The 144,179-nt window shown below is 35.4% G+C and overlaps 3 protein-coding genes across 4 annotated transcripts; 1 reads left to right on the plus strand and 2 right to left on the minus strand.

The window, feature by feature from the left end:
• Positions 1-5,888: 5,888 nt before the first annotated feature.
• Positions 5,889-62,754, plus strand: LOC149775564 (protein NipSnap-like). Of its 2 annotated transcripts, none has more exons than XM_089943413.1 (10): positions 5,889-6,029; positions 10,982-11,160; positions 16,055-16,100; positions 20,780-20,871; positions 24,602-24,672; positions 28,778-28,918; positions 34,790-34,821; positions 41,442-41,536; positions 54,002-54,085; positions 60,411-62,754. In XM_089943413.1, the coding sequence occupies exons 1-10, from the start codon at positions 5,941-5,943 to the stop codon at positions 60,473-60,475; spliced, it is 894 nt and encodes a 297-aa protein (XP_089799539.1). In that variant the 5' UTR covers positions 5,889-5,940; the 3' UTR covers positions 60,476-62,754. The 2 variants fall into 2 exon arrangements, with proteins under 2 accessions (XP_089799539.1, XP_089799538.1); XM_089943412.1 differs by lacking the exon at positions 41,442-41,536 and adding an exon at positions 44,841-44,935.
• Positions 62,755-66,875: 4,121 nt separating this feature from the next.
• Positions 66,876-107,530, minus strand: LOC149775565 (uncharacterized). The gene is made up of 8 exons (XM_089943414.1): positions 107,430-107,530; positions 105,112-105,257; positions 97,529-97,637; positions 89,005-89,076; positions 84,172-84,247; positions 79,237-79,313; positions 72,783-72,849; positions 66,876-68,286 (listed from the first exon to the last, which is right to left on the minus strand). The coding sequence occupies exons 1-8, from the start codon at positions 107,441-107,443 to the stop codon at positions 68,224-68,226; spliced, it is 624 nt and encodes a 207-aa protein (XP_089799540.1). The 5' UTR covers positions 107,444-107,530; the 3' UTR covers positions 66,876-68,223.
• A 6,266-nt stretch (positions 107,531-113,796) lies between these two features.
• LOC149775566 (uncharacterized) lies at positions 113,797-120,594 on the minus strand. The gene is made up of 4 exons (XM_089944494.1): positions 120,528-120,594; positions 119,958-120,084; positions 116,801-117,023; positions 113,797-114,120 (listed from the first exon to the last, which is right to left on the minus strand). Exons 1-4 carry the CDS (start codon positions 120,573-120,575, stop codon positions 114,102-114,104), a joined length of 417 nt encoding a protein of 138 aa, XP_089800620.1. The 5' UTR covers positions 120,576-120,594; the 3' UTR covers positions 113,797-114,101.
• Between the last annotated feature and the right edge of the window lie 23,585 nt (positions 120,595-144,179).

The following is a 144,179-nucleotide window of genomic DNA, read 5'->3' on the forward strand; positions in this document are numbered from 1 at the left end:
TATATCATTGCTTAATGCTTTTAATGGGACGTGATCAAAATGTTGATTCCGGTCTACATATATCACAACCAGATTTTGCAACACTGTCCGATTTATTACTTTTCGCTGGAACACCTGGATTTAATCAGTCAATCTGTCGTTGATATACATTTCTGGCTCGTGTGGCAAGAGGAGCTATAGCTAATTACAGAGCGATTGCAGTTATAATCTCAGACAAAACAATGTTACTTGAAGGTTTTGGTGGACGAATGAGAGTTATTGATGCCCCAGTACAAAACATGTTATTAAATCACTCATGATTTATAATGTCATATCATCATGTTACTGTCAGTCTGACTCCTGGTCAGATTAAAACACTTCAATCAAAATCAGCAAAAAACTGTATAAAACAAATATCACTAAAATAAGATCAGATCACAGGTGGTCAAATAAACTATCATTGTCAGAACGTCAACTCAGGCATTTCAGTGACGCTAAACAATCAAAACAGGCTTTAAACTTAATTTTTCTGCGCGCGCCATTAAAGATTAAATCAAGACTCGCGGTATATTTTCACTTATTGCAGCTATACTAGCGTTAATAGCTGCTGCGGCTCCAGCTGTTGAAACAGCAGCTGCAGTTGGTGCTGTTGGAACTGCTGCTGGAATGGCATTTAAAAAAAAAAGCAACAGAAAAAGGAATGAAGGCTTATAAAACAAGGGAGAGGGGTCTAAGATTATCAGAAACCCCTCACTGGTACAGAAAAGGTCTGTAACTTCCAGGAACACTTCGCTGATTCTTCTCATGTCTTATTTCGGTTTACTTGATGCTGCTAAAGAATTTAATATTAAAAAAGTCAGAGGTGTTATGCATGATCAATTACCGAAACAACCAAACCGTGTTGAAACCGGTATCATTTAATCTCAATAAAAGTTTTGGTCCAGGTACTCATTTAGTTGCATATGCGATTGATCCACGTGGAATTGTTCATTTTGATTTGTATGGGTTGGCGCCACCAAAAGAATATTTTAAATATGTCGGCAGACTGCAAAGCACTCATCTTCAAAATATTCATGTTTGGTATTCAAAATTACCAATACAGACAATAACCGATCCGTCAGTATGTGGCAACGAAGTAATTTCTGTACCCGACGCTGTCATCATCAACAATACCACCTCATATATTCGTGCACGAGTATACAAGTAGACGGTATAACCACCCACAGTAGTTTAAAATAGATCTAAAGTATAATGGTTGATATTTACGGAAGATCTTCTGTCAAAGACAAGAAAAAAAAGAAGATTATATTGATCTGTAAAATTGCGCTACTAGAGATGATCTTACTGATATTATGAACCTCTCTGGAGTTGACCGGGATGAAGTTATTATTTTTCAGGATAAATACGGTATTTTAAAGACGAGCAATATTAAGTGGTATGGCATAGTTCGTAGAGGTCTATGTGCTTCCTCGGATAACATTCCAGTATTCAGAGACTCAAATGTATCAATCGCAACTATCAGAAATGAAATTATAAAAAGTGTTTCTTATCGTTTACGATCCATCGGTGATACACTGACAGGTGAACCAACATCCGATGAAGATGTCGTAACCATAAAATATACATACAAAAATTATACTACAGTATATACCAAATTAACCACACTGCGATCTGAGTGTGATGTTCACGTAAACAGGTTTTAACATTATGGTATAAATTTTGAAGAACTCAATAAAATCGCATATGATTTAGTTGGAAGTTCATTGTTTGTTGATGTAAAACTCTCTAAAATTAACACAAAACTCGGTGATATTAAAACAGCTATGTCAGACACTGAAACGATTAATAAACGATTAGGTGTTATCAGAGATCCTAAATCATTTTCAGAGCTAATCACGATAGCGCAGAGTAATATCGATGACATTGGGAGAAAAAAAAAACAATGTTATCAGTGGAATTCCTGATATCGTTAAAATTGTAATCTGGTTATAATTCCTCACAAGCAGATTATCAACGTTGTATACATAGTTTCATCAGGATCATCAACATTGTCACAACAAAATAACACTATCAAACATACCGCGGAAGCCACTGGTGTGAATTAGCTGTCCATGCTCAGTGACGCAAAATTTAGTATATATACCACGTGTCTCTGACGTCATTCAACCGATAATTTTTCTGGAACCGTGTCTATTGTGTCAAGAAAAAAGGAGACGAAGAAACATTTATGCTGGAACCTTCTGATAAAAAAATTAATCGCAGCGTCTTACTGGTGGTGTCTGGAATTTGTCGCTGAAACACCACAATTGATTACTTAGTAATTAAAATATAATAAGCATTCCAATCAACATTCAGCGTTTAAGATACAATCAAGCACGTGAGAGGCAAACAAAACAAAAAAAAATATTGTTGACGAGTATACAGTAAAAGTTCAAAAAATATCGCAGACGTGAATTTGTTGTTGACATAATTGTGTATTCGGCGTCTGCTGTTATCGCTGCATCCGGCGTATTATTATCAACAATAACAATGACATCACTAGTACTTGTAACAATTTATGTTTCAGCTGCAACACCAATTGCTGGTGTTCTTAATTTCATCGCAATAAAATATATTCATGTACAAACACAAAATTGCATGTGTATACAATAAAAATTACAAAACAGCGACGCTAGCATACTCCAAATTATCTTTGTTGATATCATCAAGTCTCGGTGATAGAAAAATATCAGATTTTGAGTTCACAGAGATGATTAAGATTTACAAAGAAGTAATGACTGTAATAGAATCTACGTCTGATTTAAATAATAATAATAATAATAATAATAATAATGATGGTGATGATGTCAATGCCGAACGAATTAATTTAGCAGATTGTCGGTAATATAACTCCGTCTAAAACCACGATGATATCAGCAAGTTTAACTAATCCTGAATTTAGCGTCAACTTTCCAACTGCAATTTCAGAGAAAGAAATAGCGCTAGCACAATTACAAGTATATCATAACTGGCCAAATATTAGATCAAAATCGTTTGGTGGATTACCAGCAAATAATTCTTTGGTATTCTTGTATAAAAATAAACCCGATGGAACGGGATTGCTAAGTTGTCATTATTCCAACAGGCAGTTATCAGATTGAACAAATCAACGATGAATTCCAGCGCATAATTAAATCTATTAGAATAAATTCTCTAGATTACACTGTAGACATATATCAATCGTCAATCCGAAATATGTTAGGATGGCCAGAAATATAACTGACCACCAGAATCAAAGTTAGATGACTTTTCTACTAACGATTTTTTTAAATATAAAACTTCCGGAGTATAAAAGGCTCATCCATGGAACATAGGAGAGATATCTAGTTATATTACCAAGTTTGATGGCACAAGACATCATATATATATATATATATATATATATATATATATATATATATATATATATATATATATATATATACGATTTACATGATATAGACGAGGAGAACATTTTCTTTTATCAACGAAAATAAAATAAAATCATTGTCAGACGTCATTAAGTCTGAACGTTAACAAGTAAGTAATAAACTACAAAATTTATTATAGGCCGAGTGGTCTAAAGCGCTGTCCGTTACGGATCACTGCCATCTCACATCTGTCTGCGTGGGTTCAAGACTCGGATTCAGCCAATGTGGGTATGTGAGAAAGCTTGCCAGTAGCTTCTCGTGGGTCGGTGGTTCTTTCCGGCGTTTTCCCGGGTTCTTCCTCCACCATTAATTCTGGCCGCCATGTATAGCCTATCGTGTGCTGAAAAATGGCGTTAAACCCTACAACAACAACAACAAAATTTATTTTCCAGTGTCGTACAATATTACAACGATGATATAAAGCAACAGATCGTTGAGTCAAAACAACATCAAAACCAGGTTGCATTAGACCTCGAGTTTATCAATAAACAGCTCGTTGTATTTCTGATTGACTGGGGCGATAATGTGGCGTATTAAATTCCTCTATACCCAAACGTGAAAAATATTTAAACAGTTTTTTCGAAGACACTGTGCGATCACAGAAGAACAATTACGAAATTTTATAGTACCAGGATTTAATACGAACGAATTTAAAAAAAAAAAATCACTCAACGACTTCATCAATGAAAACTTTCCAAGAATATTAGCAGCATGGGGAAAACTAAACTCACCAGCATGTATTCTCAATCATAACAGTGATCCGTACGGCGGCGGTCGTCATATTTCACCAGGAATTGTTAATATAACATCAATGATCGCAGTCAATCTTGTATGTGATGCAGTTGATGACAGCTATCAAATAGATCTTGAAAAAGCAAATCAGGCTCAACAAGGATATATTCTGTATACCTTTATGCCCCAAGTAGCTCCTGGATATTTGATTGTACAAGAACCCATTAATTTGGTTTATCTGCAATGCCTAATCCGCTATTATCAAGCATACATTTCAAACTTCCTGACCAATTCGGACACCTTGATTTTCAACATCAAATTTTGAATATAAATCTGTATGTAAGATCATAGATCTTCACGTTCGTGATTGATTTTTCAATCCTGATTCATAATCAGGGGAAATAAAAATATTATAACATAATTTATTTTTGTATGATTCTCTTCCATATTTCAAGTAAATGGTCCTTAAATTATGAAAATTAGTTAGATTTTATAATTTGATGGGGTAAATGGTACTTAAAATTGTGAAAAAACATTCATATTTTTTATTTGATTGGGCATATGATGCTCAAAGTTGTTATCAGTGGCGTCGCTAGGGGGGTGCGGGGGGTGCGGACCGCACCGGGTGACACCATCTCAGAGGGGTGACACCAAAATGAAAAACTGCAAATTTTACAGAGCACACACTGCTCGGTCTAGTCGGATTTCATAAGCGGATAACCGACCATAGTTAAATACATGACTAGCAGGCACAGCAGTGGCGTCGCTAGGGGATGCGGGGGGTGCGGACTGCACCGGGTGACACCATCACAGGGGGTGACACCAAAATGACATTACTAAGGATTCTGTATGGTCTGTTACGGAAGGAGGACCATGGGGGTGACACCATGAGCTACCGCACTGGGTGACACCAACCCGAGTGACGCCACTGGTTGTTTTAATCCTACTGAAAACAGAAAAAAATACGTACTATAATAATTTCACAAATAACAAATAAATATATTATAACAGAATTTATTTTTTACTGATACTCGTCCAGGTTTTAGGTAAATAGTACTCAAAATTGTTAAAATCTTACTGAAAACAGATTATTACCTAATAAATATTATAATCAGAATAAATAGTATTATAATCAGAATAAATATTATAATCCGAATAAAAATAAAAATGTTATTCTTCAGTGATTATTGCATTTGTTCGGGTAAATGTTGTTTAAAAAAATTAATTAAAGCATGATTTCATTAATAGTTAGGGTGAATAATACTAAAATAATATTATAGGACTGAATCAGAACAAATTGTATAATCTGAATCAGAATACATATTATAATCAGAATAAATATTTTAATTTGAATCAGAAAAAATATTATAATTAGAATAAATAGTATAATCTGAATGAGAATAAATATTATAATCATAAATAAATCTGACTCAGAACAAATTTTATAATCTGAATCAGAATAAATATAATAATCAGGATAAATATACATACTGATACTGATGTAAGGATACCAGAAAAATGTAATATTAAGTGGTAATTCAATATATGTTTCTTGTTGTATCATGTTTGGACAGTTGTAAAGGATTTTTGGTCATTTTTACAAACGCATTCTTCTTCTTTCGTTTCCTTAGTACGTTCGGCGGTGTACTATGATATTAGATACCTCTAAAGAAGCTTATCTACTCAGATTACCAAGCTACAATGATCGGTCCCTCAGCCAATACGAGAACTCGCGAGACAAATCTAGCTAAGGCTGATCGTCCGAGGCTGATCGCCAGAAATGAGTTGCTATTATACGTCCAAAGTAACAACGCTGTTTGCAGGAGCAAAACATTGCAGACAGTTCCTGCATAGTTCTTTAGTGTCAAGGTAACATCTATGGACTATAATATAAAGCCCTGAGAGACATGTTATTATTATTTTGAACGTCACGCTCACAGGGGCTCGTATCGTTGCATACAATTGACCTTGCCCACTGGGGCTCACATCGTTGCTTAAAACTGACATGTCATACAAGTACTATATAATAACAACAAGGGAGGACACGTCTCCTTGCTCGCGCGACCTATTTAAGAATAAACGCTGATATTTCAAGCTACGTTTTGCGTAGTCCAAGACGTAAGACCTAGCACATGTTGATTTTGTTTAGGTGCTGTGTCTTACTATCCAAATAACGGCCTTATATCGCGTGTTCCGATGTCGTTGACATCGGAATGAGTAATCAAAGTTTCAGGAACATCTCAGACGCTTGGCAGCCTATATCGACACTCTTACACTAATTTATGTGTAATTAATATAGTTACTGTGCTGTCTTTATCCTGGCGGAAAGAAAATAGGATACTAGTAAATGGACGCATTTTCACGTTCCGTTGACATACATTTGAATTTGTTGCAGTGCGACAGTAGTCGATGTATGCCGAAGTAAGTTCAAGTAGGTGCATGTTGGGGATAAGTTTCTTGAATAAAACGAACAGTTACTTACAGTTCCAATAGGCATAATATATTTTTATCTGTTTCATTAAAGAATAAGATATTTGATTGTACATGAACCCATTAATTTGGTTTATCTGCAATGCCTAATCCGCTATTGTCAAGGATACATTTCAAACTTCCTGACCAATTCGGACACCTTGATTTTCAACATCAAATTTTGAATATAAATCTGTTATAATGTTTTTGCCAGACTTTACTTACCCTGATGTCTTTTCTCTAATAAATTCAAATTCTTACAAAAGAAATTGACCTGTTTTCAAGTCTTGTTGGTCTCCATTTCATTTGGCTGGAAAGCAGTGAAAGCCAATAATGCCGAAATTGGTTTAAGTTGAAATATTATTCTTTAACAAAATGAATAAAAAATATATTATGCCTAATGGAACTGTAAGCAATGTTTCATTTCGTTCAAGAAACATATCCACCACATGAACCTACTTAAACATACATAGGCATACCTTGACTACCATCGCATTGCAACAAATTCAAATGTTTGTCAACGGAACACAAAAATGCATCCATTTGCTAGTGTCATATTTTCATTCTGCCAGGATAAAGACAGCACAGTAAGTATATTAATTACGTATAAAGCAGTAGAAGAGTGTCGATATAGGCGGCCAAGTGTGTGAGATATTCCTAACTTTTACTACTCAATCCGATGTCAACCAACATCAGAACAGGCTATACAAGGATGTTATTTGGATAGTAAGACATAGCACTAAAACAAAAACAACATGTGCTATGTCTTACGTTGTAGGACTAGGGTGGGTGTTACACCACAGTACTGTAAGAAGTCAACCCTAATAATAATGATGGAGATCCCAAATAGTCAAAGGGGGAAATGGTTAGTCCAATAAATCATCCCCAAAACCTGTATTGATATGTTTGTGGTTAGGGGAATGAATAAAATAATTCATCAAATATTGCACACAGTCCTGTCTCACAGGGGTTCGTATTGTTGCTTACAAATTAATTATTGGTCATAGATATACTATAAAATAATACAAGGGAGAGCACTTCTCTCCTTTCTCACCAACCTATTTAAGAATCAGCAATGATATTTCAAGCTACATTTAACATAGTGTGATAAATTTGATACAGATATTTATCTCAGGCATTCGACTTTGTATGCCTATCCAAAGTTTGGCTTACTGTCATATCTTTAAGGAATGCCAGACCATTTTCCCATGCTACTGCTTGACATGGCCATGATTGTGCTTACTTCATATGCAAGTGAAATCCTTCTGAACGGAAAATGGTCTGGCATTCCTTAAAGGTATGATAGTAAGCCAAACTGGATAGGCATACAAAGCTGAATGCCTGATCTAAACATCAATACCAATTTTATTATGCTACACAAAATGTAACTCAAAATATCAGCATTGATTCTTAAATAGGTCGCACAAGAAAGGAGAGAAGTGTACTCCCTTGGATTATTTTATGCTGAATGTATGACTGACAGTTACACTGTAAGCAACAATAGGAGCCCATGTCCTGACTGACACTTAAAGCACTAAAAACATTATATAAACTAATTATTATTATTATAATATATATATATATATATATATATATATATATATATATATATATATATATATATATATATATATATATATATATAACATGTTTTAAAAAAAAATACCTACCTACCCTAATGTAAAACCAATGTATTTGGAAGGTCTTTAAGGTTTGTTCAAATGATGGTAGTCTCACTGATCTGCCATCAGATATTTTACTAAATTGGACAGAAAGCAGTCTAGCATAAAGACCTTTCAGACTTGTACAAATGATTCTGGTATAGTGTCAGATATGAGCACCAGAGATCTCGCTAGGATTTTAAAACTAGGAGTCCCTTCTTTCCTACAGAATTAACACGTGAGTGCATCGATTTTTAGATGGAGAGGTTTTTGTAATGTAATCACTCACTTTAATATAGCTTCATTACAACAGTCCATTGACAGGATTGCAAATTTATGATTTATTTGTCTACGTACTTGTAGTAATTTTAGGCAGTGGTAAATAGTATCTGATTTGCTTTTGTTCTCCATATTTTCGCAAATACTTGTCAAGTCAGAAAACAGCTTAGACCTTAAAGCACATCTCGTGAATTCCACAACATAGCATTGTCCCATATGTTTCTGACCTACATAATTTGCATTTTAAAGTTAAATCTTGAATAAAATAATACCTATGTTTTGCTTTCAATGATGTGTATATTTTTCTAAATAAATTTGCCCGATGATTTACAAAAACGGACAATCTAATAAACTGGTACATACCAGACTTAGCAAAGTCTGCCATTATTTCCCGTTAGGCCTACTGGTTCACTTAGTTTCAAACTAATTTTATGACAAAATAGTGTACATGAGGCAGTTAATATATATCCAGATCACCGATTCTGATCTTAAAACACGTGTATGTTTATCATCAAAGGATAGCATGCAGGAAATTGATAGTTGCTACTTTATTTGGAAAAGGGTTAATGGGCTATCAAAACACATGCTTGTGAATGGGAAAGAGTTTGTTTGTCATTGTAATTGATCAAAACTATGCCTAGCTACTGGTGTCGTGATGAATACATTTCGCTAAAACACTAGAACTAACCGGGCTAAGGCGAGGGGCATTTTAAAAAAAGTATGGTCAGACAGTCAATGTACCTCTTAAATAATCACAGGACGAAGTCGTTTTTGCTTTCCTAACAGAAGAGGCGAAGTTTACGTTTTTAGGCAACTTAGTAACCCACTTTGCTTGGTAGTGTGACCCCAGGCCTTCCCCCAAAAACTATGAAAATTAGAAGAACTATTGGTTGCTATTGAGTTTAATTTCTACATTCTTTATAACACTGACAGCTCTTGTTCATCCATTAGAGAGAAACTGAATTTTGTGAATCCAAGTAAAGACTTATTCCAAACACTAAGTTAGGCATGTTACACACTTTCTTACACTTAACTACTGTCCCATCTGAACTATCAATTCTAGCAGCTTTAGCACTCTTCCAGATCTTGTTACAATCTTCGTAAGTTTGCCATTTAACCCCAAAATACTTATCCAAATTTATGAATGGCATTTTGTCTTTGATTCTGAGGTCACATGCACTGCTTATTCCACTACATTCCGAAATGAACACATAATGAAAGCTAAAGTTGTTTATTTGATGTACTTATATCAATGACCATGTGAACATCTCTGGGTCTTTCTGCCTCTGAATTCAACAATCAATGTAAATATCAGTACATTTTCCCACCAGGCTGCCAGTCAAAGCCTTTGAACTTGCCGTCCAGCTATTGCATCATGTTCTTTTTGATGTACTCTTATAATGGCAACATGTATGCCCATCAAGGGGTCTTTCAGTCACTGGATTCTGTCATTGTAAATATCAGCACAGCTAATTGATCAACACATTTTCCCACAAAGCAGGTGGCTGAAGCAGGACTGGCAAGTCTTTGAATTTTGCCGCACACCTATTACATGCATATGGAGGACTCCCACCTCAGTGATTTTCTGCGTCCCAGATCAAAATTTGGCATCCAAATATGCGTAATTAAGCGTTTCTGAGACCTGAGTACTATTACCAAAAACAAACACTTTTAAAAGACAGCTTCTCAGAAACCATTCAGCAGACTTTGAAAAAATTTATCACATAAACAACTGAGCATAAGTTTGACCAGATGTAACAGAAAGCATGGAAAGCTTTTAATTTTGTACAGATGATGCCAATCTGCTATCCAATATGACTGCAGCTACTAAAAAGAAAAAAGCTTAAATAACTTATTCATAACTTCTTAAAAGAATTTGACATGAAGTGTCCCTGTTTGAATGCCTTTCATATTTATACAAATTATGCCATTGAGTAATAAAATATGGTTGCCATTAATAAAAGTAGAATTACATTTGTACAACTTTATAAGAAACAGCAACTACAAAAAAACGCTGAACAGAATTTGATCAACTTCAGCTAGCCTAGGACCTTTCAGTATTGTAAAAATGTTGCTGATTTGTGATAATATGGATAAAGATAAAAAAAACTAGAGAAATGGGGAATGTCAGTTTGATCAGAGATCTCAGGCTCATTTGAGCCTTATCATGGGGTACTGGTTAGATAAACACTATCATCAAATTGTATTGTGCTCACAGCATTCCAATTACTTGATGAGTAAACTCAGGCCGCTTTGGCCTCTTGTTAGAGTTCTGGTTAGCTAAACATTGTGAATCCTCAAATTGTATTGTGCTCACAGAAAAAAATATGTAAGCTGTAACAGTAAGGAAATTGTTGGTATTGAATCTGAAGAACCAAAGTTGATAAATCAGGTGATCTGTTTCTTATTCAGAAATGTCAGCACAACATCCAGAGTGCTTGCAAAGCAGGAGCAGCAGTCACCTGATGTTGGGCAAGCACCAGAAAGTAAAGGTTGGTTCAAGAAAATCATGAAGGTGGGAACTGGTGAGCCAGGTAGAGCGTCACACTCCAGTCAGCTCTCCGCCAAGGAAACTGTATATGAAATGCAGTGTAGGTATTTTGCTCAATGTATACTTTTAGGGGGAGATAGAGAATTCAGGTCATTTCATGTAAATATTTAAGTCTTCAGTAAACACTTGGATGGAAAGATATTTCTGATACATGTGGTTGTCTGGTTTGAACCATGTAAATAACTATGCAGGATCTGTGGTTTCCCAATTTTGGCAGATTATCCATTGGAATGTCCCTTGAAAGACCACCATTTCTGACAAAAATATATGATCTCTTTAGGCAGGTGACAGAAATATAAGAATGATATTAAATTTTTGATGTAAGTTTTTTTTATTTATTAGTCATTCCTGATCACTAAGGCAAGGGGAGAAATAGAATCTGTCCAGTCATATGATTGCCAATTCTATAGTATCCAAATTTCGTACATGATTTCAAACTTGCTCAGACGGTTCATCTCAACATGGGAATTGCAGAGTTCTGTGATGAGCATATTGGACTTTTATTTGTAAGAGTTATTACCCTTGCTTGACTTAAAATAGGCATGCCTTGGCATGTGAGCTGCAGTATATAATTTTTTTATTTTATTTGAACCATATAAGCCATGAACCTTCACCTTTGCAAGGTCTCAAATGAGTGCTGAGTTGTACTTAGTTTGAATACATAATCTGATCTTAACCTAGATTAATGTCAATGTTCAGAATTGGAAAATAAAGAATACCAATATATATATATATATATATATATATATATATATATATATATATAAACAGTGCAAAACTAGTATGTAATTAGCATGAGCACTTGCGACTCCTAATGAGTCTTTTTCAAAGGCAAATGAAAAACATAGACAAGACAAATAAAAACAGAAAAATCATTGTGTTTGCACAACTTTACATTACTATGCCTTGTTGCAGATGCTGGAAGATATTTTATATTAACCTAGAAATCAAAGAACCATAGTGACATCTGTTGTTTTATGTAAGTTATGTACGCACAAATTATATTCCGGATATTTCATTGTTATAGTAGTAATTATAGGTTATTGGGTGACTAATGAGCAAATTTATAAATTTATTTAAAAGATGTGTCGGCTGCAGCAAGATAATTTTTTTGTGAATGGCTGCCTTTCTCTAGTCTTCATTTTTAAACTGCTTGGTTTCAGTTCCTTTTCTTTCCTGGTTTTGGAACTCCGATTGGGGCTGTACAGAGGCCTAGTCGCAGAAATCTTCTCCTCCCATGGCCGCACTTTCACTGATATAACACTTATTGCAATCGCTCACAACCCTGACTTGAGTTAATACTTAAATGTGACTTGTAAATGAAAACTTTTAAATGTCAATAAATTTGACTTTAGTTGCCTTAAAATACTCTGCCAAGTGGTACATTTCATTAGCAGTATCATAATTATCATACGGGAATTCATACTTGGTGTAATCATTTCCATTGTTTCCTCCCAACAGCAATACAACAGTCCCTATGTACCACTTCATACATAACATCATTTCAGTCAACAGCTACACATCGGTTTCCATGTACCACTTAATTAATATACAGCATCATTATTTGCATTATTTCCCTCCAACAGCAACACAACAGTTACTGTGTACTACTTCGTACACAGCATCCTTTTTACGTGTCAACGGCTACACATAAGTTTCCATGTACCACGTCATACACAGAATCATTATTTGAATGATTTTTATTATTATTTATTATTGGCCATATATGTGTAAAATGTTGAAACTTGATATAATGAATAAAAGATAAGTTCTAGCAACCAAAATTTTGTCAAATACATTTTGGTAAAGAAGTAGATAAAATCAGTATTGAAAGGAAAATAGAAGAAGAAAAATCATGAAAGATGGTATCCAAAATATACCCATGTCCTTGCATGCCAATAAATTATTCATCTGAATACAAACTTTGATAAATGTAGTATTTGCTGGAGTCATAAAGAAGTAAAACTAAAATGACTAGGGTGTAGAACATATTTAGCTAGTGGCCAAGTGGTCTAAAGTGTTCATCTTTACCAGTCACTCCCATCTCACTTCTGTCCATGTCAATTTGAGTCTCTGGCGCGACCAGTGTGGGCATGTGAGAAAGCTGCCAGTAGCTTCCCAAGTCAGTGGTTCTTACCATTTTCTTTTTCTGGGTTCTAGCACCAATTTTATTGGCTGCAATAAATAGTAGTCAAACTGAGAAATGGCATTTAACACCAAAACAACAACAACATATTTAGCTACACATTATGTAAATTGTACATTGTATTAACATGCCAGATTCATTAAGTTTATGTTTTCTGAAAACTGACCCAAAGTTTTAGCTTGTTGACAAAGAAATTGAATATAAATTGGATGCCATATAATCATTAACAACATTGTTTGATCATACAAGTCATAGTCCATTCTCCTGTAAGAATTTACTAGTAACAAACGCTTATAGATAATGGTGATCAAGCGTTCAGATTGTGAACTAAATAAGACGAAGTATATATTAAATGATGTACAGCATGTGTCTATGTTACACAGTCCACCTAAAAGGTTGAGTAGGGCATGTAGAGTGAAAATCTGCAATTACAGTATAAAAACCATGAGAGTTCACAGGCACATATGGACTGACACAAAATTCTAATGAAAAAAAATCTGTATAGGGTTAAGAATTTTTTTATATTGATGTAGTTAAACACTGAATTTTGGATGTAGTCGCATTATGAAGAACTTCCACCTGCAAAATGGTGTGCAATCTATTTCTTGATCCTTCTCTTCCATACCTCTGGGGATATGTTTTTGTACCAGGGTGCACTTTTTATCTACATTGTCAGATTTTCATACACATACAATATGGGAAAAAGATGTGATCATGTCCTTTGAAAGTATGAATGATTGATACTTTAAAAAATGGACCATTAACCAGGCATTTTTATTCAAATGCAAAACCAAGGCAAGTGGCTTTAAGCAAAAATAATTTATTTGCCATGGCTTATTATCCCTTTGCATGACAGGGCTGTATTTTGTTCCTGTTATTTTAACACATTGTAGAAACTGCTATACTGTATATTTAAAACAAAATATTTTTAAATGCTTTATATTGACTCATTTTCTTTCCATATTTTCTTCTCAAAATATTATGTTTAAACAATTGTGTGTGAATTTGTCTACTAAAACTTTTTATTTTTTAATTAACCACAGTTTTCTCGTGGGCCTAATGTAAACCTGTACTCTTTAGTTTTGTTTTTTAAATGCTGCAGAAATCTCCATGTTTCTGAATCAAAGCTGAAAACAGAAATGAAGTTGGAGAGGCATTAGGCTTTTTTTTTCTTCAATCAGTACAAACATTAGCTTCAAGTTTTGTACTTATATCATGTTATGGTACTGTGGATGTGTTGCAATTACAAAAAAATTTTTTTGACTAAGTTTGGTAAGGAGCAGGAGACTATGCATATATTTTAGCAGAATATAGCAAAACAAGTAAAATCAACATGATATCAATTTAGGAGATTACCATGGTCAAGTGTTATGTCAGGCTTACCTGGGCCTCTTGGTCTTTTTAAATTGAATCTGTATGTAGTGTATGACATAATCTTCTGAAGGCAACTAAGTTGACAATTTTCACTGGATCACTGCAAAACTATACATGTTGATGCCATCATGTGAAGATGTGTGTATCATAAAAAAAATTACAGTACTTTCAGAATTTGAGTTATTCTCTTTTTAGTCTTGCAACTAAATGAAGTGCATGACAGAGTCATGTGCAACTTTTATAGATCACTGTGAAACTTGGTAGAGATTATGCCCATCGTTAAAAAAAAGTCACTGACTAAACTTTGTGCTCTTGTCATTTCTAACTTGCCTGGTCATAAGTGTGGTCTTAATAATCCATTGTGGCACACACACATACATACATACACACATATGCACATGTACAGAGCAGGAAGGTTACACCTGTACTTGCTGGTGGAAGCAATTCACCACCTTGCCAGTAACTATAGGGAACAGAAGCACAATCTTGAATGTCAGTGACACCCCAGAGCAAGACTACAGACACCAGCCATTTGGATAAGGTACTGATACAAGTCGCTGGGCACCAGAATTCAAGGCAGATCTATAGATCCTGGGCTGAACACTGGGCAGTGATCATCAGGCATGGGCAGGTCATATATGTCACTGGGAGTTAACAATTTGGGAGGATTTTGCCTCCTGTAGGTGGAGCAACCAGGTCAGCTCCCTTCCCATCATTATGTTTTCCTGCCAATCTCTATGGAGCTTGGGAACCTCCACCACTAGGTGGTGAGCACCTTTGCATTATCCTTTTATTGTACCATATATTAGCTTTCCATAGCCTCATTGGCCAGCGCATGAATTATGCTACGTGCCCTCCCCTTTGGGTTATCTATTGAAGGAGAGGAACAGTGTCTCATTGCTTCCATTGAGATTGGATTTCCTTTTTGCAAATGAGACAGAGACACTAATTAAGTTGGTGCCCTCTTCCTATTTGGTGTTCCCATCTCCATCCCGCACCAGGCAAGTGATAGAAGCTGAGGATATTTGGATGTTTGATAAGGCAATCAACAATCTAGTTTGGATACACTGTCTGGGATGTAAAAGAAAGCTGATATCCTGTTGCTTCCCCATTTGCCTGTGGTAAAAGTTAATATACACAGATTGGCACCAGGCCAAGAGGCAGCCCGCAGAGAGGTTGGTCATTTTGTTCTTCCACGCTGCAGCCACTGGTGTCATCAGGAAGTTACAAGGTTCCCTGACTTGCTTGTCCACTTAAGACTTCTTGTTTGTACGTGGGAGTATGTCAAGCTCAAGCAACTCTAAACTTGTTTATATGCATGTCAGACCCTTCAATACTATTTTCAAGTCCTAAAATATTTTATGGTAATTTCTATTATTATTATTATTAAAGTTTTTTTCTTCTTTCATTTCAGTTCATGCAGTAAAACCAGAAGCAATGGAGGAATATTTGAATAAGTAGTAAGTTTTACACATACATATTTCTATTAATGTGTTTGGATACTTATTATGTATTAAAAATAAAGAACATAGCCATCAATATTAAAATTCACATGTATCCAGCACATTTACCATAATGCATTGTATAGCAGTATTTGTTATCTGAATTTTATATGTATTGCATTAAATAACATTTGTGATTAAATAATACATTTTGTGTTTATTGTTAATTCAGTTACTTTCAAAGTAGGCTAAGTAATAAAAAATGATGGACAATTCTGGTGAATAGTGTTGTATTATCGTAACATCTTTTTTCTGGTATCTTGTGATTCTAGCAAATGAACAACCAAATTGGACCCTAATCTCCTCCCGTTTATCTGACAAAGTCCACTGTATTAAAGTCAATATCTAAATGTGACTATAAGATAAACAAATTTGCCTAAAGGTGGATATCTTTGACACTTTATCCATTGTTTCCCTGTTGTTAATTAGGCTTAATCATCTGAGTGCAGACCGTAACACTCATTGACCATTGTGTCAGCTATTCATTATTGTGACTTCAAAGGATATACAGTCCCACCCACTTATGTCGACAAACCACCTATTTCGACAAAAAAGCGAAGTCCCGGTCCTTGGTCTACTATTACTACCAAAATTGTCATGCTTATGTCAACAGCGAGATTTAAAAAAAATGTACATGTCGACAGAAGCCCTTGGCCCCAGCTTGAACAAATCCTTTGTTTTCTAATCATTTATGTTGACAAGCTGGCAGTTCTGACCCATACTTTGTTCAACAATTAGTTGATCATGCCGCAAGGCTTTAATTTTCCTGCCTAATAATTATGTCGACCAGCTGCCAGTTCCAACCCATACTTTGTTCAACAATTAGTTGATCTTGCGGGGCCCCAAGTGGCCGAGTGGTCTAAAGCACTCTCTGTTACATATCACTGCCATCTCACCTCTGTCTGCCTGGATTCAAGTCTTGGATTTGGCCAATGTGGGTATGTGGGAAAACTTGTCAGTAGCTTCATATTGGTCACTAGTTCTTTCCAGGGGTTTTCCAGGTTCTTCCTCCACCATTAATACTGGCCGCCATGTATAGCCTATCATGTGCTGAAAAATGGTGTTAAACCCTACAACAACAACAAGTTGATCTTGCCGCCAAGTTTTAATTTTCCTGCCTAATCATTTATGTCTGCAAGCGACCAGTTCCGACCAGTACTTTATTCAACAATTAGTTGATCTTGCCGTCAGGCTTTAATGTCGCAGTCGGATTTAAAAAAAAGACTTTTGTTTGGTCCTATAAAGATGACCTCTCACTGCGGCTTAAATAAAAGCAATGAAATCTGATCGATTTTTGCATTTTCCAAAGTGATCGGTGATTAAAACAAGTTTATTGTGCAGTGAAAGTTTCCTTTTTAACTTTATTTATATTTGTGATGGCTACCAATGGCGGTGTCAAACGCAGATTAAATTTACAGTCTCAGGAAACTAAATATCTGGCTGTTAAGGGTGGAGCATTTCGCTAAGATGTCTGAAAATTTTTCTCTTAAACATAACACCCTGTCAGGATGGATGAAAGCTGCTGAGTCTTTAAAGAAAGACTACGTTGAAGGTAGTTGCGCTTCCCAAAGGAAGAAGCAGAAGACTGCTGAATTTGAAGACGTGGAGGAGACCAGAGCAAAATGGTTCAATGAAACCCACATTGCACATTCCACCTTATCCATAGATCGTGATATGATCATTGAAAAAGTGAAAGAATTTTTTTAAAAAAATTTGTGTGGAGAACTTCGTTGCAACATGTGGATGGTTCAGTCGCTTTAAAGTTCGTCATAACATCGGATACAAAAGGATTTGTGGATTTAAGTATACTCCAGACAAGACATACTGCAAAGACCGCATCTCTGTTCTAGTCACATTGAACATGATTGGCAATGATAAAATGCCACTTGTAGTTATTGGCAAGTCTAAGAAGCCTTGCTGTTTTAAAAATGTGCACCATCTTCCTGTGGATTATTATGCGAACACAAAAGCTTGGATGACGTTAGACATTTTTATGGAGTGGATAAGGAAACTCATCAGAAGAATGAAAGTGCAAGGAAGAAAAATTGCCTTGCTTGTGGATAATTGTTCTGCGCACCCACATGTTGATGATCTCCAACGCGTCCAGCTAATTTTTCTTCCAGTCAATACCACGTCACTCATACAGCTGATGGATCAAGGAATCATCCAGAATATAAAACCACATTATCAAAAACTTCTCGCCCACAAAATGCTGGCTGAGATTGATCAGCAAAGAAGAATTTAAGGAAGTTTGCTTGGGGCTCGACACTTTGAGGAAAGTTTGGGGATCAGTGAAGCCAGAGACCATACAGAAATGCTTTATGCATGCTTTCTTTCCCGAAAATGAGGAATTTCGTGGATTCTCCCCATCAGATATCCCACATAATCTTGAAGAAGATGGCTTATATGAAGGTATTGGAATTCTGATGGATGAGTTTGTTCGGATGGCTATTGAAACAGATGACAAGGAATAATGCTGAGCAGCTCTAGCAGATGATGACATTATTGCTGCTGTAAAAATTAATTACGTTTCAGAAGATGGCACAGAAGACAACATAATTGATACCGATGCTAGTGATGAATTGGAAACACTACCTTTGCCGTGTGTTTCATGCAGAGAGGCCTTTTCAGTGTGCGACGGTTTGGCAAGATTTTTTGCGAAATCAAACTCATTGGTAATATTGGAAGACGCGCATGGTCACTTGGAAAAGTTGCAGCGTCTTCTTCAGAGAGAATAACTATCAAGGCTCAAACAGAAGAAGCTTGCATGAAGTTCAGAAATGCATGTACTCTCGTTATCTCCCATGCCCACTTGTTGTGCTAACAACATTTAATTTAAAATTAAATTTATTGTAATTTTATGCATTGATTATGCTATAGATATATTCTCGATTACATGTATATGTATTTGTCATTAAAATCTTTTACCGCTACATGTATTTGTATTTTGAGAGAATTCATAATTTGTTATCTCCGTAACGTATTTTAAATGTGTACCACTTGAGCTGACGTTGTTACAATATTGTATTGTAATAATCATTTTCTTTTAATACCTCATTAGAATGTCAATTTATACAGTATTAAGCCTTCATTAATCATATCAGTTGCATATCTCTTGTTTGCTTTTATGTACTTTTCACGATGACTTATGTAACTAAATACATGTACTGATTAAACCAACTTGTTGACCTGTTTTCATTTCCCTGTGAATAGCCCCATCCACTTGGTAGTCTGAATAAGGTGGGAACAGACTGACCAAAATCTAGGCCAGTTTATGTACATGTACTTGAAGCATGTAAATAACAACTATGCAACCATGTGCTAATGCCAACATTGAATATCATAGTGAATGTTTTTCATATCAGGATGTGACCGATGCAATATTTTATTGTGGATTTTATTACACAAAGGTAACCAGAATGTAATTTGTCAATATACAAGTGTATTTCACACTGGTTTTGTCTTCATGTACTCAAAATTTCCATTGTTTTCTCAGAGTGTAAATGCTACTCACTGACGACAGGTCACCCCTTACTGACGAATTTAACTTGTGTCTTTTTTTCAGACACCCCCTTCCCCCCTGCAGCACTTATCTCGACATCCACCATTGTCAACAATATTTCCTCGGGCCCAAGGATGTCGAGATAAATGGATATGACTGTATCAAAGTAATTTACCTAACATGAGATTATTGGAACAGTTATGCAGTGTATGCAGTATTGATTGTTGCGACTCGCAAAATAGTTGCTTTCATAGACATGAAAAAGAAACACTGCACTAGACAACTGTTTATTTTTAAAAGTGATGTGTACCTTGCAATATTCACTTTTGACCAACCATTTTCAAGTACAGTTACTATGATGTATGAATTATTGAGCACATAACTCACACTTTAATGCAGGCATTTATGATATTTTGATCAAATATATTAGAAATATTTAAGTATTAAGTGCAGAATTTGGCTGAGGTCAGTCAGTAATTTCTGTTTTGAAAAATAAGATTGGAAACATTTCCAAGTAATTTTGTTTTTGTTCCTTATTTTTGTTCTATTCCAACATACAGCAATTACAGTATTCTGGCTCACTGTCCAATCTGGCCTAAACTTGTTATCCCCATAAAGGCTTGATTTTTAAAGTTCTGCTATTGTATAGTGATGTTTTTTTAACTGACATCCCATGGTCTGCATCAGGATTATTGGATGGGAGGAAGGGTAGGGGTTGGTAGCCATGTTTACAGAGGGATCAGGATTGCTGTGCATATATCAAATGAATTGATTGAAATCCAGTTACCTTGTATATCAAATATTCTTAACATCATCGATGGAAATATGTTATTAGGACATCTGCATGCATAATAACTACTATATATACGCTCTTATAAAGTCCATCTCCAAACTGCATATTTAGCTGGCAGATCTGAGTCTATGCAGTATGAAGTAAGCAGTCTAACAAACAGCATTATACCTAATATGCCTGCATATTATGCCATGGCATATCAGGGTGTATGTTGTTTGCGGTTGGACTCGACTTGTATATATATTGCTCTAGTTCTTCAGTCTAACCATCCTTACAGTTTTTGATGTCTCTGCAGTGGGGCATTCATGTTTTGTGACCACATTTTTAATTTTCTCTTTCCAGTGCAAAGTTTCAGCAGCTGATGCATGACAAACAGACAGGGGCAAAACTTGTGGGCAGCTTCACTGTGGAGATTGGGGATCAGGATGAAGCTAGTATATACAAATCAAATTTCATCCTGTTCTACCGCCATGTTACTGGAAGAAAAAAATCCCAGCCATTAGCATTGTTTCATATGAGGGATTTCTATAGAGCCAATAATTTTTGGGAATAAAGAGACAATTTAATATAAGTGAATTACATTATGTGGTTCCATACTACAACACTGTTCAGGCAATGTTTGTATGGTTAAGTTGTACCTTGTGTACGAGTAAAAGTATTACAGTATTACACTTTCAATCTTAAACATGAATTTTGGCTATTTTATGCAAAATGTGAAGTCACCTTATACTGAGGTACAGTACACATAAATTATATTATTTTCCACTTACGTTTGTCAAGTACAGACTGCATTACATTTTGTTACACTGTTTAATGACTTTGGTAATGCTATTCCAGATCAGTGGGCTAGAATATGCAAAACTTAAATAGTTCCTTTTGTGGTTTTGGAATTTTGTATTTATTACTTGATGAAGACTGTCAAAAGATCTAATTAGAGTTTGCTTGCTGCTGTTTTTCCATAGTTTGGATACTGAAGATCTTCCTGATTTGAAATTTAGTACATAATTTTATATTTTTCTCATAAATATCCTTTCTTGATTGAAATTGTTCTTAATTGGTCTATTGCATCAGTGGAATCAGTATAATTTTATAATCTTAAATATACATTTCACGAGTCTGAATAGTTCAAATAAGTTTGACAAAAGTTTTTCCATACCATATTATACCAATCAACATTGAGGTGAACATCATTTTTTAAACCTTGATTCAGTGAGCAATTAAGAGAAAGTGTTTATTACTGGATAGTTACAGGAGAGTAGAAGGGGCTGTTTTCATTACTTATTTGATGTGTTCATTCTATCTGATGTTCCTTCTTTATTGGGCTGTTATTAGCATGCACACATTTTATGTTGTATCCGAAAGATCTAATGTTGCGTCTTATAATAATGATTTTCTTTGGGCTTTTGGGATGAGAATACTTTCAATCTTAGAGTCGTTCCATTCTGTTTGCACCAAGTTGCGAATCGTGCATGGCACCTTTCAGGGAACTTTGCAACAAAATGTAGTATCATCAGCATAGAGATATGTAGATGTAACATTGTTTTGTGTGTAAAGAGGCAAATTATTGATAAAAATTAAAAAATGGATGAGGATGCCATGTTGAACCTTGTGGAACGCCATATTGCACAAGTTGATCACTCAAGGATACCCAATTTACTGTCACTTTTTGGATCCTCTCCGTGAGATTAGAATAAACCATTTTACAGCTATCTGCCCCAGTGTATATATTTGTAATTTCTCCTGAAGAACTTGATGGTCAGCTTAGATAGGCTTTTAAAATCGATGAAGATTGCACCTACAGTTTCCCTTGCCTAATGCAATGAGCCATGTATCTACCATTGATAATAAAGCCATTTCACAAGTGTGATTGCACCTAAATTATGATTGATTTTCATGAGATCGGTTGTTACAAAGAACTCCATTAAACAGTCATATACATGTTTTTCAATTGTAAAAGGTTGGATGAATTGAAACTGTTCTAAACATTTTAAAAGCGGTCATAGATCCAATTTTGTGAGTTGGGATCAAATTTTGGCTACCTTTCATGTGTTGGGGAGCCCCATTTAATACTGTGATTAGTAGAGTATATGTTCTTCTCTGCTGTGACAGAACAAACTGCTTTCAAAAGTTGTGTGCCAGATTGATTCAATCCCACTGTTTTTGATAATCTCAGTTAAAGGAATTTCAAAAAGTGCATGAAGGGGTATTCTTTTTTATAGAGTACACCCAAAGCACATCTTAATTTGTATCGATTGATGGCTAATTTAGCAGGTACATTTAAAAAAAAAATCATTAAAATAATTAGCTACTTGATGGCAGGCAGAGGTCTTGAAAACTCTTAGTCACACGTATTTGGATGCAAATTTTGTATCTGGGATGCAGAAAATCCCTTATGCAGGAGTCTTCCATATGCATGAAATTGCTGGATGGCAAATTCAAGGGCTTGCTGGTCCTGCTTCAAGCACCTGGTGAGTGGGAAAATGTCTTGATATGATCAATTATGCTGTGCTGATATTTACAATGACAGAATTCAGTGTCTGAAAGACCCCCAGATGTACATGTTGTCATTGTACGAAGAACATGACCCAATAGCTTGGTTGCAAGTTCAAAGACTTGACTAGCTGCTGAGTGGTGGGAAAATGTGCTGATATTGACAATGACTGAATTCCAAGGCAGAATGACAGAGTGATGTACTTGTGTTTTAGAGTACATCAGGAGAACAACATTAGCTTTCATTATTGTGTTCATTTCCAAGTATAGCCAAATAAGTAGTGCATGTGACCTTGAAATTGACATGTTCAATTTCTCATCAGTTAGAAATAATAAAAGGAATGAAGAAACTGTTTTGGTTTGTTGTTTTGCAACACAGCAATGCAAATAGGACTATTTAGTTTTGAGGCAGTCTGATTAGGGTGTCTTGCCAAAGGAGACACTAGAGAGCCATGGTAAACCATTTGACTTATAACCCCAGTGTGTTGAGTTTGAAACAGGCCCAAGTCAGCCTCTGCCAGCTGCTGTAATGTGTCTGTAAAAAAAAGTGCTTAGCTCCCACTTTCTTGTTATGATTTAGAGATTAATACATTAAAAGTGCCATTAAAACCAAACAAAATCAAAAACAAAACAAAGGTCACACAATGGTAGCCAACTTGAGTTGATTTTATGGTTAGGATTCCAACCTGGACTCTATTGGTCACATGTCAGGCCTGCTAACGACTGAGCCTCCACAGCTCTACCTTCATTGGTCACATCTTACAACCTGCAGGAGTGTGCGACAGGCCTATTCTGCATCCCCAAAGTCACATAGGGTGAGAATAATGGCCTTTTCGTGGGTTTCTCTAAATTCTTTCTGTCCAGTCAGTCTCTTTATGTTTTTAGAACCAGTTCCAATATTTGGTTTGTAAATCAGAGTTAATACATATATGGTCTATACAGATATTTAGTGAGAAATGTAGTTAAATAATGTGTTCAGTTTTCTGGAGAGCAGATGAACAGAAAGCGATAAATTGTGATGACATTGTGAATCTTATATCTAAATGTTAGCTAATGTACACTGCCCATTTTCCACACAAGTTTTGTACAACACAATATCCACTGATGTAGATCCCACTGCAAAGTGCAAAATTTCCAGGAATTAATGGTTGAGCTAGATCTTAGCTATGGTGACTTGGGGCTGATTGACTGCACTGATTTATGACACTTGATGTTACCCCTACAGTAAATTCTTTAGGGATATAGATGTAATTGTCAAAATTGTCAGGTAGAATCTGCTCTTGAAATGGATTTGAGTGAAAGTTACACCTGTTGAGAGAAGTACAGCTAGTGACAGGATATTTCACAGGCATAGTCCACTGGACTTCATTCAACACAGGCATAGTTCACTGGACTTATTCAACACAGGCATAGTTCACAGGACTTCATTCAACATGGGCATAGTTCACTGGACTTCATTCAACAGTACCCTACACCAGCATGAGTGAACTGTTGTCGGTACACTTTGTGCATTCTGAATAACTATATGTATCAAATATGGTCCTCTGTTTTGTCATAAGTATTATTTGATATTGTAACAAAAGTCATTACACACAGCTATATTTAAGATTAATCCTAACAAACAATAATGCCCAATTGACTTAAATTTCTTTTTTAAAATGTATTTATTTTCAGTTCATATTTGGGAGTACAATGGAGGATATCCAGTACTGAATAATGCGACAGTAATTTACAGAACAGATAAGGTTAGTTACAGTATTTCATTAATATTATGATTTCCCTTTGTTAAATCAGCAAGGTATAAGAGAAAGAAATGACAGCTGTGTTTTCTATTCTTAAAATGGTATTTTCTCAATTTGTTTTGCCCTATTAATTTTTTGGGGGTAACAGCACTTTTAACACATTGGCTGCATTATGCAGAGGAAATGGGAGTTTAGAGGCCTTTCATAAGAATCCATGATGACCTGGGTGTGTAACAAACCCACAATCCTTGGATTATAAGTCCAATTCTCTTTCAACTGAGCTGCCACAGCTTCCTCTGCCATTTCCAGTAGATTTTATTGGAGCTGCATATGTGGTTTTTTGTTTCAGGCTAGTACAGTTACTGTTCTTGCCTGTCCTGGTATAAAAGTCTGATATTTAAGGATATTAATGGTTGTTTAACTACCAAAAATTTGACCTGTCTTAAGTAAAATTGATGTGTGCAGCAGGAAAAACACCATTGATGCCCTCACATCCTGTATTGTTTTTCTCCATTGAATAGATTCACTGATCACATAAATATTTGGGGAAATAAGCACAACTAGCACTTAAATCAGAGTCTTGGGGATATGTATGTACATACGTATGCATCTCCAGAACAAATAGACAATGGAAAGAAACTCTTGCCCTTTATGGACTCTTATTAGTATCGATGTCAGTACCCTATTACGTACTTCATAAATAGCCCCATTAAATTATTGTTGTTCTTACCACTTGGTACGAACCATAGTTAGGAAAGAAATAGTTGCTGCTTCCTTATGTGGTAACCACATGCCCACATTTAATGAACTACTACTATCTTCAGGACACATGGTACTAATGATATGGAAAAATGGGAACCAGCCTGGAAATAAAATAGAGTATATATGGGACTGGCGGACCAGGATTGGTTAATAATGTAAGTTATGTTTTAGGAAAAAGAATCTAGTTGTAAGTAAAAATAAAATACAGACATTGTTTTGTTGATGGAATTTAAGTCCATTAACAGTCTTGAGTTTGGAACACTCATTACACTTTTTAGCACGTGACTCTTTGGTGCGAAATTGAAAGCACATGCTTCAAACACATGCAGGTCCAGAAAATGCCACGGCACATATCCTTTCCTCTACACAAAAGCTGACATCCAGGTTTCATCTATACTGATAAATAAAGGTTTGATTAGAGCACTCAACATTTTTATAAGTTATTGAAATTTTAATATGGCAACTGTCACCTCTGCGTGGGTTCGAGTCTTGGATTCAGCCAGTGTGGTATGTGAGAAAGCTTGCCAATAGCTTCTCGAGGGTCGGTTGTTCTTTCTGGGGATTTTCCAGGTTTTTCCTCCACCATTAATACTGGCTGCCATGTATAGCCTATCATGTGCTGAAAAATGGCGTTAAACCCTACAACAACAACTGTGGGAACTGAATTAGTACAGCGAGTTCTCCAGTTATGTGGAGTGTTGTTGACATCATGAATCTTTTGGTCACTAGATGCTGACAAAGACTGTAACCCATTATTCTCGACACCTGTCCTAGAGAATCATTAATTCAGGCTCTCATCCAAATAAAAATATCTTGGACCTAATTTAAATAAAGATGATTTGAATGTATCAAACAATTCAAATGGTAAGGAGAACAATCAAAATAAGTATGATTTATATAAATATTGACAAGGGAGGGCTAGTGATCATTGGTTGGTAATGTCAGTGCAAGAAAGAGAGCATCAGACTGACCTTTGATGCAGTGCATCACTTTAAAGTCAGCAGCTCCTCTTTTGCATAAACTGTGTACTTTATTCCACTCATTTGCATAAACTGTGTACTTTATTCCACTCTGAATAGCATCATTTTATCATGGACTCAGAATTTAATGAAACACAAGTGACTCCAAAATGAATTTATATATATCTTTTTTTGAGGTACTATCCAAGACCAATGGACCACAAAACCCTGGCAACAATCATGATGCGCACTGAACTTTTCAAATTTACCTGCCACAATGACAGCATTATTGAGACATTAGCAAGAATAAACTTAGATGAAACTCATTTGGCTTTTCATGATGTTATCTTCAATTTTCATTGATGTTTTGCATCTTTTTTTTTTGTAATTTCAGTATTTTTTGTTGTTTTTAGTTGGCAGCATGACATACTGTGCTCTTTTAACAAACTCAGTTTTCACTAAAAGACTTCGTCTAATATCTAATCGAACCTGTGCCTGACAGATTTAGTATGGACAAGTGTTTTTTTTGTGCATGTAAACGATGTTGTATAATGTTTAGTAGTTTTAAATTAAAATGATACTTGTCAGACAGCCAGACAATATAACAGCCATAAGTTTAATATCAACATACATGTCGACTTCACTAAAAGAGTACTTATGATGTCTAGCTGCTCCCAAGTGAAAGTGTGATGATCTGACACTCATTACTTCTACTTTGGTGAACATCTTGAAAATTTTGTTATAGCTACTGTTTATGAATGGACGATCATTGTGACATGAGTTTTTCACTCAAAGACTTGCTATGATTTTAATGATCCCAAGCTGGTTCTAAAAAGCAATTTTGCATATCAGACCACCAACATGATGGCATACATGGCCATCTTTAAAGACTTATTATCACAGTCCTCCTTAAGGGATGGTCATACAAGATGTACTGGCTTGTACATTGACATGTCTCAGAACAAAATACTAATCACTGCTTCATTGACTAACTGGTCTTTTCAGGGTAATCAGGAATGGCTAAAGCTTTGATACACATAACATAATTACATTGCTTTGTCCAGGTAAATTTGCAATTTATTGAGTTTTCTTCAGAAATTAAACTTCTGTCTTTTATTTCTCTTTTTGAGCCACAGTATTTGAGACTTGTTACAATGTGGTGATCAATGTTTAATTGACTCAGCCCAGTGATTTTAAAGGTGGTCATCACCAGCTGAAGCTTTGATGTGCCAGACATTAATTATGATACATTGTCTTGCAAAATTCTTCCACGGAGATGGAGCTATATTTCAGAGGTGTCATGCTTGTTCAGATAAATATAAATACTGGACTTAAACATTTACATAGCATCTTGTGTTCATCTGAATGAATGCAGTCAAAGAATCAATATGGGCTTTGTAAGATACTCATACCATGCAGAAAACATGCTGACTGCCATTGCCTCTGCAGAAGCACGTGCTAACAGAGCTATTGGGTGGGAGTTAAATGTATAATAGTGTAGAAGAATGACAAATGGATATATATGGTGACTTTTCAAGGGTGACAATAACAAAGAGAAATTTGAGGGATTGGATGCAACAGACTGAACTCTATCAACAAGGCAAACCTTGAAATGGCCCTATTAAGGGCCAACATAAACATTTGAAAGATATGTTTTCATTTTGCCACTTTTTTAATTCTTTCATTTATGATAATGTTTTTAAAAAAAATATTTGTCATGATTGGGTGCTGCATAGTGACAGAAAAGACCAGAGAAACAATCAAGCATTGGTCTATTGTAATCAATTCAAACATCACATAATAAGGTATAATCAGTGTTCTATCCAAAAATGCCACCAATTGTCACGCTATGAAAACAGGCAAAATTATCCAGATTTTAAATATATTAAATCACGTGTTATATATCAGACTATGTTTGTTCCTGCGTTCTGGATAAAAACTTGGGGTGAGGGTTATACATCAGTGTGCATTATACTCAAAAAAAATATGGTAGTTTCAGTACAGGAAGTAAAATGCCCAATTTATCAAATCTGTATCTAGAGCTTTTTTATATTTTGATTCACCTGTACATGTATCTCAATGGTCTGTTTCATATGTATTCAGGATAAAAAGTCTGATACGACTTGACATAAATAAAAAGCAAACACCAATTTTCAAGGTAAGTTTTGCAGAAGATACATGTAACGTTAAGTGTGCATTTTTCATTGCAGGATTTGATACTAATTGTTGCATTCATGGAAAATGGATGCTACTAATGGGAGGATAATGAGATAAAAAACTAGGTAATGGAAAAGTAAAAATTGTCTTATTACCCATGAATAGTATTTATCTTAACATGTTCCTTACATTTTCCAGATGAATGTATTGAAGTTATATTAATTTTGTAGGATATTATACAATACAGAAGAGAAAGAAATACGATGTTGAGGTCAAGAAGGAATCAGATCTTGCTTGCCTTTGGTTTCTGGCCAGAAATTCAGCCAAGAGAGGGGAAAAACATATATGAACTGAGAAGTTACACATTGAAAGTGAGTAGCTCTACAAATTCTGAATTATACTGTTTACCTCGGGTAGAAACAGCAGAGTAGTGCACCCTGTCCGTTTTGATGAGTGCACTACAGTCATTTCAGTGCTCTGTGCTGCCTTTAATTAGTGTGGTGGAAATCATTGCATATATCCTTTTTGTTAGAAAATTGTTTTCTGTCAGTTATTACAGTGTTATTCAGTATTAGTATTAGTACTACATATTGTTTTCTTCAAACAGAACATATGATCTTAAAAAGAAGTATAGTAATAAATCTAAGTGGCCTTCCATCCAAGAAATTTGTTCACTCCTCCCCCTACACTCTTATCAGGTCTGAGGCAAATTCTACAGCATTTTGTCATGTTATTTCCTCATTACATGGTTCCCTTAAGAACTGTGATGAAAGACTGCATCCTTATGAGGTCATATATACATATAATTACCAGTTGGTTGTGGGTTTTTTAAAGGCTCTTTTAAGATGTTATTATCTATACACCTCTCCCTTGATAACTTGTGAACAACGGGGTCCACAAACATAGACTGCACTATAAGTGATGTGCGAGTTACCAAGGGACCTCCAAAAATTGGGGGGGAAAATGGCTTTGATGTCGAGAAAACCATGTGTATTACATCACTGCTTTTTGTTTTCTTGATGAGTCTGGTTCCCATAGTGGTGTTTAGTATTATCCTGCCAAATCTGGAGTCCACAGAGCAGGGAACTAGACTAACTGTTGCTACACCTCCAAACAAGATTCCTTTTTTTCAAAACCACACGACATTTATTTAGTGAGGCAATCGTCTATGTTGAAACTCAATTTTTGTATTGCTCAATTAGTACAGCATCAATGTTGTGATTTCATTGGAATTAATAATGAAACTTCTTATCGTCCTTGACGATATCACTAAGTGCCAGTTCAAGAATTCTCTGAAACTCACTTGCCCACAATGGTCTGTATATGTGAAAGCAAGCTCTTTATTTATGAAGTATTCATTTCGCTTGACTGCCTTGTTATCTTTGATCACAGTTATGAAGGGTAGGTTAATTTAAGGTAGTTTATGTTACATACACAATAACATTCATAAAGTGTGATTGATCAAATGAAGTAAGTTCACCCAACATAGACTAGGGCTGCTAGATTTTACATTTGTAGGATTTTCCTGCCTTTTAACTTTTCTTTTATTCTACCTCCTTTATTTGATTCAAAAGACATAATTAACGTGAACATACAGATGAGGTCAGCTTTTAATTCAGTGCAACAATACAACAAATACTTCTGGAAGTCAGTTATCAAAACACAGTTGGCACTTAATTAGGTTCTCAGAGAAGTGCACGTGGACATGGCTGTTATGGTAGATTGACACATTTTATGTTTAATTACAAGAGGACACCTTGCATTTATGACGATTACACTTAAAAGGATTTAAAAGATAGAACTAGAACACAAATTTAATTTTTTAATTTGTATTTATTTATTAAGGTACTGCCTCCACTCGGTGTAAGTGACATTTTCATTGATCAAAATTTCCTTACATATTGTTAATTATGGTGTACTAGGAATGTTGTTTGGAAAGAAAATGTAAAAAAGTTTATGACCTATTTTGAAATTTGATATTTCATATTGTTGATTAAAATTGCCAGGTCCTATCTACCGTCTTCGATCATAAAACGAAAGATACATCAAAGTTTCCTTTACCGATTTTGATGGCGATTTTCTCCAAGTTCAACAAATTGGGATAAATTTTTGGGGTATTTTCTGGTTTGAAAAATGGGATCCATGCCTGACCCCTAATTATAAGTGGGTTTGTGAGTTATCAGGGTGCGAGTTATCAAGGGAGTGGTGTATCATGAATTCCATGTATGCTAGAATTCTATACCTGCCATAATATGATGTGCCATGTGAAAAGCATCAGTTTTTACTCCCAAACCAACTGGTCTGGTTTTGTTTTATAAAAATATTCAGTAAAAAAAAACAATAGAGGGAGATGGAGCTATTTCTTGACCACCATGATGCATGTCCCTAGCATGTGGTCTTTATAAACAGTAAATAGCCCTACAGAGTCCATGTAAAACTATTCTTGGGACAGTGTATACACTAGGTTATAACAGGCAGTTAATACATAAAGCGGTCCCAGATAAGCAACCCCCGTTTCATAGATTTTTAATTGACTGAGAATAGCAAGGGTGCAACCATGTTTCTGTGAGCTCCATATATAAAATGCAAAACACAGTTGTTTGGGTAGTCAGAAAAGTGCACAAGTATGATTAATGTTTGATGGCATAATGCTGAAATGCAGCTGTAATTCAGGAAAGGAAAGCAGGTAAAACCCAGCAAAACCAATTTTCAGAACTAATGGATAGAGTTTTCTTTGTGAAGCACAGCATCATGGGGGAGCATTTTGCATACATTGCAAACACATTTCAACATTCTGGAGTGCATGAAATCCATCAAAATAGCATATTTAACACTCCCTCACAGCAGAACAGATACAGAAAAGCCATTTTTTATGCTGAGAAAAATTCAAAATCTTCAGGGAAGTATGAACATAAGTACCATTCAGTCCCTGATGAGTGTAAAGAGCAATACAAATGACATTTGCATTACCTTCACACCCCATCCCCACTGAACTAATACAAGCAGCTTAGACAGCATCTAAGTAAATATTCCACTATCTAATGGATTTTAAAGACAAAAACTTTGTGTTTTGCATGTTTCAATGTCTCTGTGTTTGTGGTTATGTGAGTGGGCACATGTGGTGTGGTGATGGTATTGGACAGTGGTAAGTCTACCAACTATTTTTTGCGTGTAAGCATATTCATTGCTTCAGAGAAAATGGATACGTTATTTTTGGGTTTTTTATAATCAGATTTTAATTTCCAGCCATTTTGTATTGGCTTATATGAAAAGACAACTTGTTTTCAATTGGTTGACTTCGCTTTTTAAAACACGTGCACCTCCACACCCCTGTTGGGAGCTCAAAACATAATTTTTTTTAAGACCCCCAATCCAACCACCCACCCACCATAACATGATCTGGGAATATATCAGGACCTGTTATGGAATCCTGAAATATTTGATGAAAATCGTCTCAATATTGTTGTTGTTGTTGTAGGGTTTAATGCCATTTTTCAGCACACGATATGCTATACATGGCGACCAGTATTAATGGTGGAGGAAGAACCCGGAAAGAACCACCAACCCACGAGAAGCCACTGGCAAGCTTACTCACATACCCACATTGGCTAAATCCAAGACTCGAACCCACACAGAGGTGAGATGGCAGTGATCCGTAACGGAGAGCGCTTTAGACCACTCGGCCACTCGGGGCCCCCATCTCAATACCATATCTCTATAATACAAGAAGCTCATGATGACCAGTATTTCATTTTTTACTGTCTTTTCCTAATCTTGTATATTTAGCTCATGACCACACAAGTTTTTTGGCATGCTATATTCATACTGTCCTACCTAGACAAACCTGCCAACTCTTACAATTTTGCTGTAAGTCTTACGAAAAGTACCCTTAAAATACAAACTTACGGCACACTAGCAAAAACTATGGAAAAATGATCATTGCCAAAAAAATCAGATAGTTTTGTCCAGTTTTTATTTGGATCCAGGTTTCATCTTAGAATTAGTGAAATTAGTCAAGGAACCAGGCTAACTTTACAGCAGCACCTCAGACACTTTAAACTGTACCTATTTGTTCATGCAAAGCGTCGGCATAATCAAACTGTTGATTATAGAATTTTTAAAAATGGTGTCCAGAAAGCAATGCATGTTTAAGATGAAAGTGAAAATAAGCTTTTAGATAAGAGTTAATAATCAACACAGAAGAATAAAAAGGAGTATTCACATTCTTGTGAATAAAAGCTGGAAAGGACACAATTAACGTTTATTGGACATCACGTGACCATTTGAGTATGTCTCGTGGTGGGAGATATGATTGCCATTGTCACGTGAAATAGAAAAGAATTTCTAAGAATTATGTCAAATTGAGAGATAGCAACAAGCCCTTGAGCTGCATAGGGTTTGGAACTCAAGTTTGTGCAAGTGTACTAGTGGTAAATAAAGTATATGCATACTTCACAAACTTCTCAGTTGAACATAATGTTTATCTTTGATGCATTGAACTTTAATTACTTTTTCCAGCTTTACAGTAGCAGTTATTGATATTTTGTTACACCTTACTGATAACTTGTCAATCTTACGGAAAAAAATCAACTGCTTTACTGAGGGTTGGTAGGTCTGCCTAAATCATAAACTTGGTGGTGGGAAAATTATCTTGTTAAATATACCCTTATTGCAAAAAGAGTTCTCTGTGGGTTTTATTTCATTCTTCAGTGACTTGGTTGAAATTTTCTATGTATATTGGGTGCTCTTTATATTAGAATCATGAAACCTAGTAATTGGATCTGTCTGTCAGTAAAATCTCCTTACAACCAAAAGAAGATCACTGTGACCTATATTTTTATGCATTACTAACATAGGTTAAGTATTTGTGTTTATCTCATGACCACATAGATGTTTCCATGCTATATGCAGTACTTTATGACTGATATAGCAGAAAGTAGGAATAAAAATTGTTCACAGTGCTCAAAGAAAAAAAAATTAGACACAAGCCCAGGGCTGGTGACTATAAAAAAAAAATCACAGACTCTGATTCAAATTTCACAAGCCTGGATTAAATACCTTTGTCCAGTATTGGTAGTAATGCTTTATCAACACAAATCAACTGTTCAAAAACAGGTGTGTGCATATTATTGTCATAGCATGAAAAGCATAGGTCAATTAACCAATCAGAATGTTCGATTCACTGTAACCCACTGTCAAATATGTTACATACAGGTGGTCTCCTATTTCGACAGACATGGTACACAGAAATGAATTATGTCAATATTTTGTTTGCAATTTGTGCCAAAATTAAATGCCCCCATTTTTTCCAGATCACCTTAAAAAAATGAATCCCACTTGAACACTATTCCAGAAACTGAAATGATCCTGCTTTCCACTTTATATCTATATATATATCTATATATATATATATATGTGTATATATATATATATATATATATATATATATATATATATATGAAGTAAAAACTGACTTTAAGAAACATTGCAGCTGTTCACAAACTTGTCAGTAATCTTTAATACAGATGGCTTAAGCATTCTTATTGAAGGCAATGATATGTAATACTGTGAACTTACATTCGCCTACATGCATCTAGCATCTGTTTGATTTTTATACCTATGCCAATTAGCATAATGGTCTCACCCACTGCAGTCTTCAAATGCACCACACTGGTTGCTGTAAACCATTTAAGTAAACCATGCAGTGGTGGTTCATACCTCTTAATTGGCTTTATTTAAACTACCTGAAGGATAGTATTACATCAGCTCCAGCCATGGCTGCTTACTGATTATACGTGCTACATGTAGTGAGCATATACTGAAGTGTTTATTTTTGTTCTATTTTCAAAGATTACTGAAAGTCATATTTTTCTAAACATGACTGTGTCAAGGATTTTGGGAGTATGAAATTGTGTTTTCAGCAGGACACACTATGTTTTGGCAGGTCAACATCTTGAAAATAAATTTCAGCATTTCATCAGTGCACTGAAGCTTTCTCAGGTAAACTATATTTTTTCGACAAGCCCGACAGGCTCCTCACTTAAAATGCAGGAGTGGCCCAATCTGAAATTAGAGAGTCCCCGTGTGTCTGGCTTTTTTAAAAATATTTTTAGCACTGGTTCATTCAGTTTAAACTTTCCATATTAAGGACTTTATATTGTATATTGTGATAATACTCTTCAGGTAAACCCATACATGATATTCTGGTTTATATATACATTTGCATTTGTTATATATTTCAGCCAGGTACAATGATAGAATGGGCAAATTCTTGGTGAGTATATATACATACTTACATACAAGGTTGATTGTTTCATAAATTTAGATGAAAAAACCCTTATTGTCCCTATGTGAATGAAGGAGGGAGGGAATATAGCATTGATCTTGTTTATTTATTCATTACTCGGTATGTTCAATCATTCATAAAGTAATTTGTTGGATCCTATTAAACCTATACTCATGGAAAATTCTTAAAATGAGTTACTTAGCCATGCCAAACTTGGTCATTCCTACCTAATTTTCATGCTTGAATATCTTCTGGGTCTATTGGCTCCTTGTTCATTCCATCCACAATATCTTGAACATAATATTAGCTACACTCCCAGAAATTGGTATATGGATGAATCAAAGAGAAAGTAGGTCACTGACCTAATGTTTACACTTTATTGACTTACATGTTTAGCCATCCATTCCTTAAGCACTTATTATCTTGGACCCTTTTTCACCTACACTTGATTGTGGATGCATCTCAAGGAGAGTAATTCAGCCATAGTAAAAAATAAGTCACTGAGCTACTTTTTTGGTTTTGAGTGACTTATGTATTAGCTATCCATTTTTTATACCCTCAATATTTTCAACTAAATTTAACATATACCTATTAAAATTGGAATGTGGATACTATTCAGGATGAGGAGCCCTACCAAATCAGAACTAGGTCAACATGACCTAATTGTTATGTATATTTGATTTAATTTATATTTGATTTAATTTAAATGTTTGTAAGTTTTAAATTTTTTCTTCCATTATTTGCTATTGTAATATAACTTTATTTACTGGAATAGAGTTCAGTTCTGACTGATTTTTTTAAATTGTTGACTTCAACAACTTTATAGAAACATTGTTTCTAATGCTGGCCTAGTTCCTGAACTTGATTCAGAACCAGTGATAGTTTGTAGTAAACAACTGTTTTATTTTTTTAAATTCTTTCACAGAGTAAGATTCATAAAGTGGTTTTTGAGGCCATACTTGGAGTACGAGACAAATAACATATTGCAATTGTTACAAACTGGTTTTACCTGTGGATTGACCCACATCCTGGCATCTGTTTTGCATTGTAGTTAGATTTATTACTGATGTTTTGAGAAATAGTAGTTATTCTTGCCTTAACACTTGAGAAATTAGTGTTTTATGTTGTGACCAGTTTGGGCTAATTATTTTAATTTTCATCAAATTATTTTTAAGAAAATAAATTCTTTTCCCTGGAAATAGTAGTACTCTAAATTAATTCTTAGACAAGGACCTTTATCGAAATTTATACAGAATTCTGTTATGTATATTTGATTTAAGTAAATCTGATCTAATACATATTTATTTCAATTTAAATGTTTGTCTGTTTAAAAAAAAATATTTTTCATTGTAAATGTAAATTTATTCACTAGAGATGATACCTTTTTCAGAAAATAGTTTGACCTTGACTACTCGTTTTGTAAAAACCAGGTGTTGGTCTAGATCCTGACGTTGATTCAAAATTAGTAGCAACCACGTAAATAAGTTCTATTTTTATTTTAAAATGATTGGTTGTTGTCAAGGTCATAATGAGACTGTGTTTAAGATGCAAACAAATTTTTTTTTCTTTCTTAAGAGTAAACTCATTGGTTTTTGTCAGGGCCACACTGGGTGTACATGATCTTTAACAAGTACATAATTTTGACGAGGTTCTGGAATAGGATTGTGTGACCCCCTTTTTGCGCTTTATTATACGTTATAACCTTTGTTTTGGAGAGATATTCTCAGAGCAGCTGGGCTTTTTCTTTACACTGGAAGGTGTATGTTGTGCTGTTTGGAATTATTTCAAATTACTTGGATTCAAAAGGATTAATTCTTTTTTCCTGGAAAATATGTGTGCTCATGTGAGATTCTTATTCAAAGTTTTCCAAAACCAGAGTGATATTTCTTGTTTCTACAAGGAACTGTAGACTTCAACACTACAGATTTCAGCATACATCATAGTCTTCCATCTTGGAGTCTTCGTCGGGACTCAAACTTGAAATAATTAGAATATTTTGTTATTAGGACTTAAAAAAATTTATTCGTGGATTAGTTTTGGATTTGATTCTGTAAAACCGTAAGTTCAGAATTTTTCATTTTTACAGATTTTTTCCAGGGAAATAAATTATTGTATTTTTTCAAAGCTTGTTGTTTTCACTCTTTCTTGTGTAAGTTCTTTTTCTCATTTTTACCTTGTTTTTCTTGGGAAATAAATTATTTGTTCAATTTTACAAAGCTTGTTGTCTTCACTTTTTTCTTGTTAAGTTTTGTAAGAGCCTAAAGACATAAGTTTCATGCCTGAGTGACTGTAGTATTTTAAGCCTTTTGTTTGTCTACGTCTTCTGTATCTGTAAGCTTACTATTACATCTCTACTAATGAAACTTTGTTGACCTACCCTGATTCATCATATCATGTGGGAGCTTGTTAATGAGTAGTATATTGCAGTAATATTTCCTTCCTCCATCCACATGAATGGCTCAGTCTTTCGTGACATATCTCTTTGTAGGGTACTTAACTCGCACTGCCTTGTCACAAGTCCTTGATACCAGTCCATATATGGTCAGCTACTGCTAATAATTCAGTAAACGTTTTGTTCTTTTATTCAAATGTATAATTATCTACTGTGAGATTAATGAATTTGATTATATATGCAGAGATGTAGCAAAAGAATTTCAAATACCTTTTATATAAAATTTAATTGATTAAATGTAGTTTAAGTAATACACAGTGCATCCTTCTCAGGCCCTTTGCTGGGCCCCTTTTTGTCTTCAGTGGGTTCTCTGCCCAGACATGATGTCATTGCAGCCAATATGTTAAAAAGCTAGTAACTAAATTTAGATATTGTGTCATTTTGAACCAGTTAGATGACTGAGTTGGAGTGTGTGTTAAAATGTTGTGTCAATTAGGGTGTCGTTCATATAGCAAATGGTACACCTGTAGAGATGTATTCCTTTCAGTGCAGATGCTGCATTTAATTTTTAACATTATTTGCAGAAAGAAAATATATTTAGATTCTTGGCATCAAACTATTCTTATAGATTTGTGCTGGATTTTAATCGGTCTACAGTGGGAAAACATTTACAACATGGCTGACAAGAATTATTGAGGCAGCTGTTACATTAGAGTTGACCAGCTTGCTCGCCCAGATTTGCTGTCAGTGGCCAAATATGACTTGACACTACCAGAGAATTAGTCTCTGCCCTAGCTTAGACAAAATCTTTCTAGACAAAGCATTCATTACAGCCAGGAATAAAGGAAATGTGTAATTTGTTGTGTTTTTTTTTCGGGGGATGTAGCAGCAACACTTACATGGATAGTCAGCCATTTCTCATAACAGACAAATTTGCCAATGCACAACCGGGTGCACCTTCAGCAGAGCCTAATGGTTTGACAGTTATGTGGTGGTGGTGTTGCAAAATACAGTGGCTACATTAGCCGAAAGTATTCACTCCTTGATTGACTGTAGGATTATTGGCAAGAGGGAAGCATGGATCCATTGGCCACGCTATTCTTTAGGCATGCAGAATCATTGTTTCCTGATGACCCCACCTTGGACAACAATGCAGCACTAGGGGAAGACAACTTAAATTTCAGACCCGTTTGGTGTTAATCAATGGATAATTGGTGGAGTCTTTGCCATTCATGGAGATGTGCGTCTGAATCTTCACTAACAAATTCAAGAAGGTTCACAGATTCTTCCAGCTCTCATCTTATAGGTTTGGTCAGGATGATGTAACTGTCTTAGCGACCTACTTTCCGCCATATTGCGAGGTCACCTAGAATAATGGCAGCTGTTTTCACCTTGGCAGTCATAACTATGCATTTGAAACTGTCTGGATATGAAAAAGTGTCTGGATTTCCGACCCAGCCTATGCAGAAGAAATCCCAGAACAGGTCCCGGAACTACAAACATTAACAGACAAGGAGTAATATTATTTCATGTTCGATGGAAGCTTACAATATCATTTGGATACACTACATTGATTTAACCATGATAACAGTCAACTGCACTTTCCCTGGTTCAAGTACCAATTTGGCACATTTTATTTTGTATCACTATGCAAAACACTCTGCACTATGTACCATATCTACCTACACCACTCCCTCGATGACTCGCGCCCTGATAACTCGCAAACCTGCTTATAATGCAGGGTCAGGCATGCATCCCATTTTTTTGACCAGAAAATACCCCCAAAATTGATCCCTATTTGTTGAACTTGAAGAAAATAGCAATCAAAATTGGTAATGGAACCATTGATGTATCGCTTGTTTGGTCGTCGAAAATGGTAGATAGGACCTGGAAATTTCAATCAACACTATGAAATATCAAATTTAAAAATAGGTCATACAGTTGTTTACATTTTCTTAACAAAGACATTCCTAGTACACTGCAATTAATGACAAGGAAATTTTGGTCAATGTAAATGTCACTCATGCCGAGTGGAGGCAGTACTTTAATAAATAAATACAAATTAAATAGTTTTTTATCAATTGAAACTTGTTCTAGTTCTGTCTTTTAGTTCCTTTTAAGTGTAATCATAATAGATGCAATGTGTAAGTAAACATAAAATGCATCAATCTACCGAAACAGCTATTTCCAATAGCATTTTTGTGAGAACCTAATTAAGTGCTGACTGTTTTGATAACTGACTTACAGAAGTATTTGTTGTATTGTTGCACTGAATTAAAAGCTGGCCTCCTTTGTATTATCATGTTAATTATGTCTTTTGAATCAGATGAAGGAGGGGAATAAAAGAAAAATTAAAAGGCATGAAAATCCTACATACTTAAATCTAGCGGCCCCAGCCGTTTGTCAGGTGAACTCACTTCATTTGATCAATAGAACACTTATAAATGTTATTGTTTATGTAACAAACTTCCATAAATTAACCAACTCTTTCATAACTGTAATCAAAGATAACAAGGCAGCCAAGCGAAACGAATACCTCGTAAAAGAAAGAGCTTGATTTCACAGATACAGACCATTGTGGGCTGGCGAGTTTCAGAGAATTCTTGAACTGGCACTTCGTGATATCCTCAAGGATGATAAGAAGTTTCATTATTAATTCCGATGAAATCACGACATCAATATTGTACTAATTGAGCAATAAAAAAATAAAGTTTCAACTTATACAATTGTCTCACAAAATAGATTTTGCGTGTTTTAAAAAAAAAAAAGGAATCATGTTTGGTGGTGTATCAACAGTTAGTCTAGTTCCCTGTTCTGTGGACTCCTGATTTGGCAGGATGATAGTAAACACCACTACGGGAACCAGGCTCATCAAGAAAACAAAAAGCAGTGATGTAATACACATGGTTTTCTCAATGTCAAAGCCATTTTCCCTCCAATTTTTTTTCACGTACAAGTGATTGTTGTTAAAACCAGTTGGAACGATCTTTCATATGCTGGATATTTTGAAAATAAATATTATTTAAAAAGAATAATGAACAACTTCATTAGAAAAGCATGTTATTAAAAATTGTCATCGACGTGATTGTAAATTGAGGATTCGGTCAATAAACAGCCCAGTTCCCTAACACTGCCACCCCACATGGTTTTCTCAATGTCAGAGCAATTTTTTCATTTTTTGGGGTTCTCGGTAACTTGTGCCTTGCTTTTAATGCGGTCTGTTTGTGGACCATTGTGCACGAGTTAATGAGGGAGACGTGTATGTCTTGGCTATTGGCTACATGCACAAACTGAAGATTATCCCTGATCTAACCAATTCCTGCATTATTCCAAACTTCTGCAGTTGCTTCATAAACATATACTGCACACATATGCCAGACTACCCATTGATAATGTATTCTATACAATAAAAACTCATTCCAGTCATGCCATGATTCACTCGCATTGTCTTCCGTGTGGCTCTATTTAAGTCCATGTTTCAGCTTGCATTTCAAGCATTCCTTTGGGTAGGGGAAATGACAATTAGACAACCTGGTTGAAGAAACCCAAACTTAACTTAAGTTCTCTCAGGCTCAGATCAGTAACAATGGTTTAGTTGTTTTGTGTACGCATTACAACACTCCAAGGGTACCCTATATTACATTAAGTGTCATGACCACCACCCCCAATCCTGTCACAGCACACTGCATCAGCCAAGCTCTGAATTTGTTCTATAGGAATACCTCAGGAAGAGAGACTTGGGGGAGTTTGTAGGGTTGTGAAGAGTGTCTGACACCTGTATGTGGAGGCGCAAGGGGCTGATACGAGGTTTATAGGGACACTGATAACCGAAACTCAATAAGTCTGATCCTGAGGACTGCTATGATAACAAATTTCAGCTGATACTCCATACATGCACCATAGGAAGCAGGTATGAAGTATATATGGGCATAATAGTACATTTAAGTACTGACACAAATTGGGGCTCAAAAGTAAAGCTGTGAATGCATGAAACCTGGCAGTGGCTAAAACTATGGAACAATGCAACTGTAACGAAGGCCCGCAATTTAAGGAATGTAAGGATAAGTAAAGATAATAATGATTGATACTGAACCCATGTATTGTGTGTTATTTAAATTTCTTATCTGTTTAAATTATAAAGTTAAACCATGACAAGTAAAAGCAATAAAAAGAATAAAAGTTTTTAAATATAAATCATTTTCTATACCTCTAAAAGGTCACGTGGCATTGAATCTCGGAGAGAAAATAATGAACCCGTAGCTGGGTTGTTTTCTCAAATTGGAGTACTGTACGAGGTTCAACATATATGGGGTAAGTTTTATGCTCCTGTCAGACACTAAGGTATTAATCACACCTTGTTGAGTATGTTGGGTTCATTTTTTCCTTGCTATTGGCATATTAAAGTTGTATATACATGCTTGTATTTACACTTCGTATATTTAATTTTTTTAAAGTAAATTTATCTTTTGATAACTTGATTCCAATGCATGTATAGCTAAATGCAAGTCTGTTCATTTTTATGACCTGATACTAATCAAGTCATTTGCTTGCGTGGTCATTGTTTCCCCTGAATGACTGTCAGGCATGGCTTTATGTGCATAGTTGTCATTGATCTTGCTACTGCCAAAGATAAAATGCTTCAAACAATTGATATGTAAAATAGATTGCTTAGACACTTGCTGGAAGCCAGGATGCCTTCCCTCTGACAGCAGTGGGCCAGTATTCTGTTTTAAGCAGTAATCACAATTAATCGCCAATCTGTAAAAAGACGCACAAAATTTGGTTTTTATTGTGGCTGATTAACTTTCACTGTATAAGATGTATATTGTTTTCATTATCACATGTAAAAGAATGCAATTCAAGAGTCCTGTGAGTTCATTACAGTTACTGTTTGAAACGGATTTAGGTTTTCATGCCATGGGAATGACACTCAGTCACCTTTGTTAGTGTTGTGGTATTTTGATTATTTTGACCCATTTTATCTTCTGCTATTGTTTTATTTCCTTTCCTTTCCGAATTTATTTACATCACATGCATCTTAAAACTTTTTCCTTTGTTTCTCAAATTTCCACCTCCTAATCATCTTTTTATTTTCTCATAACTGTCCAAATAACTCCTAATGGTGTGGTCAAATGCACATACATGTCATATCTGAAAATTGACATGCACTATTGTCCTGAGGACAAAGTCTTGACAGAACAGTTATCTCCCTTTATAATGTGCATTAAATGGGTATGGCATTATAGGACAGGCACTGGAATGTTGCTAGGATAGCTGTATTATTGTAGAATATTTTGTATATTAAAAAAATATAAGTGTTAGGGTAAGATGCATGTGAAACCACATTGATTAGAGAGGTTTCATTGAGAAAACTTTCTTGCACCAGGAATGAGAGGCACTGGTGTAGGGTCACAGCTGAAATGAACTATATTTGAACACTGATTGAAACAGAACCATTTAAGTTGTAGGGTTCAGGAATTTGATGTTATAATCAGGCATACTACTCCCTGTTTAAGCTATGCATAAAGTTAGTCATAAACTTTTATTTTGTGTATTCTTTCCATTGTCTTTTAGAGAATGACTTCATGTTTGTTAGAAAAAGCTCTTTACAAAACATGAAATTAATAGTTACTACAAAACTTGTTTGAAAAAGTTTCACACTTTTTGCTATGTTTATCTAAACTACATTTAAAAAAATCAACATCCATGTACAAGTTTTTCAGGTTTAAATACAAATTTATATCAGAAATTTCAAGTGTCAGATTTGGACATTGTGTAGAAGATTAGTATTGTCCAATGTGTATACTGTACCATTCAGAGATGCCAACTCCTCTGATTTGATTGGAGCAGCTCCAAGAATTAAGCCTTCTATCCAAGAAAAATCCAAGCTACGATCAAAGAAAAACTGAAATATTTTTGCCTTGCAGAAATGTGTGAAATCATTGGGCTTTTTGTGTATCATGAAACAGACATCTTTTCTTCATAATGTGTTCATAGATTAGGAAAAAATCAGATCTGAGGAGCAAACAGAAAGCCCTCAATTCTATTGGTCAAATTTTCAATTCTCCATTTTCATTGGTCAAATTTAAATCTCCCTGATAATCCTTGTATAGTGTTTCACAAGTTAGTATGAGATTATTAGCAAGAAAGTCAGTATTCCAATTCAAATGAAATCTCTCATAACATTCTTGGAATTATCTTCTCTGTGCAGTTTTGTGGAATTAATTATGGATACATTGAAATTGGTTGCTAAGTACATGAACTATTTACACTATTTGCCATTTATCTTGGACATAAATGTACCAATGCTTAGTTATATGCAGCAAAATTTAAATATTAAATTTTACACAGACCCTTTGTATAGCCTGAAGGATACACATGTTGTATTTTGTTAGCCCTATCGATATTGTGTGATGCATTACATAATGTGATGGTACTTGGTGACCCTGACCATCATTGTTATGGCAGAGCTTCCCAGCATAAGCTATGTCTTTTCAGCCTCTGGAAAGTATAAGAAAACTTAAATATTTTTTGTTTGTTCTCCATCACTGATATAGAAGGGAGATACAGTCATTCCCTTGTTCATCTGACTAGTCATCAATCACACTTTCATTAAGTTCCATTCATTATTGACTGCAAAATCATACAAAAAAGGGGTGGCACTTTTCCAGTTAATATTTCAAGTTGACATTGTTTCATTTGGAGGTCATCTTGTGCAAACATTGTTTCATTTGGAGGTCATCTTGTGCAAACATGGACCAGACTTACATGTAGTTTTACATACTCCAGATTAGGATAGAATCAAACTAACACATCCAAGCTTTTTAATTCTGCCTTTAAATCTGGAGCATAGTGATATGTACTCCTTACACACATATACCATATGCACTTGCTTATGAATGTATGCCATCTGTAAACTGCAGAGACCCAGATCTGCCATTGCACAATTTGCTTTGAGATATAGGTCCATGCATTTTGTTAGGAGTGAGATGTTGTTATAGGGTTTAATGCCATTTTCCAGACAAGATAGGCTGTACTCTGCAGCCAGTATAAATGGTGGAGGAAGAACCTGGGAAAACCCCAGAAAGAACCACCGACCCTCGAGAAGCTACTGGCAAGCTTTCTCACATAGCCATGTTGGCCTGAGCCCAAGACTTGAACCCACATGGACAGAGGTGAGATGGCAGTGATCCGTAACGGTGAGCATTTTAGACCACTCTGCCACTCTGGGTCTCTTGAAGCAAGAAATAGAACAAACAGCAGAGAGCAAGATCTACCAGTGCAGTGTGCAATAGCATATCAGGGTCTATGTTGTTTGCAACTGGATTTGAATATTACTTTTAAAATCAGCTTAATAAGTCTCCAAACAGTTTCAGTATTTCTTCTATGATAAGCCTTAAACAAGTTTTCAAACTTCAGGAGTGAATTTATAATCAAGATAAAGATATCTTTAGTAAATATTTTTGGAAAAGTATGGATTATCTCAACATCAGAAATGGGCTTATCATTGGATAAATACTGAATTGAAACCGCTACCAATAGTAAAATCGGTCTTATTTGTAATTGCAACAGATTTGGTTTTCCTTACTATGACTTGTATTTCCTGCTTACCTAGGGTGCGAGGAATAGAAAGCAGAAGGGCTAATAATGAACCAGTTGCAGGATTTTTTACACATCTAGGAGAGCAGTATGTTGTTCATCACATGTGGGGTAGGTCACCTTTATCAACAGGTAGTGCTTCAAATATGTCATATTTTTTATATTTAAAAGAAAGCAAGTTTGCTTAAAACTGTTCTGACTTGGACCTTATATCTTGCTTAAGGTGCGTTTAGAACAAACTTATCTTGAAGCAGAAAACAAAGAGAAAAATAAAGTAATTGTTAAACAGCATGCAGAACTCCAATTGCATGGCAACCTGAAACTAGCAGTTTTCAGAGCAGACAAGTACTTTTTGTAAAGAATTTAGCTATTTGTTGTAGTAGTTATTTTGCCTAAGTTAAAGTAATCACCCAGATTTTGCAGAAAAAATTCTTATGTCTGCATTTAAAGATGACATTCAACATTTCTAGTACTTGAACAGGAAAATTGGTACCAGTAGGCATTTCAGTTCTATAAAATTATGCCAATTCATCATAAAATATGGCCACTGTTACAAAATCAAAAGTTTGAGAAAAGAATATCTACCCTTAAAAGTCACTAAACAGAATTTGACAAAGTTTTCTTGAATAAAGGCCTTTGACTCTGTAAGAATGTTGCTGATACATAGAGGTTGATCAGACTTTTCACAGACAACATTGAGACATAAGGCCTTTCACTCTGTAAGAATGTTGCTGATACACGGATGTTGATCCGACTTTTCACAGACAACATTGAGACATAAGGCCTTCAAATAATGCTGATCTGCTTCCAATATGGTTGCCATTGCTAAAATCTATGCAAACATTTAAATCAGGGTGCATCACGCTTACCAGATCTCTTTGCCAACTTCCCTGGCATTTGGTTTCGAGTCAACAGATGAGTGATCTTGAGTCCCTTGTTTTTTTTTTGTTTTAATGAAAATTTTCTTTTGACACAATGGACCATACATTATATCAGTATATATTTTTCACAATAACTACTGGTACATATATTTATTATTGATAAGTCAAAGACCGTAAGTTAATTCAAATACTTGTATGTATACAAACATCAGCTCCAAACTGAAGTGAAAGCATAGTAATAAGATACATTTCTCATTATTATGTAAAACGGTGTACAATTCTATAAACTTGTGGAGATTTCTTGCTATTTAATGGGTTTTATTGTATTGATAAATTAGCAAATTTAAAGCAGATTATTTAGTTTTAGTGAGAATAAATTTGTCACTATTTTCGGTAGCATTTCTATTGATACAATAATTTGGTAAAACTTTTTTTATGCTTATTCATATTACTGTAGTGTCAACAAGTTCCATGCCCACCACAGTATATGCATCACCGCTACTATATTTATTCTATGCTTGATGATATGGCACCCCACCCACCCACCTTACCCTCCATCACCCACCCTTTTTTTTTTACAAACCTTTGGCAAATATTTACTAACAGTGGCTTTGATAGTAAGACCAAACCTAATATCGGAAAAATTGATGAAACTGATACTAGTTCTTACAATTTGAGAAATATTGTAATTTAATTAAGAAACTTTTTGTTGGTTGATGTTTGTTTAAAATGGCTTTCTGTTGTTGATTTCTATTTGGCATTTTTGAATGTATGTTTTGGAATATTTGATAAACACCCCAAGATTTTATTCCTTTTGTTTCAGTAACATTTTTATCTTTTCAAGACAAATTAACTGAAGGATATGAATTGTCAAAGATACTTCATAACTTAGATAAGGAATAATGTAAAACTTCAAAGAGATTATTGTATTATACAGTACAATGTCATTTATCTGAATTGCTTACATTCTGCCACCATGAACCCATAGAATTTAAATTTCCATTTCATTAAAATCATTTATCTGGATGACAAATATTTCACATGATTGACGTTTTAAGAAAGTACATGTATTCTGTTTGTGTGTGTGGGGGTGGGTGGGTGTGTGGATGGGTGGGATTAATTCTTTGCACAACTGTAACATACAATTTCATTTGTTAATCTTACCAGACAATACTTCTCGTTTATGGTATGGTCCTGCATCCATTATGCCTTGTCTGTCACCTTTTGTCCATCAGCAGTTTCCTATTTCAAAACTACTAGAACACTTTTAATCCAACCTTGCATAAGGCATCCTGGCTTGAAGACCTTATAACTTTGTACAAATGATGCCAATATGGCTGTCTTTACTAATAATAGAAAAATATTTAAATAACTTCTCAAGAACTGTTGAACAGAATTTGACCAAATTGGACAGAAAATATATACTTGCATAAGGACCTTTCAGATGTTTATAAATGATGATAATACACCATCAAATAATAAGGCTGTCCTTAATAGAATACAAAACTAGGAAAAATCATCTCAAAAATAATAAATCTGGACCAAATTTGACAAACGTCACCCATGCAAAAAGCCTTTCATGTTTAACTGTGTTGATCTGTCATCAAATGAGGCCACATTACTGCTAATGAAAACAAAACTATGACTTCCCAAATACTGCTTAACAGAATTGGACCAAATATGAAGGCATAAAGGCCTTTAAATCTTGCAAGGACGACACTGATACACTAATCATTATAGTCATAATTTAATACTATAAATAGAAAAACCTTCAGATTACTTCCTGTTAAAAGACATTGAACAGAAGTTGACCCAATTTGCTAATTGGCCATCCAGTTACTAAAAATGTAAAAACTTTTCAGTTCAGCAGGCATTGTAGTAAACCAAGATTTCTTGGCCAATAGCCTTTGCATTCGGCTTGAAGGTAGATGTCAGCCAGGTGTACAATCTCAGATCCACTTGAGTTTCTTGTCCTCATTGTGTTTATCACCATGTCATAATACACTATATACACGTTTCTCCTTCAAATACATTCCCCAATCACAATACGTTAAGAATATTAGCCTCCTACATCTTGAATCCAGTCCTATTAAAAGACGAAAAACATTCCATCTCATGTAGACAAAGGCAATAACTCTTGCACATTACTTCCCCCCAGGTGTCACTAGTTTTGAGCTTTGCTGCTGTACTGGTAACATTGTAGTTAAACCTCTGACAATCCAATACATTTTTGTGTTTTGATTGAACCATCCAACATTGCTTTTGGATCTGTTGTGTAGATTAATCATTCTGCTGCAGGTTGTAAACATTATTTTACCAATTTCTACCAAATTTGAGTGATTTTTCAATTTGAGGGAGTTGGTCTATTTAAGACCATGTTATACTACACTATCATTGATCTCATGCAAGGTCATCATGAGTTAGTGTGGCTTTGACCATTTTCACTTCCTCTGTTAGTAACAGAGCTGGTTTGAGAATGTTATTAGCTGCTGCATTGCTAATATTGTGCTTTGTTTTCCCTTGCGTTATTTCAGTAGTCAACTAAATACATGAAATACATAAGTTCAACACAGTCTTTAAGTATCGAATGTGACACTTTTTTTATTATTTCAATAGTAACGATGAATATATATATTAGCAAATTAGGCATCTAGGCCAACCATTCACCAGCAAACCAGTTTGCATTTCCAGCAGTTGTTCACAAGTGAGAGCTGGTGAAATTTTCAAAGAGGATGGGATTGAGTATGACTTCTCCAGAGCTGTAAGCAGACCCAGATTGGGACTTGACACTGTGAGGACAAAACTCTTTGACACAGTGAGGACAAAACTCACTGACACAGTGAGGAAAAAACTCTTTGACACAGTGAGGACAAAGCTCTTTGACACACTGAGGACAAAACTCCTTGACACACTGAGGACAAAACTCCTTCAAATCAGCCATACTAAGATCTACCCAGGGAACATAGTGAATTTAGATTAAAGCCACCATCAAGGACATTTATAGGATGTTGGTACTTCAGAATGCCCTCCACCCCCTGTCACTTCTCAAGACAATAAAGCTAAATAATCTGTAGATGTTGACGAAGAGAAAGAGATGCCACCCTTCTGGCTTCTTCCCCAATCTGCTAGAATTAAAGAGATCAGTGACCACCTTTTGGGAAGTATTGCTGATCCAGTAAATGCTAAAGCTTTTCTTCTCAGAAAGCCAAGTTCCAGTGACATTTTCACCTTGCTGGTTTAAAACCTGACACCCTCAGTACTTATCTCCCAGCCCTTGACAAGAATGTAGCAACTGTTCATTTGTCTGCACACTGTTATAAAGAGTGAACAGATTGTGTTCCATGCCATGTTGAAGCTGGTTTGGAACATAGTTGTTAGTTCTTCAGTGTTAGATTTAGCCTCATTGGCATTTTCAGACTTGCAAAGAAATCCAGAAATAGTCATGCTTGGGAGGCGATGACCACGATTGCTGGGGTCATTAACTGGGCAGCTCACCATACCATGACCAATTCCTTGATGGCTTTGTACAATTTAGACCTGATATGATATGTCACATGTCTGTGGTGACCGCTCCAGTGACCTAGTGGTTAGAGCATCCAGCTTAGATGTAGGAGGTCGTGAGTTCAGTCCCCAGTCAAGTCATACCAAAGACATATAAAAATGGTACTGACAGCTGCCTCGCTTGGCGCTCAGCATTAAGAGGTTAGTGTTGGGACTGGTTGGCCTAGTGTCAGGATAATGTGACACGTAATCATGCTACATGTGTGGCATGATGCCCCAGTGTTAGACATCACTATAAACTGCCACACTGCAGACATTGTAGCGATATGACTGAAAAATTGTTTAAGCTATCTTAATAATCCAAATCACAAACACACACACACGTCTGTGGTGCACTTCCCTCAAATCTCATCATACCTTCACTTTCTGGATGACCCTGTTTAAGTTACCATTGCTTTGGGGGAAGAATCAAAGAAGTTCAGAAGCAGGCAGCTCAGGAACTGCCCTTCCAACTCACTGATCAGACCACACATGCATTTGGAAACTCTCAGCCCCTGCCAGTGCGAAGGGATGTTAAGTAGCCTCGGGGCAAGGGTTCTTTTCAGTCAGATGTGCATCAGTATTGATCCCAACCTAATGCCAGGAGACAAGTCTAACCAACATTTGAGGCAATCATACAGGAGTGATGAGAAACCATGTTTCTCTGTCTTCAAGCCTCCTACCTGTAAACACAGCCACTCTTCAAAAATCAGGCAGTGGAGATCGTGCAAAGGCCACAGTTGTCAGGGATTTGTTCAAGGCTGTTTCTTATTCAGAAAGAAAATGGCAAGTTGAGGCTGATCATCAACTTGATTTGCTTCAGCCAATTCATTGCCCAACCGAAATCCAAGATGGAGACAGCAAGATCAGTCTGCCTCTTCTTCTGAAGGGATGAGTACACCTTCAATTTCAATCTGACTGACACATATTTTCATGTCCCTCTCATCCCTGTATCATGAAATTTCTTTGTTTTCTTTACTGTTACATGGTTTATCAGTTCAAAATCCTACTGTTTGACCTTAGCATCTGCCCTTTTCTATTTTTTCCCTATCTGTTCGAAGTCCTACTCTTTGACCTCTACATCAGCCCTTAGGTTTTTTAACCATGGGTATGAATTGTCTTCACCCTGTTCTAGTTGACTTTATCTACAATGATGGCATTGTACCTGGATGACATCCTTTAGAAACATATGGTAAGTTCTATTCTGTACTGAGGCTGAAATGATCTTTTTAACCATCTAGGTTTTCTAATGAACCAGGAAAAGTCTGGCCTTCATCCATCCCAGCTTTTTGCCCATCTGGGTATGGATTTTATCACCAACCTGAATCTTGTACAACTTCCTCATGTTTGGGTAATCAGGGTTGTTGAACTCATTGAGTTGGCTTCCAACAAGACTTGAATCCTGCTGGAGAAGCCCCAAACATAAATAATATTATGTACTGACCCTAATTCATACTTTTGGGGTGCCCATCTGTTGGTGGACATCACTTCTGTCAGTGGCATATGGGATCCAGCAGCATGGCCTCAACACATCAGTCTTCTAGGAATGAAGGTTGTCATCAATGCCTTTCTGTCCTGGAAAGATCGACTCTCAGTCAAAACGGTCCTCACTATGTCCAACAACTCTGCGGTGGTGACCTATGTCACATGACCTGTATGTTCTGTTTTGGCAGTTTCTATGTTGGTGTGACAATCTTGATCTGACTGTATCAATCAGGCACATTCTTGTCTTGGCCAACATTTTATCCAGGAATGGACTCTTCATTATTTGGTTTTCACTTGGATTTGTGCACTATGGGAGCTTCCGGTGATTGACCTTTTGGCGACATGGTAGAATTACAAGTTACCCACTCCAGTTCTAGGCCCAGAAGTTTGGGCTGTGGGTGCACTGTCAAGCAGTTGGGAGGGGTTGTAGGCATTTGCCTACCCTCCCACAGTCCTGGTACCAAAAATCCAAAAGTTATGGGGTCAGAAATGCAAGATGATTCTGATAGCCACTCTCAGATGGGACAAGTCCTGGCTTATTGATCAAACCTTTCTAGCAATAGATCTGCCCAGGAAGCCTCCATCCAACCCAAATTTTCTTAAGCAATATTGGTCATGGGTGTTTCTTCCCTATTCAGACTGTCTCATGTCAGGGCAGCCTTGCTAGACAACTACTTTAAACCTTCGTTTGTGGAGAGAATCTCAAGAGCAAGAAGGCCCCCACTCTGAAGGCTTACTAGGGAAAGTGGCATGTTTTCCAGTCTTTTAGCCAATTCTGATCTCCATCAACCAAAATCCCTCACCCTGTTTCCATATGGAATCTGTCCTTAGTTTTAACATAGCTCAATTCAGATAAATTCAGACTTTGAGCCCGCACTTTGCTAAAGTTTCTATCATATGTTGACATGTTTCCTGATAGCTTTAGCTTCATCATGCAGGGTATGTGAGCTACATGCCCTTTCCATTGCCCAAACTATCTTCACATTGGATGGTTCGGTGGTTAACTTAACAAGAACCAGGCTTTGTAGCCCAAAAAAAACAGGTTACCATCGGTAACCAAAGAGTTGTCATTCGCTCACTCTCTTCCATAGACCGGTCGAGAGCAGCAGCCATGCAAGATCCAGTTTGTGCATTCAAGCACTACCGAAAGTGCAAAGAGACAATTTTGTGGCATGTGCAAAATCCTCTTCCTTCCAGTGAAAGCTGGATAATGGGTTATCACCCCTCAAGTCCTTGCTTCATGGTTGAAATGGGTTATACACTCAATGTACTCTGAGGTCTCACAAGATCAGATTCCCCTCTTGAAGATTACCATTCATGAGATTAGAGCAATCTCTGTGAGCCTTGCATTTAAATGTAATGTTTCAATCTGAGATATAATAGAAGCTGTTGGCTGGCATGCAGAGTTAACCTTCTCGAGTTTTATCTAAAAGATTTAACTTTGCAGAGGTAAACATCAAACCTGGTAGGTCCTGGGGAGGCAGCAGAGATGGCCACCAGACCCAGTTCGAGCAATCAACACAGCCTATCACCTTCACTCAATTCACCAGTGAAAGTTTGTAGTTAAGAAGATTTCAGTAATTATCTACTGAACCATATGCAGGGGTCACAGATCAAGTGACTCTGGACTGTGTTGCTTATGTAATTAGAAGAACAGGTTATTGTTTTCGTGGGGAATCTAGCCATCATTATCAAGAAAGATACCCAATGTAGATAGAGGTAGGATGCTCAGCATTCTCCTAACATAATATGATTGGGGAATGTATTTGAAGAAGGCAAATTTTTCCGTAAATTATGTTTCCCTGAGAATACTTACCCATTCACATAACTTAAAACCCCTCCCAACCAGTCCACGTCGCAGGCATCCTTGTTAGTGTATTGTTCAGCTAGAAACTAGCAACACCTGGCGGTGGCAAGGGGAGGTGATGTGCAAGAGTTATTGCCCTTTGTCTCTATGAGATAAATAGAAAAGACATTTTTTGTCTTTTAGTAGGGCTGGATTTGAGAGGTAGCAGGCTAATATTCCTAACAAAATTTGATTGGGCAAGTATTCTCAAGATAAAAATTTGCAATCTCCTGATGAATTACTGCAAAAGGTTCAAGGATAATATTTTATATTCCTGTCTGCAAATGAAAAAGTTCATCATGATGAAGTTTTCTTTTCTTGCTCGGCATATTCTAAAAATAAGAGCCAACATCACTATTTCATTTTTGATTTAATAAGTACTCAAACATATTAAAGTTATTTTCCTGACTGCCAGGCCAAGCGAGTTTCTGATATGGCCTGTACTTTTAGTATCATCCATTATGCATAGTGCTTCATGTGTCTGTATGTATATTTTTCCTTTTTCTCAAAAGCCACTGAACCAATTTGGTATTTGGCAATGAACATTCTGACACAAAGGCCTTTGAAGTATGCACAGATGATACCAACCTGCAGTCAAAAATGGCCACAAATACAAATATTACAAAAACCTTTACACAACTTCTCAAAAACCATTCAACAGAATTTGACCAAATTTGACAGAAAAGTATCATGGCAAGTTTTTGACGAAATAATATAGAGCCTGCATCAAATATGGACACCATTATGACAAGTTAAAAGCTATTACACGAGTTTTTGTTAAAAACTGCTAAACAGAATTGACCAAGATTAACAAAAAATGTATTGCCAAAAAGGCTTTTAATTTATATTAAAAAATGCAGATCTGTTATCTAATATGGCCACCATTGCTGACAATGGAAAATGTTTAAATGATTTTGCAATAATTTCTCAACAGAATTTGATTCAATTTTGCAAAAATACTTTCTAGTTTAATTGCCCTTTAATTGTGTACAAATTGATGTTGATCTTTCAATAATATTGCTGTTGATGGTATAAGATTCTTTAAGCAACTTTTTCATATCCAGATAAGAGAGCTTGAAGAAATCTGGACAACAAGTATATCAATAACCCAGATTTCCTTGCAGACTGTTGGTGTTTTAGGTAAATTATCTTGGGGTCCATTTAAGCCTCTTGTGATTGAGATAAGGTTTGAATTCCATTAAACTTAACAAATTTTGGTAGAAAACGATTGAGGCATTCTGCATTTCGTATATTAATTTTGAGTGAAAATGACATTTTGGAACATTTCTTACTATAGCAAAGATGTTTATTGAGCAAAGCTTCTATGGAATATGATTGTCAACTTGTAAACTAAAGTGTCTGGTATATATATTGAATATGACTGTTACCTTGTATACTAAAGTGTCTGGTATATCTTCACTTCAGGCTATAAGGACCTTCAAACACGGTTAGAGACCAGAGAAGCTGCTTGGCAGAAACCAGGATGGGATGAATGTGTGGCATACACAGGTAATGTAGATGACAGTATGAAATAAATAGAGGATCTTTCATAAGTACTGTTATGTATATTTGATTTAATTTATATTTGATTTAATTTAATTGTTTGTAAGTTTTAAAATCTTTTTATTTTTAATTTCGTTACATGTCAAAGTAATGTAATTTTGTTTACTAGGAATTTGATATTTTCCAGAAATTAGTTTGACCTGACTGTGAATCACAAGCACCGAACTTTGTATCTCATGCTGACCTACTTCCTGACCTTGATTGAGAATCAAATAAACAACTTCTTTTTTAAAATCCATTCTTAATGTGTGAGTGATAATAATAGACACCTGTACTATTAAGGATATGGTATATGTTATCGCCTTCCACTTTGGATTTGTCATCGGGACTCAAACTTGAATTCATTAGAACATTTCATTACTAGGATACTAGGACTTCTAAAATTTAATTCATGGATTATTTTTGGATTTGATTCTTAAAACCGTAAGTTCTTACTTTTTCATTTTTCCACTGTTTTTCCAGGGAAGTAAATTATTTGTTGAATTTTTCAAAGCTTGTTGTTTTCACTCTTTCTTTAGTTACTGTTTATTAGAGCCTAAACTAGTAACATAAGAGTACTAATTTTGTGAAGAAATCATTGAGCATATTTATTGATTTTCTTTAAAGACATGTAGTATCACAATAGTGAGATGGATTCATGTTACATCATGCCATTGATACAGAGTTGCACTAATTTTATTGGCTATCAGGAAAAGAACCTGCTATCTTGGCTATAATTTTGAAGCCTAGAGAAGGCACTTTAATATAAGTTGCTTATCTTTCTTGCCTGTGATATTCAGATGCAAGACAGAATGGTCAACATCCATCCATCCATCAGTTTTTACTGTGTACGAGTAAATTATCATACATGGCACACAATTAACTCGGGAAGCTGGAGCGTCCTTAGATTTTGAGGCTAATGAGGTCAGCATGGAGCAAGCGATTATATTTTGGTTGGTAGAGTCAGTACTTAGATGAACTTTTTACATCTGGAATTGAGGCCAAAGTCAGAAGGTCACAGGTTAACATCAGAATGGTATTGTTTTGTTTTTAAAAAAGTCATGTCTATGGATAGGCACCACACTTTCAACCCAATTTACTATTTGCATAGAGCATCCTTGCAGATGACAATTCATATTGTAAGTGTTGACCACTTGTACTAATGGTTGGCAGGATAAATTCATTTTAGTATTTAAAGGAACTAGCTAAAAGTTTGATGAAGTTGGTATATCTTCTGTTTCAATTCACAGAATGTTGTCAGATTTGGCACACATTATTAACAGATATGAAACACCCCTAAGAAAGTCAGTCATAATTACATGCATCAGAGTCTTTCTAAGGCTAAAGCCACATGATCACAGGCAAGACAGTAGCTTTGTTAGCTTTATTGGTCACAGACCAGAAGAGCTCATGCAGTGGTCTGTTTTCCATTTGTAATTCATCCAAACATTAGCACAAGCTAATTATCGTTAATCGTTCAAACCGTGCACATATTCATCCCATGGTCTACATAGTATTAGATGGTCCTGACAATGGTGCCAATCTGACATCCAATATGACCACCATGTCAGTCATCTAGAAAACCTTCTTAATGCTACTCCTGCTAAATGGATGGTCATATCAACATGAGATTTTCACTAAAAGACTTCTCATTATGTCTAGCTGGTCTTAAATGAAAGTGTTGCCAATCTGACATCTGGTATGGCTGCCATGGTGGCGAACTTAGAAATATTTGTTATCACAATTCTTCCTTAACAAAAAGTTATTTTTACTTGGGCTTTTCAGCAGAAGACTTGTGATGTCTTGTTGGTCTTAAATGAAAATAGTTCTGATCGGATGTCTAGTAAGGCCGCCACAGCAGCCATCTTGAATATCTGGTTATTGCCACTTCTTCTGAATGGGAAATCATATCTTGAAAATATTGTTATCTATACTCATCTCCAAATGGATGGCTATATCAACATGGGGTTTTCACCAGGACATTTCTTATGATACCTAGCTGGTCCTAAATGAAAAAGGTGCCAGTTTTACATCCAATATGGCTACCTTCGCATTCTCTAGGTTGAGGTTTACATTTAGATCATTGATTCCAATACTTTTGTTGAAGTGACACTTAAATTAGTAGTTAGATTATATCAAGTACCACAACTTCATTGAAAATGAGGTTGCTAAGACCTATATTTTCAGTCCATTGATTTTGGTAAACATTTGGGTTATGTGCATTTTCTTTGGCACTGTTGCCTTTGGTGTCATAATTGCATCATGAATACTAGCCATTAGAGAGAACGAGGTCACTGGCATATTTCATGGTTCTGTCATTTGTGCTTACCTTTGCAGTTTCTCATGGTTAATGGTTATTTTTGAATAATTTTTGTCCAGCCCACCTTTGTGTGAAGTTCTGACAACAGTTTGTTTTCCTTGTTGAAAGTTTTCATTTACATACAAGGGGCCCCGAGTGGTCTAAAGCGCTCTTCATTACGGATCACTGCCATCTCATCTCTGTCTGCGGCGGTTCGAGTTTAAGATTCAGCCAATGTGGGCATGTGAGAAAGCTTGCCAGTAGCTTCTCGTGGGTCGGTGGTTCTTTCCGGGGTTTTCCGGGTTCTTCCTCCACCATTAATACTGGCCGCCATGTATAGCCTATCGTGCTGAAAAATGGCGTTAAACCCCACAACAACAACAACAACAACATTTACATACATTTCCTCAAAGCATTGTTTAATTCTCATCATACTTGACATGAATCATTATGAACTCAGACCTACCAACCCTTATGATTTTATGTCTTATGTTAGTTATCCTTAAAATATGGAATCATGGAATAAAAGCACAAATTTTGGAAATACAATTGTTTGTGTTAAAATCTGGATACTTGCTTATTCTTATTTGATTTGTATCCAGGTTTCATATTAGATTCAGAGGAATTGGTCAGGGAACCAGACTAAAGTACCCAAGAACTTCAGATGCTTTAGACTGTGTATTTTGTGGTGCAATTATCTACTTGATCAAGCTGTTGCTTTTATTTCTTCAAAATGGCATCCAACATGTGACATGTGAGGACAAAAGGGACAGAAAACTTCTTTGAAAATTTTAATTGTGCAGAAGAATCAAAGGGAATATTCAGATTCTTGGGGCAAAAGCAAGAAGGGCAACAATTATGTTTATTGGACATAATGTGTTGATTTGAGTTAAGTCACATGGCAGTAGAGATGATTTCATAGACCAGCCCATACGATATTTTAAGGATTACATCAGGTTGAGAGATATCAAGAAGCCATTGAGCACCATAGGGTAAAGTGCAAGCTTGTGAAACTGTATTTAGATAATTAAGGTTGAAGTAAACTTTACAAACATTTGATTTGAACACGATGTTTACCATCCCGGTGTCAGTCTTGAATCACACTTCTGGACTTTTTAAAGCATGTTTTCCACTTTGGATATAGCAGTACATGATATTTTGTAATACCTTACTGAATACTGGTACAACGTAACAGGAAAAAATTAACTGCCTTACTGAGGTCTTGTTAGGGTTGGCAGGTCTGTGAACAACAATAAATCTTTGTATGATATATGCACTTGCCCCTTTTTAACATGGAGCCAAGGACACAGTAAGAGAAAAAATCTTGTTAAGGTTTTGATTTTTTTTAAAATCTTGAACCACTTGATGTATTTTTTGCATTCTTGGGATGAATCACTATGAACTTAAGACAATTCAACTGGTGATGTGCTTACTTGCTCTTGAAATGTCACAGAGAAATGTTTCATTGAAGTTTTGGCAAAATGTTTTTGGCTGTACTGGTCATTGATGAGGAGATCTGAGGGGATGGTCGTTGTCCATTGTTTGTTGTCCATATGTCTATTAGCACATATTTGTTATCACTATCCCTCCTAAACTACTTGGATGATTGCCATGAAACTTTTACACACAAATGAAAATTATGTTACTTGGACATCCAGTGTAGTCACCACAGTGGCCTTCTTGGAAATCTTATGGCTACTTCTACTGAATGGATGGTCATATCAGCATGGGGTTTTCATTAAAAGACTACATATTTTGTCTACTTGGTCCTAAATGAAATTGGTGCTGATCTGACATCCAATAAGGCCACCACAGCAGCCATTTTGAAGACCTTGTTATCACTATTCATCCTGAATGAAAGGTCATATCAACATGGGGTTTTAACCAGAATACTTCTTATTCTGTCTAGCTAGTTCTAAATTAAATTGATCCTATCGGTTATCACCACACCTCTGGAATAGAAAGTCATATCAACATGGGGTTTTAACCAGAATACTTCTTATTCTGTCTAGCTGGTCCTAAATGAAATTGATCCTATCGGTTATCACCACACCTCTGGAATAGAAAGTCATATCAGCATGGGGTTTTAACCAGAATACTTCTTATTCTGTCTAGCTGGTCCAAAATGAAATTGATCATATTCGTTATCACCACACCTCTGGAACAGAAGGTCATATCAGCATGGGGTTTTTATCAGAAGATTTCTTATGATGTCTAGTTTTAGATAAAATTGATGCCAATCTGACATCCAATATGGCCATCACAGTGACTGTCTTTAAAATCTTGTTATCACTACATGTAACCAGATGGGCATATCAGCATGGGATTTTTACTAACAGACTTCTTATGATGGCTAATTGGTCATCATTGAAAATGATGCCAACCTGATGTCCATTGTGGAAATTTTGTTATCGCTAGTCTTTCTGAAAGAAATTTGTATTGCCATGGACTTTTCTAGTTGGTCATACATCTGCAGCATGCACATCCAATTGGCCACTACAGTAGCCATCTTGAAAATCTTATTGCAGCTCCTCCAGAATGAATAGTCACATTAGCAAGGTTTTTTTTTATACTGAAACACTTTTGTCTGGTTGGTCCGAAATGAAAATGGTGTCACTGAGACTTCCAATGTAGCCACCAGTGGCTGCCTTGAAATTCTTGTCGTCACTACTTCTCTTGAATGAATGGACATGTCAAGATGTGGTTTTCTTTGAAAGACTTGTTTCTCATAAATGAAAATAATGATGATCAGATTCCCAGTATGACCACAACAATGGTCATCTTAAAAATCATGTTACCAGTACCATTAGATGGCTGGTCATACTGACATTGTCTTCACCAAAAGGCTTCTTATGATGTCCTGATGGTCCTTTGTAGAAATGGCACAAATCTGATATCCAGTGTTGCCAGGGAGCCATGGTAGCTCAATTGGTAGCGTGTTGGACTCTTTATCCAAGGGTGTGCCTCTGTCAACTATCGGGGAACCCGAGTGGCCGAGTGGTCTAAAGCGCTCTCTGTTACGGATCACTGCCATCTCACCTGTCTGCGTGGGTTCGAATCTCGGATTCGGCTAATGTGGGTATGTGAGAAAGCTTGCCAGTAGCTTCTTGTGGGTCAGTGGTTCTTTCCAGGGTTTTCCCGGGTTCTTCCTCCACCATTAATACTGGCCGCCATGTATAGCCTATCGTGTGCTGAAAAATGGCGTTAAACCCTACTACAACAACAACTGTCAACTATCTTAATATGTCCATGTTAAAGGTACTTAGCTCCAGTTTCCATGATATGCCCAAAACTGTGCTCCAAGTGCCACTAAAATCCACAAAAGCAAAACATTAATTATGGCCATTATGACATTTATCTTGAAAATCTTGCTATCATTACTGCTCCAAGACAAAATCCTATCAAGATGAGATTTTAACCTAAATACTTCTTATGGAGTCTTGTTGGTTGTATGAAGATAATGCCAATCTGACATATCCACCACAGCAGCTGTGATCAGAAAATTTAGTTATGACTGAAGAATATCAGAGTTGGTTTCAGCACTCAACAGTTAAAAGAAAGAAATGATCTTATCTTGAATTCCAGGAAGTACTTTTCAGCCAGTTGAGTGTCAGCTCCTTCAAAAAAATTGTTCCTAAATCTTTTGGCGAGTTTTCTTCATATTTGGCATGAAACAATATGAAGTTAAGACAATTCATTCTGCAACATGTGCACTCCCCTTTTGACCTTAAGGTCAAGGTTCACATTTTACAGGTCTACTTTAATCATGAACTCAACATGTAGGCCCAGGCCTCCTTGTCATAGAACCTATTGCTCTTGCATGTAAACTAAGTTGATATTGAAATGCGTCAATCAGTGGTTGAAAGGGGAAAAAAAAGGAAATTCTGCAACCTTGAAGTGTGGTACCCTATGAGTAAATATTAATTACAGTATTCATGGTTTGCAGGCCAGCCATCTATACCACCATTGGCATTTTCTTGTTTTCAATTGTAGTGCCATTGATAAGATACATGCAGTCACGGATCCTGATACCAACACCGTTTTCACCACTCCAGTAATACCAGTGAAGGAAGAGAGGATTTGGGGTTTTTTTATTCTTTTTTGGTAGTGTGAATCGTTTTTTTGTTACACACACTGTGATGGGATAATGGCTGAATCATGGTGAATGGTGAATCATATTACCAGTTAGTAACTGGGATATGTATTTACCTTATTTTGTAATTGTCTGTAATTTTTCTTACCTTTTTGGTATACTACCAATCCATAATTATCATCATTAGTTATTGCCCTTTTTATTTTTCATTTGGAGATCCTTTTTTTGTTGTTAAACATTTTCACTTATTTTATATTAGAGATTGATCGAAAAGGTATCATTACTATTGCCTTATCTACAAAAAAGTGATATATGTATATATATATATATATATATATATAAGAGGGTTCCCATAACAGACTTATTTGCAGGATATGGACAACAGATGAGCTCCAATGTTTATTTGGTAACAGAACATTTTGAATATGGAACATAAGGTGTCCATAATTAACCCATGCATTTGTTTAATTATTATGTTCTTTCAGTTGTTGAAATGTTCATTATGCTCAAACACTGCAAAATAAAGGCAGTGTGAAAACTCATCTTCTGGACTTGACTGAACCCAATAATTAAACAATTGCCCCAGGGTCTGTGCTATAGATGTCGCATCTCACATCATTCACTTTTTAATTGGACTGTGTCATGATGTGTCAGCACATACCTATTTAATTTACCATTTCCAGAAAATGCAGCATAACCAGTGCAAGATTTACAACAAAAACATAATTAGTGCTTCAAACAAGTCTTGGTATAGTTTGATGATTAATGCACTGAATTTCATTGGAAATCTCAAAAATGATAAAAACAGTATAGTAATGCCTCAAGAGGAGGATATTCAATTGCATAGACTGATGTTCAGAAACTTCCATTTCACACGGCCCTTGTTTATACAAATGCATTCAAACCCGTCTTATGCAGCCTCATCTGGGATGTGAGCATACTAGTCTCTGATGACAGGTAGTTGTTTAGCAAAGGTCTACTGCTGCAATAATGTAGTGTTACAGGGCTTTAAAAAGTGGCTTTATAAGACAGATGATTTCCAATACAGGTGACCTTTAAAATAGGTTTGACCCTAGTCTTTGTATCAAAAAGAGATGAAAAATTACAGACAGTACATTTTTATACATGCAGAGGTATGAAAAATCAAGATATTTATGCAGGTTGATCTTGCTATAGTAATTCATTTATGTATATCTGAGAGAAAAACTGCTTGGTTTGTTTTCTTCATAGAAATAGCCAAATGGCTTTTGTGAATGATTGTTAATCTTGTAAAAGATTAACTTCCCAATAAAGTTCTGTAAAGTCTTTGTGCTGTTGATTGTTTTGTTTTGTTGTATTTACTTTGTGAATGTTACAGATTACTTTGAAAGATTTTCAAATTTTACTGTAGACTAACTTCACTTTAAAGCCCTGCTATTTCAGTTTTTTCAGTGGAGTGGAATAAAATACTGTTGTTTGATGAAATTCTGTATGAAAAATTGTTTTATAAAGTTACTTTGAAAGGAAACCAGGATTAATGGTACTGATATCAAAGCCTTAGCAAATCCATACACAAAAATGACTCATTTAACAGCAACTTTTAATAATTAGGTTTATCAGTTTTCTTTTTTGTCATGTGTTAACAACTTTGCATATTTTTTAATTAAATTTCACAAATATATAGCGACCACATTAATTTTTATGAAACAAATTCCAGCAAGTACCATAAGAATTTCAGGCAGTATCATATATATATATATATATATGTCAATTGAATATGTTGGAGAAAACAATTCCCTAGTACTAGGATTGTCTCCTAAAACTGTCCTGAGAACAATACTAACATCTTTTACTAAAACCACTGAGATAATCAAAAATGTACAAATCTTAGTACAGACTTGGAATGCTCTCATTAATTTTGAGTCTGTATTAAGAATATACAGGATTTTTATCCTCTTTTAAGTACATTACTGAAGCATTTGGAATGCTGCATTCATGTCTTTTGTATATATGAAACATTTTTTATTTGGTGGATGAATACATGTACTTGACATAAACAGTTTTTTGACAATCTTTGAATGTGATATTACAGACACGAGTAAAATGCATTTCATATTTTATGTTGTTGCTAGATTGATGCAGCATGAAATAAGAAACTCAGAAGTGTTTTTGTGACAAAGAAAATAAAGACTGTTAAATTATACTATGACATAGACCAGAATATCTATAAAGCAATATCTATAAGATTAATAAAACAGTTAATTCGATCCTTTGTTCTTTTTATATCTGTTGCAAAGCAGTACCAATACAGAAGTTAATATCATGGTTTTCATTGACATGAACAGTTCTTGTTAGATACCATTACCTATTTATCTGTATGTGATATCTATGTGTGTTTAAGTTGGAGAGAAATCTGTCAGTATGCAAGATTGAGAGTACCACTGATCCACAATAAGCTACTGGCAAGCTTTCTCACACACCCACATTAACCAAGTCAGAGACTCTAACCCATGTGTACAGAGGTGAGATGGCAATGATTGGTGAGGGTGAGCACTTTAGACAACGCAATCTATATGTAACATCAGTACGTGTGTGACTGAGACAAAAATCTGTATGTAACATCAGTATGTGTGTGACTGTGAGACAGAAATCTATATGTAACATCAGTGTATGTCGGAGAGACAGATCTGTAACATCTACCTATCAGTGCATGCATCTGTATGAGACAGATCTTGACCATAATTATTTAAAGAACTACTACCTTGTTTCTAACCTCCCATTCATGTTGAAAATCTTAGATGTTCTGTCTCAACTTGTATCTTATCTTAATTAGTAGATATAGTAATGTACAGTCTACATTTCCCTCACCATACATTTCCCTCACCAGAGTAGTGAAACTACCCTTCTGAGACTAGTTAATGAGCTCTGTGCTTTGGATAGTGGAAGGATTAGTCATTGGCCTCCTGGACTTGTCTGCAGCATTTGACATAATAACCATGATAAATTACTTCGTCTCGAGAATGTATTTGGTATTCATAATACAGCCTTATTATGCTTCAAGTCCTATTTAGTCAACATGACACAAAATTGTGTTTTAAATGGAAAACATTTCAGCCCAGTTGAGCTATGTTTTGGTGTCCCACAATGATCTATTCTCTGTCCCGTTCTCTTCATTCTCTACACTCGGCTGCTCTCAAGTGTTGTAGATCAACATCGGTGTCTCACCAATTGTAAGCTGACATTCAAATATAGAAATGTAGCTGTTCAACTAAATTTGAGGCTACCATCCTCCAAGGATCCGAGTGGTACATTTCCAATGTAAAGTCCTGGATGACATGTAACAAGCTGAATGATAACATTTGCCTACCAGTCTATGCGAGAAAAATTTAACGTCAGTTGTGCACTTGTGACAGATCTATATGGGGCATCAGTGTGAGACAGATCTATATGTGCTGTGTGACAGAAATCTAAATGTAAAATGTGTGTACCTTAAGAGACATAAATCTATACGTAACATCTATCTATCAGTACATGTGAGACAAATATGTATGGAACAGCTACTTACCAGACTAGTATTCATGTAACATCTATTGATATGAGTGTGAGAGACAGAAATACATATTTAATATCTACAGCTCAAGAGTGCATTGGGCAAAATGTAGGTTAGTGGCCTCATACTTGTGCTCCAATAATTGCTTCATCTTTTGAACTGGATCATTTTTCTCTCTGACACTAGTATTATTCAAACACAACTGGAAGGCAAGGTCAGAGGTAAAGTGGAAGATTTTTAACTCCACTGAGTGAAGATGCAAATATGTGAATGGCTTGCATCTATGGTTCATCCATTTTAGTTTTTACTGTCAGTACACTGCTTGGTGGGAAGTCAGGAAACTTAACATATATTTCCATCATGAGGTTTAATTGATCCTAAATGAAAAATGTTAACATCCGGCTTGAGAATCTTGTGATTTGATTATGCTGACAAAAGGGTTATGGTACCAATGACGTCCAATACTACTGCTAAAATGGCCACCTTGAAAATCCTTTTTTCACCGCTGAACAAATGGTCATATTAAAGATTTTACTTTTTTTTTAAAAACTAATTATTGATGGTATTATGAAAATAGTGCTGATCTGACATACAATATGTCTGCCATCTTGAAAATCTTGTTCTTGCTGCTACTCCTGAATACCATAACGACTGAAAAGTTTGGGGCACAAAAAAATTAATTTTATGCATGTAAAAAATATAGCATTTTTGGTGTCCCAACATTTATAGACACAAAAAAATGTCAAGACAAAATTGGCAAGATTGACAGGTCACAAAATTGACCAACTCTTTCAATAAACCAACAAGTTGTTCTCTGCCGTTTTTTTCTTTCTGACATAACTGGCACAAGTGGGGAAAAAAGAACACGTTGGTCTATTTTTTTCAATAACCACGTAAATAAACTGTTATAAAATAATATGATTGTTTTGTTTTTTTTATTTTGCATGTACATATTTTCCAATTTCTCCAACATGAAATAAAATAAAGGTAAATAAAGACTTCATAATTCACAGGCAAGTTTGAGTTTATCCTGGAGAACTGTACTACGATGTTAAGTACTCAAACTGTGTAAAGCCTGTTTAGCATCACTTATATCTTTGCTTATTCCCAGAATTGTTAGATGCAGATTTTGATTTATTCACTGTTTTTACCAAATTGCTTTCTTCCAGATTACATTTCAGCTAGACATACATAACTGTTTCATTATATCCACACATTCATGTTACCATTTTTCAGGGAGATAAACAAACCTCCAAAGTGACGTCATTTACATGAAAAAGTACATGTATTTAATTTTACATGGCACATAACCAGGATATATTCACATAACTGTAATATGTTTATGAAAGAATGATCATTACAGAAGAATCATAATTTAACACACATGGGCAAACTGGTTGTTTATTTACCTCCTATTTTTATAATTAGCAGATTTTTCTTTTGTTTTCCAACAACAGTCTAGACCAGTTAATTGTTTAAACCCTGAAACTAGATTGGGTAAAAAGGGAATTTTGCCCAGCATGCCAGTACTTCGATGTGGAATTGCCTTTTACTCACTAAAATATGTGTACAATTATTGCAGCTGTGTAAACAGGGTACTTATTTGCTTACAAAAGCAAACTACAAACAAGATTCTTTTACGGTATTATTTTAAAAGCATTAAACTTCCTCATTGTATTTTGGAAATATTTAAGTTTAGTGCAGTGGTGTCTACGATTCATATCCAAGGGATGTACTTTATTCAGTGCAAGTTAATGTCTTCAACATACAGGTGGTGACACCATGATGTAAATATGCTCACTAATTCATTTGTTGAACCAAACACCATTGTTGTTCGTTGTTGTCATACTGGGATCACATTTTAACAAGTCAGGTATTTACACTTTTTGACACAAAGAAAAAATGTAACTACTGGTGCATTGATACAAAATTCCAATGCAATAATCCATAAACAAACAATAGTCGTCTAGTGACAAAAGAAATATTTTACTGTTATAAATGTTTACAGAAGCCCACTAATGCTCAATGCAAGTTGCCATCCAATCAAATTATACATATTTGAAATATGTTTAAATAATAGGAAAATTAAATAAGTTTATTGATTTTTTAAACAAATGGTCTTAATAAAATTTCATGTAAATTTATGATGATAGCCTCTTAACAACCACAACGTCACTTTTTCTCTGTTTAACATGTCATTATGATCAGTCAAGTACATCAATCAGTTAGTAGAAAAAAAATCTCAAAGGTGTCTCATGATTTGTAGTACTTGAAAAAATGGCTATATTTTCATGTCCCAACATCTAAAGGTCATTAAAAAAATTACTTTTGAAAATAATTAAGGGTGTCCCAAGACTTAGTCATTGATGGTAGAGTTGACAGTTTATACTAATCTGACATCCAGCGGATTTCACATCTCCTCCTGCATGGATGGTCAGATGACCTTTATTTTCATTGAAAGACCTGTGGCATGTAGACGCTGTAAAGTAAAAGTGGTACCAATCAGACATGCAACATGGGCACCATTGTGGCCATCTTGAAAAAAATGTGTCACTAATTCTCCAGAAAAATAAGTTATACTGACTGAAAGTTTTCGCTAAAAGACTTCTTAATATATTGTTCCTGAATGAAAATGTTGCAAATATGATTATCAAATACAGCTGACAGTGGTTATCATGAAATAACTGCACACAGTGTGACTTGTGCAAGGTTCATCTGACCTTTAAGTAAATCACTGACCCATAGTGATACTTGAGTGGAGTCTAGGGATTCATCAAGCAACAGATGCTGACAACTGACTGAACATCTATATGAAAAAAACTGACAACAACAGAAGTAAACTTCTGAAACATACATTTTATTATTTTTTACTAATGAGAACTGAACATAATGAACCATTCTGTTAAGTGTATTTCATACTGCAATAGTGAATCCTGCTTGTCATCCATGGATTTCTTCAAGCTCCACTCCAGATTTTCTTATTTTTGCATAGGTATCAAAATGTAAAAACAAACAATACTCCACTGATTTTCCCTACTGATAATTAATCCCTGTTATTAGAAAAAGGAATGTGTTAATCTTCAGGAAGGTTTCAAGAACCTACAATTTTCTTCTTTATGACATTTTAATAATGAGGGTTAATCACAGCTTGAGAATACACAGCTAGACCTAATTCAACAGATTACTAGCTCTGTATGGCATTTTCACTTTCGTATAAGGTAAATTATTAAACAAGGCCAGGGCCTGTAAGCTGAGCACATGATCAAAGCAGAATTAATCAAAGGGGTTTAGGAAATGTATGGAACTGAAAAAACTTTTTGAATGAAAAACCCCAATGCAAATTTTCTTTAACTGAAACCTTAACCCCACAATCAAAAGACACCCATCAGAAGGTTTAGGAATTGTAAAGAAATATAAAAACATTAACCCAACCTTAAAGCAAATTTACTATGACTGTCACCATCACCCCAAAATCAAAGGGGTGACAGCATTTCATAAAATGAATTATCTAAGTGTCCTTGTGAGTCCTACCATGCATGAAGAAAATCAAGTGATTTAGAAAATACTGGCAAATGAAACAAAAGCAACGTCTCTGAAATTAATTTTTCTCCGAATGTGTCCTTGACCCCAAGGTAAATGGGGCAAGCACGAATGTCACTGAGCAAATTAAATTGGCTTCATACTTTTTCATGTCGAGTAGGATGAGAATCTATGAATGGGTGTATGAAATATAATCCAACCTTAACTGTTGACGATGACACCACTGTTGCTGCTTTGACAGACTGACTGCTATTTCTCACTTCCCACCAACGTTGGCTCCACAAATGTGAGCTAATAAATATTTTTATTTTTTTATTATTTTAAAATTTCACAGCTTACTTTCTGAAAATAGTAATGTGTACACAAGCGAAAATACATTTCTGTACCTCGTGAATTGGCAAAACTAGTGTACTTGTACATTGTGACCACACAGAAGCAGTTATTTTCATCAGCTTTCTGCTTCTGACAACACATTTTCCGAACAGTGATAAAAAATATATCCCAGTCTGATTAGGCAAAATACATGAAAATGAAAGGTAGTTTTCTCTAAATTGTACAAGTTGAAGAGTTTACAACTTTGCCTTGTGCCTTCTTCATTCTTTTAGCAGTGCCCCCAAAATCTGGAGCAGTTTCAATGCATGAAATCAACACCATGATGGTAGTGAAGGCAACTCTAAAACAGTTCTGGACAACAAGGAAGAATAAGTCTGAAAGAAGAAAAATATTGCAATATTTTTATTATTACATGTATTATTATTATTATTATTATTATAAATATTATTATTATTATGCTGGTGTGGTTGTATACAAGGACCAAAAATATGTAATGACACAAACAACTATCAGAGAGATGCATCTAGCAATCAAATTTGATGACTGCATTTTATTATGCACGCTCTGGTGGCCTAGTGGTTAGAGTGTCTACCTTGGATGCAGGTAGCTGCAGGTTCAAACCCCAGCCGAGTCATACCAAAGATTTATAAAAATGGTACTAACAGCTGCCTTGCTAGGCGCATGATGCTCCAGTGCTAGACATCACTATAAACTAACACACTGCAGACATCATAGTGGTATGACTGAAAAATTGTTAAAGCTATGTTAAAAATCCAAATCACACACACGTTTAATAGTATACAAAATTAATTTGTCACATACAAAAGTAGGCACTGTAACCCATGTTATCCATACAAACTATTACTGATGTGCATACTCAATTTTGTTCATGTTGTAATCAGTGAACAAGAGCATTGTAAACAATAAAAAGACAGTATCTACAACTTTTGAATAAATGTATAGAGGATACTTGCTTGAAACAAGTGAATAACGGATATATTTCATCGAGTAAATGAAAAACTCAAAGCCACAAGTGAAAATACTAGAGTTTTTCACCCACGAGATGAAATGTAACCATTATTCACTAGTTTCAAGCAAATATTCTTTTTATTTTATGTTCACATACGTTGGCTACCTAAGTTTGTGACACAGTGAATAAGCAGATTTCTTACGGTAATGTCAGCTGTTTACCATACATGATCTGCTGTGCTATGTATACCTGTGCACAAAATTAGTTCCACATCAGATTGATAAAAATTAACTTATACTTCCAGAATAACAAAGTACAAGTTTCAAGAATAACAGACCGGGATTATTAATAAGAAAACAACCACAAGTAATTCATCAATGTATAATACATAAGGAAAAAGTAGTTTACTGACTGAAAATCAAAGGGAGGTAAGTATGTTCTGACCCCAAAAAGTAGTTCCTGTTATGAAAAAATATTGTTATTTTTTCACTACAGTGAAATATCACTATTATTATAATTAGAAAATCAAGTAATTCACTGCTTAGCATAAAATAAAAGGAAATATTTTATGAGTGAAGTGGAAATGTTGTATTATCATGAGTGGTAACATATGCTGAATCTAAATATAAACTGTAACTAATTTCGGTTTGCATTTGACACCAATGACATCCCAATTTCTCCATTATGTTCCAACCTGATCACAACTGTGTCAATTAAAATCACTACTTAAACAATTTTATTACTATATGTAATCAGTTTTTCTTAAAAAAGAGTACCATATGTCACTGAGTGAAACGGGTATGATACTGTATGGGTGACACAGAATAAGTAAAGTAAATTCAGTCACATACATTTTGCATCATTCATTCTGGAAAACTAATTATAAAAAAATTAATACTTGAAGCCTGCTTTTTGATGTTTGGAGTTTATTTGTATGCATTTTTGAAGGTGCATTTTCATTTAAATGTATACAAGAAGCTCAACAGTCTTTACATATGTTAATATATTCATCCTATTGGGGAGAAAGAGAAAGGGTGGGAGAAAGAGAGAGAGAGAATGAAAAGAAAAAGAAAATATGCCTTAATATGAACAACAGGTCAAATGAACATGCCGAAAAGAAAGTAGATCCAAAGAAGTGATATCACCACTGTGGCAATATAATTTTATTCTCAATATTACATTTCAATACCTCATTTATGAAATGTATAATGATATATACCAATAAATCTAAAAATAAAATATGAACAAGGCGGCTGATAAAACTTGTAGTCAACTCTGTATATCAGGCAGCAACAAACTTCATCTTTGCATCCGAGTGACACTGATCTTTTTCAACCAAAATTTCTATGACATTTACTTACTCAAAGAGCAAGTCATATTTAAAGTTTGTAGAGATTATATTAACTAAATTTCATTCAGTCACAAAGATCCTAACTGTAGACCTTTTCCACCCAAAACAAATACATTTCTTTCTTATCTGAATTGCATGCTGACTAAAAGGTTTTGTCAAATTATGTCATCTAGAACTGAAGTTATTATACAGAAAATATCATTAACATAATAAGCTCTAGCTTATGGCTGGCATATAAACAAGCATTCCTCAAAGGATGTTACACTCTACTGACCGAAAAGAAATCTCAGACTGAAGACCATGTGTTTTCTTTTTAACTGCTGAGTGTTCAAACCATCTCTGATATTCCACTTAGCTGGCCACACTGAACATAAGACTAGCACCATTTTCATTTAGGACAAACAGACACCCTTAAAAGACTTTTGGAGAACACCCTGTGGCAATAGTCAAACATGTCTTGAAAGACCTCATCTATGAGACCACCTGTCTTGAAAGACCTCATCTATGAGACCACCTGTCTTGAAAGACCTCATCTATGAGACCACCTGTCTTGATAGACCTTTATTTTTTGACAGAAAGAGTGGTCCTTCAAGACAGGTTCTACTATATGAACACCCATTCTGTAGATTTAGTTTTTGTTGTTGCTGTAGGTTTTAATGCCATTTTTCAGCACAAGATAGGCTATACATGGCGGCCAGTATAAATGGTGGAGGAAGAACCTGGGAAAACCCCGGAAAGAACCACCAACCCACGAGAAGCTTCTGGCAAGCTTTCTCACATACCTACACTGGCTGAACCCGAGACTCGAACCCACGCAGACAGAGGTAGATTTAGTAACAACTACTCTTTATTTTTGAGCAAAAGTATTTTCAAATTAGCTCCTGTGGCTGTGGTGGCCATATCCAATATAACATCAGCATTCAGGACCAACTAGACCTCTTTTGGTGAAAACCTAGTACAAATATGACCATCCATTTCTTCAGAGTGGTTGTAAAAAGATTTACAAGACCATGGTGGCCATATTGAATGTCAGATTGGCATAAATTTTATTTAAGCCCAGCTTGACATCATAAGATATCTAACTGTGGAAACTCCATGTTAATAAAACTTTCAATTTAGGATGAGTGGCAATAACAAGATTTTCATGATGACTGCCATGATAGCCATACTGGATGTCAGACTGGCACTATTTTCATTTTGGACCAATCAGACATCATTAGAAGTCTTATAGTGAAAACTCCATATCAATATAACTTTCCATTGAGAAGTAGCAACAAGATTGTAAAGATAGTGGCTATGATAGCCATACTGGATGTCAGACTGGCACCATTTTCATTTGGGACCAATCAGACATCATTAGAAGTCTTATAGTGAAAACTCCATATGAATATGACTTTCCATCGAGAAGTAGCAACAAGATTGCAAAGAAAGTGGCTATGATAGCCACATTCGATGTCAGACTGGCACCAGTTTCATTTAGGACCAACTAGATATTACAAAAAGTCTTTAGGTGAAAAACTCAACAGGAATGTCCACCTAGATGGAGAAGCAACAAGATTTTCAAGACTGCCATAATTGTAGTCACCATATTGGAGGTTATATTGACACCATTTTCATTTAGGACCAACCAGGCATTGTAATAAGTCTTCTGCTGACAACCTAATGTTGATTTCACTATCCAATTAGCAGTAGCAGCAACAAGATTATCAATATGGCAGCCATGGTTGTGATATTGGATGTCAGATTGGCACCATTTTCATTTGCAAACAACTAGCAATCACAAGTTTTCTGGTGAAAAACTCATGTTGGCACATTATTGACTTTCCGTTTCCGAGTAGTGATAAGAAGAGTTTCAAGATGACTGCTATGGTGGCAATCAAACATTTCCTTTAGGACCAACTAGATATCATAAGAAATCTTCGGGTGAAAACTAACTGTTGACATCATCATCATTTCAGGAGTGAGAGCCATAAAAGTTTCAAAATGGTCTCTGTGACAGGAATATTTGATGTCTGAGCTGCACCATTTTAATTTACAACCAGCAAGTCATCATAAGAAGTACTCAAGTGAAAACTCCATGATGATATTACTTTCCATTCAGGACGAATAGACATAACAAGATTTTCAAGACAGCCACTGTGGTGGCCGTATCAAAACATCAGATCAGCTCCGTTTTCATTTCAAACCAACTAGACATCATAAAAAGTCTTTTAGTGAAAACCCTACGTTGATATGACAACCATCCATTCAGAAGGCATAACAATAATAATATTTTCAGTAAAAGAAAACCATGCGCCAGCTTATGCCACTTCATTCATCATCATCATCATGAAGTATGAAAACAATATAGACAAAGTCGAAATGGTGTAAATAAACGGACATCCATTCATTCATTCAAAATGCTGTAGTTCAAACTCTATAATAGCACAACACTGTCTGAACATATGGTGAATGGATGTCAATTACCTGTCTGCAATTTAGTATACTGATTATATCTGGCTCTGATTGTTCACACAATTTCCAGCTGTATGAAATACATTTAATCTCACCTCACAGTGGGAATTTTCTCCCTGGTTTTCATTGTGTCTTGAGACTTCATCTTGTTTATGTATTTCTCTGAAATACAATCATAATTTAAATGAACATACCAATAATTAAAACACTGTATTCAGTTTCACAAATTTCACAGTAGTTGTGTACACATAATACAGTAATTACATCTCAAAATGCATGTATATTTCCATGGATATCATGACCATTGTTTTCTTTTACAAACTCCATGTGTTCAGAAATGCAAATAAGTCAGGTCCAACTCCAAAATAACACAGACCCTGATCTGCCATGCATCTATAGATCAGGATCTATGTTGTTTTTTCTACTGATTAGGCAATGGCAGATCTCGGTCTATACAGTTGGACCTGACTTAAAAGTGCTTTAAAGGAGTAACGTTTTTACATCACTATCTCCATGATAAACAGGTGTTCATATTTGACTTCTTTTTTAAAGGGACCTTGGTGGCTGAGTGGTCTAAGGTGCTCACCTTTACAGATTAGTGACATCTCACCTCTGTCCAGATGGATTCGAGTCTTAATAGGCAGATCGTGGTCTATACAGTTTGCAGTTGGACCTAACTTGAAAGTGAGAACATATGCATGGTTTCCACGCTTTTTAAAAGATAAATTTTCAGGTCATTTCCAGAGTTTTTCCAGGATGAAATTAATTTTTTCATGGTTCACATATGACCATTACTGAATGGAATTAAAGAACATATCAGATTATAAAACACGCATTTTCTAAATCTAAAGATGTTTCTCTTTCAAGACTCTCAAAAACATCTAAGTCAGAAAATATGATCAAGTACAAAACCATAAAACTGTCAGATTTGAAATTTTCCAGATATGTTGTTTGGAATTATATAAGTCATGCTCACCACAATTTTGGGGCCTAGTTATAACAGACGGTAAATGTATTTAATCCTGATTGGTTACACTAAATAAGGGTCGTGGTTCCCACACAAAATTCTTGGGGGTTAAATTGCCCTCATCAAAAGAAATCTAGTCAGTCTGCAATTTTCCTGCAAGAGTGAAAACACAAGGGACTCCAAGAGTAAATATGGAATAAATTCTCTCATAAAACATTGGTCAAAGGGACCGGATGTCTGGAAAGTCAATGGGCACAATTCTGGCAGTAGAAGCGAACAAAGCTTGAAAGCACAAGGTATTTGCATCAATTTCATGTAGTTCATTGATACCAATATAATGATTTACTTGAATTTGATCGTTTATATTTGCATGAATTTATTTGTTTAAATCCATAGATCAATTCTCTTGAAATGAGTGTAACTGTGTTTGAGTTAATCTATCTAAATTCGTACAATGATCTCCTTTATATAAGTTTGACGAATTGTTTGAATTTGTCGTCTTTGTATAGGAATTGGGTATTCTAAGATTCCAAGCATTACTTTAGTTGATAGGAGTTACGAGAATCTGCTGAATTCACCCATCTTAGATGATTTAATGTATGCTAAAGACTTGAATGTGTGTATTCGCTGAAAATAATGTAGCTAAGCCATTTTATGAATTTCATTCATTCATTTGTGTAACTGAGACGGGAACGGAACTGTTATGTCTTGTGTAATGATAATTGGAATCAGTAATGATATAGCCACTAGGAAGTACATTAATCTTGTGAAACTAGATTTGTTTATGGTCTGCCAGATTTAGCTTGACCAGACAGTCTTTGGTCTATTCGAATTCCAATAGAACGATATCTGACATAACGAGAGGGGAGTAATGATCTGTTCCCATTAGGACAACTGACAGAATATTTAGGTTGTCTGTTTATTTTGTAAGGGGAAATAGCTTCAAAGACGTATCCACTGAAGTATCTATGTACTGTACTTACATATCCACCTACCCACACAAAGTTTGAGGGCCAAAAAGAGGTGAGACAGTAGGTCAGAAAAGGGAAAAAGCAAAAGGACCTGGAGGAACTACCATAGTGAAGTCAGAGTGGACCGGAATAAGCAGGTTACGAAGATGTACAAGGCAATGACTTTGATCATTCACTCGATTTTATGATGAACTAATTCTATCATTTAAAACAGATTGGCTATTTATATAAATATATTTGTGTTTGAAATTCGCTGAAAGATTCATTCCAAAAAGAAGTGTATCTTCCTAATGTAGTGTATTATCCCAGTTGCTGATGTAATTGATTAAATTTTGTGTTTTTCCAAGTATCGGGGCTCATGTCAATCTGTTCAGATCTCTATTTATTCCACCTATAATTTCATACTTTATTTTAATATTTACTTGATCCGGACAACAACAATACCGAGGGCGTTAACCCTCTGGATAATGATAGCCAAATAAAGTGGACACCTTGTAAGAAGGTACAACCTCATAATACCAAACCTCAGTAGGAAACCCCTACACAAACTAAACATTTCCTATCACAGTATGAAAATAAAACAATAAATGCAAAGTATCAGAATCTCATCTTGTAATGAAAAAATTTTAGCCCTGAATTTATCTGTGTTAATAAAATCACAAACAAGATTTTTAAAACCTAAACTCCTTAAGGCAATTTGGTTAAAAACCATCATATAAAAAACATTTACAAAAAGGTAAATTTAAATTTTGACAAAAGATCTTCAAAATTATATACTGTTGTATAAACAAGGACTAATTTTCTGTAAAATCAACTTTTTTTCTTGCATATTCCCACTCCATTTTTCACATTTGGACATTTAGGCTGCAGTGTGGAGTCAGAGCAATTGCATCTTGAAAATTTGGAATTTGCCACCACCATGCAGTAGCAGCATATAGTAGTCGCTTATCAGTGGGTGTAGCAAATTTAAACTATGTTATATCAACTCATACTTGCATAAAATCAAAAGGAAATTCATTTATTTTCTCAGAAATGGCTAGTAATATAATCATTATTCTTTAATCCGCTGACAGACTAGAAAAAACTACAGCATAGATAAAACCTCACCCGGTACTTGCCATTTGCATTACTGACATGACTTCACATGTCTCAAACATAGACATCAGAAGTCCAATAGTCATGTGATATCAACAACAAACTCCTTTTTAATGTTGTTGTACAACAATTCAATTATATTAAATGAAAGTCAGATCCCTTTTGTAAAAATCAGAAAGAACATATAATTCTAAACATTATTATTTTGAGAACAACAAGAAACCTGCTGCTTACGCAGCAATCTCACCAGTTTGATTCATCAAGCAGAAAGCACATGTCAACATGGTAGTCACATGATACAACAAAACTCCAGAAGTTGTTTTCTGAATAAATAAATATAGAGAATTTTGTGTTCTTTGATTTTTGTATTTTTATTTCAACCATTATATCACATTCATGACAATATTTTTTTCTTCTACATTTGAAAATGTGGGTTGTGAGATTTGTGTACTTGTGTGACTGGCAATGCAAATTGCAAGTACCAGGTCAAACTTCATCAACGCTGTAGTTTTATCTTGCTGTTCAGCAAATTAAAGACATACTTGCAATTTCTGAGAAAATACAAAAAAAATTCATATTGATTTCATGCAGGCATGACCGATTTAACAACGTTTAAGTTTGCTAGGTCATTCAGTAAATGGCTATGCTTTGCCACCACCATGTTGGCCTCTAATAACACTAGACTGGTTTTCATACCTTTCGTGTAAGGAAATATACAGATATCTATCTGTCTGTGAAAAAAAAAAGTCTAATAGACAAATCTAATCCACTGAGTGTCTGGATTGACTCAACAAATATGTTTATGGCAAGCACCCAAACTGGAATCTCTGAATATTCTGGTTAGAGGTCGATACATTTAATTCACGATCAGTTCAGTTACGACTCAATTATGTAACTTTTTCGGGCATCAAGTGGTCGCGGAAAATTCCTGTTTTTTCCCCTGAATTTCATCAATATTTGCAAAATTCATGGTCAGGAAAAAAGTTATCATTTCTCCTGACTTTTTCCAGACTTCCCAGTAGCTTGAGAACCCTGTATATGGTATTTTAGAGTAGTTTTTTACATTCCTATCTCCAGTATAAACAGATGCATTTATTTTTTCATGGTGCCCTGGGTGACCAAGTGGTCTAAGATGCTCACCTTTAAAGATCAGTGACATCTCACCTCTGTCCAGATGGATTCGAGTCTCAGTTGCTTCCCAAGGGTTGGTGGTTCTTTCTGGGGTTTTCCCCAGGTTCTTCCTTCACCACCTACAATGGCTGCCATATATTGAATAATAAGCAACCTCTACTTCCTGTCTGCTAGGGAGGGTTACCGAAGAAGTTCCACTCAACAGTAAAGTCAACAAAAATGTTTAATGAGAGTAACACAACTAAGAAACTGGAAAGCTATCACCAAGACATAATATTCATTGGAATAAGACAAATATACTCCTGCAAGGAAACACTTACTGCTTGCACTCTTGTATTGTAACAATTAGATACTGACGTTAATTTTCAATGTCTTGTTCCTGGATCATTTCAATAAAATGTCTCAGCACATAATAGTCTGTTTCAATATTAAATAAATTAAATAATGATTGGAAATCAGATAGTGACACCAACAGATGAGAGTTGAAGATTTGCTTTGGATTTGTTTAACCCAGGTTACCAATGTGGTGGGAGATAACTGCACGACAATTTGGAAGATTAATTTACTTACTCAAACATTTCCTACGTAATTTTCCAAACTGCTTGCCTATGCATAATGTTAAAAATGCAGATGTTCAAATGTTCAAAGTATTGCTTATTTTACCTAAATAATGTCCAAATAAATCAGAGTATTATTATTATTTTGTCAGTCCTATACTATTATTATTATTTAGTATTATTATTTAGCAATTTATATATGTCATTAACTAAAAGGAGTGTTGGACTTCACAGGTGTTACTTCTGGTTTTGAATTTGACTGCACCTGCAGTTATCTGACAAGTACTGTCTTACTCTCCAATATATAACCTTCAGTTTTTAACCACGTGACAGTACTGAAACAATCAGAATTGGCAGACCTTATCCGCCAACAAATCAGATGTGGCAAACCTCAGTCTAGCGCAAATCTTGCAATATCAACCACATATGAATAAGGTTCATTATATTTCAGTATATAAAACATTCTCACAACTTATATCTTACTTTGTACAAAACTCTGAGACAAAACTCTGTCTCCTAATTTGTCTATATAGTTTACAGTAGCAGAAGAACAGTTCTCTAATGGATAAACTGTGACAAACCAATGACAGGGTTTAATGATACTAAAAGTATTGCGGTTACTGGGGAGGTTGCAACTATGCACAAAACAAATTGCATTACTCAATAAATTGAACAGTTTTCATATAAAGTATCTATATTTCAGATATTACTTTTGGCAATATGTTCACTGTGACTTCATCTCAGTGTAAATGTATGTGAATCACATACCTGTAATATCGAACCATTGAGGTCATTGGTCACAAATGAACAAAAATGGCATCCATAAGAACTTGACTCGATCGTTGTAACATTCGTTTACCGCGAAACATCATGTTTAATACATGTGTCATGATGTTCTCATGTTTGGTATTAAATAAGGTAACACAGGCATATAATATGTGCAAGAAATGGTGCTGAATGTAAAATGTCGAACCTTGACATGCCAAGTGTAATATAATGATCAACATGGTAATAGCTAAAACTTATTGACAGAGATTTCCTACAGGCATAATAAATATGGGATTAGCCAACCAGTAATTCAGTATAATTTGACTCTATGGACTGCAGGAAGTCTGAGAACATGCCTATGAAGTGGTGCATTATCGGAAATAGGGAGAAGCTATATGTTAAAATTCATGCAACCACAGAGCAACTAATTCGCCACAACTACATGCTCTTGCGCTGCCCAAGGTCCAGTGAGCTAAACATGTAACACTAATGCCTTAAAAGAAAAAAAGAAACATCTCTAATAACATATGTAGATTTCTCATGCAGTAGTAAATATTCCACCCCAACCCCATTATGGTGCACAGCTGGTTAATCCTGAGTCTTTGAAAATATGCAATGAAAAATGGTATTAAACCCACCATAACTATCTTTTCATTTTATATACCCATAATCTTGGCATACAAGTAGTGCATGGCTGTTCTATTTATTTCATTGCGGATTCAAATTATCTGCCCTTGACAGAATCCAAAGAGAAATGAAACATAAGACCCCATTAAAGAATGCAGAGGTCAGCATCACTATCAACTTTCCTGAAATGTTTTTTTTAAAAATATGTAATAAAACTTTCAATACTGTTCATTTTGAAAAGCAGTGTAAAATCTCCGCATTTTAATTGTCATTTTTTTAATATAAAGTTGTCATCTTTCATCATAATATTAACAAATCCTCAATTTATCTTCACCAAGTTTTCATAACAGATCAAATTTTGGGTCAAGTCTAAATCAAACTTTATCAAAGTGGGGCATGATCAGTGGCTTAGAAAACCCTATTAGAAACTCACTGTTCCTCCTCTTCAATGGCCCCTTGTAGTTTGTCAATCTGTTTGGACAGCAAGTCTCTCTGCTGAATTAGGCTGGACTAGAAAGATAAACGTCTTTTTTGTTAAATTGAAAGTATTAAAGTTAAATGCATTTGTTAATTTTTAAGAGTCCATTCATATTAATAAATACATATTTCTTTAAATGGTGGGAATCATCTCCTCACAAGCAAGAATGCTTTTAAATAACATTGCTAACATTTTCAAAACTTTGGAGATGGGATTATCTTCTTGCAAAGGATTAATATTCAAGAATTACAATAATTTGATACAATTCCAAGTAAAAATGTTGGAATAACAAGATTGCTAAACAATTTTTGAATGCCTTCTAACAAATTGTTCCAGCCATGGTGTCCAAAAGATGACTTGAAAATTTCTGTGATAAAGGTCCATGAATCCATGTTCAGAAACTGACACAAACCAACACTAACATGGCACATTTAAATGAATCAGTTTTTAAACTACTGAGCTTTGCTTCTTATGTGTACTTGCAGAGTGACATGCTTATGCAAAATTACTGCAATGGGGACACAACTTTGTAAAAAAAAATAACAAAACACTCCAACATCAAAAGAAAAATATCATTGATTTAACCCTTTACTGTGCATCAATCTGGAGGTCGAAGAGCCTAATTTACACAGAACTGTGCATTGAGTCATATATCCGTAATTACAATAAATTTACATAACCCTTTAATCAACAACATCTGGATGTAAACTGCCTGATTTACACAGAATTTGTCTACTGTCAGTAACTTTAAATCCTTTTTCACTTAACTGTTTGTACAAGGATAATTTTCTTTTACAGCAGGTAATTTGTGTTGCAGTACTGCATGCAGAGTATGCCTTTATCAGCATGCATGGGATAATGCATTCAGTTGCTAAATCCTACTCAAAATGTGTAAAATTTATGACAAATTACAGACTTTTAAATATTCTTTTATACTGAAGTTTCTTCTTTTATTCCAAACGTGTCATGCTTTGAAGTTTCTCAATTTTAAGAGTGCGGAGAGCCTAGGTATTTTCATTTTCTGGCTTTACAGGCGTTTAGTTAACTACACACTGACAAAAATCATAAAATAGCCACAGAGGTCAATGTCTGACTTGCATACTATTCATATGCAACAGAGACAATACATTATTTTTCAGTTTACATTTGTTATTTTGTTATTATGAATGAAAACAAAACATGCAAATATCCTATGATTAATTGGCAGATTCAATGTTTTGCATATCCAACGTCATTAAAATTCATTTTAATGAGAAAATACAACATATGGTCATTACTGACACATGGAGAATGTAACCAACAAATTACACAGCTTGCCTCAACTTTCACAAGTCTTCAGTAGCCACCGTAAACATGATTATGCAGAAAATAAATTCACACAACAACGATCTTGGCTAATTTTCTAAACATATTTTTGAAAACCTTTTAGCTATTATACATGAACTTTTAATTATTTAAAAATTTGAAATTTAAACTTTTAATTTACACTTTACTGCCAGTATAGTGTGAACATACTGTAAAAAGAACCTACCAACCTAGCTGCCCACCCAACCACTGACCCACCTATCAAACTACTGTAACAGGGCATGAAAGATATAAAAGAATAAGTGAACTACCTTCATCAACCATTATAAGTAAGATCTCACATGAAAAACATACTCATCTAATTCCTATAGCATTCATATCTACAAACAGTTAACTGAATCACAATATACAAATGTATAGTCATTAACATGAAAAATCTACCACTGAATAAACATACTTATTTCCACTACCAAAAGCACTGGTCAGAAAGGCCTTCTGAGTAGGCTATTATTTATATAGGTCTAGCATGGATCATTCAACTTAATCATTAACACAAATGCTTCAGTAATGTTAGTTAAGTGTACAATATTGGTCACAATTTATTTGCTCTTAAAGGCAGAGTAGTATCAGAGATGCATCCAATTATCATATTTTGAACATAAACAGCACCCAAGAAATTAACTTTAACCACAAAATTTGAAGAAAGACACTGGGCATGAAATACAGGTCACAGAGACATATCTGGCACCCAAGAAATTAACTTTTAACTCAAAATTTGAAGAAAGTCACTGGGCATGAAATACAGGTCACAGAGACATATCTGGCACAAAAAAGCTGCAGATCTTATCTTCATTAACTTCAAGATCCTACCATGAACAGTGACTAAGAACTGAACTTTACAACTTTATCAACACCAGAAAGATCCAGGAATAGAATTCTGGAGATTGATCATTTTCCACCCTCTTTCCTTAACTTTGCCAATTTGGACTAGCGTTAGAAGACTAGGGCCTGTGATAGGGGAGAATGTTCCCAGAAATGAAGACCATATCTTACCTTTAAAGTTGAAATGACCCATACATTATCAGCGATGACCAATCAAACCCCTGAAAGGTGGGCTAGACAAGACCAGGACACTGGGAATAGAAAGATGTTGCAGGAGAATGTGCAGCTCAATATGGCTGACCCTCTTCCTCCTTGGAGAAAGGGAAGCAGTCCAGGGAACTTCTGCCTTCACCTCTCTGAGTGCCTTGCCTTGTGAATGAGGAGGGAGATTTGAACTGAGACTGCTTGTGACTGCTGAGACTGCACAGGTTTGAAGAATTTAGGAGAAAGGTCCAATAGGCCAGTCAGGGTGGATGTGCTTCTTTGCTGGTTTCAACAGGCTTGGAATCACTGCTAAAAACCAGTATTGCTGGTCCCTAAATTCCTGTGACATTGAGGAGGGGAGGAGACCCACAAAGAGAATCTCTGCCCCAGGCAGTGCAGCCTTTAGACATCTCCAAGGTGGCAAACCTGTGAAGGTGAAGAAGCTCCACAGATAGCACCACTAACATGACATGATGTCTTCACCACAGCTTCAAACAAAGTTTTTTTTAAAACCAAGGTAGGAAAATGAATGACATTAGGGTCATGGTGGGGAAAAAGACTTGTTTACTGAAAAGGAGCATTCCCACATCCCGTAGAAATTAAATGGGAACACAAGTTAATTGGGGTACTGATTCAATCACCATTGTTAGTCAGACTATTACAACCCAACTCTCCTTTCCCCGTAGGGATTAACAGTAACATAGGAAAAGGAATAATTAGTGGTACTGACCAAATCCATGTCTTTACACTAATCTACACTGACTGGTACTTGAAGCCCAGTGGATGACTGTAACTGGCTAACAAATGGTTGGTAAAGTTACAAAAATATGACAGGAACTGTTGCTTCAGATTGATCAGAATGAGACTGCTGCTCTCCCTTCTCAAGAAGGCAAACTTTGCTTATCTTTGTCACTGGGACGCTCACTTTGAAAGAGCACTGCTTTTCCCTTACCTGGAAGCATGACTCGCTCTCGAGTATTTTCCCTCCCTCACTGATAGCCAAACAGGTGTCAGGAATCCTTGGCCGATTTCCAAACCATGGAGATGACAGTACATTCCTGCTCCACATGGGGGAGTTGGTTTGCCCAACATAGGAAGAGATCCAGATCCCTCCCGGGAAGGAAGGGGGTCATCCAGCAATGACAAAAAGGAAGAGGAGCCCTTCCTCCTCTCAATGCAGGTGCAGCAACTTTCTGCATAGTTCCACACTTGATCCATCTATAGGCAGGTGGGGTACATGCTCCATGAGACCTTCCTGTGTCCACACTTACCCATACCATGTGACATACTGATCAATTAAAGTGGGGAAAAAAAAGAAAACCAAAACTACATGGACCCAAAACAGGGTAGACAATACTTACCCTGATATGGAACTATGAAGAGGGCAACAATTTACTAAAGCACTGCTTGATAAGCAAGGTACAAAAACCCTTAACAAAAGGAATACAGAAAATGTTCAAATAAAGCAAGGATAGAAGAATTGATACATAAAGGCCTAAAAAATCCTAACAAAGGTTAATTTTGATGAGTTATATGGCAGACTATGTACTATGTGCATAGTCAAAGGCAAAGGAGCAAGATATACTGTATATTCATCATGACAAAGGAGTCAGATGGTGATCATGTTTTCGTTCTGGTCTTCCAGTACCAACTGGAGAAGGGAATAATTAGCCTGGACTTGGTACTAAGACCCCCAGAAAAGGACTACAAACATGAAATGTATTACCGCTATTAAATGGCATTTTTCATCTACATTATTAAAAATCAGTCAACTGTCATGTTAAAATTTCATATTATTCCATGTTGCTACATAGGAATAATGAGCATATGTTTACAAATAGCAGACATGTTGTTATATAAAAGAGATAAGTGTATAATGAACTGTACAGCTGTTTTAATCCTGTGATTAAAGAAAAGATTTACTTCATTTTTACTTTAATTTTATCAGCTATGTAAGTAATAGCCATGGAGTTGGAGCTTCCTATTTGGGTTTTTTATTAAAGGCATCAAAATGCATAACTGTGCTGTTGTTTTGCTTGTTGTGGGTTTAATTAATTTTTAATAATTTTTGTATGCTATACATGGCAGACAGTTTATCTGTTGGGGGAAGAACATTAGAAAATCATGACCCATGGGAAGCTATTGGCAAGCTTTCTCACATGCCCACATGTCCACATGACTGCAGTAAAGAGTCTGATGGCATTATGCACAGTAAAGGGTAAATTGAAATTTATTCAGAAAACATCTGAAAAATGTCAAAGGAATAGTGCCATTTCACAGAAAATGAAAAAACTTGCAATAACAAATTCTGGTAGAAAATTCTGCATTTCTTTGCCATTGAGCATATAATGCAATATGTCAAATGATTGCTGAGAAAATTGTTTTCCAACTAAATGATGTGGACAGATGTAAAACAGACAAATGAACAAGGTAATAACTGTAACAGAGTAAAACCAGAAATCAAGCTGATAGACAAAGATTAGCTTTAAATTTGTTTACCTTTAATGCAGACAGCTTGCTGTAGTCTGGGAACTTTTTCAGTGGAGCATGGAGACAACTGATCTTCTTTATTAGCCTGAAATAAACAAAGTCCATATTGCACTGGAACATACAATATAATACATTCATTAAGCAATAACATCACATCTTAAACTACCCGGTTGTTTTTAAACAAAACCCTGACATTTGTTTAAATCATATATTTTAAATGATTTGAAAGACAAATTAAAAGACTGTATATGAGGAAATACTGCTAGATATGTAAGGAAAAACAGTGAAGAAAGACCCTAAGTGATGGATGGAATGAGTAAATGTTGTTAATATTGTCTCTATGGATTTTATACGTACAATCGTGATGGAATGAGTAAATGTTGTAAATAGTCTGAAGATTATAATGGTTAGAAAATACAAATTTATAAATAAATTCTGGAGCAAAATGTTTGTTCATAACACTTGCATCATCATGAGGAGTGCATCCCATACCTTGCAGATCCAACCCTCTATAGCTAAAAAAGATGTTCACAACATTTGTGGGCTCATTTTGGCAACAAAAGTGCTAAAAAGCTGTAGGCTTGCTGAGGCAGAAGTCAGAAGATGGTCAATAAAGCTAACTCATTGTTATAAAGTTGCTAAAGAACCTGAGAAGATATCCTGTACTGAGCAAAATCCATGCAATTTTATGTTGTGAACAATATCTACCATCCGTTTTTGTAAGGAGAGTATTTATTGTTGCAGAATGTCAGCTTTATGTGGGTTAGTGCATCTGCAGAGAATGGAAGGGGGGAGGGGGCACTGAACATGATCTAGATGCCCTTCAATACACTTTGCAAGATTGACTGTTTTCTGACCACTTATATGTGGCCACAGAATCAATCTGATTAAAATCAAATCTCTACATTCTGACAGCAACTGCTTAGGGGTCATGTTCTGGTGACCTACGTTAGTAACATAATCAATAATTATATCGGCCAATCAGATGAAGTCTTATAGCTTATATCTTCAGTGTGTGTGTATGCGTGCGTGTGTGTAAAGTCAAAGTGAAATCGCTTGGAAGCAGATTTATTTGGATGTATCCCATGCAGGAGTCCTCTGTATGCATGCAAATAGCTGGGTGGCGAATTCAATGACTCACCAGTCCTCCTTCAACCAGCTAGTGAGTGGGAGGATGTGTTGATTAAATGATCATTTTAGCTGTGCTGATATTTACAATGACAGAATTCAGTTGCTAAAAGACTATAGCTGAGCATGCTGTATTTATAAGAGTATATCAAAAGAATACGATACAATAGCTGGGCGGAAGTTTAAAGAATCTGACTAGCAGCTTGGGTAGGAAATTGCATTGCATCATTGTAACTGGGGGAAGCCCATGATGGCAAAGACCGCTGGATCTTCTTCTAAACTGGCCATCTTTCTGCCTTTAGTGATAAGGTCATAAGGAGGTTGGCAACTGAGGTAGGTGTCAGTGGCATCCACATCCACATGTGTGCATGTTCTCTCTCATTAGCCTTTGTAATCTGCTTAACTGTGATAACTGCCCATCTCTCTTCAGACCAGTGACAGCAAACATCACAAGTATGGTCCAGACTGCACCACATTAGTACAGCTGGAGTGACTGTCTTCAGCTTTCATTCTGAATCTGATTTCTAGTGCTTGCTCTCTCTCTCACTTAATTCTGCCTACTGTTGTTAATACCTATAATCACAGAAAATGCAAGGGTATTTACAGCTGAATCCATCAAGCACTGAAAGCACTTGTTTGACCCCAAGGCACACATACATATGGACTGTTTAGAGCAAGGCCAAAAACTCTTTTTTCCTGGCACACAAGTGTAGTTGCATCACAGTAAGCAGAACATGTAGCAAGGTACATACTGGCTAATACCCTTATGGAATCAAGCAAAACAATACCTGGGCTGAGAAAGTGTTAGTGACTAAAGCTGGGTAGAAGAGAGATTGGTGAAAAATCAAACAGTGTGTGTTTGTGTGGTGGTGGTGGTGGGGGGGGGAATTTCAGCCATGCTGGAAGTGTGGAGCTGGAGTTAAGAGTAGAACATAAGATTTGCAATCAGTGTGACAGCTTTATGTCTACAAAACTAGCATAGACAGAGGTAAATGCCAGTAGGTTTACAGCCTTGTTGAAAGACAAGATGGAGATAGAGGTAACCATTTGGAAATTAAAATCAACAATAGAACCACAATACTAAATTAGTCATAAAAAACATTATTTAGAGATTTTATCACCATGCATGAGGCTGTGCATGGTCTTACTCAGGTACTACAGGTCAGGTTCACCCCACCCACCCCCTAATAAAAACCAAGGCTGAAAGACCAGTGTCAGTGCCAAGGTTCGAGATGCAAGAACCAGAGCATTGAAAGGCCAGTACCAAGGCATGTCATGCAATGCTGGTGATTCTAAAGACTGCATCAAACAGTACAATGACAGGCACACAACAGCCAGTATCAAACAGTACATTGACAAGCACACAACAGCCAGGATCAAACAGTACACTGACAAGCACACAACAGCCAGGATCAAACAGTACAATGACAAGCACACAACAGCCAGGATCAAACAGTACAATGACAAGCACACAACAACCAGGATTTTAAACAGTACAATGACAAGCACACAACAGCCAGAATCAAACAGTACATTGACAAGCACACAACAGCCAGGATCAAACAGTACAATGACAAGCACACAACAGCCAGGATCAAACAGAACAATGACAAGCACACAACAACCAGGATTTTAAACAGTACAATGACAAGCACACAACAGCCAGAATCAAACAGTACAATGACAAGCACACAACAGCCAGGATTTTAAACAGCAGCTATACAATGATAGGTGTGCAAGTGATGAACAACCTGATAAAACGTTTATGCAATTCTGTTGACCTACAAGATGCAACTGAACATTGTCACCTGCAGCATAGCTGCTGGTATACCCACCTGTCCAGTAGATAGCGAAATCAGTGTCAAACCTTTTGGCTCTGCGGGAACAGACAATTGGATTTCCAGTGGCTGATACCGATGGCTTGCATGGTAACCATGGTAGTATTACTTTAACCATTACAGTGACCATCGTTAGTTTCTGGCATAGTTTTGTTCTTTCGTATTCTTTATTTTGGGTCATTAGAGAGGTTAATTCACAAAAATAAATACCTAACAATATGCAAATAGGCGAATCCACAAATTTAAGTATCCACAAAAATGTTTTTTGGTTTCTCTTAACAAAACCACAAAAACTGAGACCCACGCAAATAAGCAATAGTCGTACCAATGATGTCACACACCATATATGTGGAAACATTTAATGAAAGCTCCCAGATGGGAAGTTCTATCAGCAATATTGTTCAATGAATCCCACAAATGAACTTCACCTTTAGGATAATTCCAGAGAAAATCAAAGAAATTATTCAAATACATAGAATAAGTATTATGTATTTGATAAGACTTACAAAACAGGTCGTGTTTTAAGATGTAAGGTCTTTAAGGCGGACAATTAACGTGGAATCATAGATTATACATTAAAATTAGACCACTAAAGTACAAAATATTCATCTATGACAAAGAACATGGTTCCCACACTTTTCTAAATATAAATTACCATTATGTAAAATCAACTTCTCTTCTTGTAATTCAACAAACCAGTACCCAAACCTGTACTTATACATGGGCTCTTATTGTCTCTTAATATATAATAAAAGGGATGACAATTTCATTTCCCATTTCTCCTGCATTCCATTTAAGATCTGAAACCAATGTTTCAAGCTAAATGTCACTGTGTAATAGTTTCGCACCAAAGTTCAGCTCAGAGATTCAAAATTTTTCTAATCCAGGTTTCCACTGAATATTCCAACCCTATTTTTCAGATTTGGACCTTTTGGATGGAGTGTGGGTTCAGAGCAATTACATATAAAAAATTTGGAATCTGCCGCCACCATAAGGCCTAGCAAATTTCATATCGATTTCATGCAGGTATAACTCAATTTAACAACATTTAAGTTTGCTAGCCCATCCGCTAAGCGGCTATGCTTTAATGCCACCATGTTGGCCTCTTGTGATGCTAGACTGGTTTTCATACCTTCCATAAAAAAAAATACGGATATCGAGCTGTCTGTGAAACAAAAACTCTACTAGATGACTATAATCCTTTGAGCGTTTGGATTGTCTCAACAAATATATTTATGACAAGCACCCAAATGATCCATTCTGCAACTTTCTAATATTCTGGTTAGAACTTGATATATTTAACTCCCAATCAGTTCAGTTATGAGTCAATTACATAACTGTTTCGGGCATCATGTTGTGGAGGAAAATTCCAGGTTTTTTCCAGACTTTCATCAATATTTGCAAAATTCAAGGACTTTTTCTGGCCGGGAAAATTTTTTTTTATCATGTCTCCCGACTTTTTTCCTGATAGCGTGGGAACCCTGAAAGAAAAAGTGTAAAATGTGGACTGAAAATAGGTGAAGCACATTTTGCAATGATAAGAAATCTCATAGGTGCTGACAACACACCATAACTGACTGAGAGGAATAGTTATCTATCCGTCCATCCAAGGGCTGACCACTCATGTCTGATTTCCACCTCAGCAAGCAGACCTTTCAGCACTTTTATTGTAAAAACAACCAAAAATATGCAATGAACATCTTTTTCTAAGCCTGCGAGGTAAATGGTATATTGCTCCTTGCATTTAATCAGGTATCTGAGGAAGAAATACAAAACTGTTTTATCAGATGCAGGGGAGTGAACACACTATATAGACTTGAATATAAGTAAATTTTGGTTTACATGATCATTTAAAATACAAAAAGCTAAATCTCACCTGCTCCTTGTTTCAGCTAGCTGTTGATGTATATCTTCATACTTCTGTGATGATACTCTCTCCTCTAAATACCTGAAAACATTTAAGTTTTCTTCAATTTTGATTGTCCTCTACTCTTGATCCCCTTGCCATAGGCTGAATCCTGATTATACCCCTAACCCATGTTTCCTCCTACCATGGCATCAATCCTGATTATGCCCAAAACCAATGTTCTCTCCTGCCAGGGCCTCAGTTCTGTTATGTCCTAACCAATGTTCCCTTGTACCATGGTGTCATCCTGATTATGCCCCTAGCCTATGTTCCCTCCTACCATGGCATCAATCCTGATTATGCCCCTAACCTGTTTCATCATGCCATGACCTCAATCTTGTTATGCCCCTAATCTATGTTTCCTCGTGCCATGACCTCAATCCTGATTATGCCCCTAACCTGTTTCCTCATGCCATGACCTCAATCTTGTTATGCCCCTAATCTATGTTTCCTCGTGCCATGACCTCAATCCTGTTATGCCCCAAACCTATGTTTCCTCATGCCATGACCTCAATCCTGTTATCCCTAAGTGGTCTTCCATTGTTTGATTACGAGTATGCCCTATGTTCCTCTTGCAAGGCCTCAATCCTGATTATGTCTTAAAATATGTTCCCTCATTCCATGGCCTCAGTCCTGATTATGCCCCTAATATATGTTCCCTCATGCCATGGCCTCAACCCTGATTATGCCCCTAATATATGTTCCCTCATGCCATGGCCTCAACCCTGATTATGCCCCTAATATATGTTCCCTCACGCCATGGTCTCAACCCTAATTATGCCCCTAATATATGTTCCCTCATGCCATGGCCTCAATCCTTATTTTAACTTTTGTTTTCCTTTCTCGTCATCAAAAACCATGTGCCAATAATTAAAGTTATCCAATAAAAATAAAAAAAAAATAATAATATATATATAATACCTGTAGACCAACATGTTGATGAAAAAGGGTTAGAATGCAAATATAAAAGACGAGCAAAAACAGTTCAAATTTCCAGTCAACTTGCCCTGGGCTTTTATACAATTTGTAAATCCTTGCATTTTAGAGCCAGAAACTTCATCAGGTTTCCTTGCCTAGATAAGATAGCAGACTCATCTCATGAACAATATCAACAATAATGAAAGCTAGACTGCATGTAATGGTTTCTTTATTCTCTTAACTTAAGAAGTTGTATATAAATTTGCTTCCCTTGCAAATATGTAGGGTACATCATTGTTGTAACCTGCTTATCACAAAATGATAAACTGAATAAATGAATCTGCAAACTGGCAGAATGGTAAAGTGACATTTTGGCCCTAATATACTTCGGCCCTAGACATTTAAGCCATTGACACTTTAGCCCTAAGTAGATAGATGTTTCAACCCCAAATATGCAAGACATTTTGGCCCTCGACACCTTGGCCTTAAGACATTTCAGCCATAGACACTTCAGCCCTAAGTAGATAGATGTTTCAACCCCAAATATGCAAGACATTTTGGCCCTCGACACCTTGGCCTTAAGACATTTCAGCCATTGACACTTCAGCCCTAAGTAGATAGATGTTTCAACCCCAAATATGCAAGACATTTTGGCCCTCGACACCTTGGCCTTAAGACATTTCAGCCACAGACACTTCAGCCCTATGTAGATAGATGTTTCAACCCCAAATAAGCAAGACATTTCAGCCCTCGACACCTTGGCCTTTAATAATTTCAGCCATAGACACTTCAGCCCTATGTACCGTATTTACCGTATATTTTGGGACAGCATATTTGTTGGGACACCATAAATTAATTTTAAAAGTATATTTTTTTGTGCACTGTATGTTCTGGGACACATCGCTTTTTTCGAGTCCTAAGTTGTGGGACACCTTTTAAATCATTTGAAAATTACATGTCGGAAATTGCACTCCAACTGAAATATTATTTAAAAAAATATAAAACTGTACTTGAGATAAAACTCTTTAATCCACTGCAGCAGCATCTCATCAACACAATCGTTCTCCTGCACATGTACGATCTATTCTCTTGGTACACAAATATATTTTTAGCTTTCACATACTGTGAAAAATTGTTAGAGGCACACCACCTGAAGCGGAAACTGGAAGGACAAAAGTCAGATTTTTTCAAATCTTCACTAGTCCTGCTAATTCTCACACTTTTGACGCCCATTTTATCATCAGTCCATCCAGGAATGCGATCAAAGTACACTAGAGTTTCATCCATGTTAATGATCATATTGTCAGCGAAATGATCTGTTTCTCCTCTTACCTTCACGAATTCATCACATGATTTAATTTTCTCCCAATCTTCTGGATGATGCTGGGTCATCGATGTTCGTGCACGAAGCACTATATTGTGTAATTAAAACTGTTCCATTGTTTCACTTTATTTTCAAAATCTTTGTGAATACTAGTGAAAAGGAAACAAAGTTAGCTTCCATATCTCGGCTGTCTTTATATATTCAAAGCTAAAAAATAAAAAATTGGCACACTTAATAGAATCCATAGTCGGCTTCCGAGGTCAGCTTGCTTTGCAATAAAATAACCTTTGTATTGATATCCTTTAAACAAATTCGGCTTCCAAGTCCAAAGTCGGCTTCCAACATCGGCTTGCTTTGTAATAAAAATAACCTTTGTCTTTTGATGTCCTGTCGGTAAGTTCAAAGAAGAAGTTTACTGCTGGCTGCCAGTTGTGTTTATTTACCACCAGGGCTTCTATGTGCTTGGCATTTGTAGTAATAATTATTGCAAAGGTGCACTGATGTCTGCGGATAAATAGTAAGAATACTTTTGTAACCAGTGCCGGCAAAAAGATTGTCAATTGCACTCAAGTGAATGTGTTTTCAAATAATGATTTTTATTTGCGAGATACTGTCATACAGTAGACCTATATATAAATTAATCTTGGCTATTTTGCACCTAACACCATGCCATGGGTGAATGGCAGTTGTCTTCAATATATCGGTTAATTATTTCCTTCTCGTTTGCGAAATCAATTGCTTCTCTTCTGGCCTTCATGAATTCATTACATGATTTTACTTTCTCCAAATATTCTGGGTGATGCTGGGTCATCGACATCTGTGCACAAAGCACCATATTGTGTCCCTTTAAATTTTGTTCCATTATTTCAATTTATTTTCAAAATTCCCGTGAATACAGTTGAAAAGGAACCCAAGTTTTCTTCCATATCTCGGCCGTCTTTGTATGTTCAGAAGAAAAAAAAAATCGGCTCACTTCACAGAATCCAGTCAGCTTCCGATGTTGGCTTGCTTTGCAATAAAATAACCTTTGTATTGATATCCTTTACCAAAAACAAGTAACCAAAGTTGGCTTCTGAGATCTGTTTGCTTTGTAATAAAAATAACCTTCTGTCTTCGATGTCCTGTCGGTAGGTTCAAAGAAGGAGTTAACTGCTTGCTATCAGTCGTGTTTATTCATCACCAGGGCTTCTATGTGCTTGGCATCTGTGGTTACAATTAATACAAAGGATCATTGACGTCTGCGGGTAAATAGTAAGGATAATTTTGTAACCCGAGCTGGTGAAAAGATTGTCACTTGCACTCAAGTGATGTGTTTTCAAATGATGATTTTTATTGGCGATATACTATCATACAGTAGACCTGGATATGATTCAATCTTGATTATTTTGCACCCAACACCGTGTCGTGCATGAATGGCATCTTCAAGATATCGGTTGACTATTTCCATCTTGTTTGCGATTTTGTTGGCTCCAGCTTTCAGTCAGATAAGATGTTCAAACCTTTGAACACAACCACACACAATTGTTTCTCAATGTTCATGTCAACAAACAATATGATATGTGGCATAAGACATAATTGATATCCCGCTACAGTATGGAATCCTATGCTTACGGATTTCATGGAAATATTTTATTCTTTAATGCTCATGTTGAAAATAGGAATAAATGATAACAACACAAGGTTAGTTTCTTTCTTTTTATTATCAATTAAGCGTTTTATTTATTTATTTTATTGCAACGTGCAATGGGGGGGGGGGCAAGCACAAATGCAATATAAATTTATTTAGTTTCTTAAGTCTTGGGACATACGACCAAAGTGAAAAAAATGTTTCACCTTAAGTTCTGGGACAGGAAAAAAATAATTATTTTATCGTGTCCTAACATATGCGGTAAATACGGTAGATAGATGTTTCAACTCCAAATAAGCAAGACGTTTTAGCCCTCGACACCTTGGCCTTAAGACATTTCAGCCATATGTAGATAGACATTTATGGGGAAACAATGGTCATTCAAGGAAATAAATAATATGTAAAAAATTGCCACATAGGAGAAAACAAGAAAGAGAAAATATACATGGCGTGGGAATCAAACGTGGGACTTGGATTCAAGAGCCTTCTCATCATCTGACTTTGGATGCTATTAAAAAAAGTCATTTATTTCTAAGAATGTTTCAGTGATAGTCAAAATTAGAATATTGTAATAATTGTGTTAAGTGGGATAGTGTACAGATGATCTAATATATTTCTGTGTTTATCATACAAGTCAAACAGCCATGTTGTTTACTTCAGGGTAGCATCACTGCATCAATGTAAAGGCAGGCAGGGCCCGTCTTCAGTTTTATGCACTGATTTCTTTCCTCCTGCACTAGGTCAAGCTGCATAACATCACCTTGCAACTTGTGTAAGAAAAGACCGTCATTCAACATAAGCATCACATATACACACATATGAATGAAGATTGAGAAGGCATATAATAAATACAACAGTGTAGAGTTGAAAACATCAGATTTCCTGATGGAAATAGAACAGATTTACATTGGAAGCATCATCGCATGAACGGTGCAGTTGATATATAACTGACAAACATCATATTTGTGAAGTGTGTGATGAAGTGATTTACATGCTTTTGTTTATAAATTGTTTGCTATTTACATGTACAATAAATGATGAATTTAGATATTCCTAACCTGTATATATTTTTTGATTTAAATATGTATTGGAAAAGCTTTGCTAAATCACCAACACTTGGTTTTCACCCAGTGAGATATGTCTGATAGGTTGTTTCCCATTTGTTCATAAAAGTTTCCCCAAAATATAACAGTTTTAATAATATTAATTTAACCAGATGTAATAATTGCTTTTTAAATTCTAACATAAAATATTCAAAATATTCAACATTTGTAAATACAAAAATCAGTGTTAAAATAAATTATAATACTGAAATACAGGGCCGAAATGTCTTAGGACCAAAAACGTTCAAGAGCTTTGTTGTTGTTGTTGTGGGGTTTCACGCCATTTTTCAGCAAACGATAGGCTATACATGGCGGCCAGTATTAATGGTGGAGGAAGAACCCGGGAAAACACCGGAAAGAACCACTGACCCACGAGAAGCTACTGGCAAGCTTTCTCACATACCCACATTGGCTGAATCCTAGACTCGAACCACTGCAGACGGAGGTGAGATGGCAGTGATCCGTAACGAAGAGCGCTTTAGACCACTCGGCCACTCGGGGCCCCTAGTTCAAGAGCTGAAGTCTTCAGTAAACCAGCCAAATCAGCACTTGCTGGGTATGAATTACTTTCATTTATCTGCCATTGTTTATGTCAACATGGCTATCCAAAATTTATGAGAAAAAAAGGTTTGAGGCTTGCTAGAAATTCAGTGATGAAACTGGTTCTATCCATTGTATTACAAGTACTGCTAACATTTCTCAAAATCACAATAGTGCCAAGGTGAAAACATATCAAACCCTTTAAAAATTATAGTTTGTACTGTGCTGCTTTTCTAGCAAGCATCTGAAGACACTGTGATAAGCTCCATTTGTCCATCTGATCATAAACCACTGTGGAAAGTCACCAGACCTTGTCCATGAGTTGCCCACGTGGTGACATCTGTAAGAAGACTATGATATCAACATTACCCACATGGTGACCATCTGTAAGTGGGCTGTTTGCAAAGCAGGTATGATTTTTGGACCACTATTCTAGGTTGCTAGAAGGGGGGGGGGGGAACATGTCAACTATACTGGTATTTTAAGTACTTTTTTCTTCAAACTTTGTACATGCATTCTTAGGTAGAGGACATGTAATAAATACTGTATTTTCTGTATGTTTTCAGGCAGCAAAAAGCAATTATTTTGTTCTGTCCGAAAACATACAAAATATTTCATTCACTGTGTAAAAACAAATGAAAACCCAACTAACCAGAAATAAAATACCTACAATATTATTCTATCCCTTAAGTCAAAGAAGTAATCACATTTTAAGTGCACAATAATGAATACAATTAACATTGCTTGCTTTGTTTAATTAAGTCTTTTTCATTCAACATAAAAATGCAAGAAATGCAAGCATACTGAAGAACACAAATTTACATGTGAAGAAAAAAAATCCTCCATTTTTAAATCATTCGCCATAATCTATTGCCCAGGAAAATCAGCATAAATGTAACTCAGATTGGTGGCTGAGTATGCCATAAAAAAAAATAACGACGAATAGTAAAGTAAATTACATTACAAAATTTGTATACTCAAAACAATGAATAAAACACAGGAAACAAGGATCTGTTTTGTGCAAAGTTATTTTTTGAAAAATATATTGAAACTAATTAACTCATATGTGACCCATACATGACTATGCATAATTTAGTGTCATCCCTTTAACACTTATCTTTTTTTAGAGAGAGTGACACAGTCTTCAATTTTTTTTAAAAATTTAGATTTTGTATCTACAGATTTTCAACAACTTTGAATTATAGATGTAATTTAATGAGGCAACTTATGTTAACAAGCCATTCCTCTACTTTCCAAAAATGGTATTAGTATGTCTCTTTTGTTTTATCACTAGTGCTACAGTTGTGTCTGAAAACACCAATACATATTTATCCCTGACATGCAATGGTTTGTGCCTTAACATAAATTTTGTAACACTTATGTGATAATGTTGTGAAAATACTAAAATTGCTATAAAGTGTTCAACAATATCAGCTTAGTTTTTTCATAGTTGAAAAATGTTTAAAAAAATCTCCACAAAGTGTTTGCCAGTTATCATTTTTCCAAGTGTGTCAAAATTGTCTCTTTCCAGATGTACATCCATGATTCATGCCCATGAAATAAAAGCCATGACATAATACTGGAATGTGACAATTAGGCCAAGGTATATAAATCAATCATTTATGATGTCCCTGTATTATTAATATTTGCATCTGTAAATTATTTCATTTTTTCAAACATATATTAGCTGCAATATAACATTTATATGTGATGATGAAAAAAATATCAAACATAAAAATTCATTTTGTAATATTTTTTCTTTTAAACTTTCAATAACATTATCATATTTATAGATGTAGTGAATTTTTAAAATATACTTTTCATACTATTTTATAACTAAGACTTTTCCCCTTATATTAAAATATTTCAAAGGAAAAATTTCATTTTTTTTATAGTCTTCCATTACATTCATCATTCCTAACTTGATATAAAAAGTGCAGGTTATAGTCAATAAGTTTTGCATTGCCTTTGCTGTCACAAAACTCTAGTCTGGGTTTTCATGCCAATAAAAAGGAAAAGAAAACCAACATGTGAACAGTTGCCCTGGCTTGATCAGCCAACACTCACTCCAGGGCCAAAGACTTGTGGCAAATATGGCATTAGTTATATTGGACATTTCCATTGTTTTCTGTCATTTAATTTGTAGAACATATTTATATTTTATTTCATCAAATATTTCTTAATCAGCACTTACTGTCACTGTCAACAAGAGGTAATAACCTAGTTGATGACATCAGGATCTCGAAACATGCAAGTGAGGTCACAAGAAACTTGAGGCGTGAATCAAAGACAGGCTTAAAGTTAGGATGGTCAATGATAATGCTCTTTCAAAACAATGTCCAAAATTTACAAATCAAGAAAACTCATTGTCTAAAGAGCTAAAGAAAATATGGTATAACTGGTTTTGGGTTACAGCCTCTAGGTCAGAAAGAGGGATGAGGGTGGGGTTTTGTTGTTTTTGTGTCTGGGTAGGGAGGCAAATATGTAATAATGTGCCTGGAGATTTCTGGCACTTGACAAACTCATAATAACCTGTGAAACCCTATAACAATCACTCTTGTAATTTTCTATCAAGTTAACAACTGAACAGCTTTATATTGTTAAGATTTTAGACTATATCAATTTCAAGAACAATTCTACCTCAATTTTACCGATACAGAAATGTGCAGAGCAAATGAGGGGATTTTGTGAAGGAAAGGTAATGCTTTTTTTCTAATTTAAATTTCCCATACCACACAACAGTCATGCTGACTGCCCAAATATGGCAGGCTGCATATCAAAAGTATACATTCTCAAGTTAGTGGCAACTTACTCTATGTCTGGAGTAGTCTCTGCCAAGATCCACTAGCTTATTTTAATCCTAACCTGACTGGTAATCAAGCAAGAATGAAAATATTCTGGTATACCACAGCTGAAACTCCTGCTAAATATAGTCATATGTAACACCTACATGTGCTAAATATAGTCATATGTAACACCTACTTGACTCCTTCATCCAGTATTTTAATCAGGAACTCTCGTGTAAACTTGTCCAAGGGTCCCCAGCCCCGAGTTTGTCGACTGCTGAATTTCTTCAATTTCACAGATTGATCTATAAAGAAAATTGTATGTATTAAAAAAGCTCTTAACGAAATGACTGAATACTAATGCTGGAGAATGCACCAAAAGCAAAGTCAACCAACAATAGTTAGAAATACAAAATATATATTGTGTATTTCTAACTATAATTGAGGAGAGATGCACATTTTATAAAATAAATGATTAATGACAAAGCTGCACATCTTTATTCCATGAAGAAAAGGTATTACAAGTTTTCTGAATCACAAATCTCTGAAAAGAATTATACCCTTCTGGGGTAGAAAACTGTTCCTGTTCCTGATTAGGAAGAGTCAGGTAAATCATAACAATTTCTATATTTTAAAGAAATAACACAAGTGTTCAGAGAAATCTAAGTAAATAACATGCACACTTATAGACAGTTCTTTATTTGTTTCATCGTCACATTCATCTGCCTTCCTGTCACTTCATGGAATATTTGTTTCATATGTTTTGTTGATTTTTTTTCATCTCAAGAAACTGTTGTGATTGTTGATTCCTATCAATTTGGAATGACTTGAATGTTACCATCAGGATCAAACTGCACATGGTTTTTTCAATACCTTGTCTTTAAGAACAATAGTCCCTTGGTGGGAAAATTTCATGTAATCCAAAGTTCCACAATTTCTTCTTCTAAGTGCCAAGTGTTTAAACCATTTCTAATATTCCTGAGCATTTAGCAAGATTTTCAAACTGACTGCTTTGAGGCCATACTGAATGAGCACCATTTTCATTGAGGGCCAACAAAAGATCATTTTAAGTCTGTTGGTGAATACCCTCTGTCAGTCAGACCATCTATTCTGGAGGAGTAATAATAAACAAGATTATCATGATGGACACCTCGACAGCAATATCAAATAGAAAACTGGCACCATTTTCACTTAGGAATAGCTAAATAATAAAAGTATTTTGATGAAAATCCTATGTCGATGCCATTTAGGAGGTCTAGCAACAAGATTTTCAAGATGGCTGCCACAGGGGCCATGTTGGACATCAGATCAACTTTTTTCATTAAGACACCATAAGAAGTCTTCTAGTGAAAACTCCTATGTCAAAATAACTTCCATTTTAGAAGTAGTACCAATAACAATATTTTTAAAACTCAAACTAAAGTGGCCATAATGGATGTCAGACTGGCACCATTTTTTTTAAGGAACAACTTGACATCATAAGAAACATTTTGGTGAAAGCTCCATGTTAACGTGATCATCCATTTAGGAAGAAGATGTATCAAGATTTTCAAGATGGAGGTCTTATGTAGGGGTCAGGTTGGCACCACTATAATTGAGGATTAACAAGACAATTGTAACACTTCTGGTGAAAACCCATGTCTATATGAGAAATAGCAATAACAAAAATTTCAAGATGGCTGCTAGGTCATATTCGATGTCAGACTGGCACCATGTCAATTAGAATCAAATAGACATTATATTAAGTCTTTTGGTGAAACCTATATATCAATATGACCACCTATCTAGGGGTAGTACCAGGATCAAGATTTACAAGATCAACTGTTATAACCATAAAGGAGGTCACATCATAATTTTCATTTAGGACCAACAAGACATCTTACAAAGTTTTTAGGTGAAAACCCCATATCAATATGACTTTCTGTTCAAAATGATTAGTCATAACAATATTTTCAATATGGCTACCACTGTGGCCATATTGCAGTATTCCCTCTGACCCAAACTCCCATGTTCTGACACACGGATTTCATATTTGTTGATTTTAAACTGACACATATGCATTCTGCCTATGCATCGCTTTGACTCCTGAAAATTTTGCCTTAGCCGTCAAGCACTACAATCAGTACTATATAATAACCTTGACACTTTTGCTGTTTGAATGATCAAACCTACCCACCTGTCTGACCTGCAAATCAATTAGCATTGTTCTCATGAGACGTTGCAAGGGACATGAGGGATTGTCCAATAGTTGACATCAAAGTCAATTCTAATATTTTCTTTTGTGAAGATAGCAGGACTGTTTATGCGTTACACTGATCAAGATAATATAATAACATTTTAGAAAATCAAAACCAACTGTATGGAAATTTTCAAATGGTGGACACAAATAAAGGAGAACCAAATGGGGTAAGTGCCACATGATTATGAAAAAACTGTGTAATTCATTATTTTCTGTAGAACTGGAAGTTTTTCTGGTGTACAAGTAAATTATTTCATATTTGTTCATTGGTAATGTTATTTTTACACTGTGTACATCATTCTATTCCTGATTGCACAATATCATATGTCAAAATTGTGTTTTGCAAATGGCAAAATAAGGCACAAATGAAAAATTCATTTACTACTGTTGGGAGTATATTTCTACAAAAATGTGCATTTGATAGATGTTCAAATTGCAACCCAAAACATTTGCACATTGTACAAGGTAAAGCGAAGAAAGAAAAGGCTATGAAACATGCAAAAGAAACATCTACGGACACAACACATAGTGCATCTGTTGACTTCAAACTGCAGACAAGCACTCTATATTTCACTGCAAAGAAGGGCCAGTCATTCAGTAGGCAAAATCTCATGACTGAGTTGCAGGTCAAATATATATCATGAAAATATAGCCAAGTTCAATGTTTCTTATTTATTAATAATATTTTTAAAAACTGAGTGATGGGTTGAATACATGGTAAGGCAGTCTGAACATGTACTTGTTTGATTATGTTTCTAACATATGGTTAGATAACTGGTTACATATTTTCTGCACGTGACTTGAAAAGATAAAAGCAATTTTTCACTTTTGAAATGAACAAGATAGAAATAATGTGCCAGCCTTTAAGACAAGGTCAACATTTATACAAGACACAGAGTCCATGATGAAATACTAGATGCCATTGATGAGGAAAGCAAGGTAACAATGGAGGATGATATTAATTATAGAATCTTTGTTGCAATCCTCATAAATGAGACAATGGATATCACAGTGTACAAGAAGCTGAATGTGTACTGAAGTCATGTAAAGCAGGAACTCAGAGACTGTCGTTCATTTCATGGACTGTGTTCATTCACAATCGAAAAGCAGATGTAATTGTAAGTGAAATAGTGAAATTGTGCAGCAGACTAGGATTGCGAATATTACTTCCTCATTACAGCCACAACAAAATGGCAAGAATACCAGACTATTTTCCATTTCTGTTGGAGAATTTCATCATGCTTAAAGTGATTTTGCCTTTTTCTTATATGACATCAGCTCATGCAAAACTTGAGGTAAATCCTTAATTTTGGGTTTCTAGTATGCAACAGGCAGGTTATAACAACCATTATCTCAGCGGACACATTTTTGGGAGATATCTTGGGACTTAGAACAAGAGACATTGAATCAGACAAAATAATTAAACGAAACAAAGGAAGGCTAAGGAACAATTATTTTTTGTATATAATAGATATAATGCAAAACCTGGCCCTTCAGTAATGTATTGCAGAACCAGTATTACAATATACTAATATATTCGTAAAATTGAACACTGAGGTACCATATTTGCTGTATCTGTTGGGACACCATAATTTTATTTTAAAAGCAATTTTTTTGTTCACTGTATGTTCTGGGACACAGTGTGTTTTTTTTTCAAGTCGTAAGTTGTGGGACACCTTTTAAATTATTCAAAAATTACATGTTGGAAAATGCACTCAAAAGTAAATTTTGTTAAAAAAAACTTTAAGAAAGAAAATGCTGTGAGTGTTGTTTGTTTTCAATTTTCTTCCTAGATTGAAATTTACTAAGAACAAGAGCTCAGATAAGATTGAATCTTTTGTGTATATGAGAATGAGTTCAACTTTTTCTGTTCTAATTTATGCTTCAATAAAGTTTTTTATATTAAATGTCAAGGTTTATTTGCCATTCGTACACGACTTATTTTGGCATAATAACTACTGATGAGCACAGTATACACTATTCACTGTAATTAAGTATAAATATATTCACAGAGAGAGAGAGAAAGTGAAAGAAAGAGAGAGAGAGAGAGAGATACACTGGTATTCTGAAACCAAACATCTTTTATTTACGCAGCAGTGATATTTGACATAATCCAAGTACTGCTGAACAAACTTGAATGCCGCTAATATATTTAAATCCTTCAATATGTCCACATTCTTAATTGCCCACTCAACCTCCTCAGGCTCAAATCCATCCTCTTCACTGTCACTGCCTTCACATTCAGTATCTCTTACGATATTGTCTTCACATCCATTCAAGCTATTGCTAATACCACAACCTTTAAATGATTTTTGGATCAGATCTGGTTTGTCCCAAATCGATTAGACTGCTTTCACAATCCAGCCCACAAATGTTTGTTTATCTGCACTCTTAATACGAGACGTATTGTCATTTTCTTTGGAAAGACCCTCTGCTGCTTTACGAATAAAATTTGTCCAGCTTTTCATGTCGGACTTGACCCTGGTTTAGTTACACAGATGTCTAGTGGCTGTTAGCTTGGAGGTGCATCCACCTGGAATAACTGCAGGCACCGTGTAACCCCTTCTCAAAGCCTGTTTTACAGCATCTGTAATATGAATCCATCAGTAAAAGAGATCGTTCCTTTCCTGTATACTTGAGATATATCTCTTTAATCCACTGCAACATCACCTCCTCATCAACCCAACCCTTTTCCTGCAAATGTACGATCCATCCTTTTGGTGCCTGAATATCTTTTAGCTCCCTCACACCATGAAAAATTATCATTGGAGGCAACACATCTCCTGCTGCGGAAACTGTAAGTACTAAGGTTAGATGCTTTTTATCCGCACCAGTCATGCGAATTCTCACACTTTCAATACCTTTCTTTTTGACAGTTTATCCAGGAATGAGATCAAAGTACACAGAATGTTTCATTAATGTTAATTATCATCTTGCCTTCAAAATTGTCTTCTTCTCTTCTTGTCTTTACGAATTCATGAAATAATTTTATTTTCTCCTCCAAATCTTCTGGGAGATGCTGGGCCATCATTGTCTGTGAACGAAGCACGAGGTTGTGTTGCTTTAAAAAACCTATTGCCCACTTCCTGCTGGCTTGAAACTCAATTTCTGGATGTTCACTTGACACAAATTCCTTGGCATAAGCGCATATAATGTCCACACTAGCAGGGATCTGCAGATCACGCTGGACGAAAACCCACTTTGCAATTTTTCCATCTAACTCACTGCCAATTGATACTGGACTCCCACTCCTTGCTAAATGTCCCCATTCATTCAGCTGCTGAGAAATATCTATATTTGACCAATTTGCAATGGCTGATTTGGGGATTTTTAAATGTCTTGCTGTTACTCGAATTCCATACAATTTTGAGAAATTTACAAATTCCTCTTTTTGCTTTAATGTACAATGCTTGTAATGCCTTCACCTGACATCATCATTTTCATAGGCATCATCTCTATCCTGACTGTGGTCTCTGATTTCATGTCTTTTTGCAGCTGGTTCATTTTCCTTTACATCACACTCCTCCCCTCAAGTACATTTTTTAGCTGACCTACGGGCTTCTTAGGTGAAGCTTTAGGCAACACATTTTCTTTTCATGCACGAGGCAAGACCTCTTCACTACCTGAGTACTGCACTACAAACTTATCCATAATAGCGGAGATCTATAATGTGTTTTATTTTTTTAATTTTTGTTCCCCTTTATATATGCTATGTACGCAATAACAATGACTGCTAGGAATCACTTTTTATGTAAATGTGTGAGAAGTTATCATTTCAAAGTGTTCCATTGTTGCTATTTATTTGCAAAATCCCAGCAAAAACCAGTAGAAAGAAATCAAAGTTGGCTTCCCCATGTCGGTCAACTTTGTATATATATGTATAGTTTGAAAAAACTACATGCTAAAAGGAATCCAAAGTCTGCTTCAGGGCTAGGCTTGCTTTGTGATAAATTAACCTTTGTATTTGGTATTCTACCGGTAAGTTCAAACAACGAGTTTATGGCTGTTACAAGGTGTGTTTATTCAACACCTGGGCTTTCAGTTATATGCCATCTGTAGTCATAATTGACACAAACAGGTTTTGAGCTCTTCAGTGTAAATATTATACACAGCATTAAATTGCTTTAATAATACTTTTTGTAACCTATGGAATCAAAAAGATTTGTACTCAACAGTGAATGTATCTCTAATAATGATTTTAGTTTTGCAAGATATTGTCATATTGTTACCCTGAATATAATACTCTTGGTTATTTTGTACCTTACACTGTGTCATGCATGAATGGCAGGTGCTTTTAAGCAATGGGGTTGATAATTCTCTCTCTCTCTCTCATATGTGATTTTGCCAGATCCAGTTTTCATTCTCATGACATTCAAACCTTTGAGGACAACCAAATATGATTCATTTCTCAATATTCACATCAATGACCAATGTGTTGTGTTGTCTGACGAAAGCAATAACACTATGGATGCATGCGCTACTTATACCGAGTTCGTGGGTATAGTTTTCCTTTAATAAAATGCTAATGTCGACCAAAAAAGTGAATAAACGATAACCGTACAAGGTGAGTTTCTTTCATTTTATTATCAAATAAACATTTTATATATCTATTTTATTGTAATATGTGGTGTGGCCGGTTGAGGTGGGGGGTCAAACTGAACACAATTTATTTCATTTCCTGTCTTGGGACACATGATATAGATTTGAAAAAATTCACAAGTTCTGGGACATAAGAAAAATATTTGTTTTCGTTTCCCAACATTGCAGTAAATATGGTATTTGCATTATATATACTCTTTACTCATCTTTTTTGTAAATTAAACATCAAATCTCAGGATGTGTGAATTAAAGTGTTGCAGCACATTATTAGCGTCATACTTAGAATTTTAAGGAATAAATAACCAAAACATAACTATTACAACATAAACTTAACATAATTCAGCAATTTCACATCAAGTGACCCTGACCTTTGATCTTTAATCTACTGGGAGCTGCCTTTCCTAAAGTGTAATACAGCAAGAGTTGACAATAAACTAAAAATAAGTGGACTAACATGTGGAGCCCACTATGACACCATTAGCTCCAATGGTCTTGACCTATGACTGTTGGACCTAAGAATTATTAACTAGATAATTTGTCCCAAGTGAAGACTACCTATAAAGTTTGATGAATTGATGAACATTACAATATCTGCTCCAGTGACCTTCACCTCTCTGCCTCAGAAACAAGAGAAGTGTCACTACCAAAGTGTACTAAATTTGTGAAGTTTGATAAATACTAATGGAAATTTAACTTACCATGCAGAAATAAAAATCACATTTCAGTGCCAGTGACCTTGACCATGAACATAACAACCCCAAAATAAACAGACTTCTTTTTCTACTCATGAGTAAGGCACATATTTGGTCCAAGACTAAAAAGAAAAGCACCCCATCTAGATGAATATTGCAACTGCTATTTCATCACTCTCCTTCAGTACAGGGGTCAAAAAATCCAGGGCAGGTTGTATCTATAAAAAATACTATTTGGAAAGTTCATACCTGTGCGAACATCATCATACTGGGATGCATCTGACCTTCTTGAACTCTCCAAGTTTCTATCACCTGACTTTTTTTGTGACTGTGATGCAGATTTTGCAGCTTTTTTTTCTGTTTTCCTTGCACCAGATTTTGAACACTTTGCAACTCTAAAATAAAGAATAATAAAATGAATTACAATTCCTCATACTTCTTGATGCCAATTCATGAATCTGATTTGTTACTGGACTTACTATCCGACATTTAAAGGAAGGTAGGAGGTATTTAAAATCGACTATATTGACTGAAATAAATGTTTTTCTTCAAGTATCTTGTCAATAAACCATTATCGCAATCTCATTTGAGTCCACTATATGGCTCTGGCAATTATATATTATTTGGCCCCTCCTCTTCATATGTAATTGATGAAACCATTTGGTGCACAAAAACATCAGCAGAAAAGTCAAGAATCTTTACCAAATTTTACAAAAGCAAATAAATTCCAATACGAAGTACATACATTCATCCAATGGAAAATTCCAATGCATCCAGCCAAAAATAGATGCAGGATGACAACCTGGGCAAAGAAAGCATGAAACGGCAGAACGAACATCGCAAATGAAATGGCTATAATAGCAATCATTGACCTAGGATGTGCAAACTGAACTAGAAATACACTTGTCTAATGTTGAGACAATGGCTACGCATTTCCATTGTTCCAGTTTTTGAACTGGTTTTATGTAAAAATCTTTGCAATGTTTATAATTTTTTGTTACAGTTTTATTCATTTTTAATTATCTATGATACAGGTTGCAAAATTACTTGTATTATACTGATTTTATTAATGCTTTGCTTTAAAATTTGCAAAATTCAATTGAGTTGAACTTTATCAGTTTACTGTTGATACACTTTATTTCATGTTTTAATTAGCGGTGAGACATGCCATATTTGATAGAAATCTGAAATTTATTATAAAGAAATTATTTGGTACTTTTAGTTGTTTGCTGTATTGTAATGTTGTGTTAATCTCATTTTTGACAGTTATGGCACTGATAGGCAATTATTTACTTCAGATGGGTGACCCCCAGTGACCGAGGGGCCTTAAGCGCTTACCGTTATGGATCACTGCCATCTCACCTCTGTCTGCGTGGGTTTGAGTCGTGGATTTGGCCAATGTGGGTATGTGAGAAAATTTGCCAGTAGCTTCTCGTGGATCAGTGGTTCTTTCCAGGGGTTTCCCGGGTTCTTCCTCCACCATTAATACTGGCCACCATGTATGGCCTATCTTGTGCTGAAAAATGGTGTTAAACCCTAGAACAACAATTTTCTTCAGATGATTCTAAAAAGGAGAATTTTAAAAAATGCAACAAAGAAATACAATATATCGCTATAGCCCGTAGCGACAACCAATTGCTAATAAGGACAAGAACATGTACAGTACAGTGTATATATTATTGTTTTCATCCTCTGTTATGAATAATTAATTTAATTATTGGTCTGTAAGTTTTATATTTTCTTCATTCCATTACATGCTACTGTAATGTATTTTTGTTTACTGTATTTGATTTTGTCCCAGAACAGAGTTCAGTTCTGACTGGTGACGAATAGTAACATTTGTCTCCCTTGTTTCAATGTTTACTTCCAATCTAAAAGAATAAATGCAGTCTATTTTGTCATCTGTTTCTATAAAATAATACTGTTTCCAATATTTTCTTGTGGTTTTGAGTATAAGTAGTTTAATTTGCATCATGTTTGTATTGCATCTGGGCAGGTTTTGGGTGGTTTGGGGCAGGTTTTGGGTGAATCGTGCGGCCGCTTCTGACTAGCTACGATGTCGTAGCCTCAACTTGATTTGTTGTGGTTGAGCTCCACGAGGTACGAGTAAGGGTACTAATATTAGTACTAGCTTCTGACTATCCTATCGCTACAGTTTTACTTTATTTATGACCTCGCACCACACCTTGCTTAATAGTCAAGTGTGACTGTGTCAACATACTTATAGATAAATATAAACTGCCACATTGCAGACATCGCAGCGATATGGCTGAATTTTTTTAAAGGTACGTTAGAAATCCAAATCACGCACACATGACACCGAAAATGGGATTTGGTATCTTAAATTTGTACATGCAAAGCAAATCTACAATTTTGTTTACCCTGAATATTTTTTTGTTCAACCTATAATATTCAGAGTTATGTCAACTTCCTGAAATTATCATAATAACTAAATAAGAGTCTCTTTTAAAGTATGTTGGACAGGGTCCTATGTCAGAACGGGTCAAAACATAAATATCAGCGTCGAGGTCTTACGTGTAGGACGAGAGAGAGAGAGAAAGAGAGACCTGATTCGAGCCATTTAAAAGTTGCTCTCATATCATTTCAAGACAACTTGGAAGTCTATGAAACTAAAATTTGCCGCGACAGTGTATGAATGGAATGAGTTACTCACATTGGTCATGATGTGCTGGGTTTGAATATTTATATTCGTACACCGATCTGCCTTGATTTTTGTACTTGTGGACTAAATTCCATGCTAGTAACAGGAACACCCTTGTTAAAGTAGACGTTAGGCATGCCTGAGGGCTATGGTGTCGCGGTCTTGAAGTTTGTGATCGACAAACAAGTAAATAAAAACACTGACCTTCAAGATATTGTATATGTCTATTTAGTGCTTTTTTTGCTCTATATTTATGTTTAAATCAGAGGACTGTGAAAAATGATTGAAAAACAGACGCCATGCATGCAAGGTTATGCAAGGGAGTTACCCTGATATCGCGCTCATACCGACAAAATATATTTACCAAGGCGCATATTTTCTAAATTGTCCTCATACTAGAAATTTGATGTACAGTGCTGTCGGGCATTTCTGCGCACCAAAGGTTTCCGTCTCCAATACTGAAGCAAAACGCATACCGAATTCGACCGATTGACGAAAATAAAATATTGCAATGTTTACCATTTGAAAAGAGGCAATTCTCACCAGAATATTCTGTTCAAAATAATATTAATTTTGGACACACGGGATACCATCCACCCACCACCCACCCGTGTTTTCATGACTCGCGATATGTCGGCCAGTTCTGCGGATAGCTTTGAAAAGATGTAATGTTTATCCATTTGGCTACAGAAATGAAATACATTACTTTGGACTGTTTCTGTCAGCAGTTCAGTCGAGTAAATTAGATCAGGTTTATAGCTAGTTTTACAAAATTCAGCGTAACGACGCCAATAAATGGCAAGAGATATTAAGCAAAACTAAACTAATCTTGTAAAAAAATTAGTAAAGTTCAACATTTTATTTAAAAAAGTAAGTTATTATGTGGAAGAGAAACAACAATGAATATGATGTAACGTTTGTACAACGTCTAGTTTATGGGGAAAAATTACTAAAGAATTTAGAAACAGACCATACGCCGAGAAATTTCGTGAGAATCCCGTTCTAGCGGCAAGCTGACATGTTGGGTAGCAGACGATTTTGTACGTGTGGGACAACTTCTTGTAAAATTGGATATTTGGATTAAGATGCAGAATTTTTTATGGTATACATTTCCACCTTCTATATGATGTATTTATTCGTATGATTCTAGCAGATGAATAGTAAATAGGATTTTCTGGGTTACATGTTCAAGAAAGCCATAGAGTGGGTCTTCATGTTGACCTTCAAAAATCACATTTTATTATGCATTTCGAGTCGAAATGTGGGATATTTCTGTACACTTTATGAATATCGCTTTTCTTAATTAAAGTACGATCGTTCTTTCTTGATACAAAATGGATTTTTGACCCCAAAAAATAACACGTCATCCAACGTTTACAGAGATAACGTACCGTTGCGCAGAATTACCCGACGCGCAGAATTGTCCGACATGGTGGTATATCTTGCACAAAGTGTAAATCAACTTGAAAAATGGATGCTACTTCCATGAGACTCAGTCTGCGTCTGTGCCCTCGAAAAGAAACTTATAAGTGAGAATTAAACAAGAGCATCTGTACTACTAGGCCGATAAATCAGCCCCTCTCACGTGATGATACTGGTTGACGGTTTATCGTCCAACAGTATCAACACAGATTTGTGTGTGTGTGTGGTGGGGTATCGGGCTGCTATATTATCACCTGTGACAGGGGAGTAGCGCCAGATCAAACAAGAGTCAGAATGTGAAGTAGGAACGGTTGCTGTTTTCTGGTGGCTTTCGCAACTGATAGGTGTTGACTTTGTTTAATTTTCATTGGAACCATGGGGGTTGTTTAAACAGACGGGCATGACTCCGTTTACAAACTTGTCAACCATATGACTATAAATTAGTTGACCACTTTTCTAAATCCTATCACTAACACACATTGAACTAAATAACGAATTAGACGCTTTTAGTTAATTTTATTGACGCTAGCCGGAAAATTTATAAAGTTACAAATAGACAAATTCGCGATACTATGTGAAACGAGCTAAAGTATTCGTACACCCTTCCGTTTGTAACCCCTACCAATTTTAGAAACGAAAAGTGCCAAGGATATGGAAATGTACAAAACTGAATGATTTGATTTATCAGATTATAATTTCGAATATGATTGACGCCTCTAATACTTCAACTTACTGGCGTTTCAAACAAATAATATCTCGATGGAGACAAGCAGATCGACTGCTCAATCTCCTTTTATGGTTTCTAGAACAGTTCATATTCAAAACTGAGTCGTCTGCATCCTATACAATGTTTAGTTTTAATACTATATAATTTTGGCAATGACGTTCCTGTTGAATATAATTACATTGACTGGGGGAGTGAGTGAACTTGTGTCGCTGTTTTGTGAAGGCAATTTCACGCCAACGAAGAAAGCGATGTTCTGAGCAACCTGGCAGTGCTATGACATACCTTAAAGTTATATATCGTATAGAAATTTAAAAGTGTCGCGATTGCTAAGGATGCGCGTTACTTATCTACTACAAAGAAATAGAATCATTATCAAAAGCCACATTAGTTAAAAAAATATGTAATAAACAAGACAACTTTCTATGCCTTCTTCTAGCCAGGCTCTGGAACTGAGAACATTATGGATTATACGGAGTATGCAAGTATTGTACAGTATCGTTTATAATTCCAAAATACTTACAGGCAAGTTACAAAGTATTGTTACATATTCTTCAAATGTTTCTTGTCACGATGACTATATATCTGTGTGAAGCAACTGTATTTATTCATATGACAAGCTACACTTTTTTATAGGTCATATATTGTTCATTAAATGTGTGTATTTAAAATAAAATGTAAAAAATAACAGCTTTCTTAATTGTATGCATTTTTGCACAGAGATACTGGTGCTCTTATAATCTCTCTCTCTCTCTCTCTCTCTCTCTCTCTCTCTCTCTCTCTCTCTGGGTTAGAACCCCGATCGAGTCATACCAAAGACTTATAATTATGGTACTAACAGCTACCTCGTTAGGCGCTCATCATTAAGCGGTTGTGTTAGGACTTGTCGGACTGGTGTCGGGTTAATGTGAACGGGTGGGACAATCGTGCTACATGTCTGCGGCATGATACCCCAGTGCTAGACTATACTTGCCACACTGCAGACATCGTAACAATTTTTACAGAAAAATTGTTAAAGCTACATTAAAAATCTCTCTCTCTCTCTCTGTCTGTCTGTCTGTCTGTCTGTCTCTGTCTCTCTCTCTCTCTCTCTCTCTCTCTCTCTCTGCAGTGTGGCATGTATAGTTTAGCACTAGAGATAGTGTGTGTGTGTGTGTGTGTGTGTGTGCTTGACTTTGTCCGTGGTTGAAGATAAATTTTGGCCTTCCTGGCTTTTGTCATTTTTTAAAAAAATGTTTGCTTGAATTTGCCCACACACAGGTATTCCGTTGCGTCATAGGTCATTCGACTAGATGAACACTTATTCATTCCTGTTTAATATCAGTCTTTGGGAATCCATGACGAGAGTTTAAAGTTCTTATATTATTATTTGAGTAGAATTTTTAAAAAAAATTGTTTCTTCGAATTACAAGTTGGACGCAATTCATAACAAGATTCCTACGAGCTTACTTGTTCTATTGGTCATTAAAGAAACATTCTCATAATTGATACCGGCTGACGTAAAAATATTATCTCGAGCAATTGGATCCAACCAAGTTGTTTATGATTTTTTTTATTATCGTAGTCAGTTTGAGTTCTTGTTATAGCTACTACTAGTACTACTATTACTACTACTACTACTACTAATAATAATAATAATCATTTTTTTCCTTCTCTTCCTCCGCTTTCTCTTCTTCCTCTTGTTCTTCTTGTTGTTGTTGTTGCTGCTGCTGTTGTTTTTCTCCTTCTTCTTCTTCTCGTGGCATATACTTCTTTCAACGCGGTTGTTCCCGTTAGTCACGAAACTGTAAAGCACACAACTTCAAAATTTTAAAGCATACTAGATCTTTTAAGTTTTTGGTCTGCATATGGAGGTACCTCGCTAGTTACGACAGTAATGAAGATAAACAATTTGTAAAAATTGTTTCCATTTGAACAACTAGTTATACTCTTTTTTATAGCTCAGACAGCATGGTTCTCAGTTAGTTGGTTGCCACCGCTGCAACATTAGTAAGCTATGAGAAAGGTGACAGTCTAGTGCTTGTACTGTTTCTTGACAACCAGATCTGCCCCTTATCCCTATATTCTTTAAATTTGCTGAGCACAAAACTCAAGGTCCTGGTCAAAACCTAGTAATTTTAATTGGAGTACGTTTAGGCCAGTGAAATTTAGCAGTCTTAGCAATATATTAAAATTAATATAAATTCCAAAAGTTCTATGATTCTTACTTTCTTATTTAAAAAAAGCTACAGAATGTCAAATGTTTTTGGAATCTGACCGTCATCTGGAGATTGGTGCTGACAATTCTCAAAAACTTGGACAAAACATGCACTGTTTTAGGCTGATTTTGTCTCTTTACTACAAAATTTCTAACAATTTGTGGTAATAATGTTTCATCTAGATCCATCGGTTACTTATTCCATTCATCGTAGCAAGCGGATCAGTTAATAAATACACAAATTCTGGTTTGCATATATGCAGTGTATCAGCATACAGACAAACAAAGTTGGTGAGCTGCACGGCGAGGCATCCCCTAATTTGATCACAGTGACAGGAAAATGATTTTTCAGCAATGGCATGAATGAATTAATTTAATTAAACATTATTAGAATGTATGTGTAATTCAGTACGCTATGCATCACAAAAGAAACGAAAATGGGCGTGATTGTCTACACCAATTTTGTTCAATGACATCAAATCGGTACATCTCTGGGCAATACCAGCATCATATAAGACTGCTCTAATCGTGTTAGATTCACTTCAAAACCTTGACAAGGCTAGAAAGAACGGAAAAAAATAGAACCTGTCAGGAGGAAACAAAGCAACTAGACGATGACTCGCTGTACAGCTCACCAGTTTCAGTTTTTCACGACTGAACGCTGTTAAAATATGATATATCCTAAAATTGAGTCACACTGTAGTTTATATACACGAGAAAAAAAAGTACAAAATACTAGTGAAATCCACATAATTCAGTATAGTTGAATACCTTGCACCATTATCCAGGCTCTAATGGATAATAAAGTAATTTAAACGTCCGTCCGTCCGTCCATCCATCCATCCATCCATCACACATACATACATACATACATACATACATACGCACGTACGTACCTACTGATTTGCAAAAATCAAACCTTTCTCAACTGATACAGGAGAAATGAAATGTTTCCTCGTAGTAATTAACATATTTAATTAAGAAAATATAAAAAAACACCATGTAATTTTATACGATATTATCTATTTAGAGGGTTCTGTTAACATTTCTCAACTCACTTTAAAGTTGTGAACCAGTTGAGATAAACATTTGTAGAACAAGCACTACTGATAAAAGCTACAAGGAATCAATTTGTGCTCACCGAAAATTGTTTTCATATTTGTTGAATAAAACTTCAATTTCTTACCCCATTAAGATGTAAAACTTCGATACTCTGTAAGCAACAAAGACAGCCTGGCGGAGTATGTGCTTGCTGGTTAAGAGAAACCGTAAATCTGAGCATTGTGAATATCAGATAACATTTTAATAATGAAAATTATATGGTTGGCTAAGTAAACAGCTGTATATAGTGGGAGTATATGATTGGTATCGCGTATATTTCTTTATTCTTTGGGGATGGGGTGGAATCGCTGTTTTGCCACGCACACTCCACTTCCAGAATCTGCTCCTGACAGTCATATTGGCGTCAAAATATAAGACAGTAGTAGCAGAAAAGTAGTTTTGGTGCACCTTGTTTTTGGTGGGTTTTTTTAATGTGGTTTTAAAAATTGTTTTACAGTTTTATTATTTCGTAAAGATTAACTATACTGTTGTTGTTGTTGTTGTGGTGGTGGTGGTGTTTTTTTTAAAAATTATTTTGTAATAAGAAACACACATTTGTTTAAATTGATTTAGATAAGTATAAATGACCCTAAAGCGTTTTTAATATAAATTGGTAAAACTTATTTTTTAAAATAATCTTTGTGTAAGTTTTATAAGGCTCTAAAGACAACAGATTTACACAATCAATATTGTACTTTTATCATCGAATACGCCTTGAGAACACAACAAAATACGTAATACTGCGAAAGAAAATAAAAATATATCGGAAGTTCAGTGATACATTTATTTATTTATTTATCCGCTTGATGGAAAAAAGGAAACATTTTAAACGATCCTCAGGAGGGAAAGGACCCTTTACTGTGGTTCAATTTACTGAAGTTAGTTTGATGGGTTGGTTATGTTAAGAAGAAAAACAAAATGGGGTGATATCCTACACGGGTTCCATCAGCAAGGGTTGTATTTTTCAAAATTAAATGAAAAGTGATAAATGGATTTGTGGTTAGGTTATGTTAACTTCCAGCAATTTGGATTCTGTGAATCAACTGCATCATAATACTTATATGCAGATTCTAAGAAGTGAAAATGATCCAGATGTAAAGTCATTGCATCTCTGCATGAAGCCTTGGTTTCAATCACGATGACTCGACATTTCTGTAATAATAATAATAATAATAATAATTCTTGTAATTTAAGCCACCAGCCTAGATTACATACATGTATGAAAAAATGGTTGCACCACGAAACATAAAAATTAACACACTGATTCTAACTTTCAAAGATTTTGCCACATAAAGAGCAAATGTATGTATGATATTATTATTATTATTGCCTCTCTGCATAAAGTTATAAAACGTAATGTGAACTGCATTACAATTAAATTACAAAGGTAAATAGACATTCTCAAACCGTCACACATAAGACGTTTAACAACGAAGTGAAACTTCTCTTCCAAATCTACACAAAACGACAGTCGTTCAACATGGGAGGGGGCATTTTTAAACCTACCTATCTTTACCATTATATGAAAAATTCCATTTCTGAACATGCACAGTAAGCGAACACCGTGAGAGGAATTGAAACAATCCTTATTTCGCTGACAACCCAACTCGTTTTCTGTTTTCAGTATACAATCGTATTCAATCCATTGAAATTTACTCTCCACTTAGTTCTTGTAGAAAAATATCTTAACGTCGTTGTTAACATATATTGGAAAAGGGGTTGTCATCACCCACCCCTTGATTAGCCCATAATTCTTCCATTCCGTATCAAAACAGTAGATTTTTAACTTTATTTACCAAACGTTCTCAGCGTTCGTCCTATGTTAGTAGTAGGTTATAGCTTTAATTTCAGAAAGTACCTAAGAACTGTTCTATATATTATCACTTCCACTGGAGTTAAACCACTATAGATAAAATCATTTGGAGTGAGCTGTGCAATAGCACCAATAATATAAATACATAGTGACATATATACTGATTCAATATCATTGGTTTGTAAAGACCCATAACTTATAACCCAATGTTCAAGATTGGTGCTATTTTAGCATGAGATACTTGGAATAAAGATTTTTTGTACACAGCTTAGGAAACAAGCAAATGAGTCTTCAAACTATATAGTGCCTTAGATACTTGGACTGCTCTTTAAATTTAAATTTTTATTTTTATTTTTTATTTTTTTTTTTTTTTTTTTTTCTTCCCACATATACCACGAGCTGGTAGAAGATAATATACAATCAAAATATTTATCAGATACCGTCTCTGTCAGACAACCACCGAAATACCAACATTCAAATCCTCTCAAATATCCCCCATTTTTGAAACACAACAGGTTTATCGTTAGTTTTCATATGTTACAGTATTCTTTAACTTTATTTAGTCTTTGTAGTTGAATAGCAGTGTCATCTGCATACAGCAGTGCAAATAACTAAGCCAAGTCGAACGTTACAACGTCAGTCTAATCAGAAATGTGTCCTTAAATCATTTAGAAATAGTGAAATTAAAATAGGTGATAAATCACAACCTTGATTTACCCCATCGAAGCAACTAAATATTTCTGTCAAGCCATTTTAGTCGTTTTCACACTGGTTATTAATGGAACTTAACATATGTGTAACGGTTTACTGCAGGACAGTGTACGTATAAAGAATCAGAAGGGGTCAGGTCGTAATCAATTGTATGCGTGAATTATATATTTTTGGACGGGTCGAGACTTAGGCTAACAATAAAATTTATATGAATGGCTTGAGAAGCTAAATACGCGTCACAGATAAGGAACTTGATTCATAATGCTATTCTGGAGGTATTGCTATCTCTGTGAAGGAACATGTAAGGCATGGTTTCAGTATCTATTAACTAGAGAGTAAAAACAAAAATATTGTCTGGTTGAAATTATCACCTTCTATACAAACCGTTTATGAAGATCTAATTTTGGTGTAGCATATATGTCACCAGAACAATCGTCAATACACGCGGAACACTTCGTTATCCGTGTTGAAAACAAATCGGCACAATATTGAGTTACGTATCGAAACTACACAATTATTGGTCGATATTTTACATTGCCTAAACCTTGACAGAACTGATTTCATTAAACACGATAATCGGGAAGAGTATAGACTATGTTGAGGATGTAGATTTCTGGAGAACGGCTAAAAATGACAGAAGGAAGTTTAATCACTGTGGCGAGAATTTTATCAGCTGTCTGAAACGATGACTGAAAATGGTAGACGCAGAGATCATACAGGTATTGGAAACTTTACATGTATATAAGAGAATTCTGCTAAACCCATAGACAACGAACTTCTAGATCAATTGTCGTTTATATGTATAAACTACCTTCAACCACCGCCAGGCTCTGTAATAGGAATGAATCAATACTATTTCATTCGGGTCTAGCTGATCCCATTACCATCACAGTTGAAAATAATCAAAGTATATCTCCAAGAATGTAGAGAGAGAGAGAGAGAGAGAGAGAGAGAGAGAGAGAGAGAGAGAAAGAGAGAGAGAGCGAGAGAGAGAGAGGTGTATTTAAAATGAAACACAAAGAAATAATAATAATAAACAACGATGCATACGTTATTAAACTTGACAAACCACACTGAGTATGTATGTATGTATGTATGTATGTATGTATGTATGTATGTGTGTGTGTGTGTATGTGTGTGTGTGTGTGTGTGTGTGTGTGTGTGTGTGGATAGATTTATGCAGACTGACAGACAGTATCTAAACGGAAACAGAAAAGCATGGGGTTTTATTTTGATACTGTTATAGAAAGATTAAATAATGTTTCTTTTCATAAAGAATTTTACGTAACTATTTAGATTGGAATTTACCCAAAGGTGATATTGGCTGGTTGCAATACAACGGGGATATTGTTTTCGTTCTGGTGTGAGCCCTCTTTGGCATCCAGAAACTGCAGCGGAGATACTGTTCCTTTCTTCTTAAATATGTACACGACCACGACCACCAAGACTATCAGTTCTATCCCACTCACACAGAGGTCTGTAATTGCCACAATCAACGGTGTCCTGCTATCGCTGTCTTTCTGAGTGTGGTCTACAGAACAAATATTTTGCATAAATAAGCCCACCATATTGGTGTGTGTGTGTGTGTGTGTGTGTGAGAGAGAGAGAGAGAGAGAGAGAGATACATACATGCATACATATGAGTGTCTGCCATACATGGTACGTATCCGGAATGTAACTTTAATGCTAATAAAGTTATTGAGACCAGGCCTGTATTGTGAATAAGAAAGTCCAACACAAACTCAAAGTCCACACTATCTGACAGTCTAGAACCTTACTGAAAATAAAGCCAGAATCACATAACTTCCAGACTTGATTAAACTCGGGTTCTTTTACTAAATTGAAAATATTTTGATGACATAGTTGCAGTTTTAGTATCCTGTTTCATTTTGGGTTTTTAGGTCGAGTGTTTTTTTTTTCTTCATCAAAAACGTTTCAAGAAAGTAGCGTCAAATGTACAGCTTGTGTACATTTCTGTCCAAATTTATGTTGCACAGCATGCTTTGTCGCGGTTATCTCCCTGCAAGACTTCATTCAAAATGGTTTTAAAATCATGTTCAGTCTTTAATACCAATGTTTCAGTAATGGGAGCAAATGAAACAACTGCCTATTAAGAAAAAATGTTGATAGTTTCATGAGAATAATGTTTTGTCAACTTCAGCGATTTGTTGAACAGTGCGAAGTTTGAAGTTGGTAAAGATTTTTCGGACAAAGTAACTTTGTATTCGTCAGATTCATATGTCTGGCTGTCAGAATATTGAAGCCTTAGATGGTGACATTGACTTTCAAGAAATTCAGGCAGTTTTGTCCAAAAGGAACAATTTAAAAGCCAGCCTGAGAGAATAATATCATATCAGAAATTAAAGAAAAAGACCATACTTACACTGCCTAATTTATAAAAATGGCTACATTATACGCTGGAGAAAGCTAATTTTTAAGAAAATTGTGTAGACCTAAAGCCTGTATTATCCTTTATATAAAAAGGTAGTTAAGTCCAGAAAATGAAAGAGGAATATCCCTGTCAAACCTCATGGGTAAAATTTCTAAATATACTAAATAGTCGATTGACTCAACATGCCAATGAAGAAAATACATGCTATGAACAACCAGCCGGATAAAAGCAAAAATATAGCACAGTAGATCATTATTTGCTAACACTCTGATATTCATGTGTACGCTGCTATTCACGTGTACGTTGCTATTCGTGTGTACGCTGCTATTTGTGTGTAAGCTGCTATTCACAAATACACAACTATTCATGTGTATGCTGCTATTTGTGTGTAAGCTGCTATTCACAAGTACGCAACTATTCATGTGTATGCTGCTATTCACAAGTACGCAAGTAAGCACATAGTTCCTGCTGCGTTTTCACAGATTTTCGATTGCGTCTAACATGTTTAACCATTATTTGGATTGATAGAGTCTACCCCCCCCCCCCCCAAAAAAAAAAAAATCATAAGGAAAGTCCACCAAGTATAACATAGATAACTTAAATGAAGTGTGAAAACTTATGACGGTCTGTGTGATTATTTTCATTGTTCAATTGGCACAGACATTTTCTGGTTTATAATGCTACTAAATGAGTTCACCAAATCTCTAGATACATGCAATTGTAAGAGTATGTACATAGATAAAAAATAATTCATACATGTTACAACTTTTATTTTGCTGAGGCATTGGAAGATTTTCAATATACAGTTGTGAAATTACAAAGAAAAAAACCCCACCATTTATCTTTTGGGTGCAAATTATGGTATGAAAATATATGTATACAAAAATAAGATTGTTGTGTTTAGGAGAGGCGAAGCAATATAATTGTGCGGAAAATAATTGTTTAGAAATTAACAGTTGCAAAAGGGTTCCTTTAAAACGTACATGGGTTGTATTTTCACTTCCTTTTTTATCTTGGGCAAAGGCAAAACAAGCAGTAAAAGTCTTATATACCCCGATAAGTTCCACCTAAACGTATTCAAATTTACCTATACCTTTTTAATCATATGATTATTTCCATACTTATACGGATCAGAAGTTTTAGGGTTAAGAATATAATACTGTCATAGAAAACGTATAGTTCAAGTTTTGTAAAAACCTGATAAAATTATGTTCTTCTACTCATATTGTAAATAATTCAAACGTTCCCATTTTTCATTGTCAGCGTTGCTTCTTTGATTAAAATGGTAGAGTTGTTGTTGTTGTAGGGTTTAACGCCATTTTTTAGCACACGATAGGCTATACATTGCGGCAAGTATTAATTATGGAGGAAGAACCAGGGAAAAACCCGGAAAGAACCACCGACCCACGAGAAGCTACTGGCAAGCTTTCTCACAAAATGGTAGAGATGAACTATCCTAAATCATATTACAAAATGTTGCATAACCTTCATAACGCGGGCAAGACAAAACAGACGACTTTTGGACATAATTTTGGTTTTGCGTGGCTCACCCAGGTGTTGGTGAGAAGTCTGTATTTTCAAGTAATGTATGATTTTATTACTGGACATTTATTTCTTAGTCGCACATTATCATTGTGTGTACGACTGCTTCTTGCAATATGTAACAAGGGATATCTTGAGCATGTGGACGATATCTTTCAATACTGCTATTGCCTACCTACAGTGATGGGTGACAAGATAATTCTAGTGATAAACAAAACAACCCTATTTGATCTGCGAGCAGAAGTGTGTGTTTGGTGTGTGTTTGTTTACAGGTGGTCTATACGCTCTTTGCTATTAATATGAATATTTTTGTATACATATGAATGTATACATTTATATCTGTCCATCAAAGCTTGGTCACTTCAACATAGTTTTCACGGTTTTCCAATCGAGTTAAAAGAAATCGTGTCAAGGATATATTTACAAAACCTACGTCCATCCCTTGTTTTCAAGAACTTTTGAAAGTAATATCAAACATTAAATTAACAATGTTATCGCTACTTTTATTTCACCTTGCCGTGTATGACATACCATGTACACATTGCGTGGTAGCGTGACCGTGGCACTGGCTGCTTGTAATCAGGAGAGCACACTTCTTTCCTGAAGGGCATTGGACACCAGAGCATTCGTTTTCTCTAATAGCCTCCCTCTCGGTGTCCTTTAGTTACAATATATGAAATGAAATACAAATAATAATAGCTCATGATTGTTGTGGATATAACTTGTTTCTTTGGCACACACACACACACACACACACACACACACACAAGCGTACACCTTTATCAGAGCACTCGTGTATGCATTCAGGTAATAACATTCAGTATTAGCAGTAACTTTCCCTCTCGGTGTCCTTTAGTTACAATATATGACATGAAATACAAATAATAATAGTTCATGTATGTGGGGGATATAACTTACTTCTTTTGCACCCGCGCGCGCGCGCGCACACACACACACACACACACACACACACACGTACACCTTTATCAGAACACTCGTGTATGCATTCGGGTAATAATATTCAATATTAGCAGCAATTTTCTTGTCTCAGTGGCTCAATTATGGGTCAGTCTTTGAAAAGATATTATGGTATTTTCTTACGTATACATCACACGAATCAACGAATCGTGTCCAGTCCAGGTCAGCCATGTTGGATATACTAATGATATATAACGAACAGCATAGATCCAGTCCTGAAGATCGTAAAACTGTGAGCTATGGGACCTATTAGCAAGTTTCCAGTGTTAGCCAATCAAAAAGAGTTTTCAAAAGTAACATCATTTGTTATTGGTTGAAATAAAATCGCACAGTCATGCCCAAACGTTTTATGATCTCCAGGCCCATGATCTGCATGATATACATATGGATCGCGGTCTACATGTATGTTCTTCTAACGGTACTTTATGAGAAGACAAATCTGTGTCTACGCTGTAAGCAAATGGGCATGTGCTTAATTCACTGGTACTGTAAATATGGTATTTCTTCTCGGAAACCTTGACGCCAACAACTATTAATCGTTTTCTCCCCAGCCACCCACTATCTTAATTTCTCTCTCAAGCTCATATTAGCCTGTTAATATGTATTACAATTGCAAAATCATACTTCATAACACACACACACACACACACACACACACACACACACACAACAAGGACGAAGTAAAAGTTCAATCAGATAAATCAGCGTTCATTCCGGTTCTTTACGAGTTCGGTACTTCTTGACTCCATGCATAGGGCATGGTCACAATCTGAGCCATTTTACGGCGACCGCGCTTTCTCATCAGCATGGCATTACTCAATTAATTTTTGTTCTCGTACTCAGCTCGTGCAGAAGATTCCGAACGGGATCGTGATTTTCGTGGCATGGTGTAATTGTTTTGTCGTCTTTGCTATGTAATCATTTTTTTTCTCATTATATAACCACACACTTGTGAACAAGTACCTCTCCAATTCAATATATATATATATATATATATATATATATATATATATATATATATATATATATATATATATATATATATATATATATATATATATATATGCGTGTGGGAGAGAGGGGAATGGGGAGTACGTTCTTACCGTATAACATGCAACATAGTTCGATTCACAGTATGCATCACTCGTGCAAGAGGATGACCTTTTTGTCCTTAAGAAGGAAGTAGCATCTTTGCCATTTACAAAAGCTGAGGCATGGATGTGGGCAAAGTCTAAAAAATAAATGACATAGTATTATTCTTTAAAGAGGCAAATGTGCGCCATGTTCAGTCATAAGAAAATAATTTTATTGTAAATATTCGTAATACTTTTGCGAATATTTCCAACACTTTTTAAAATCTTTACAATATTTGATACGCAATCCGTTTCCTAACATTACAGATACTATTCTGAATATTGGCAATATATTTGCGAATATAATAAATACTTTTGCGTGTATAAGTAGCATTAATGTTAATATTTCCGCAGCCCTTGGAAAAGTGCTGTAAATGTTTAAAATATCTGTGCAAAAGTTCCCAATAATTATAAGATTTTTGGGCAATCGCTGTACGTTGGGAAGTATTTGCCATTTTTGGCAAATCTGCGCAATAATATTTTCAATATCTTCATATATTGTCACGACTTTTTCTATTAGGTGCATGCATGCTTTTTTGTGTGTTTTTTTTTTGGTTGGTATATTTATTTCTACTGCAGTCTAGTACGTAATATTATTATATCTGTCTGTATCTGGTTACCGGTATGTATGTATGTATGTATGTATGTATGTATGTATGTATGTATGTATGTATGTTTGTATGTATATATGTACACACATACATACATGCACGCGTACATACATACATACATACATGCACGCATGCATGCATGCATGCGAGTAAGCTTGCATGTCCCCCAGTAGACGAGTAGATTAGTCAATTGTTCTCTCCCCTTCTATATCTGTGGTGCACTGATCGCTTTCAGTAATGAAGGGCAAGGACCATATTTCAGCTATTTCCATGCAACGAAGCAAGCATAATTTAAATTGCGATTAAAATTAAAAACATGCACCATAAAACAAACAAAAACCTAACACAGACACTACAAGAAACGTGAAAAAAATGTATCTTCATCAGTTGTTGAGAGGCTATATAGTCAATTTGTACTATATAGATCATATTCGGTGCTTTTCTCGTTGTCTTACTTACAGCTAATCACAATGAATACGAGATAAAGTCCTTTCGCCATTTTTCATTCACACACTCTCTGAAAAGGATTATAAATATTCATTATGTATGTAAAACGAATGAGTAACAAAAAGGCAACAACAGGAGAACCTGGTATTTAAGTAAATCTTTTAATGATGTATTTAAATTTTTAAAAACATGTGCATTTTGTATATATTTAATCCTGCATGCATTACTTATATATTTTATAGTGTCATTCGTCTTATACAGCTATAATTGTTTGAAGGTTGAGGAGAATTGGACAAATGATGACATTTAATATTTACAGTTGTTATCGAGTCCTTAAAACGAGCGCATAGAACGAAGCAAAGGTATTCCAAAGGTACATATTCATCAATAACCCAGTTTGCTCCCACTGTTAGACACGACATTAATAATCAAAGTGCTGGAAGTACTGCTTAAGAAAAATGCCGGAATATATGTGTGGTCTTTTTTTTAATTCTGTAAAGAAATCTTTAGGCGTGAAGAAATCCACCATTAAAATAACTTGTGAATGAAGACTCTGTCATTCAGCACTGATCAAACCTGCTCTGTCTTGTCATGCAAGATACCTTTAGAAATTAGAAAAGAAAAAAGATAATAAAACGCTATCGTCATAAAATAGATTGACCATGTCTGATTGTTACAACACCGATCAGTTCAACAATCCACTGAAATGTCTTTGGTGACCAGCAAATGATGCTTGGTAATGTATGTTGCTTTGTCATTATAAGCTATTTTGTTGTTGTTGTTGTCGTCGTCGAAAAGGGCCACGTGCATATAGCTCTGTACTATTATTATGATTCTTGGTATAAAACTATGTAACAGAAAGAAGCGAAGCCAGCATGTTAGGTAAACTAAATAATTTAATTCTCTGAGTAAGAAAGCTAAATTTTAAGGATATTTATATTGTCAATTAAATCCTCAAATAATCCTAAATGTTCCATGATAAGTTCAAAAGTACAGAATGTTTGGAATGAATTCAGATATTCTTGAATGTCATAATGTACCACAACCATGCAACGATGCGATCTAGAATGTCTTTGAATGAGTTCTCAATAATTCCAAAATAATGTGTAGGCCAAAAGTCAATACCTCTTTGTAATTTTAATGAATATTGTAAAAATTCTTCTTCTTGAATTACATCTGAAAACAACTGCACATTGTGGTCATGGATTCCCACAGGTTGATATAAAACTGCAATGTATTACTTGTTTACCAGGTCTCTCTCTATATATATACAGACCCCAACTCGACCTACGACGCAATAGAATGATACGGAAAACTAATCCCAATGGAAAATTCCACTAACTCATACAAGGTGTTAGACCTTGAACTCAGATTCTAGAAGACATCTTGTTTGCAACTCGCAATCATGGACAAAAGTAGGATATACAAAAACTCCATCCATAACCCTCAGTCAAGGACAAAGTACAAGCATATACTATAAATGAAATATACTTAATACTATTGTCGTTTCGGATTTAGGGCAGCATATGCTACCTTTTCGCAACGTAAAATTTACAAATCTATGCATCCCTTGCTGCGCAACGTTTGGATATGGGATGTTTCACAGAGAGAGAGAGAGAGAGAGAGAGAGAGAGAGAGAGAGAGCAGGTTTCTCAAAGGTAACAACTGATCACAACAAATAGCATATGATTATGTTTAAAATAACTTACGGGTCTATGTGTATTTATAAAAGATGTTGGTCCTTGTCAGCATTTGGTAATTTACTCTGAAAGTATACGTTAATGTTAGACGATTCTTTATCTCATTACACACCAGTCAAGGCAAGACTTGGAGAAATAAAAGCAAAAACTAAAATTTTTTTAAAATCGAATGATTCTCTGAAAATCAGGCATAGCTATTGTTGTGATGACTGACGATTCATTTTGATATGTTGGGATTAATTTGGAAACGTCCGTCAACCCGACTGTTGTCCCCCTGTCTGTATAATGTGCCTTATTTTCCTCCATTATTAGGCAGAATCACACAAACGTGAGCAGTATCACACAATGCGTTGGCAGAATTACACAAAACGTAGGCAGAATCACACATTACGCGGACATAATCACACAAAACGCAGGCAGTATCACACAATACGTTGGCAGAATCAAACAAACCGTGGGCAGTATCACACAATGCGTGGGCAGAATCACACAAAACGTGGGAAGTATCACACAATACGTGGGTGGGCAGAGTCACACAAAACGTGGGCAGAATCACACAATACGTTGTACAATACTTCGTTGGGATGCGATATTTCAAGAAAATTGTTTTCGGCCCTGCACCTTGGTACTACTAAGGGATGAGTGGTTAGTGTCAAAATTTCAGATATCTTCAAATAATTAACTGCAAGTGTTTACCTCTAAATCACATATGTTGCTTCTTGCATGAAACGTTATCATAAATGACGCTGAAAAATTGCTCCCGTCATTAAAAATATAAGTAGAAGGGATGGTGTTTTGTAATGACGTTTGAAATAGTCTTAGCTTTCTTATGTTAAGCGAGGATCTGCTGTTTGAAAAACCATTCAGTCGTAAAATAAGTCCGAAACTTTTAATTTTCGGAAAATATTCGAACAATACTTATTATCCAGTCACTAAAATCTTTCAAAATAATTTTTTTTTATTGTATCTAAATATTAATTTCGAGTAAGTCATAATCAGAAAACGCAAAAGTTCAGTTACCATAATTGTAATTACAATTTTTTTGTAACATCGCAGTGGCCATAATATAATACTTTTTTCTTCAGACCAGACTGAAATTACACTTGAAAATAATTCATTGGTTAATGAAAAGCATTACAATATAATACCAATAACAAACTTTTTATAATTAATATCATACAGATGACACAATTCACTAACAATCTACTGAAATTGCAAATTCACAACCCTTGATAATGACCACACCCAATAATTTACAGCGTCATTGGGAAATACGAGCCTCTAAATGACATTCCACCCTTAAGTTACTATCGTTATAAAAACACGCATTTCTGCAAAAATCACTAGTTTGATATATTTGTCGTATGGAAAACAAACAGAATAAAAATCTGGCATCTTGTAAAAGCACTGTTCAAGATAAATGCATGAACCACTGACAATTGTTTAAATCAGGCGTGTCCAACCCGAGACACAAGGGCTGCATGCGGACCAGTCCTTCACATTGTGCGGTCCGAGACCATATAGGCAGTTGTTTCGAAAATATGCATTTGAATTATTACTCTTTCCATTTTTCTGTATTGCTTTCTGACGATGTTATGTTTCTACCACAATATGTAGTTATCCTATTTAGCACTATTATTACAACCATGTAATGAGAATGTTACAAGTGTAATGTAATAATTGTGTTGGGTTTTCGTATTTAATTATTAAATGTAAAACAAACAACAAACCATATTAGTAATGTTGAAATTCAGTAAATTTTAGAATTGTACTCCAAGACCGTATGCATGCACATTCGCGGTATTTTGGATCAAGCAATGTAACCAACTGATAGAATTTACAATTTGAGTAAATACTTAGTAACTTAGTAGCAGATTCACAACACAGGGATCATCAGGAATCAGTCCGTCCTTCTGTAATTATCAGGAATCAGTCCGTCGTTCTGTAATCATCAGGAATGAGTCATTCTTTCTCTAATCATCGGGAATCAGTCATTCGTTCTGTAATCGTCAGAAATCAGTCCATCGTTTTGTAATCATCAGGAATCAGTCATTCTTTCTGTAATCCCCAAGAATCTGTTTTTATTTATTGAATGCTTTCCATTTATTCATTACATAATGATGAATGTTAACACTGGCTTTAATTAGGTCGAGACGTTTATTTGCCAATTTCTCGGTACTCTCTTGCTCATGTAGATGTACAGTAGAACAGTAAAGCACAGTATTGCAATGTGCACGGGTTTAAATAATTATTAAAAGAGGGTATTGTTTAGCAAAATTGTCCAAAAAAGTACATTTCATGTCTTTTTACCACACCCGACAACATATTTATTTATAGGTATGATCGAAAGTAATGAGGAAAATTTTGTATTCATTTTGTGCTTGGAAATACTTGAATTTCGTTCATGTCGAGCAGAATGAAAACATTAGCTCAAGAATTGTATCAAACATGACCCCAGTAATTTGTTTACTGCTCATTAAATAAACAGTAAGTAAAAGATGTAGAAAAGCATGTGCTTCAAAACGTGAAATCACGGTTTGATACTGGGATAGAGACGTATTCAAGGTGGCATTAATATGTCACACAGATCAACGGGATGTTTTTCTCAATTACAACTGTGCCGAGAAAGTGAATGTTAAATAAAAGGAACAAAATATATAGAAATTCTCTATTTTACTGTCGAGAAAGTAAATATTCGTGTATTACAATGTTTTAAAATTGAAATTGTGATCCAAATGCTAACATAATTCGCATTTCTTTGTGTTCTGCAGATATGGTTTAGTAAATTCGGGTTGGAATACGTAACGAAATAAATATTGGTAATGTCTTTGAATTTATACTGGTTGTATTTTGTGTGAAGCAACATGATAATTATAAGAGTTGACGACGAGAGAATTAACTTAGTAGGGGATTTAAAGTTGTTTTAATAATCAGAAATCGGCCATTCGTTCTGTATTTATGAGATTGATTTTCTGAACAAGTGATTCTCGGAATCTTGACTCTTTTATTCGTAAAATTAGGGTTGCCATGGGTGATTAATGCAGACTTTTAATGCTGTGTAAATATACGTAGTGACACAGTCTATTAATGATGACCTCGACTTTATTCTCTATCATACTTTCATACGGCGTTTTGCCTCGGTGACATTTTTATGAGCTAAGAAAATAAAATTGAATCCTTGATACTTAGCGTGCAGGGTTTCAGTCGTTACTATTTGTATTCCTTAGCTTTTTAAGATAAATCTGGAGAAAAATGGACAAGTCCGTAGACATTATCCATTTTTAATAGGAGAGATATCTGTGCAAAAGATAGAAGTTATAAACTCCAGCTTTATTAGAACGTACATTTCTGCGTCATATTACTGTTTATAATTTTGCTGCAGTGTCTGTCTGTCTCTGACTCTCTCTCTCTCTCTCTCTCTCTCTCTATATATATATATATATATATAGAGAGAGAGAGAGAGAGAGAGAGAGAGAGAGAGAGAGGGGGGGGAGGGAAAGAGAGGAAGATTTGCTAGTCTTGCACTATTTTTCAAAATTTTATCTTGATTAATCTCTGTATAATGATCAAAGCCTCTAGTGCTTTACATGTATGATTTTTTTATTATTTGAGTTTTAGCTCATATTGATGTTGTATTGTGTAAGATAGCCTTTCGGTAGAACAAACACAATTATTGTGATGAGTTCTTAGATCCCGGTCATTCCCACAAATCTCGTATGTTCCCCCTACAGCAAAACGTTTGATCGGAGTGTGGTAGAGTAACCGGCCTTATAATCGGTTTTCATCCGTATGTATGTTTATGATGATAGAAGCGTACCCGTCTGATCAGACTTAGTCTCCTAAATGGTAGCAAGCACAGTCCATCAGATACCACTGAGCTCATTAATATGCGCAGACATCACTGGTCATCTAAGTATGGCAGATATGGATAACAAACTAATATACACTAGGCTAAGGATAACAAACTAATATACAGTAGGTTAACCTCTTTGTTAGTTTCATGGTTTTCTCTCCCTATCTACTTTTTCCTGTTTTTCTGTCTGTCTGCACCTACAAGTTATTTTTACGTAAGAGGATCAAGATTGAAATACTTCCAGTTAAGAAAAGAACAATTGAGAATAATATTTCCACAAGTCACCCATATTGGCATTTCAAATATAACGGACAATAGTTATCCTGGATACATAATTTTACTATAAACGATCAAGATCCAATGACTTCCTAGTTCAGAAAATCCCCATATTTCGATTAATCACTCCAGTTAGCATTTTAACACACAATGGATAGACAAATCAACAACACGTTATTCATGCATATTGGCACTCAAACCATCAACTGAAATACAAGAAGACCAAAAATAAACGACCACTATTGAAATAGTCAATGGAATTGCATTCTAACTTTTCACTCATTGGGAAGATGTATATGTACGCTGTCCCATCTTTTTCTGTAGATGAAATTAGGAAAATTTTGGATTTGTACGCCAAGATTGTATACACACACATTTGCCACCCGATAAGTTCATTGTTTCAGCCTACAAGCCGTATCGGGTGCATTTGCTGAAGTATGGGTGAAGCAGATTGACAATTCTTAGAGTTTACAATGTGATTATACACTTAGGAGCAGGTTTACGGTATCTGGATCATTAGGATTCAGTCATTCGTTCTGTAATCAAATGAAGCAGTCATTTGTTCAGTAATCATCATGAATCAGTCACTCGTTCTGTATTCATGCTAATGTGAACAAACTGCATCTGTATGCAATTATATGCAAACGTTCTTGTTATATATAACCCTTTTTTGCTCCATTGTCATTGTAGGAACTAAAAAGAGAAGATATTGAAACTTTCGGCTCTAATGTGCAAGGTTTTCATAGTTAATATTTTGGATTCCCGATTTCCTTACCAGTATTTTGGAGAAAAACGTAAATGGAGAGAAATGGTCGCCTTTTAATATACAAATATTTTGTTTAGGAAAAGATAGAATAACAACGGACACTTTGTAAAAACTTACAATCCATCAGTTACCTACATGTTTGAACATGGGGCCTCCATTAGATTGGTGTCTGATTTATTTTAACAGGGTTCGCAGAATAAAAGTCTAAATACGAGTATAAATTTAGTGCTGAAGGGAATTTGTCTATAATGTTTTACACTTATGAATTTGGTTAATTTTTTGCGTGTTTTACCTGATATTGATATTGATATTGTATAAGATGGAATTTAAGTAAGCTAGATATTAATAACTAAAAACTATACACCAGATTTAACCTTTTTGCTAGGTAAGCGGGTTCCTCTCTCTCTCTCTCTACCTGCCCTTTTCTGTTTATCTGTCTGAATCTGCAACCTAATTTTACAAAAAAATATCAAGATTGGAAAACTTCCAATCCAGAAAACAACAAAAGGGAATAATATTCCCACAAGCAAGTCACCCATATTGGCATTTCAGATAGAACGAACAAAAACTACTGGATAAATAATTTTCCGATAAATGATCAAGATAAAATTAATTCCTAGTTCAGACAATCCCTATATCTCGATTGATCACTCCAATTAGCGATTTAGCATACAATGGATAGACAAGCCAACAATACATGTTATTCGTGCATATTGGCATTCAAAATCATAACCGTCGCACATGCCCTTTTAGGCGCACGCGACGTAAATCCAACTAATCAAAATCAGCTGAAATAGGGGAAGACCCGAAAGGAACGACCACTAATGCAATGGTCGACTGAATTGCATGCTATTTTTTTTTTAACTCATTATCGTCAACTGAATTGCATGATATTTTTTTAAATCTCGTTATGGTCAATTGAATTGCATGATATTTTTAAACTCATTATGGTCAACTGAACTGCATAATATTTTTTAACTCATTATGGTCAACTGAATTGCATGATATTTTTTTCACTCATTGGGTAGATGTATACATATGTTGTTTCATCTTATTCTGTAGATGAAATTCGGAAGATTTTAGAATTGTACGCCAAGATTGTGTGCACACACATTAGCTGTAGTTGGGATCAATCAAAGTAACAATTCTTAGAGTTTCCAATGAGAGTATATACTCAGTAGCAGATTTACAGTATCTGGATCATCAGACATCAGTCATTCATTCTGTATTCAGCAGGAAGCAGTCATTCGGTCCGTATTCATGCTTATGTGAATAAATTGTAGCTGTATGCAGTTATATGCAAAAGTTCGTATTCATATGACTGTCTTTGCCCTATTGTCATTATACGATGTTCCGAACTTGTCTCTTTATCTTGATTCCTTTTTCGTAAAATTAAGATGGTTGGTTAATGACGTTTGATGCTATATAAGTACACGCAGTAACATAAGCTGTTTATGATGAACTCAACTTAATTTTCTGTGCTTTTTCATATAGCATTTTGCCTTGATCACATTTTATGAGCTAAGAAAAAAAAGTGAAACTTTCTGAGCTAACGTCCAGGGTCTCAAATATCAATATCTGTAATCTAGAGTTATTAAACATAAATGTGGAGAAAAACGGGCGAATCCATGGATATTAACCCCGTCTAATAGCATGGACATTTAGTAAAATTGGAAAATATAAAAGACAGTTTATGAGAGATACAATTTAGAAGTGACCTGTATTTTGTCTTGCAAGGACCTTCCCATAGAGTGATAACTGAGTTACGTTGTACTGTATCTCATTCCTCATTCATGTAGTCATGGTGATAACACAAAATGTACCTCCTCAGTGCCAAAAAGCCATGGGATGATTGAGACTTGATCTATGTCTTTTTGTCTCAGAGAGAGAGAGAGAGAGAGAGATGTTGAAGTATTACACGATATTTCTAAATTGTATCTTAATTTCTCTCTTCTTTAATGGTCCTCCTGTCTGCACGATGAACTTACACAACCTAGAGTGTGACCTGCCTTACACAACCCAGAGTGTGACCTGCCTTTTCAACGTGTATTTATTATTTTATATTAAGTAATTGAAATGTAGGTATTAATTTGTTTCATTTGATGCGTTTTTAGCTGATATTGATACTGTATTCAGTATATTATGTCCAATCTCCTTTCAGTGGAACAAACACAGTTATTGTGATGAGCTTTTTTTTGTTGCCGGTCATTCCCTCAAGTACCTTTTATTCCCCCTACAGCGATAACGAATTGGGGTGAGATAGAGTAACAGTTCGTTCTTCTCGTCTTCCATCCGTATGTATGTCTGTCATGATCGAGGTGCACACATCTTATCAAAAACAATCTCCTGGATCGTAGCAAGCATAGGCCATCATATATATTAGATTATCAACTCCATTATATGCATAGTTATAACTAGTCATCGTAGATATTGATAGCCAAAAGATGTACTCAAAGTCTGAACGTTACATAACTTCTCTCTCTCTCTCTGTGTTTATTTGTCACTCTGGATCTGCAAAATGAGTTTACAAAAAAAAAAAAAAAAAAAGGATCAATATCCGAAACAATTAGCATCTCAGATATAACGGACAGAAACTATCCTGGGTAAATAGTCATACCATAAACAACCACGATTCAGCGACTTCCTATTTTAGAAAATCCCCATATTTCCACCCCTTATTCCCAGTAGTATTTGATACACAATGGATACATACATCAACGATAGATGTTATTCATTCATATGGGCATAAAAATCATCGATTGAAATAAAAGAAGACCACTATTAAAACGGGCAACTAATTACATGCTAGATTTCCGCTCATTGATAAGATAGATGTACACATACGTTGTTTTATCCTTTTCTGTGGATCAAATTCGGAAGATTTTGGAATTTTACGCCAAGATTGTATACACACATTTGCTGTAGTTTGGGACAAGCACAGTGACAATTCTTAGAGTTTACAATGAGGGTATATGCTTAGCACCAGATGTATAGTATCTGGATCATCAGAAATCAGTCATTCGTTCTATAATCATCAGACATCAGTCATTCGTTCTATAATCATCAGACATCAGTCAGTCATTGTGTAATCATCAGAGATAAGGGATTCGTTCTGTGTGCATGCAGATGTGAGCAAGTTGTAACTGTATGCAGTTAAATGCAAAGGTTTTATTCAAATAACCCATTTTCTCCTATTGTCACTGAACGATCAGAAGCAAAAATAGTTAATCTTTCGGCTTCAGTGTGCACTAGGGTTTCCATAGTTAGTATTTGGATATTATAATATCTGGATTTATGCAGGGTTTCCATGGTTATGGATATATGCAGGGTTTCCATGGTTAGTATCTGGATATACGCAGGTTTTCTATGGTTAGTATCTGGATATTATGAAATCTGGATATATGCAGTGTTTCCATGGTTAGTATCTGGATATTATACTATCTGGATTTATGCAGGGTTTACATGGTTAGTATTTGGATATTATAATATATCGATATATGCAGGGTTTCCATGGTTAGTATCTGGATATTATAATATCTCGATATATGCAGGGTTTACATGGTTAGTATCTGGATATTATAATATCTCGATATATGCAGGGTTTACATGGTTAGTATCTGGATATTATAATATCTCGATATATGCAGGGTTTCCATGGTTAGTATCTGGATATTATAATATCTAGATATATGCAGGGTTTCCATGGTTAGTATCTGGATATTATAATACCTGGATATATGCAGGGTTTCCATGGTTATGGATATATGCAGGGTTTCCATGGTTAGTACTTGGATATTATATTATCTAGATATATGCAGGGTTTCAGTGGTTAGTATCTAGACTTATAATATATGGATATATGTAGGGTTTCCATGGTTAGTATCTGGATATAATAATATCTGGATATATGTAGAGTTTCCGTGGTTAGTATACGAACTTATAATATCTGGATATATGCAGGTTTCCATGTTTAGTATCTGGACTTATACTATATGTATGTATGTATGTATGTATGTATGCATGCATGTATGTATTAGGACTCCATAAGGTCACTTCCAAATCTGATGCTATGGCTGTGAATACGATTGATGAGACAAAACATGCAAGTTACTAACCGTGATGGAATATCAGTTTTCACTAATTCATAACCTCGTGCGCTAAAATTAAAGATCCGTTTTTGCTTTATTTAATACCTCCAGTGCTTTACATAGATTCATTACTTCTGCTAACATTCGCGTTAATTAGGTCTAGACGTCTATTTGAACATTTCAAGGTAATCTCTCGCTCACGTTGCTGTACTGTAGAACAGTGAAGCACAGTATTGCAATGCGCACACGTTTATATCGTTAAAAAAGCGTACAGTTTAGTAAAATTTTCAAAAGAAGCACGTGTCATATATTTTACCCCACCTTAAAATATATTTGTTTACAGATATGATCGAAAGTATGAACTAAAAATGTTATTTATTTTGTGCTTGGACATACTTGGCTTTCGTTCAGGTCGAGCAGAATGAATTCGCATGCTCAATAATTGTCCTTAAGTAAACAGTCAGAACAAAACGCTGAAGCATGTGCTTCAAAATGTAAACTTACTGGTTGATACTGTGTTAGAGACATATTCAAGGTGGCGTCAAAATGTGTCACAAAAACAACGTGATGTTTTAGCCAGGTACAACTGTACCGCGAAAGTAAATTTAAAAAAAGTAAGAAAGATCAAAGAAGCTGTGGTGAAAGTAAATCTGACATACAATCATTTGAAAACGAAATTATAATCCGAATGGCAACATACTTTGCATTTTATTCATGTATTTAACATATTAAGGGATTATCTATTACTCCTTAATATTCTCAGCGACTTTACTGATCACTGCCATCTCGTCTCTTTCCGCGTGGGTTCCAGTACCAGGCTTAACCAATGTGGGTATGTGGGAAAACGTGCCAGTAGCTTTCCGTGGTTCGATAGTTCTTATCGGAGTTTTCACGGGTTCTTTCTCCACCAGCTATACTGGCCATCACTTATAGCATATCTTGCGCTGGAACAATAGTGTGACACTCCAAACAAAAGCAGCATTTAATATAATTAATATTCTCAGATATCGGTCTTTAAAAATACATCAAGAAAAAATTAAGCCTACAGTCATTATATATATATATATATATATATATATATATATATATATATATATATATATATATATATATATATATATATGTGTGTGTGTGTGTGTGTGTGTGTGTGTGTGTGTGTGTTTGTGTGCGTTATAAGAACATACTACGTCGTTGTACTAATTTTTGTATTATAACCTATAATCATTAATTAGAAACTTTGTTCGTAGTTTAAATAGTTGGAATATTTTGCATGTTCATTAAATCATCTTTTTCTCTTAGGATTAATATACCTGAAGACTTCTTGGTTCCTTAAATATCTTCAGTCGATTTTAATTGGTTGATGACGTTCATGGTATTACGTTTCATATATGATTAATATACTTGAAGACTTCTTGGTTCCCTAAATATCTTCAGTCGATTTTAATTGGTTGATGACGTTCATGGTATTACGTTTCATCAGGGGCGTATTAACCATTAAGCAGACTAAGCACGTGCTTAGGGCACCAGGGCCAAATGGGGCACCACAAAGTTGAGAAAAGGGTGAAAAGAAAAACAACGAATGAAGATTTGTAAAAAAAGAATTGATAAAACTAGTGCAGATTGATCATAATGTTCTGTTTCTTGATCATGGTGCACCCTAGGGTTATCTTCCCAGGTGTACGTGGAAAGGAGGGGGGCACCAAGATTTGTCAGTGCTTAGGGCACCAGTGAGCCTTAATCCGCCCCTGCGTTTCATATATGATTAATATACTTGAAGACTTCTTGGTTCCTTAAATATCTTCAGTCGATTTTAATTGGTTGATGACGTTCATGGTATTACGTTTCACATATGATTAATATACTCGAAGACTTCTTGGTTCCTTAAATATCCTCAGTCGATTTTAATTGGTTGATGACATTCATGGTATTACGTTTCACATATGATTAATATACTTGAAGATTTCTTGGTTCCTTAAATATCTTCAGTCGATTTTAATTGGTTGATGACATTCATGGTTTTACGTTTCATACATGATTAATATACTTGAAGATTTCTTGGTTCCTTAAATATCTTCAGTCGATTTTAATTGGTTGATGACGTTCATGGTATTACGTTTCACATATGATTAATATACTTGAAGACTTCTTGGTTCCTTAAATATCTTCAGTCGATTTTAATTGGTTGATGACGTTCATGGTATTACGTTTCATATATCTGACGCAAAACGTGACTGATGCATATCGCGATTCAAGATTATCAATTGAAATAGCAATAATAAATAGCTTGGACAACATGTCTTTGGTTTACAAATTCGTATCTCACTCCCAGAGTGGGTTTACACATCAATAAATGAATGACAACAAAAATGTAAATTAGTCACGCAAATTAGTGTCGTTGGCTCAAAAGTAATATTTACTCTACGTCCACCGAGACGTTGTGGAAATGTGACAGAGGTCAATGTACCAAATCATTTCGTATCAGCAAATAAATAAATGAATAAATAAATAAATAAATAAATAAATACGTGAAGAAACCACCAAATATGGCAATGGCGCAGCTGCATAACAGTCTCTCAACGTATTGATACAACTTAAGAAACAAAACAAAACAAAAATACCCCCAACCCCCAACCCCCCCGGTAACCCTCCCCCCCCCCCAAAAAAAAGAGAGACCTTGTAGCGGAAGGAAAACATAAACCGTTTTCATGATTGAATGTCTGGAAATCTATCAAGCTAAGTTAAGTAATAGAAAACAAATTGCATGAAAAAGTGCACACTTTATATATAAAAATGGTCCTAGTGCTTAGAGCGTCCGCCTCGGATGCTGGAGGTCGTGGATTCGATCCCCGACCGAGTCAAACCAAAGACTTACAAAAATGGTACTTACAGCTGCCTTGCTTGGCGCTCAGCATTAAGAGGTTAGTGCTAGGACTGGTCGTCCTGGTGTCAGGATAATGTGACTGGGTGTGACGTCATGATACATGTCTGCGGCATGATGCCCCAGTGCTAGAAATCGCTACAAATTGCCACAATGCAGACATCGTGGCGATATGACTGAAAAATTGTTAAAGCTACGTTAAAGAAAGAATATAAGCAACAAAAAAAAAAACCCTCAAACGCCTACCCCACACAACATGATGGGAATGAGCCTGATAACATATCCTCCAAATAGTTATATAAATTTATTCTATTTCCACAATTGTTGTTGATAAAATATGTAGTTAATAATGCAGGTATAAATAAATTTGATAAAATTTATATCAACAAATTGCAAGCAAAACTAACAAAGTGACAAGTATAACGAACAACATTATTTACACCATTTACATGATTGTTATTATGGTTTGTTGTTTTTAATGTGAAGTTTGTTTACAATAAAGTTCCCAACACAATAAAACAGCAGCCGCTGCTTGATCAAAATGAAATACTGTTAATGGAATATTGAGTAAAGCAATATTTGATGATTACGTTAGTCACAGTGAACTTAATAGTTACGATAGTGACTACAACAAATGATTGGGAGGACTCTGTATCAAATTAATATATTCTAGTTATTTTAAAAGACTACTACTTGACGGCAAGGTCTAGTTACAATGTTGTGGAAGGATTTTCTCAGAAATAATTATAGTTTTTTATTATTATTAAAAAGACTATCAATCGAGGTTACAAATTATTCATTTCATCACAGAATATATTTTGTCCTTGGTTATTACATTATTTCAAATGATTAATAGGGCAATATAATTTAATATGTAACGAAAAGGAATGAAACCAAGACCATATGAATACTCCATGGGTCCATATTGTTTAAATGCAGATGAAAAAGTTCCGAGAAGGAATGATTGTTAATGACAACACTGAAAAAAATAGATATTGAATGCTAGAAACATAAGTGAACAGTTTAGTGACTCTGAGTGCTAATAACACAGCTCTGAATTGCTCGGATAAAATTAATATAAGTATTAGGCTTGGTGTACTTGAACTAATAATGTAAGCACTGGACTTCGTTGTCGTGTTGTTTCTTATCGTTAAGAATTACAATGATGTCCTATGCGTGTAAACCAGCCTTTCATTTCTTCGTCATCTTCTCCTAGAATGCAGTCGAAGATGTCATTAATTTTAGTTGACTAATGTCTGACACAATCCCATTGTCTTCCTTCTACAAATGAAATTGATTTCTTTTTACTTTTTTGAAGCAATGTGTGTGTGTGTGTGTGTAAGCATGTAACAATGCTCTATACGTTGGGGTGGACGATCAAACAAGTATGATTTGTATTCGATCATACTTTTCACAAACTAGGTGCAGCAATAATACGATAAAAAGATGGAGAAGACAGAAGGCATCCAAACTTTGACCATTTAACTCTTTTCCAATCACTTTGATAACAAAGGAGGACGGTGAAGAAATAACTAGGATGTTGAGAAGTCTGAGATCACTATCAGCAACACAAGACATTTTCTACATTTTGATACACGTTTAATGCTTGTTCAAACCATGACATTTCATTGTTCACGAATTAAAAGAGAAAACAAATGAGAGATCAATGACTCCGTACACAAATGCAGTACAAATTAAATCACCAGAGCTATATATAAGCAAGTAAATGTACAAAATTCTCGATCTATGTGTGTCTAATGAAATCTATGTATACACTTAGGTGTTGTGCCTCTAGTCTCCACAAGATTAAGTGTCCCTAATTTCTCCAGGAATGCTCTTTCTTCTTTTCCACGATACTTTCGTGGACTTGTAATATTTTTTCCTCTGTTTCGGGTTCTTCTTCTCGCACTGTTTTATTATCGCCTTTAAGTTCATGCTCACTTCCTGCACTTATTCTAAGTTAAGTCTTTTTCTTGGGTGAGTGACACACAATATCTTTGGCACAGTCAGCCACTTTCTTGTATCCAAGCATAGAAGCCAAAAACTTTCCTGTCAAATATATCTTTCCAATGGTAAATTTGTTGGTGTAACCATCATGCTATACATACCTCTTGATAAGTATCAAACGTGGATGATGTTCGACAAATAATGCCTTCTTCACATGGAGGCACACAACTTGTTTTAATCGCTATTCTCAGAACCGTTAACACATCCTGTCTGTCGTGTAAAGATAAAGTTTGATAGTCATAACGTCTTTGCTGCATGTACTGTTAATAAATAGTCTACAATACAACTTATGGTAAAAGAAATCAGAAGCAAGTAGTCACTAACATGCCCACCACGTGTCCTCCAAAATTCGAAGGAAACAGTTCTTGTAAAGGTGTTTGGTAATCCTTAAATGCTGTGATTGAGTTACTTCCACAAAATTTGTTCCAACACTGATGAATAAAGTTGTGGCATGGTAAGATTTATATATACGCACCTTTCTGTGTTTGTGATAGTCTTTCCCAATAATCAGCCTTCCTAAACTTAAAAATAGCAATAGTTTAAAACACAATCAATTATTCTTCGTTGGCGTTTCACTTGTGTCTTCACAAACCCTCTGCAACTGAATTTTTGTTTTATCTTGTAGGACTGTAAAGCTTCTTTTAAGACGTTAAAGTTGACCACTTGACTCGATCGATAGTTGAGTGTCAGACCTTTGACTGCCTTTGATTTTAATGTCTCCTTGTCGGTCTCTGTATTCGTATTCGTAATTTTAGGACCACCACTAGCAAAACTGACAGTAGTGTCCACTGGGTACTCTTCCGTCCATGTACCTAAATGGCACCCCCTGTGATTTCTATGTGATGGTTATGAGGTTCATGGACGTACATACAACGGTTGGTTTGCAAGTAAAAGACTCAATCTCATACTAGTACTAAGACGGAATTCAATTGAAACGGGCACTGGCTGTCACGTATGCTGCAATGATTACCTTCCCTAGCTCGTCGCGAAGTGCAGACTCTGTAGCTTCTTAGTAATTCACTAAGATCAAACTTTTACGCACGATATCGGCGTGTTTCTTGAGTTTTCCTTTGTCATCTACTAGTTGAAAGTTGCGACTTGGATCTGCCAAGCATTCCGTCTTCGGTAATATCGGAAATTGCGTCAGTTATCGACACAAACAATTTAACAATACTTTGGTAAACAATTGTTTTCTTTCTTTCTTTTCCTCATGTTCCAAAGTGATGACTTCTAAGGAGCGGTACGATTTCTTGAATTTGTTTTTGTCTTCTGAAGTCGGACAACGAAGATGGATCGCCACTAAGTTTTTGTATCAGTTTTAGTAATTCGTTGACGAAGCCAGAGAAAATTCCCTTTTTGGAATCGACGTCTTTTCGGTATTGTTCTGTGGTAGGAAAGAGACAAATTTTATATACTTTTAACAGATGGTATCCACAATTCAAACAAGGAAACAAAACGATAAAAATACGTTCATCATTGATTACACGTTTCACCACAGGCACGACATAACGGAAACTTCAGTTGTAATCGGCAATGATGTGGTTAGACAGTATGGTATAAGTGAGTTGGAGGAACGACCTTGAATTTGATCAATCATTCGTATTGACAAATATGTTCCATGTCGATGTGTTCTGTCAACATTACAAGATGCCCAGTAGGACATACCCAAGGATACAAAGAATACATATCAATGCGTTTGATTCCTTCTCCTTGAGATTTTTTGAAGCCCAGGTCTTATAACAAGCATGTTGCATTGGTTTGTCATCCACACAAACTATCACACGGATTCAGATTGTCATCCACACAAACTATCACACGGATTCAGATTGTCATCCACACAAACTATCACACGGATTCAGATATTTAATGTCTACCACGTCTAAACTTTCGATAATGCGTCTAAATTCTGGATCGTCAATCGTACTCATGCTCCTACGTTTCTAATACTTAATACCCTTGTTTGTCTAACTGCATACGTCGTTGGTTGCTTGTAAAATTATTCTGTTATACACTCTGAGGAAAGACCTTTCATGTTTCGTTGAGTAAAACACGTAAGGCATCTGTGAAATAAGCATCATTGGAATTCGTATATGACAATGGACCAACATTCTCTGGAAACAATTTTGCTGAATTCGCACGCACTTACGAGTTCAGACACAGAACTAGCTCACCAGAATACCCTCAGTCAAATGGAAGAATGGGGAAGGCGGAGAAAACAATGAAGAGATTAATGAGACCAGCAGTACAGTCTATATCAGATCCCTATCTCACGCTACTTGATTTCCAGAATAAACCAATGGATGATTGCGTTCATCACTTACACAATGCATGTTCGATAGGCGTACAAGAACATTACTGCCAATGTCAAAAACACTCTTAATGCCAAGATCACAGTCGCAGGACAGTACAAAGTCTAAGTTGTTGAAACAAGAAAAATAATACAACAGGAGTGCAAAGAGACTAACACCATTACACACTGGAGATATTGTTAGGGCTATACAGGATGACATAGTACACGGCACAAGGCGTGTGTATAAGGAAAATCTGACATTCGCTCCTGCAATATTCGTACAAAAGATTGTCGTGTCTATCGCAGGAACAGAAAGTATCTACGAACTACAAAATAAACATTTCAAAGACTTTAATAGTCAGAACATATATACAACACCTGAGGAATTGCGAACTGAAACATGCAAAACAGAAAAGAAATTCATGCACCACCAAAAGCTGAAAACACTAACAGTGGTTCAAAGATTACATATCAGAGCATAGATTTGAAGTCGTGTACCCGAACCAAAGCTCAGTGGACAGCAACCGTTAGATAATAATGGTGGATCTCAGACATCTAGATGGAGACGTGTCACGAAACCTGTGGATTTGAAAGCCTTTATAACTTAGTTGTGAATGTTTGTTAATTATTAGCGTAGTGATGCAGAGTTAAATTAGAGAAAGTTGGTTTTGGACATAAAGAACTTTAAATAATTCATTTTACTTAATAATTTGCTTGTGATACCTAGTCAAACTAATTGTTCCTATTCTAAAAGATAAGATCATTTTTCTTATTATTAATTCTAGACGCATAAGACTGAAAATTCTAGTCAGATTTGTTGAACAAAGTTTAGGATTCTTAACAGAAAAGTGTTAAAAGTATGACCAAAGACTTATATGTTAAGTTTATGTGTAAGAAACTTCAATGGAGAAAATCTATTTTAAGAAGGGAGATGTAACGTAATACGTATGTACATGTATTAGTCTTTTTCCCATTAAGATTGTACAAGTTATTCCCCTTGTACAATATAATAGATTTGCTACTCTTCCTAAAGGAGAATTAGTGTAACATGTGCTGACGGGAGTGTAATGAAAACGTGTTGAACACAACCCTGTGTTATGTAATGAATGACTAGTAGAATGATGAAGGTTTATTCTGAATGCTGTGTGAACAGAACTGAAACTGAGTAGCATACAAATCAGGATGTCATTTCAACAACCCTGGGATCCTACAATAAATGTTATTTAAAATTGCTCCCATACTAACACAGATTAAAATTATTTTAACAAGAGACGCTAGCGTATTGATCATTTGTTATTCCTATTTTCTACAATATTGTAGATATGAATTCATCCTAATGTCCTTTACACAATGTTATAATTAAATGTAGCACCTTTGTCAGTCGATGAATAATAGAGGATCATTGAAAACAATATTACATTGACCCGAAAAGTTAAAGGATTCTGATATATCATTTTAGACAAGACAATATAAACCTATAGATTTTGGCATATAAAGCTTAAATGTCAGGGTCATCATTTTAGACGAGACAATAAAAACCTATAGATTTTAGCATATAAAGATTAAATGTCAGGGTCACCACGATCGATCAATGCTAACTAAGACCTCGTACTCTCCTTCAAAAAGTACTTTATGTTCGAGACATTCCACTGTAATATGTAACTTCTGCTAAATATATAGGTATTCATGTCTCAACAATTCTGACTTGGAACCTTCAAAATAGCACATGACCAAGAAAAAAAGTCTGTAGCATCCCTTAAGGATATTCGTTTTTGAAAACAATGCTTACTTCGCAGCTCGAGATAATGTGCTCGTAACATTATGACCCACTGGATATTACATAGCCTGCTACCTAAAATGGCATTGTGGCAACTTCAATTTACCATTTACTGAAGAAGAAGGACAACGCCTTTACAATTTCAATAATTGCAATATCATTCCTGCGACAAAATTATAATATAAAGTCACAAATAAGAAAAAGAGATTTTATGTCATACTGAAACAATAGTTCTTTTGCGCGGACTTACACTTTTCGTTATCAGTTGGATAAGACGATCTATTATCTCCAATCGTTCAAACTGTGTGCATTTTTTAAATAATAATTTGGGTAATATTTTCTGGATAATTGGTGATTGAGTACCTTTTACCATACTTTCTTTCTATGTAATGACCCGATTTGGGGATAGATATTCAGTTAATAGTAGCGCAACAAAATGCACATCATCCTATAAATATTCAAGTGATTTTGAATTACATAAACTCTAAATGCTTCAGTATGTCACATGCTTTGACCCGTACGCAAAAACAAACCAATAAATCTTGAAAGGATTAGTGAATAAAACACTTGTCTACCAGCAGTTAGAATGTAGCTCCCCAATCTCTCTTCACACCTAAAATCTTGTTCATAAATTAAATTTTTTCAGAGACGAGTTATCCTATGGGTCAAAATATATTATGGCCCGATATCTAGAGTCACTATATTGCTTGACTCATTTACTTCGAAATGACAGTAGACGGAGCTTTATGTATATGGATATCAATGGCCTAGTTGCCAGTCGCACTTTAAACTTCATAACTTTAGTCAGCTGACAGTCCCACAAATATCATAACCTTGCTTGCATAGAGATACCGACTATTGCAAATACTCTTTAATCCCCAACAGCATCATCCACTGGAACTTTCTCCCACTGAGAAAGTGACACTGCAATATATTTTAAAAATTCAACTTGCCAGTTTGTTACATGGAAACATATTACCACAATTCTATTCATAAAGAAACGTTTGCATTTAACGAAGTCTAGGGACACAGATACATGGATAGAATATTTATTTTGCTGGGGAACGAAACATTCTCTTTATGCTCGAGTTTGAGTTTCTATAACAACTCTGTAATTTGATTGGTTGATTTGCTTTCAAATCATTCTATCACTAACATTATTTTTTCTAACAGTAGCATTATTACCTAGGGGTCGTCCATTAATTATGTCAACAAAATAGTGGGAGGAGGGGGTATGAAGAAGTTTGACAACTGTTGACATGGGGAGGGGGGAGTTCAAGATAAAGTGACGTCAACAATGTTATTTTTTACAATAAATTTAATAAATCAAAAAATAGGAAATTGGTCGGTGCGTTGGTATGGCACACACTCGCTCGCCCGTCAACAGCCTCGATGTGGTCTAAAGTTATGCCTTCTTGTTCGTAGTATTTCTCTTTGAATTTTATTTGGTCTTCGGGAGTGTGACACCAGGAAGGATAGCCGCTGGCTTCTTGCTTCAGTTTCAAAAAGGCATCCACGTAGTCGGCGAAAATGCCTTTCTGAGTAGGGTCACCCTTGTGGTATTGTTGTGTCTTGGGAAAGTGGCAAATTTCGTACACTTCTAACAGTTGGTATCCCATGTCCAGAGCTTTGAACAATTCTACGCTGACCCAGGTTCCCGTCAAGGCACGTTCTTCCTGGGTGTGCTGACAAGGTTGGTCTTGGTTGCACGTTTCGGCACAAGTACGGCACAAGGGAAACATCAGTTTGCCTTGACAATGGTGAGGTAAGACGGGATGGTATAGGTTCGTGGGAGGCAAAACTTTGCACTTGATCAAGCCTTCGTATTGTCGAATGTTTTTCAGGTCGATGTGTTCCGTCAGCAATTGCGGGTGCCCTACAGGAAAGCGACAATATTTGCACACGTAGGGATACAGCGAACACACGTCCAAGTATTTGATTTCTTCTCC

The sequence above is a fragment of the Sinohyriopsis cumingii genome, chromosome 19 (genome assembly GCF_028554795.1).
Source record: "Sinohyriopsis cumingii isolate HCF-2022 chromosome 19, ASM2855479v2, whole genome shotgun sequence".
In the NCBI taxonomy this organism is placed as follows: domain Eukaryota; kingdom Metazoa; phylum Mollusca; class Bivalvia; order Unionida; family Unionidae; genus Sinohyriopsis; species Sinohyriopsis cumingii.

Bases quoted from the DNA above. Each gene is read 5' to 3' on its own strand.
- LOC149775564 (XM_089943413.1), top strand. From the start codon at position 5,941: ATGAGTTGCTATTATACGTCCAAAGTAACAACGCTGTTTGCAGGAGCA. The intron at 11,161-16,054 runs GTAGGTATTTTG...CTTTCATTTCAG, and splicing joins AACTGTATATGAAATGCAGT to TTCATGCAGTAAAACCAGAA. The intron at 16,101-20,779 runs GTAAGTTTTACA...TTCTCTTTCCAG, and splicing joins GAGGAATATTTGAATAAGTA to TGCAAAGTTTCAGCAGCTGA.
- LOC149775566 (XM_089944494.1), bottom strand. From the start codon at position 120,575: ATGGCTGACCTGGACTGGACACGATTCGTTGATTCGTGTGATGTATAC. The intron at 120,085-120,527 runs GTAAGAAAATAC...TTGTAACTAAAG, and splicing joins TTGATTCGTGTGATGTATAC to GACACCGAGAGGGAGGCTAT. The intron at 117,024-119,957 runs GTATGTCATACA...TTTGTTCTGTAG, and splicing joins TACCACGCAATGTGTACATG to ACCACACTCAGAAAGACAGC.
- LOC149775565 (XM_089943414.1), bottom strand. The intron at 89,077-97,528 runs GTAGGTGTTACA...AAATGTTTTCAG, and splicing joins ATACTGGATGAAGGAGTCAA to GTATTTAGAGGAGAGAGTAT. The intron at 84,248-89,004 runs GTGAGATTTAGC...TGTTTATTTCAG, and splicing joins CTAGCTGAAACAAGGAGCAG to GCTAATAAAGAAGATCAGTT.